Source organism: Oncorhynchus mykiss, chromosome 28 (genome assembly GCF_057628025.1).
Source record: "Oncorhynchus mykiss isolate SJ-2025 chromosome 28, ASM5762802v1, whole genome shotgun sequence".
Classification (NCBI taxonomy): domain Eukaryota; kingdom Metazoa; phylum Chordata; class Actinopteri; order Salmoniformes; family Salmonidae; genus Oncorhynchus; species Oncorhynchus mykiss.
The window spans coordinates 16,487,348-16,590,404 of record NC_143049.1 but is presented as its reverse complement, the minus strand read 5'-3'; the positions used below and the strand labels follow the sequence as shown (position 1 = coordinate 16,590,404).

Below are 103,057 nucleotides of genomic sequence, written 5' to 3'. Positions count from 1 at the left end.
AGAGTAGGAGTGCTGATCTAGCATCAGTTCTTCCCTGTCCAAATAGGCACGCCTACACTAGAAATCTGATCTAGCATCAGTTCTTCCCTGTCCAAATATGCACGCCTACACTAAAAAGCTTTATGAATATTGGCCCAGGAGTAGTAGTCCCACTGCCAGCTGTAATACCCATAAAGGGACTTACAATACAGGGAGTCCATACATTTTTAGTAAGTGTGCCAGCTTGTTTATTTATTTGATCTATTAATTTATTTAGGTTACCATGAAGGAAATCAGTGTGTAAACAGTGAGTGAGTCACTAAAGAGCTTAGGGGTGCATTCACTCTGACTATGGACTATAATTTCAGAGCACCCGCAACACCCGTTGAATATGACCGATGTCAGGAAACGTCAGGGAAAAAACGTAATTCAATTGTTGCCAGCAGCACAGCTACAGTCACCAGCTCACTAGATAACATGAAAACAGTCTAACCAGCTCTGCTAGGGCGAGTAAAATGATCAGAGTGAGGTTTTCGCTCATGTGTCTGGAAGTAGCTATTATGCTAGCCAACTTTACTGGTTAGCTTGACTGCTGTTTTGAGGTCAGAACGCTCAGATCAACCCTACTCCTTGGCCAAGGCTCGGCATTTACGAACGCCCAAAGCGCACTCTGGCACTCCAGAGTGGCACTCTGGCACTCCACCTTCTTGCCCTTTGTGCTGTTGTCTGTGGCCAATAATGTTTGTACATTGTTTTGTGCTGCTACCATGTTTTTGTTATATTGCTACCATGCTGTGTTTTAGGTCTCATTTTAAGTAGTGTTGTGTTGTCTCTCTTGTCGTGATGCTTGTTGTGTCCTATATTTATATTTTTAATCCCAGCCCTGCAGGAGGCCTTTTGGTAGGCTGTCATTGTAAATAAGAATTTGTTCTTAACTGACTTGCCTAGTTAAATAAAGGTTACATTTAAAAATTAAAAATAAATCATTTGTATTCGGCGCAAGTGACAACATTTTTTATTTGTAAACTTTTCAAGCGCAATGAAGTGCTAATGATCAAAACCCATTAGACTGAAAAGGCTCCAAGACACACATTTCTGTGTGTGGTTGTGTGTACTCTAGTTTAGGTTGGATCAATAGCCAGGAGCCCTATTCCCACTGTGGAATCCTCTTAATTCTGCTGATACGGCAAGTCATCTGGGAGAGGCCAGCCACCGTGTGTGTGTGCCCATGTGCCCTGTCTCTTCCCTCCAGGGCTTTTCTCCAGAGACTCAAGTGCCCTGTGCTGAATTACAATACAGAGTGCAGGGCTGGGGCTTACCCTTAACATGGGAGGCCACACACCCATGCACACACAAGCAAACAGACACACACACGGAGAGAGACACAGAAACAGGAAGAGCGAGAGAAACAGAGGGAGAGGACAAAATGAAGAGGGAAAAACTATAAATTGGTATCTGACGTCAAAAGAGAGGTAACACCTATGAGTCAGATAGGATTTATTTATATAGATATATATTGGGGACCTTGACGAGTGAAGATTGTGCAGGAAGTTATGAGATGAACAAGTGGTTGTGGGTCAACACTCAAAGAGGAGCTGTCAGAGTTAGGTATACACATAGGAAGTCCAGAAGAACAAAAACAAGAACACAGATTGTGGAAAATAAGAAGTTAAATGTATTAACATGCTATTTCTTGCACTCAATAAAACCTGGTAGCACTGAATACATTCCCGAATATAATTCCGATGTACAGAATAGAATATAATAGAGCCTGTTCAAGTCCAATACAATCCATTTATTATATCAATAAATATACAATGGTTCCTTTCACGTGTGTGTCCTGTGCTCTGATCTTATTCTGTGAGTGTTCAGACCCTGCTCTGAGGCAGGCCAGGGCCTGTGGCAATGATCAATAATCAGGTGACAGTGGCCACCTGCCTTGATCCTAATTAGCCTAGCTTTAGATGAGATTAGCCTGCACCTGAACCCTATTCTCAGCCTTAAAAACAACTGCCTCCCAGCCTCACTACCCAGAACCCCTAGCATCAGCCCTATACAGGGAAAAACATCTGGGCCGGCAGGGACAAAACACCTCACTTTATGCACCAGATCTCTCTTCACAGTAACATTGAAAAACAGTCATAGCTTGTCTTGTAGGTGATTCAAATCATTTCTATTTTTACTAAGCTACTATGTTCTTTGAATAGGTCATAATCACGGGATATTTATGCTGATGTGGATAGCTCTGACAGTCCTGTCAGTCTGCATAAAGAGAAACATGAATGTTCCCCCCTCCTTACCAATCCCTGGCAAAGACATACACTCACACACAACTGACCCCAAATGCCACCTTCAACCATTTCAAAACTCAAACACTCCAAATAGATGTCATCAAGTCACTTCACCAGATTCAACATGCTCAGTTTCTCACCTTTTATTTTCGATCTCTCTCTCACACACACACACTCACTCACTCTTCAGCCGGTGTCCTAGTCAATCTACTTTATCATTCAAAGAGACACAGGGATATTTGCAGAAGTGATACCAATGATGGTGGCTCTATTAACCTGCAGGGTCAGGCAGGGACCTTTACACATCTACCATCTCATCCCTCGCTTATCACTGCAGTCACTGCCAATATCACCACTCACACTCCAGCAGGCCTTCTCAATTGAGGCTTCAATCGACTATATCATCCTATCAATGCAAGAAGAATCTTATCCTTATGTCCATTTCATTAGTTAATTTTATGATGTGAAAAACAGATTTCACCTCACTCCTGACATTAGAAACAGTGTTAGAAGGTAGAAGATAAGAAGAAAAAGGTAAGAAGAGTAGGAGAAAGGTTATGATGAAAATCATCAATGATAATGAACATTTACAGTAGGGGATTGTGGGTAAAGAAATTAAGCAGAGAGAAGCAATGAAGAAGAGGGAATTATTCCTTAATTAATGGGAAATGGGATGGGGTATTTTTGGACCATATGATTCTAAACAGGGTTCTGATGTATGTGTTTATTGTGTGTTTGGTTCCCTCGGTTTTATGTGTGTGTGTGCCAGACACTAATTTGATGAGAGCGCTGGGTGCATGGTGGGCATGATATGAGCTGGCCCTGCATGACTCCTCGCTCACTCGCACGCACACACACACAGGTCTGTTCGAGGTTACAGCCTGCCTGTTCAGATTAACATGTAGGGACCACGGACCAGTAGGCCTACAGCTGCATTATGATTGATTATGTTAATTTCACAGGGGTAATGCTAAATAATCAAAATTTCTGTAAATCTGACAGATTTAGCCATTTCCAAATCTCACAAATTAACTAGACATGCCATACGCAGACACAGTAATAACCTCCCAATCCTCACTGACATCCTAATACACACCGTATGGAAGTGTGTTTTAGAATAATTTGCATGGAACTTCAGCTTACAGTGACTCATAATAACCGCTCCTCTCGCTCTCTCTCGTTAACACTGGAGGACCCTGAACATGAGACTCATGTCATTAAGTCTGGACATTCACACTGGGGAACATAGACAAACACTGGGACACACAAACTGGAACACACAGGTGCAACCATGCACACACAGTGCTTAGGTAACCTCCCTGTCAGTCTCTCCTTCCCCCTCGATTTCTCGTCAACCAGGCCTATAAGAACAGATTCAGACCTTTAAACAGATGGTGACTCAGCTGGATGGGAACTTCTCCCACACAATTTGCACTAACCTCAGCCATCAACAACCAAATCAACAGTAAGGAGCCAGGCAGACCCACCTCTGAGTAAACTTGCCTGTATTGTTTTGGGATGTTAACCGTGGTCCCATCTTTGTGGATGTTTTCTATAAGAAATTCTAAGTGAGGTCCTTCCCTTTGTATGACCTTTCACCTTTGACCTTGTGCGTTGTAAGAGAGGTCTGTCCTGCTTGGACCTTAGCAGGCAAATCCTCTCCCATAGCCATGCCGCCACCTCACGCTCTCTCTGGTTTCTCACTCATTCAATAGATCAATACAAATGGAGACTCATTTCAGAATACATAGAGGACCAGATAAATAACTCAAATACGCTTGGAGATGGTCATTCAAGGACCAGGATTATGCGGTCAAAATGGCGAGTAGTTCACACGTACATTAGCTTTTTATTTTTACAACATCACGATGGTCCAAATGAGCTCTCTGGTTTTGCCATCTACCGAAATAATGGTAGCGTTCACTTCACCTTGAGCAGAGCAAAACATTGTCCCAGAAGAATACAAATCTATATTTCCTCTTACCCATGCATTCTAATTGAGAGATAGCCAGGAAGGAGAGTCTGCAGTCAGTCAGGCTACTCTGTCTGTTCAGAGGGTTTTTTATTGAATCTACAGTCTACATACTGGCATCTACTGTTAGCTTTGGGAATGCAAACTCCCCCAATCACATATAAGCCTATTTTGAAGACTGCCTGTAATGACACCATTGTGTGAGAGAAAAAAGGACAAAAGTAATGCAAATGAATTCATGGTGTTGACAGTAGTATATTTTGAAGCGTTGCATGAGATCTCATTACGTTGCATAAAAGCAAAAACACCTAAAGTGGCTAGCAGTAGTTGTAAAAAAAAAAGTACAAACACAGTCATGATATCGAAGTACACACTTGGTTCGGGTATAGAACATTTCCAAAAACAGAGTTGTTGTGCGTGATTAGGCAAAACAATACATTTCAATGAGTAATACAAATGATAAAAGGGACACTTCGGGATTTTGGTAATGATCAACTTCCCCGGAGTCAGATGAACTCGCGGATGAAAATGTCATGTCTCTGCAATACAGTCTGAAGGAAATTACCAACTAGTGTTAGCGCAATTGCTAACTAGCGTTAGCACAAGGCTTGGAAGTCTATGGTATCTACTAGCATGCTAGCAGTTACCATAGATTTCCAGTCATGGTGCTAGCGCAAGTTAGCAATTGCGCTAACAGTAGTTAGTAACTTCCTTCAGACTGTATTGCAGAGACATGACATTTTCATCCGCGAGTTCATCTGACTCCGGGGAAGTAGATAAAGGGCTTCAATCCTGAAATATCCCTTGAACACATTCTCATGCCATGTAACCACAGTATGACTATTGATAGATATTGATATGGTAAATACTGTACAGGGACGGGAATACAATAGTCCAGGTTCAGCAATAGCCAGTTCAATGAACTGACTCTCTCTCTGTGACGTTGCTATGTACTTGAGGTTCAAAGCATGTATTTGGTCATGGTTGTGTGTATTTGGCCAAGGTTGTGGAAACAGTTGGCCAGGCACATGGATTAGGTATTGTACTGGGTTGGAGTTAATACAGTATATCCTCCATAGAGTGAGAAAAAGGTTCAGCTATATGATTATATTACTATACGCTATAAAGAATAATATCATCTGATCTCACAAGCTACACCAGCATGTTATATAATGTGTGTGTGTCATGTACAGCATGTGCACTGACCTCAATAATGTCACAAAAACAGAGCAACCAGCAAAGCCTGTACATCCGAAATATACTGAATTAGCAGTGAGAGAGAGAAATGTTTGCTCACATGACTAAGTCGCTTTGGATAAAAGCATCTGCTAAATGGCATGTGTTATTATTATTATTATACTGTATATGAAGAAATGACACGCTCAAAACTCCGGAGTAGAAAACATTTGCCCGTCCTATATCAAGAAATACTTCTCCTTATTTCAGCTGAATATATACTTTTCTGCCTTTCAAGAAGAGACAACACCACATAACATCTCAGTTCCAGTTTAGTTAACCGAATAAGTATCAAGTATCCAGTAAGACTATTCAGTCCTCTGCTGCAGACAGCAGCGCTCCCTCCACCAAGAATTCCTGTTTCAAAGTGTCTTAAGGCACGTTTTTTGGATAAGGGAATAATCACCATGGAATCAAACGGCCGTGGAGTGGATATGGGAGGAGCCCCAGAGGTTCGGACACCATCAGACCCCACCCCTTGACCCCTCAGACGACTTCAGACTCGTGACGCGCCAACGCCAGGGGTAGCGTGGCCCCACACGGGCCCTGGAAATGGTACCTGTACAGCAGAAGCACGGCACACCACACACACACACACCCACCCGACAAAGCAAGGATAAAAGGAGAAATCTGAGAAATGCTCACCAGTGTCCCTAAGGAAGTGTTTGGTTCTTAATTTCCCTGACACACATCTGATCAATCAGATCTAAGACCAAAGAGCTGATAACGCTGACTGATTTCAAACCTGACAAACTGTGTGATGCAGTAGAATAATGAATAAAACACACTTTATCAGGCTTCGTTTTGACGAAGAATCCCTATTTGATTAAATATATCCCGTTTTACTTTAAAGAAAATGATATATACACTATTTGACTTCACAAAACGTATTTGTATTTTGCACATCAAGAAAAGAAATTGAAAATCCCCAAAGAAACTTGTATTACGACAAAAACATCATTTTCTAATAGCGGTGGGCTGTGGCTTACGTGAAGCGCGTGGTCTCAGAGGTGGTCTCAATGTTGAACTCTGCTACTGGCACGCCCCTGGACGCCACCTGGGGAGCAAACATGGCTGCCGGGTACACTATGGAGGAGGTGCCAACCTGCGGGCAGATAGAGAGCATAGGCACCAGCAAAGCCATTTCGGAGAAATGTGTGTATATTATACATTGGTCTGAACATCAGTTTCAGGTGTGTGGTGCTTTACATCAGGCTCTGTCTCTACAGCGTATGACAAAATCTTACTACATACTAAAGTGTGTATATAAAGACTGAGATACATAGCAACTACAAGATTCTCCAGCGACTACGAGGCCAACTCACCACCAGACACAGATCACAGGTGTCCAGCACCGTCTCCACCTTGGTCAAGACGTGCGAGTCCAGAGTTTCCCCGAACCAGGTCACATTGGGCCTGAGCAGACCATGGCAGTCACTCTTCTCACACCTGCACATAAAACCACCAAGTGATGACATCACACACAAGGGATGACATCACACATAACAGGTGTATGGTTACTTAGGATTGAGAAGAGGTCAAGTTAAAAGCAAATAACACTACCGCCACCATGTGGAAAATATTTTATCACTGTGGCTTGGATTTTCTATGGTAGACTTGTGTAAAAATAATTATTTATACACACACACACACACACACACACACACACACACACACACACACACACACACACACACACACACACACACACACACACACACACACACACACACACACACACACACACACACACACACACACACACACACACACACCAACAAATAGACAGAACCATACTAATCATCCCCTACCTTGGCAGCTCCTCTGGGGGAATCTTGGCATCACTGGTATCTGGGTCAGGAGAACTGTGGAACAATCGAATACAACCATTTTTCTAAAAGTCAAGTCACACATCCAATGTAGAAGATTCGCCTGAGCAGGTGGTTGTATTGTACTGAGGAGCTGTAGTGCTGCTTACCCTTTCCCCTCTAGGGCAGCGCATATTGGGCTGCCTTGGTTCACAGCCACATGTCCACAGCTCACACAGCGCGTCTCAAACAGACTTCCTGATGATTCACCGGGGAGAAAAACAGAACTGAGCACCGTCCAGACACTTTGGAGAAGTCTCTCAAAAACATGCTGATAATGACAACATTTGTCCAAGTAGGATTTACCTTCAGGGATACTAAAGTCAATCTTATCCTTATCTTACGTTCAACTTTTGACAACAAGCTTTGGAAACCACCACTAGAGCAAGGGCTAATTATTTGAGTACATCTTCTGAGCTTACTTATTAACAATGGAGCCTCTCTTGAAACAGTGCCTTCTTTCTAAAAACATATTTGCCTGCCTTGTCTGAACCAATCCCTGCTGCCCAGCCCATTCCAGCCCTCTAAAAGACCCGCTTAGCCCTGTCCCAGCCCAGCCCTCTCACCGTGGATCTTGAGGACATGTCTGGATCCGGCCTGGCGGTGCAGATCATCTATGACCTGGGTGATGACTACCACAGAGCGGCCCTGCTTCCTCAGCCGGGCCTCACACTCTGCAATGGCCAGGTGGGCCGTATTGGGCCCCTTACTCAGCATCACTTCTCGTCGGTAGTGGTAGAACTCCCACACCAGGGAAGGGTTCCGAAAGAAGGCCTCAGGGGTGGCTATGTCCTGTGGACAGAGATGGACAGGGACATGGGTGGGGAGGGTTAGGGAACAGCGTTCACAGGATGCGGAGGTAGAGTCGAAGGGTGTCAGGGTGGAGATGGATGGGATAGTCTACATTGTTAAGGGCAGACTGGATGAGAGTAAATGACTAGGCAAATAGCAGGTGGGATGACTGGGTCATAGTTAGAGCAGAGAACGGCAAGGCACGCTGAGTTGTAGATATAGAGATCCCAGGTAAAAACTAAATAAACATGACATTTTCACATATTGAAGAGTGTGAACAAGCTCCCATAAATAAACACTTGGGGGCACAGGATGGAACAAACACAAGTTAAAGGTTTGTTTTGATTCTCTCTCTCAAAGTGAATCTCTGATGAGACTGTCCTACTTAGATTAACTGATACTGGCTCCAGCTCCTCAGCTCTCCCTGGGAACCGCACACAGTAACCGTGGTTACGCCTACCCCCCCTCATTGTTGTTGTCAAGACAAATCCATTGATACGGGAGTACACTCCCCTCCGTATGTATTAGGACAGTGAAGCTAACATTTTAAACGTGGCTCTACACTCCAGCATTTTGGATTTGAGATCAAACGTTTCATATGAGGCGACAGTGCAGAATGTCACAATGACTACATAAAGCTTGTGACTACAAACTTGTTGGATGCATTTACAGCTTTGGTTCTGTTTCGGATAATGTTTTGCCCAATAGAATTGAATGTGAATAATGTATCGTGTCCATCTTATAGTCCATCTTGCCCATGATATACTGGACATTATACAACAGGTGGGTCTAATCCTGGATGCTGATTGGTTAAAGCCACATTCCAGACGCTGTCTTTTCCACAAGTTACCACTGGCTAAAGAAATGACGTTGAAATGCCTATTTACTCTGTTCCATCTGACTGCGCAATCCACAGTCTCACCAGCCCAGCCAGGCAATTATAAACTTGATCTCCACTATAAAAAGCATCTAGACATTATCTCCCATTTCTTTTAGACTAACATTTAGTTTTCAACAGCGGAGATTCGTAGAAACCTTGCAGTCTTTCTCTTTGACATTTGCAACATTGAATTTCAATATTGAAACAAATCTCCAGCTGTCCCATAGTAATGAAAGTGTCGGGAGTCAGGACGAGACAGACAGGCAGCTTTTCTCAGCCACTCGAAATCATGAATCAGCTGGCATCATTTTTATGGATATATACAAAGAAATGTCAATAGAAAACAGGTCAAATTAAATGCAGCTTTTTTTTTGCCAAAGCAACCTACAAAGTTCTGGAACTATCAACCAACACTTGGGTAGTTTTGCTTTACATGGCAGTCAATACGAATTGAACTAATGACCAGGGTACGCCTAAAATTGCAATTGACAACCAGTGTTAGTGAATGTAGCACCACGTTTTGCTGACAAATGTATGGTTTGGGAAATAATCTTGCTTTTTAATGCTGGTAACCCATTGCATAAAAGCAATAATACACTTGAACCCATGTGACATGGTAACATTTTTAAATGCATGTATGAATTGGAAATGTGTTTTTAGCATATACCAACTCACCAAGACACTCTAGGAGAGTGGGGTCACTGCCACAATCATGAATTGTGAATGATGATGAGTGAGACGGACAAAGATCATACCTCCCCCAAAAAAGCGAACTTCCCCTGCTATTGGTCATCGTGAGAGGTAAGCATGTTTTGTTGTAGCCTTTGTAACTTTCTCACTCATCACTATTAATTCATGATTTTTCTAAAATGGTCAGAAACATCTTATTTACTCACTTGGAAAGAATTACTCTAGTCATCATTCCCCATTCAGTTCCTATTGGGCAAAACATAACCCAAAACACAACCAAACAAACTGCAAATGCATCCAATGTATTTGTAGAGAAACAAGCTTGATGTAGTCATTGGTCCCATATTCCTAGCACGCAAACACTAAATGTTTGACTACTTTAATACCCTATAAGTGAATTTGTCTAAATACTTATGACTTTTTCAAATGGGGGGGGGATTAGATACATAAAGTGCTTTCATTTCTGAAGGGTAAAACTGATATGAAAATACCCTCGAACAAAAGGTAACATTCTGTACTGACGGCTCATATGAAACATCTCAAATCCAAATTGCTGGAGTATAGAGCCAAATGTAAAATTCATGATGGCATGATGTCAACGTCTGCGTGTACATGATTATGTTACAGATTGTGAAGTGAATTCCTGTAGGTCTATGCATGTCTGTTTTACATTACCTGAGATTGCCATTTCCTCCAGTAGCCCGCAGCACCCCTAAAGGTAGGCACTCCACTCTCTGCACTCACACCCGCCCCAGTAATGATGGCTATGTGCCTGGCTTTAGAGAAGACCTTCCGGAATTCAGACATATCTACAGAAGATAAACAAGAGCCATTAGAGCAGGGATGGGAAACATTGATGGGGGGGCACAAAAACCTGAACTCATCATGAGGGGCCGCAGTGGCTCGGGGGTCTGCGTACCCACACATGTAGTCAGAGCCAGACCTATAGACTTTTGGGGGCCCCAAGTAAAATTTTGTTGGGAGGCCCGCCCAACTTGCGAACAAAACATTTTCTCAGCCCCCCTCTTGACAGCGGTGAGACATGTTTGGGGTTTTAGAGTTCATTTCATGCAATTCTACTCATTTTCCCATGGGGCGGAGAGAAAAGTTTACAGTTCTGAATATGATAGCCGAGTGAGAGTGACTAACAAAATAAATTGGGGCCCCCTGGTCGGTAATTCGACCACGATTACAAGTTTACATAGCTGGCTAGAATAATTTAGCAATCTAAAGATGTTTAGCTGACATGGGGTAATGGAGTAACTGACATAACAATAGAAAAACTGCTGATGCCCATCCCAATTTATTAGACTGTTCACTCAGCAGTAGCCTAGGCCTATTACAATGTACACTAGAATGTAAAGCCAATGTATGGAGACTTATGAATTCAGCTCATGCATGTGGTAGGACTTTACCTGAACTGGCAGACCTGGTCATCTCTACCAAAGGCCGACGTGTCACTGGAGAAGACACGCGAGGACCAAGTCCAATTGAAACTAGATTTCGAAGAATCATTGTCACTACAGCTCTGTAAGATAAGACAGAAAGTTAGGATAATTATTTTCTGACTGCATCGGAATAGTTTGTCCTAGTTAAATATAGGTGACACAGATGGACAAACTATATCATTACACATTTGCATTCATACACTTTTAAGGCCACGGTCATTTATACATGTTATCATCGTGTCATTTACTTGTTTGAATGTGGGAATGAGAATTGTCACCAGCGCCTGATCAATGTCAACTGGCTGCGATATACATATTTACTTGTTACATTTTACATCGCGTTGTGCATGACAGCCTTAAATTTTAACACGTTTTGCGTGGGCATAAGATTACGCATTCTAAAGGGTATTTAGGCGAAAACGTGTCCAAACCAGCAGTCTACACAATAAGTGTTAAAAGTTTTGATTGTCAGTGAGCAAACTCAAATCTGCTGTGGCTCGTAAATCAAATCGTGTTTTATAAAAACTAACAGAATATTAAAGAAATAAATATCATTTCCTCAACGATACTATAGCCTACATTTCTAAAACATTGAAAACAGGGGTATAAAGAAGAGCCATCTTGAATAGTAAAAGTAGCTAAATACCAAAAGTAAAAATGTTACATGCAGGCAAATAAGGTGTACAACGATCACTACATGGAATTGCCTTTTTCAGAATAACTCGAGTTCATGCATAACACGTCCATACATACCCAGCAGAGTTACCAGATGGCGAGGCAGAGTTTGTTTACTTTTCTTAATGTAATTTATTTGAAAAACCGTAAAGACTACCTTGCTGTCGCAAAGCATTGAAGATTCCGCTCCAAAATCCACTATTGAGGGGAAAGTTGTAGGCTAGTTAAGTTAATAGTGCCCTCTGGTGGTGTACGTTTAAAAAAATATCCCCTGACCTCATACAAGATTTCCACTTGCTAATCAACATCCATACAGGAGCTTATATTGATAATTTAACTCCATAAATCAGCATTGGATAGGCTATTTTGAAAATGTAGGCCATTTACTTGATTATTCATAATTGTTTCCCTTTATTCCATTCCCCTCTGTCTGCTGTTGGGTTAAGGAGCTTTGTAGTGGCGGCTCCACCTCGCTTCAAAAGTCACATCTCCCTCTCCGGTCTCTACCCGTTCAGTTTTTTTCCTCCCCATCAGTACCTCCTCTTGAGCGGTGGTGGCTCTCTGTCTGTCCCAACCCCCCAGTGTTCACTGCTCAAATTGATGGCGGCTTCTCCAGAGGACCATATAGACCGCCGGCCGATCAGGAGAGTCCGGTCCAAGAGCGATACCCCGTACCTCGCCGAAGCCAGAGTTTCCTTCAACCTGCGCACAGGTAGGTTGCTTCTCACGTTTGGCCATTGATTTTCAGTGTTCGATGCATTGTAGCGTATAAAGCACTGCACCTAACCTTACTAGCCTATTGTAAACTAACGGTTTAGTAACACATAAATTATATTTTATCGTATTTGTTTTACTGAGACTGTGCTTGATCTGCGCTATTGCCTGTGGGCTCTAGTGCATGTAGCCTATGATATGGAAGTTTGGTTTTGCCTCATTTGCAATTTTGGTAGGATTTTGGACAAGTTTGTCATATCAATCGAATTGTCTGATTGCTAAATTGATCATTTGCGATTAGGCTTTGTAAGAATAAGAACAATACTCATGATCATTATTCAACGTGTGAGATTTGATTTCGTAAGAGAACGGAATTAGGCATTAATTAAATTCAGTTACATAATAGAGAAGCATTCGAATGGCAATCTGAGCCCCAACGTGATCGTAGTCAACAGCAAGGTGTCCAGGATTAGGCTACACCGGACAGATCCCTGACAGCGAACAGATTGGTGTTGACTGTTAAAGCACCCGTGTACAGTGCATTGGGAAAGTATTCAGACCCCTTCCCTTTTTCCACATTTTGTTACGTTACAGCCTTATTCTAAAACGGATTACATGTGTTTTTTCCCCCTCATCCATCTACAAACAATACCCCATAATAACAAAGCGAACACAGGTTTTTTAAAAATATTTTCTAATTTATTACAAATAAATCAACAGAAATTGTTGATTTACATAAGTATTCAGACCCTTTGATAAGAGACTCCAAATTGAGCTCAGGTACATCCTTTTTCCATTGAGCATCCTTGCGATGTTTCTACAACTTGATTGGAGTACAGCTGTGGTAAATTCAATTGATTGGACATTATTTGGAAAGGCACACACCTGTCTATATAAGGTCCCACAGTTGACAGTGAATGTCAAAGCAAAAACCAAGCCATGAGGTCAAAGGACTTGTTCGTAGAGTGCCGAGATAGGATTGTGTCGAGGCACAGATTTGGGGAAGGGTACCAAAACATTTCTGCAGCATTGAACTTCCCCAAGAACACAGTGGCCACCATCATTCTTAAATGGAAGAAGTTTTGAACCACCAAGACTCTTCCTAGAGCTGGCCACCCGGCCAAACTGAGCAATCAGGGGAGAAGGGCCTTGGTCAGTGACACTCTCCATCCAACATGACAGAGCTTGAGAGGATCTGCAGAGAAGAATGGGAGAAACTCCCCAAATACAGGTGTGCCAAGCCTGTAGCGTCATATCCAAGAAGACTCAAGGCTGTAATCGCTGCCAAAGGTGGTTCAACAAAGTACTGAGTAAAGGGTCTGAATACTTTGTCATTGTGGGGTATGTAGATTGATAAGAGAAAAAATAATTGAATCCATTTTAGAATAAGGCTGTAACATAACAAAATGTAGAAAAAGTCAAGGGGTCTGAATACTTTCCGAATGCACTGTATGTTAGATACATCCAAGTTATTACGTACAGTGTAAGAATATATTAGTGAATTGGATGTTGATTCGATTTTGGTTATGGCTTGTGGGAAACGTGCACAAATTGCTCCCCTCGAGCACCTAGGTGTATTGCATTCCTTGTTACCATGGTGACTTGGCATATTTCGGGCTGAGTCAGTTGTTAGACCATGAGGTATTCATATGTTTTGCAATGTAATAGCATGCAGTCTGAACCAAATGCAGCCAAATGTAGCCTTTCAATCAAATATCGTAGTTATTCGTATTTCGATATCATGCAAAATATGGTCTGTGTGATTGCCATTTAAAAAATATATGTTTACCTTTTATTCAACTAGGCAAGTCAGTTAAGAACAAGTTCTTATTTACAATGACGGCCTAGGAACGGTGGGTCAACTGCCTTGTTCAGGGGCGGAACGACAGTTTATTAGTTGACAAATAGTCAATGCATCAGTTCAATAGTCTTGCAGTGCTTCTGTCACACAGCTGGCTGGCTGTGGTGCTGAAACTGCTAGCTAGCCAAGTATGCCCGCCAGTTGCGTACTTACAAAGACTTCAAATAACTTAAGGTAAAGTCTTTGAATCTTTTATTTTAGGGGCTTGTTTTGTCTTTAACCTGCTATATTTTGTTAAACCAAACTGTATTGCTACATTTCTGTTTTGATCATCATCACCCAGTCCTCCGTCAAGTTGTTTTTCCAGTCACACCCACACTGTGAATTCTGCAGCATCAGTCCCGATGGTGTTAAGATGGGCTTTACTTGTGTTGTTGATTTAACACACAATATTGCACACCAGCTTGTAGTCCTTTGCATAGTTTCGGGAATAAATACTTTGCAGGCTATTGATGTATTTTGGAAATGTCTATTCATTCTTGTGTTTTGATTTGCCCCAAAACATGTTTTACTATAATCTGCAAGAGAGAGAGAGAGAGAGAGACTAAAGTCACCAAGCCATTTGGCCCAGATGAGCCCTGAGGTAACCAGAACCTGTTTCACACTGTCTGTTCTAATGAGCCTGTCAGACTGTGGAGGGGAGCAGGCTGAGAGGGTTATGACTTTGCATGTCTCAGTCCTCCTTTTGCCACTATTGGGAGGTGGCCTTAGTGGAAAGGGGGCAGGAGAATGGGGACCACCAATACTAACAGCTGAACTATACCCCACCAGCACCTACAGGATTCTTGGAATAGGCCTGAAGCAAGCTGCTAATGTATATTCTACTGTATATGACCACAAATCTGTCTTTGCCAGACACCACAGATCACAATATGGTGTCAGATATCCCACTCACTCATAGACACACACACACACAAACTCGAACAGACACAACATTCTGAGAGGACAACAGTGCAAATGTCTGAGGATACCGTTCCAAAGGCACTCGATTGTCTGACTGGCCAATGAACGTGTTGATCAACATAATAAAGATTTTTCATGCATGGCTTGAAGAAATCAGTATGCAGTTCTATTCTGTCCTCTGAACTGAAACTGCTGAAACATTTGGAACCCTGTCCTCCCAGGGTCACATACAGTAGGCTCATATAGTCTCTGCAGTGAGGCTAGCTCAGCCCTGCAATGTTAAAGCACCATGGTGTCCATTTACTTTATGACAGGAATTACCCCATCATTGAATCAGGGGTGAGTACAGTAAGGGTTGAGTATGACAAGACGTAGGTATATTGAATTGGTCTGTTTAGCATCGTGTGGCTAATTTGATTGGTCTCTTTGATTAGATTAACCGGAGCTGAGTCATGCTGCTGGCTGCCATGTGAGTTCATCCTTAACATAGTGGAGGTTTCTGTTGTTGGAAACCACAGCTAGGCTAAGCCTTGTTCTCTCTCACTGTTATGAAGCACCCAGTGATGTGATGCTATACAGGTGAGTCCTAAATGGCACCCTATTCCCTATGTAGTGCACCACATGTGACCAGAGCCCTATGGGACGCAGTCGAAAATCAGAGCAGCAGGTGACCATTCCAAAGGTGTGTGTGTGTGTGTGTGTGTGTGTGTGTGTGTGTGTGTGTGTGTGTGTGTATGTGTGTATCTGCAAGCTATACATGGCTCTGCTTTGAGCGATTGGAACTACATCTGTCAGATGACTTAACAAGGTGAAGCCAGGATTCCAATCAATCATCCCAACAGGAAATTACTGCTAACCAGAGAAGCTGGTTGACACTTCCATTTCACACTGTGCACACAAACGCAGAATGAATAGAATCCAGTCCCATCTGTACAGGCAAATGAAGGATTAGAATGGCAGGCTGCGGAGTGAATGTTTGGGTGAGAGCTGTGTGTGTGTTTGTGTGTGTGTGTGCATGCTTGTATGCATGTTTGCGTGCATGTTTGTGTGCGTGGGTGCATGCGTGTGCTTGCAACGTTGTGTGTGTGTGTGTGTGTTGCCTGCCTAACGGTCAGTCCAGCAGCTCTCTCATTAGATTAGTCTGTTTTGTTTGCTCATCACTTAGGCATAGCTTAACAACAGTCACATCTGTTATCTCCCTCTCCCAAACAGACACACGGACACACACACACACACACATTTCTCCCTTCCCTATACAGACTCTCCTTTCATTTCTCCTCATTCATTCTCTTTCACACTCTAGCATACTGTCATCTGGTCTCACCCAGTTTCACTTACTGAAGCCCACCTTTGCCTCTCTGTCTCACACACGCAGTCACACAGTGTGTTTTAAGTTCAGATGTACTGGTTGTCAGTGGTCCCTTCAGTTAGCTGTTACAGTGTTTTGTGGAAGGCATGAACCTTAACTTTGTGAATGGTGCTCTTTGGCTCTAACATGAGGTCAGATGGAAAGAGATGTATACTTTCTCTGTGTGTGTATGTGTGTGTGTGTGTGCGCGCGCGCGTGCCCGTGCATTTGTGTGACAGACATCAGAAAGATTTGTGATACTGTAGTTTTGACGGTTGACCCCTCAACCCCTACAGCAGTGGTATTCAAACTTTTTCAGCAGGGATCCCATTTTTTTTCTTTTTTTTTTTCTCAAATTTCTTGCGACCCCACCCCAAATCTAACGAAACAACTTTAAAATCTGTACATTTTAGATTTTTCCATCAACAAATAACCTTCAATTTGTTGCATTTTACTTTCTTATCAAAATGAAGAGAAAACAATAAGCACATTTACTCAATAAAATTGTATCTTTCAAATTGTCTTTCTTAAAAACGTTTGTATATTGTCCCATACGATAATCTGTACTCTTTAAAGATGCACTATGCAGAAGTTGCTGTACCATTTCCTGGTTGCAAACATGTATAATAGTTCACCTAATTTCAGTTTGTGACAAAACAAGCAAGTATATTGTAGAAAGTCATCATACCATCTGAACAGCTGTGAAATATAATTTTAAAAAATATTGTATTTTTAGCTGTTTTTACCAAAAGTAAAAGACGCAAAAACAAAACTTTAAAAAAAATGTGAAGTATAGAACTAGTGCATATAGAACAGATCTTCTGCTTCTTAGACTTTTAGACTCACATTTCTGTGACTTGTGAGGTTTCCCAAAAATAAACATATTGCGGCTGTACGTTTTGGCGACCCCACTGCAGTTCCCTTTGAAAACCGCTCTGCTAAAGTGAAATAAAATCCAATCAGACAGGAGCCTTTCATCTGTGTGTGATTGAACTAAACCAAAAACAGATCCAATTTACAATCACATGTTTTGTGCACTCCATATAGGATCGCTACACTCATTGTTGATCTGTCTTACACGGTATTTGGTTTATCTTGTAATGTCATGGATGTGATACACTGTGCACTTCACAGGGGTGGGCTACTGTGCAGTAGTTAGATGTCCTGGGCAGCTGAATGCCCTGTGTGCAGACTAAGGCGTGGGGGCGTGCGACAGGGGACACTGATGGCTAGATCTCCATTGCAGCACGTGGGCTGAATGTAAATAGCCTGTATGGGCTGGAGACTGGACTGGACTAGGCTGAGCTGCATTGCAGGGGACATGAATTTGAAGCTATTTTCATACACATGGATGCACACATACACACACTCCATTTAACACATGACTCCCTTCCTCAGCACCAAACATACTGACAACCTCTTCACAATGTACTGGGAACATTATTTTCCATTCCCAGATGCCTAGTATCAGTGTATAAGCATTACCTGTCACACCCTGATCTGCTTCACCTGTCCTTGTGCTTGTCTCCACACCCCTCCAGGTGTAGCCCATCTTCCCTATTATCCCCTGTGTATTTATACCTGTGTTCTGTCTGTTCGTTGCCAGTTTGTCTTGTTCATTCAAGCTAACCAGCGGTATCCTGTCAGCGCCTCTTTTCTCGTCCTCCTGGTTTTTGACCTTTGCCTGTCCTGAACCTGTACCCGCCCACCTGACCTCTCTGCCTGAGCCTGCCTGCCGCCCTGTACCTTTGCCTTACCCTGGATTTTCGACCCCTGCCTCCCTTGACCTGTCTTTGTCTGCCCCTGTTGCCACAATCAACATTGTTACTTCGACAGTCTGCATCTGGGTCTTACCTTGATTCCTGATAGTACGAACTGGCCATGACTGACCCAGCAGACTTGGACCAGCTCCGCTACGCCATCTCCTCCCAAGGAGCCACCACTGGTAGGCACGAGGAGTTGCTTCCCGGCATAATGGAGGGGTTCCAGGCCACGGCCGATCGTCATGACCAAGCATTGGACATGTTGCGGGAGCATGTCCATGGGTTGCCTTTAGGCAGCCGACCACGAAGGGTAACCTCCTAGCCCCTCTGTAACCCGCCTGGTAGCAGTGCCGTCACCGCGGTTTCCCGGGCACCCCGTTTACCTCCCCCGGAGTGCTATGATGGAGATTCCAGATTCTCTCCCAATGCTCCCTCGTTTTCGAGCTGCAGCCTTCTTCTTTCCCCTTGGACCACTCAACGATTGTGTATATTATTACGCTGATGTCCGGGAGGGAACTCGCCTGGGCCACGGTGGTGTGGGAGCAACAGTCTGCCTCCGAGGTTTTCGTGGCGGAGGTGAGGAAAGTATTCCTGGCGGAGGTGAGAAAAGTGTTCGAGGCTCCGGTGTCCGTGAGAGAGGCTGCCCGGAAGTTACTCCAGCTCCGGCAGCACACCCTCAGTGTGATAGACTATGCGGTGGAGTTCTGCACGCTAGCAGCGGAGGGTACCTGGAACCCGGAAGTGCGGTTCGACAAGTTCCTGCATGGATTATCAGAGGCGGTAAAGGATGAGCCGGCAGTCTGATAACTACCAATGGGTCTCGATTCACTCATCGCTTTAACCATCCGGATCGATGGTCGGCTACGGGAACGTAGGAGGGAGAAGAGGTTCGATTGCGATCCCAATCCCTCACTCAGGGATCCCACCGTGAGCTGATAAACTCCGGACGCCCCTGAAAGGATCCGTGCTTACCCGTGTCCCTCCAAGAGCCTCCCGGAGACTGCCAATTCACCTCTTCCCGAGCCGATGCAGCTCGGCAGGGCTAGGCAGGGCTAGGCTATCTCCAGCCGAATGCATACGCAGACTTGAGACCTATAGTTGTCTGTATTGCGATACTGATGGTCATTTTGTGTCTTGTCCCTTCAAGAGAGCTAGCTCATTCGTTGGAGTGTGTACACTGGAGGGTCGGAAAGATAATTGTTCTTCTCCCCTTACTCTCCCCCCTCTCTATGCCATCCTGCTGTGGGGCGACCAGTCCAAGTCTCTCCAGGTACTCATCGACTCGGGGGCCGATGTGAGTCTCATGGATGTTACCCCACCGTCCGAGCTGGGCATCCCCACTCAACAGCTCTCCATTCCCATGGGTGTTAGAGTGCTGGACGGGCGCTCTATAGGCCGGGTCACCCACAAGATCACCCCTGTCAGCCTATGAGTGTCGGGGAACCACAGCGAGGCTATCCAATTCCTGCTAGTTGAGTCCCCGCAGGTTCCCGTGGTATTGGGATTCTCTTGGCTCCAGCGACACAATCCCTCCATTGACTGGGCTTGGAAATTCCCCCGGACCTCTCCTATGTCTGACTGCCCCTTGTCTTCTGTTTCTAGGCCCATGCCCCCCCCCCCCCCCCCCCCCCCCCCCCCCCCCTCCGTGGCACGGCCTGCCTTGACCTGTCTTCGCCTGCCCCTGTTGCCACAATAAACATTGTTACTTCGACAGTCTGGGTCTTACCTTGATTCCTGATATTACCAGTCCGTTGCAGTACAGTAATGTTGAGTTCTCAGCCTCACTGCTTCTCTCTCCCTCCTTCCCTCCTGGTCTCTGTAATCACTCCTGTTCCAGAGAGTACAATCAATATGGCCAGACGGAGGGTGGCAGGACAGAGCCCATCTAACGCCACCCTCTATCTTCCTGTCTCACCTGGGCCTTTCTGGGGGAAACGATAATGTGTCAGAGGGAAGCACATCACACAACCACCGGCCAGACAAGATCCACTCCCAGTTTTAAGGCTGCCTGTATTTGATCTGTATTCGAGCCCGTCTCTGTTCTACCCTGAGTGGATCTATCGCCTCTACTTCATACACTTTGCTTGTGCCTGGTTACTCTAACTGCCTCACTGCAGGGTAGGGTTTCATATACGGTGCATTTGAAAAAGTATTCAGACCCTTTGACTTATTCCACATTTGGTTACGTTATGGCCTCATTCTAAAATGGCTGAAATAGTTTCCTCCCCTCATTAATCTACACACAATACCCCATAATAACAAAGCCAAAAACAGTTTAGACATTTTTGCTAATTTAGAAAACATTTTACTGAAATATCACATTTAACTAAGTCCCTTTACTCAGTACTTTGTGGAAGCACCTTTTGGCAGCAATTATTTTTTTTTTAACTAGGCAAGTCAGTTAAGAACAAATTCTTATTTTCAATGACGGCCTAGGAACAGGAACAGCTGCCTGTTCAGGGGCAGAATGACAGATTTGTACCTTGTCAGCTCGGGGGTTTGAACTTGCAACCTTCCAGTTACTAGTCCAATGCTCTAACCACTAGGCTACCCTGCCGCCCCCCATTACAGCCTTGAGTTTTCTTGGGTATGACGCTACAAGCTTGGCACACCTGTATTCGGGGAGTTTTTCCCATTCTTCTCTGCAGATCCTATCAAGCTCTATCAGGTTGGATGGGGAGCGTTGCTGCACAGCTATTTTCAGGTTTCTCCAGGGATGTTCGATCGGGTTCAAGTCCGGGCTCTGGCTGTGCCACTCAAGGACATTCAGAGACTTGTCCCGAAGCCACTCCTGTGTTATCTTGGCTGTGTGCTTAGGGTTGTTGTCCTGTTGGAAGGCCCTTCTCCCCCGATTGGTCAGTTTGGCCGGGTGGCCAGCTCTAGGAAGAGTCTTGGTGGTTCCAAACTTCTTCCATTTAAGAAGGATGGATGCCACTGTGTTCTTGGGGACCTTGAATGCTGCAGAATGTTTTTGGTACCCATGCCCAGATCTGTGCCTCGACACAATCCTGTCTCGGAGCTACGGACAATTCCTTTGACCTCATAGCTTGGTTTTTGCTCTGACATGCACTGTCAACTGTGGGACCTTTATATAGACCGGTGTGTGCCTTTCCAAATAATGTCCAATCAGCTGAATTTACCACAGGTGGACTCCAATCAAGTTGTCGAAACATCTCAAGGATGATCAATTAAAACAGGATGCTCCTGAGCTCCATTTTAATTCACATAGCAAAGGGTCTGAATACTTCTTTAAATACAGTCGGAAGTTTACATACACTTAGGTTGGAGCCATTAATACTCGTTTTTCAACCACTCCAAAAATGTCTTGTTAAACTATAGTTTTGGCAAGTTGGTTACGACACCTACTTTGTTCATGACACAAGTCATTTTTCCAACAATTGTTTACAAACAGAATTCCAGTGGGTCAGAAGTTTTCATACACTAAGTTGACTGTGCCTTTAAACAGCTTGGAAAATTCCAGAAAATGATGTCATGGCTTTAGAGGCTTCTGATAGACTAATTGACATCATTTGAGTCAATTGGAGGTGTACCTGTGGCTGTATTTCAAGGCCTACCTTCGACCTCAGTGCCTCTTTGCTTGACATCATGGGAAAATCTAAATAAATCAGCCAAGACCTCAGAATAAAAATTGTAGATCTCCACAAGTCTGGTTCGTCCTTGGGAGCAATTTCCAAATGCCTGAAGGTACCACGTTCATCTGTACAAACAATAGTATGCAAGTATAAACACCATGGGACCTCGCAGCCATCATACCGCTCAGGAAGGAGACGTGCTCTGTCTCCTAGAGATGAACGTACTTTGGTGCGAAAAGCGCAAATCAATCCCAGAACAACAGCAAAGGAACTTGTGAAGATGCTGGAGGAAACAGGTACAAAAGTATCTATATTCACAGTTAAACGAGTCCTATATTGACTATAGTCACTGCTCCAAAACCGCCATATAAAAGCTAGACTACCGTTTGCAACTGCACATGGGGACAAAGATCGTACTTTTTGGAGAAATGTCCTCTGGTCTGATGAAACACAAAATATAACTATTTGGCCATAATGATCATTGTTATGTTTGGATGAAAAATGGGGACTCTTGCAAGCCGAAGAACACCATCCTAACTGTGAAGCACAGGGGTGGCAGCATCATGTTGTGGGGGTGGCAGCATCATGTTGTGGGGGTGCTTTGTTGCAGGAGGGACTGGTGCACTTCACAAAATAGATGGCAACATGAGGAAGTAAAATTATGTGAGTACATTGAAGCAACATCTCAAGACATCAGTTAAAGCTTGGTTGCAAATGGGTCCTCCAAATGGACAATGACCCCAAGCATACTTTCAAAGTTGTGGCAAAATGGCTTAAGGACAACAAAGTCAAGGTATTGGAGTGGCCATCACAAAGCCCTGACCTCAATCCTATACAAAATGTGTGGGTGGAACTGAAAAAGCGTGTGCAAGCAAGGAGGCCTACAAACCTGACTCGATTACTCCAGCTTTGTCAGGAGGAATGGGCCAAGATTCACCCAACCTATTGTGGGAAGCTTGCGGAAGGCTACCCGAAATGTTTGACCCAATTTTAAACAATTTTAAGGCAATGCTACCAAATACTAATTGAATGTATGTAAACTTCTGACACACTGGGAATGTGATGAAAGAAATTAAAGCTGATTGTTCTACTGTTATTCTGACATTTCACATTCTTAAAATAAAGTGGTGATCCTAACTGACCTAAGACAGGGAATTTTTACTAGGATTAAATGTCAGGAATTGTGAAAAACTGAGTTGAATTGGTATTTGGCTAAGGTGTAAACTTCTGACTTCAACTGTAAGTTATTGTTATATATATACACATTTGTCATTATTTTGTGTAGCTTGATAAGCAAAAATGTTTTATTTAATCAATTTTAGAATAAGGCTGGAGCGTAACAATTTTTTGGGGTCTGAATACTGTCTGAATACACTGTTGTAGGCTGGTTCTTGAATTGAGACATCATTTGGGCATTGCATTTTGGAAAAACTTGTATTTATTTAAATGTATTTGGGTGCAACTTCACATTCTTAATCAACTAGTATGGCATATTAATTACGTTAAATATGTTTTACCATTTTGATAACTTTGCGTCACCAGTAGGAGTGGTAACACCAATGACGGTAACACCAATGACGGTAACACCAATGACGGTAACACCAATGACGGTAACACCAATGACGGTAACACCTGTAAGAAATGTGTGGTTTTGGGGGATTTTCGTAAAAGGAGGCCATAGATGCTCAAATCTAAAGTCCTTCCCGTTAAAAATAATTTACTAAAGTTAGATGATTCATAATTTTGCTAACAATGTTATTTCCTTTGAGTAATTGAATAACACAAAGTGACACTTTGGATTTAGACACACCAAGTTGTAAATGGAATCCTGAATGTTTTTTTATATACTAAAAGGGTGTAATTAGCAAATCATTTAGTTTAATATAGACTCCTCCCCTGAAAACAGTTTGCCACGGGAGGGAATGCTCAAGATCCTTGTACAGTATATCTTTGTACTTTATTTATTTTTATTTTACCTTTATTTAACCAGGTAGGCAAGTTGAGAACAAGTTCTCATTTACAATTGCGACCTGGCCAAGATAAAGCAAAGCAGTTCGACAGATACAACGACACAGAGTTACACATGGAGTAAAACAAACATACAATCAATAATACAGTATAAACAAGTCTATATACAATGTGAGCAAATGAGGTGAGAAGGGAGGTAAAGGCAAAAAAGGCCATGGTGGCAAGGTAAATACAATATAGCAAGTAAAACACTGGAATGGTAGTTTTGCAATGGAAGAATGTGCAAAGTAGAAATAAAAATAATGGGGTGCAAAGGAGCAAAATAAATAAATAAATTAAATACAGTTGGGAAAGAGGTAGTTGTTTGGGCTAAATTATAGGTGGGCTATGTATAGGTGCAGTAATCTGTGAGCTGCTCTGACAGTTGGTGCTTAAAGCTAGTGAGGGAGATAAGTGTTTCCAGTTTCAGAGATTTTTGTAGTTCGTTCCAGTCATTGGCAGCAGAGAACTGGAAAGAGAGGCGGCCAAAGAAAGAATTGGTTTTGGGGGTGACTAGAGAGATATACCTGCTGGAGCGTGTGCTACAGGTGGGAGATGCTATGGTGACCAGCGAGCTGAGATAAGGGGGGACTTTACCTAGCAGGGTCTTGTAGATGACATGGAGCCAGTGGGTTTGGCGACGAGTATGAAGCGAGGGCCAGCCAACGAGAGCGTACAGGTCGCAATGGTGGGTAGTATATGGGGCTTTGGTGACAAAACGGATTGCACTGTGATAGACTGCATCCAATTTGTTGAGTAGGGTATTGGAGGCTATTTTGTAAATTACATCGCCAAAGTCGAGGATTGGTAGGATGGTCAGTTTTACAAGGGTATGTTTGGCAGCATGAGTGAAGGATGCTTTGTTGCGAAATAGGAAGCCAATTCTAGATTTAACTTTGGATTGGAGATGTTTGATATGGGTCTGGAAGGAGAGTTTACAGTCTAACCAGACACCTAAGTATTTGTAGTTGTCCACGTATTCTAAGTCAGAGCTGTCCAGAGTAGTGATGTTGTACAGGCGGGTAGGTGCAGGTAGCGATCGGTTGAAGAGCATGCATTTAGTTTTACTTGTATTTAAGAGCAATTGGAGGCCACGGAAGGAGAGTTGTATGGCATTGAAGCTTGCCTGGAGGGTTGTTAACACAGTGTCCAAAGAAGGGCCGGAAGTATACAGAATGGTGTCGTCTGCGTAGAGGTGGATCAGAGACTCACCAGCAGCAAGAGCGACCTCATTGATGTATACAGAGAAGAGAGTCGGTCCAAGAATTGAACCCTGTGGCACCCCCATAGAGACTGCCAGAGGTCCGGACAACAGACCCTCCGATTTGACACACTGAACTCTATCAGAGAAGTAGTTGGTGAACCAGGCGAGGCAATCATTTGAGAAACCAAGGCTGTTGAGTCTGCCGATGAGGATGTGGTGATTGACAGAGTCGAAAGCCTTGGCCAGATCAATGAATACGGCTGCACAGTAATGTTTCTTATCGATGGCGGTTAAGATATCGTTTAGGACCTTGAGCGTGGCTGAGGTGCACCCATGACCAGCTCTGAAACCAGATTGCATAGCAGAGAAGGTATGGTGAGATTCGAAATGGTCGGTAATCTGTTTGTTGACTTGGCTTTCGAAGACTTTAGAAAGGCATGGTAGGATAGATATAGGTCTGTAGCAGTTTGGGTCAAGAGTGTCCCCCCCTTTGAAGAGGGGGATAACCGCAGCTGCTTTCCAATCTTTGGGAATCTCAGACGACACGAAAGAGAGGTTGAACAGGCTAGTAATAGGGGTGGCAACAATTTCGGCAGATAATTTTAGAAAGAAAGGGTCCAGATTGTCTAGCCCGGCTGATTTGTAGGGGTCCAGATTTTGCAGCTCTTTCAGAACATCAGCTGAATGGATTTGGGAGAAGGAGAAATGGGGAAGGCTTGGGCGAGTTGCTGTTGGGGGTGCAGTGCTGTTGACAGGGGTAGGAGTAGCCAGGTGGAAAGCATGGCCAGCAGTAGAAAAATGCTTATTGAAATTTTCAATTATGGTGGATTTATCAGTGCTGACAGTGTTTCCTATCTTCAGTGCAGTGGGCAGCTGGGAGGAGGTGTTCTTATTCTCCATGGACTTTACAGTGTCCCAGAACTTTTTTGAGTTAGTGTTGCAAGAAGCAAATTTCTGCTTGAAAAAGCTAGCCTTGGCTTTTCTAACTGCCTGTGTATAATGGTTTCTAGCTTCCCTGAACAGCTGCATATCACGGGGGCTGTTCGATGCTAATGCAGAACGCCATAGGATGTTTTTGTGCTGGTTAAGGGCAGTCAGGTCTGGGGAGAACCAAGGGCTATATCTGTTCCTGGTTCTAAATTTCTTGAATGGGTCATGTTTATTTAAGATGGTTAGGAAGGCATTTAAAAAAAATATCCAGGCATCCTCTACTGACGGGATGAGGTCAATATCCTTCCAGGATACCCCGGCCAGATCGATTAGAAAGGCCTGCTCGCTGAAGTGTTTCAGGGAGCGTTTTACAGTGATGAGAGGAGGTCGTTTGACCGCTGATCCATTACGGATGCAGGCAATGAGGCAGTGATCGCTGAGATCTTGGTTGAAGACAGCAGAGGTGTATTTAGAGGGGAAGTTGGTTAGGATGATATCTATGAGGGTGCCCGTGTTTAAGGCTTTGGGGAGGTACCTGGTAGGTTCATTGATAATTTGTGTGAGATTGAGGGCATCAAGTTTAGATTGTAGGATGGCTGGGGTGTTAAGCATGTTCCAGTTTAGGTCGCCTAGCAGCACGAGCTCTGAAGATAGATGGGGGGCAATCAGTTCACATATGGTGTCCAGAGCACAGCTGGGGGCAGAGGGTGGTCTATAGCAGGCGGCAACGGTGAGAGACTTGTTTTTAGAGAGGTGGATTTTTAAAAGTAGAAGTTCAAATTGTTTGGGTACAGACCTGGATAGTAGGACAGAACTCTGCAGGCTATCTTTGCAGTAGATTGCAACACTTTGGCAGTTCTATCTTGTCTGAATATGTTGTAGTTTGGAATTAAAATGTCTGAATTTTTGGTGGTCTTCCTAAGCCAGGATTCAGAGACAGCTAGAACATCCGGGTTGGCAGAGTGTGCTAAAGCAGTGAATAGAACAAACTTAGGGAGGAGGCTTCTAATGTTAACATGCATGAAACCAAGGCTATTACGGTTACAGAAGTCGTCAAAAGAGAACGCCTGAGGAATAGGAGTGGAGCTAGGCACTGCAGGGCCTGGATTCACCTCTACATCGCCAGAGGAACATAGGAGGAGTAGAATAAGGGTGCGGCTAAAAGCAATAAGAATTGGTCGTCTAGAATGTCTGGAACATAGAGTAAAAGGAGGTTTCTGGGGGCGATACAATAGCATCAAGGTATAATGTACAGACAAAGGTAAGGTAGGATGTGAATACAGTGGAGGTAAACCTAGGTATTGAGTGATGAAGAGAGATATATTGTCTCTAGAAACATCATTGAAACCAGGAGATGTCATTGCATGTGTGGGTGGTGGAACTAATAGGTTGGATAAGGTATAGTGAGCAGGACTAGAGGCTCTACAGTGAAATAAGCCAATAAACACTAACCAGAACAGCAATGGACAAGACATATTGACATTAAGGAGAGGCATGCTTAGTCGAGTGATCAAAAGGGTCCAGTGAGTGGAGAGGTTGGTTGAGGGTCACGGCGATTTAGACAGCTAGCCAGGCCATCGGTAGCAAGCTAGCATAGGATGGAGGTATGTTGTTAGCCACCTCTTGCGTTCGGTCAGTAGATTTGTGATTAGATTAGTACTGAGGAATTTTCAAGGAGGTAACACCACTGACTTAAAGCTGAGGGTCAAACATTATACTAGCAACAAAAAATATATATTTTAATAGCCTTATTTGTTTTTATTGATCTCTATACAATATATTCAATACTTTTGTTCACCTTTAGTATTAATAATAATAGATAATATCTCTAAATCCCCAAAACATATTGCTACAACTCTACACATCACTACTGGGACAAGTCAAATTGCTTACCCTAACTACTTTAAACCATGCATTAACATAAAGTGTTGCAGAATAAACGACTTGCATTATGTTTTATCGTTGATAAACAGTTCAATATTAACAAACATGATATTTAACTATTTGTAATTTTTAGAGTGCTTTTCAAGGTTGCAAAGTCAAGGGATGCAAATGCCACCTCAATTCAAGAACGACCCCAGTAGTCATTGCATCCTGGACATGGGCGGCTACGTAACTATGGCTTTAACAGAGACGACAGTTTGAGTTTACCACCAGTTTAAGGATTAACAAGTTTAATCACTCTTTAAATTTCGACTCCTACCACAACCGGATTAGATTATCCTCCTTCTTTTTTAGCCCCAGTACAAATTAAATCACATATTCTGGAGGTGTTTGCACGATCAAGATTGTCTGGGAACGTCTGCTGTCAGTCGTCAGTCTTAACGTGCCGATTTCTTTTTTTTTCTTCTTCGTCTTCTTCCTGTTAAGGTGCAGTGCGTCTGAGATTGATTGCTTTTGGGGGTGGTGCCAGCATGGACTCTGCTGAACCTGCAGTATGTTAGCTGTTTGGTAACAATACACAGGACTATTATTAAGCATGTTCAACAAAGTGGCAAGAGGTTACACCCTACACACGCGCACACTCACATTTTAGTCATGCAACGCATGTGTTCTTAGAGCAGTCCATGTGGATCAGCACAGGTTGTACCCTACTGTACCATCGATCTCTGACTAAAACATGTCATGTTGAAAATAGCTGTATAGCCGTGCTGCACCGAGGCAACTAATCGTGCTACGAATCCTTTCAAACATCAGAACCAACCACCTGACTAGGAGATCGCCCATCATCCTCCACTTCAGATGAAAGGAGGAGACCGGCAGATGTCGACCATGAAAGGCCTGAAGAGATTGCACTTTATTTTCTCTCTCTGTCTCTCTCTTTCTCTCAGTCCCTCTATCGCCCTCCCCATTTCTCTCCTGGAGTGTGGGAATGACTGGCTGTAATATGCTTTCCACGTGCCCCCCCCCTCCCATCCCCCATGTGAAATAATGCGTTCTGCAAAAGCTCTCCAAGCTGGGGAAAGCTGCGTGACAATGAGGTTATTAATCATATTTATAGTCAACGTGGAAGAACGTTGGGTAAGGGGGTAGGAGTAGGACGGTGTGGGGGGGGGTAGGAGGTGTTGAGGCACTGAATCCCAATGACAGCTCCACCACTGCCAAAAGCCAATATGCTGCCTGGAGGAGGTGGGGTGTGCAGTGTCTCTTTCTCTACACAGCCTGGAGGTGGGGGAGTGCAGTGTCTCTTTCTCTACACAGCCTGGAGGTGGGGGAGTGCAGTGTCTCTTTCTCTACACAGCCTGGAGGTGGGGGAGTGCAGTGTCTCTTTCTCTACACAGCCTGGAGGTGGGGGAGTGCAGTGTCTCTTTCTCTACACAGCTTGTTTTTCTTTAATTCAATCTGCAGAAAACCTGGTGGAGCGATGTGAATTTACCTCTGTTGGAGTTTGTGCAGGCAGTCAGCATTGTTGTGAAGCAATATGGAGGGAAAGGCATAACTGCTTGTTGGTAGTATCGTAGTACAGTTCCCGCTGCACACTACCAGCTCTTTATGATGTTTCTGCTGACAGACAGAGGAGAGCTCTCAGAAAGAACTCCTGTGCGGACTCGGCTGTCCGCATAGGAGAACCCTTTGAAGAACCCTTTTTGGTTCCAAGTAGAATCACTTTGGTTTCAGATATAACTATTTTCGGTTCCACTTAGAACCCTTTCCACATAGGGTTCTACATGCAGCCAAAAAGGGTATTACCTGGAACCCAAAAGGGTTCTCCTAAGGGGACAGCCGATGAACCCTTTTTATCTAAGAGTGTAGTGTACAGCAGTAACCTTGGCGTCCATTCAGTCAAAGTTACACTGCAGTAACTTTGTAATAATCTGTGCAGTATCTCAAATAGAATTGATCACTTGCACTATGTACTTTTAATGTAGTCTCTACTGCAATCCAGGTCATTTGGTTCTGCTATTAGATGAAGCACAGTGATAAGACAATCTGTTGTATAAATAAACAAAATATCTGACATTGTATTCCTTTTTGAACTTTGCTCAGCTTTTAAACGGTTGAAACTTTTTTTTTCATTGTAATTTGGTTGTGCTATTAGGTGGTTCCTTGGAAAATCAACTAACTTTTTGAGTGGGTGAAGATAGGATGTAATGTACTATATATTATCCACTTTGAAATGACATGGTGTGCACAGTGGGCAGATGTGTTTTCATTGGGCAGAACTAGATCAGCCAATGAGAATGGGCCATATTTGACGTTGTGGTTTGTGTGGCTCACCCATTAAGACAGCTCATTACGGGAAATGATGTACCCACCATTCAGATAGTTACGTGAGTCCACATTAAGCCTGACCAGTAGGCTATATGAAGATGAAATGGGTACAGTAGGTGTAGTAAAAGGCAAGAGAGGTTGTATTAGGTGTTTAATGATATATTCATTTTTGCATATGACGCTCTTACCTGGAGCAATGCATGAATCAGGGGAGGCAGTATACTGATTTGGAATTCCGCACACACTACTACTTCACTCCCACCATGCAAGATTGAAATTGCTCGATACTTTACATTGTGTTGTAGAGCTGCGTCAGCATTAAACTGGGAGCGGTTACAGCTGTCTTCCCCCCCCCCCCCCTCTCTCTATCCCCCACCCCCTCTGCCTTATTCCCCCTGGGACCCTTGGGGACAAGTCCTGTGCAATTAGCATAATTGTGTTGGGACTTAGCGGTGTGCTCTGTCGCCAGTGAAAACTACTGGGCGTAAGCAGTTACATAAAGCAATGCCACCCACCCATGAGATCCAGAGCAGAGCTGCATGTATAGCGTTTGAACTTCGACTGAGTCATCACAGGCTGGGAACGACTGAGCTCTGAGAGCCAGCAATCCATTCACAAAAGAGGAGGGGGAGATAGAGAGTAGACAACGAGGAGCGCAGCAGTAGCTAGAGAGTTACAAATTAGAGATGTATAGATAAACCGGAGGGATAGCTATAGAAAGGAGATATGGAGAGAGAGAGAGAGAGAGAGAGAGAGAGAGAGTCGACAATAGGGAGTAGTAGGGAGTTACAAATTACAGATGTATAGATACACAGAGCAAGTGTGTGTGTGGGAGAGCGAGGCCTAGCTACCTATTATGCACTTCCCAGAGGGCCACCATGTGCCAAGCTGCTGCCAAGCCGTCAGCCTACCTGTGAGTGTGGTTGCTGTGCTCAACTCAGTGGTGGTGTGTTTGCTCTCTCTCGTCTCAGTGCCCACATAGCAACAGTACACTGAGTACACACAGATGCAGGAAGGAAGCACAGTCTATCAAACTCACAAGTGTAGGTTTGACATGCTGTTTATTTGGATATCGAACTCAGACCTCATTCTAGATGAATATCAAACTCGCAGAGCGAACGTTTGGATTCTACCTATCGGAGTATATTGTATGATCCGCTAACAAAGCTTGTATTGGAATGAGGAAAAAAATACATCTTTGTTACTTCTAAGAGCTGCATATGTCCTGCAATTCCTCACGGAGGCCCTGACTGTAGGGTTTATACTTCACTCTAACTGAATTAGGATTGGAACCATTCCTTCTCCCCTGTAAGACCTTGCTTCATTACTCTAGCTATGTGCTCACACACACACTCCTCTCACTAACCTTGTGGGGACACACAATTCAGTCCCATTCCAAATCCTATTTTCCCTAACCCCAAAACCTAACCATAACCCTAGCTCCTAAACCTAAAACGAACCCTAAACCTAATTCTAACACTAATTCTAACCTTAACCATAAACCCCTGTAGAAATAGCATTTGACCTTGCGGGGACTAAACCCCCCCCCCCTCCCACACACACACACACACACACACACACACACACACACACACACACACACACACACACACGCACGCACCCCCTTCCTCCTCAGTTATTAAAGCAATATTAGTTTTCCCCAACAGTTGCCGTGTGCCATCCTCGGTCACCCTGCTTGCAGCTCTGTTTCATCTTTAGCACACTAATGTAAACGTCTCGAGCAGCGGCAGCCTACTCCATAAGCAGGCACAGCGAAGGACAGTTGGGGGATAGGCTGAATATACTACACTACATATGCCTATTATCTCCAGTTGTGTAGTTTTGTTATTCTACAGGTATCTAATTAATAACAGTTAATAAGGTGGTTTGCTGTTGTAGTATTTGATGTATTGACTGGTGCATCTCTCCTCGTCTCTATCTTTAATAATGTTTTACACATTTTATATGTGTATATACTGTATTCTAGTCAAGGCCAGCCTATTCAACTATTGCTGTACACACTATTCTATCCATGTATTCTTCAGATATACTATATTTTCTATCCGCATACTGTCCATAATGTCCATAAATCTATCAAATACATTCGGAAAGTATTCAGACCCCTTTACTTTTTCCACATTTTGTTACATTACAGCCTTATTCTAAAATTGACTAAATCATTTCCCCCCCTCATCAATGCTGTGGGGATGTTTTTCATCAGCAGGGACTGGGATATTAGTCATGATCAAGGATAAAAATGAATGGAGGAAAGTACAGAGTGATCCTTGATGAAAACATGCTCCGGAGCACTAATGACCTTACTGTGGTGAAGGTTCACCTTCCAACAGGACAACGACCCTAAGCACACAACACAGCACAAAGCACACACAAGACAATGCAGAAGTGGCTTCAGGACAAGTCTCTGTATGTCCTTGAGTGTTCCAGCCAGAGCCTGGACTTGAACCCGATCGAACATCTCTCGTGAGACCTGAAAATAGCTGTGCAGCGACGCTCCCCATCCAACCTGACAGAGCTTGAGAGGATCTGCAGAGAAGAATGGGAGAAACTCCCCAAATACAGGTGTGCCAAGCTTGTAGTGTCAAACCCAAGAAGACTCAAGGCTGTAATCACTGCCAAAGGTGCTTCAACAAAGCACTGAGTAAAAGGTTTGAATACTTATGTAAATGTGATATTACAGTATTCCATTTTTTATACATTTGCAAAAATGTCAAATCTGTTTTTGCTTTTTCATTATGGAGTATTGTGTGCATATTGATGAGGGAAACTATTTAATCAATTTTAGAATAAGGCTATAACGTAACAAAATGTTGAGAAAGTCCACGGGTCTGAATACTTTCCGAATGCACTGTACACTCATTCAGATGCACATACACCTGCTTGTCAAACATGTCATTCCAAAATCATGGGCATTAATATGGAGTTGGTCCTCCCCTTTTCTGCTATAACAGCCTCCAGTCTTCTCGGATGGCTTTCCACTAGATGTTGGAATATTGCGGCGGGAACTTGCTTCCATCCAGCCACAGGAGCATTAGTGAGGTCAGGCACTGATGTTGGGTGATTAGGCCTGGCTCGCAGTCATTGTTCCAATTCATCCCAAAGGTGTTTATGGGGTTGAGGCCAGGGCTCTGTGCAGGCCAGACCTTGCTTTTGCACAGGGGCATTGTCATGCTGAAATATGAAAGGGCCTTCCCCAAACTGTTGCCACAAAGTTGGAAGCACAGAATGGTCTGGAATGTTATTGTATGCTGTAGCGTTAAGATTTCCCTTCAGTGGAACTAAGGGGCCTAGCCCAAACCATGAAAACAGCCCCTGACTATTATTCCTCCTCCACCAAACTTTACAGTTGGCACTATGCATTGGGGTAGGTAGCGTTCTCCTGGCATCTGCCAAACCCAGATTCTTCCTGCAGATTGCCAGATGGTTGAGTGTGATTTATCACTCCAGAGATCGCATTTTCCACTGCTTCAGAGTCCAATGGCGGCACGCTTTACAGCACTCCAGCCAATACTTGGCATTGCGCAAGGGGACCTTAGGCTTGTGTGTGGCTGCTCGGTCATGAAAATCAATTTCATGAAGCTCCTAACTAACAGTTCTTGTGCTGACATTGCTTCCAGAGGCAGTTTGGAACTCGGTAGTGACTGTTGTAACCGAGGACAGATGATTTTTTCTCGCTACACGCCTCAGCACACTGCGGGCCCGTTCTTGGGCCTACTACTTTGCGGCTGAGCCGTTGTTGTTCCTAGACGTTTCCACTTCACAATAACAGCACTTCCAGTTGACCGGAACAGCTCTAGCAGGGCAGAATTTTTACGAACTGACTTGTTGGAAAGGTGGCATCCTATAACAGTGCCACGTTGAAAGTCACTGAGCGCTTCAGTAAGGCCATTCTACTGCCATGTTTGTCTATGGAGATTGCATGGCTGTGTGCTCGATTTGTTTGCGGCAACGGGTGTGGTTGAAATCCACTAATTTGAAGGGGTGTCCACATACTTTTGTGTATATAATGTGTATAATTATACAGTTGAAGTCGGAAGTTTACATACACCTTAGCCAAATACATTTAACTTAGTTTTTCACAATTCCTGACATTTAATCCTAGTAAATATTATTTATTTCATCACATTCCCAGTGGGTCAGAAGTTTACATACACTCAATTAGTATTCGGTAGCATTGCCTTAAACAATTTAAACTTGGGTCAAACGTTTCGGGTAGCTTCCCACAATAAGTTGGGTGAATTTTTGCCCATTCTTCCTGACAGAGCTGGTGTAACTGAGTCAGGTTTGTAGGCCTCCTTGCTCGAACATGCTTTTTCAGTTCCGCCCACACATTTTCTATAGGATTGAGGTCAGGGCTTGGTGATGGCCACTCCAATACCTTGACTTTGTTGTCCTTAAGCCATTTTGCCACAACTTTGGAAGTATGCTTGGGGTCATTGCCCATTTGGAAGACTAATTTGTGACCACGCTTTAACTTCCTGACTGGTGTCTTGAGATGTTGCTTCAATATATCCACATAATTTTACTTCCTCATGATGCCATCTATTTTGTGAAGTGCACCAGTCCCTCCTGCAGCAAAGCACCCCCACAACATGATGCTGCCACCCCCGTGCTTCACGGTTGGGATGGTGTTCTTCGGCTTGCAAGACTACCCCTTTTTCCTCCAAACATAGTGATGGTCATTATGGCCAAATAGTTATATTTTTGTTTCATCAGACCAGAGGACATTTCTCCAAAATGTATCATCTTTGTCCCCATGTGCCGTTGCAAACCGTAGTCTGGCTTTTTTATGGCGGTTTTGGAGCAGTGGCTTCTGCACCTCAATCCATCCCCAATGGACCATTCAGTAGAGGAAGCAGGTACATCAGCAGACTACGGCTCAGGCACTGTTCAGGAGTTGAGGCAGATATGGTGGACTGATTTCTGTGCTCTTTACTTGGTAGAGAAACCCATATTCTGGGAGATGTACAGATGTCGCCTAGCCAGCTGCACAGAGCATCAAGAGCATGCATACTACTGTTCAGCTGTCTGCAGTACTGAGAGCCACTGTCTTTGCACGGAGGGCCGAGTGTCTGCGGGTTTTTCGCTTCCCCCTTGTACTTGATTTAATTAAGGTCGCTGATTAGTAAGGAACTCCGTCACATGGTTGTCTAGGTCTTAATTGAAAGGAAAAAACTAAAACCATGGAATGAGTTGGACAACCCTGCGATACACCATCTCCTGCTACTCAGCCTGGCTTGCAGTCCAGACTAATCAGGGAATATAAAACCTGTCGTCGACACCTTGTAATTTTCACTATAGTTGGAGGATGTACAGGCAGTGTGCCTGTTCTGTGTTTATTGAAGTCACTTTCACTAGCCAGCCAGTCTCTGTCACGAGAAGCCTGGCATTGGGAGCTATGTACTACAATGTTAAATAGAGGCTGTGTCTGCAGCTGGTGATGGAAGTAGGTACATCCACTGTGGGGATTGAACCCGGGTCCCCAAGGCAAGTATGCTAACCGTAACACCAAAATAGTTAAATGCCTTTGCTTTGGGAAGGTAGTATCGCATTTACAGAGACTGGAGTCATTTCGATAGGCTTTTTTTCCCCCAGCACGAAAGACCAATGTGAACTATATTGTTAATGGCTGGGTAAACCATGCAGTTGACTTTGACTAATGTCTCCACTGGGGAATGCTGTGCTGTCTTCTCATAGTACTGAGGGGCGTTGGTTTAACAGCTTGATAATACATATTTAAAGGGGAGGGCAATGTGTTATATTTCCAGGCAGTTTAGAGTAGCTCTCAGTGGCAGGCTTTGGTTTTTAAAGACACGAGCCTTGGCTCTTTTTTTTGCACCATCATTCTCATTTGCATATCAGTGTGTTCAACACTTTCACTTGGTCATACCGAGGACAAGAGGGGAAAGTCTGTGTCCAAGTGATCAGTTAGAGATCAGTGTGTTTCAAATGACCTTGGTGTTGGGGGGGGGGTAAAAATAGTATGAGCTCTGTTCATTTCCAAAAGCAAAATGTAATCTCATCATTATGGTAAATGTATGTATGATTATGGTCACAACTTTTGACTTGAGCATATTTGAATGTCAATTTCCTTGGGCTGTGAACACCATTAAGAAAAACCATTGGACTATGGCATTTTAGATTGAGTAATTCATTCTGTCCACTAATCCTGTTTGATTTCCCCCTTCAATAGCTCTAGATAGAAATACAGTGCCTTCAGAAAGTATTACCACACCTGGGCTTCTTTAACATTTTGTTGTCGTACAGCTTGAATTTAAAATGGATTCAATTTAGATTTTTGTTGTAACTGTAACTACACACAATACCCCCCCCCCCCCCCCCCCATAATGTCAAATTGGAATTATGTTTTTCAAAATTGTTGTAAATTAATACAAAATTAGTATTCAATAGGTATTCAACCCCTTGATTATGACAAGCCTAAATAAGTTAATGAGTAAAAATGTTCTTAATTAACAGGTCACCTAATAGGTTTCTTGGACTCACCCTGTGTGCAAAAATAGTGTTTAACATGATTTTTTTGAATGACTATGCCATCTCTGTACCCTACACATATTATCTGTAAGGTCCCTTGCTTGATCAGTGAATTTCCAACACAGATTCAACCACAAAGACCAGGGAGGTGTTGCAATGCCTCACAAAGAAGGGCACCTATTGGTAGATGGGTAAAAAAAAAACAACATCTACGTTAAAATCGATGGAACAACCTTAAAATGGTTGTCTAGCGGTGATCAACAACCAATTTGACAGCGCTAGAAGAATTTTGAAAATAATAAATGGGCAAATGTTGCACAATCCAGGTGTGGACATTTTTTAGAGACTTACCCAGAAAGACTCACAGCTAAAATCGCTGCCAAAGATGCTTCTACAAAGTATTGACTCAGTGGTGTGAATACTTATGGAATTGAGAGATTTTTGTATTTAATTTTCAATACATTTGCAAGAATTTCTAAAAACGTGTTTTCACTTATGTGGGATATTGTGTGTAGATGGGTGAGAGAAATATACATGTAATCCATTTTGAATTCAAGCTGTAACACAACAAAATGTGGAATAAGTCAAGAGGTTTGAGTACTTTCTGAAGGACCTGTATCACCATGTCAGTGTAGCTTTTTAGTGCTTGAGTGCCTGTCTTTATGAAATATTAATATTTTCTGCATTCCACATCTCCTGAGAGGCCTTAGAGACAGGGAGTCACGTGCGCCGATTCATGCCAGAGGCTGGATTGGTGTAAAAACCATCGGAAACAGGTTATAAGAGGTTTCACTAACTGGGAGGAGAAGAACCACACCTGCAGCCTCTGCAGCCTCTGCCACCTAGCCTGGTCCCAGATATGTCTGTGCTCTCTTGCCAACTCTCTTGGTCGCAACAACCATAGGAGTTATAGCCTGGTCCTGGATGTGTTTGAACTGCTCTGCTATCTGCCACACAGCAGATCCTGAGATTCTGGGAGCTGTTCACTCCGATCATAGAAGAAAGAGTATCCTCTAGCTAATTTGATCAAAGGGGGCTGGTCTTGTTGTAGCACGTGATGTAACAATGCTGCTCTCTCGTGGAGAACATAAGGCTACTGCAACAGTAGTGCAGAGATGAAAATGCATATGCCTCTGGGTTAATACATGCAGTTACTGGACCGTTACGAGACTAAACCCCCAGGAAAAGGGTCACAGTGGCAATTAATATTTAAAGTTCACAGAGGAGGAAAGATTTGATGGCGCATTCTAATAAGGGGAAAAGTCATCATAGACTGTTTTTAATGGGTATATACCATTATTTTCTGACAGCTACAGTAAATGGTTACCATGTTTAGCAAGGCCAGAAAGCATATCAGAATGCATGTTGCAGAGATGAAGATTTTCTTACATATTTTATTTTCTATATGAGAAAATATATTTTATATGCAATATGTATTTAATATAATTATATTACAAATCAAATATTATGTTACGAATTAACAATGCGTATGATATGTAACGAATTCCAATTTGTTGAGTCTAATGTTAGATATGTGGCTAATGCTAACTATAGCCCTGCACAGGCATGAACGTTAAGTCCGAGTCCTAACCATGCCCACGACATTCAGGCCCTACCCTACCCAGGCCCAATTGCTTCTGCCAAATTTAAGGCCCTGCCCAAAATCTTAGTAAGCTGCTGTCACTCACTCCTTGCTCACAGCTCGCTCTGCATGCGCTCTGTTCATGGCGCTCTGAGTCTGTGAGTATTCATAGCAACGGCTCTGCATCAGCTGTTCAATGAAGAGACATAAGAGAGCAGATGGCTCAGCAAATGGCTCAGATTCAAAATGTTAGTGATCAATTTCGTGATACTGGAGCCCTGCCCTTACCCCAGTAATTGATGAAAAACAGCGCCTACCTGGCCCTAACCAGATGTATAGTGTCGGGGCCCATCAGGCTTGGGTTAAGAAGCAGAGCTTGGTGGCTAATGTTAGCTAGGCTAGGGGTTAGGGATCAAGGTTAGGGTTAAGGATATGGTTAGGAGTTAGGTTAAAGGGTTTAAGGTTAGGGGAAGGGTTAGCTAATATGCTAAATAGCTGCAAAGTAGGTAAAAAAGTAGGAAGTAGTTGAACAGTTGCTAATTAGCTAACATTCTAAAGTTGTCCGTGATGATATTCAAACACGCAACCTACTGTATGGGTATCTAGACATTCACTTTAAACAAGGTTAAGGTTAGGAGTTAGGTTAAAGGGTTGAGAGCAATGGAGGGTGCATGGCCTCTAATAGTGCGTCCGATAGCGAAAGCGATGTGGATGCTCATGGTTATGTCTATCCGGGCTTGAGGAAGATGAATGAAGACGTCGAGTTTGAATCCGATGACTCCAGCAACAATGGGAAAGAAGTTATTGAGAATATTGGTTGGACTACCGTTGCTAAAGATCAGATCAAGAAAGCTAAAGTTACAGTTAGGATGCCGTTAAGTAAACCTACTGCTCATTCTACTACTTCAGTTTATAGTAGGGTTTGGGGTTAAGGCTTGATCTGTGTCCGGGAAAGTGTCCCTTAATGAGCAAGTACCCCAGACACCAGTCTTGGGGTGAATACCAAGTTCCTTTGACTGCTTGGCATATTGTTACCTGAGTAAGTTATGTGAACTGGTGTAGATGTAGTGTAATCCTTTTCTGTACAGTGAGTGTTTTTGTCCTTCATGTGATTTGAATCAATTCTACTCTTTACATGCTTACTGACAAAAGCAACAAAGGTTGAGAATAAAATAAATATGCTGCAGGCCGTAGTGATGCGGACATGCAATCTACAGCCGGCTACTTACGCTTTACCACTCAAATGCCCAATGACACACTCCTCGACCACTAATTGGTTTCCGGGTCACGGAGGAGAGAGGACAGAGGACAAACTTTTGCCCAAACGAGACATGCCATATGAAACCAGCCTGTGCACATTTATGTATATCTTTTTTCTATTTCCAGTAGGCCATTACACCTGCATGATGTATAGCTGCTACCGAGGGGTTCAGTATATCACTACTCAGCACAACCCATTTCTGACACTGAAGGTACAGAGCACAGGTGGCAGGTGGCACCTCGATTTGGGAGGATGGGCTCTTAGTAATGACTGGAATGGAGTTAACAGAATGGTATCAAATACACCACACACACAGTGATGTAAAGTACTAAAGTGAAAAATCCTCAAGTAGTTCTTTGGGGTATCTGTACTATATACAGTGCATTCGGGAAAATATTCAGGCCCCTCACTTTTACCCACAGTTGTTACGTTACAGCCTTATTCTAAAATGGATTCAATTGTCAATCTACACACAATACACCATGATGACAATGCAAAAACAGGTTGTTAGACTGTTTTGAAAATGTATTAAAATTAAAAAACTGAAGTAAAACATTTACATAAGTATTCAGACCCTTTACTCAGTACTTTGATGAAGCACCTTTGGCAGTGATTACAGCATTGAGTCATCTTGGGTATGACACTACAAGCTTGGCACACCTGTATTTGTATCTCCCATTCTTCTCTGCAGATCCTCACAAGCTCTGTCATGTTTGATGGGAAGCGTCGCTGCACAGCTATTTTCAGGTCTCTCCAGAGATGTTTGATCGGGTTCAAGTCCAGGCTCTTGTTGGGCTACTCAAGGACATTCAGAGACTTGTCCTTAAGCCACTCATGTGTTGTCTTTGTTGGATGCTTAGGGTCGTTGTCCTGTTGGAAGGGTAACCTTCACCACAGTCTGAGGTCCTGAGTGCTCTGGCGCAGGTTTTCATCAAGGATCTCTCTGTACTTTGCTCCTTTCATCTTTCCCTTGATCTTGACTAGTCTCCCAGTCACTGCCGCAGAAAAACATCCCCACATCGTGATGCTGCCACCACCTTGCTTCACTATAGGGAATGGTATTGACCAGGTGATGAGCGGTGCCTGGTTTCCTCCAGATGTGACGCTTAGCATTCAGGCGAAAGAGTTCAACCTTGGTTTCATCAGACCGGAGAATCTTGTTTCTCATGTTCTGAGAGTCTTTATGTGCCTTTTGGCAAGCTCCAAGCGGGCTATCATGTGCCTTTTACTGAGGAGTGGCTTCCGTCTGGCCACTCTACCGTGAAGGCCTGATTGGTGCAGTGCTACAGAGATGGTTGTCCTTCTGGAAGTTTCTCCCATCTCCACAGAGGAACTCTGGAGCCCTGTCAGAGTGACCATCAGGTTATTGTTCACCTCCCTGACCAAGACCCTTCTCCCCCGTTTGGCCAGGCGGCCAGCTCTAGGAAGAGTCTTGGTAGTTCCAAACTTCTTCCATTTAGGAATTATGGAGGCCACTGTGTTCTTGGGGACCTTCAATCCTGCGGAATGTTTTGGTATCCTTCCCCAGATCGATGCCTCGACACAGTCCTGTCTCATAGCTCTACGGACAATACCTTCGAACCAATGGCTTAGCTTTTTCTCTGAAATGCACTGTGTGCAGTGGGAGCTTATATAGACAGGTGTGTGCCTTTTCAAATCATGTCCAATCAATATAATTTACCACAGGTGGACTCCAATCTTGTTAGAAACATCTCAAGGATGATCAATGGTAACAGGATCCACCTGAGCTCAATTTTGAGTCTCGTAGCGAAGGGTTGAAATACTTATGTAAATGAGGTATTTCAGTTTTGAATTTTTTATAAATGTGCACAAATATATAAAAAAATGTTTTCACTTTGTCATAATGGGGTATTGTGCGTAGGTTGATGAGGGAAAAGTACTTTAGAATAAGGCTGTAACGTAACAACATATGGAAAATGTCAAGGGGTCTGAATACAGAATATGCTGTATATTTTTGACAACATTTACATCACTACATTCCTAAATAAAATAATATACATTTTACTCCAAACATTTTCCCTGATACCCAAAAGTACTTATCTTTTTATTGCTTAGCCAGACTGAAAAATTGTCAAATTCACACACTTATCAAGAGAACATCCCTGGTCATTCCTACTGCTTTGATCTGGGAGACTCACTAAACACATGTTTTGATTGTAAATTATGATGGAGTGTGTAATATAATATAAAAAATAATGTCATATAATGAATTTGAAATGATTTATACTTGTCTTTTACTTTTGATACTTATGTATATTTAAAACCAAATACTTTTAGACTTTTATTCAAGTAGTATTTTACTGGGTGACATTCACTTTTACTTGAGTCATTTTCTATTTAAGGTATCTTTACTTTTACTCAAGTATGACAATTGGGTACTTTTTCCGCCATTGCACACACATGGTTACCATGTGTTTATTACCATTCCAGTTATTCCATTCCAGAAGTTTTTATGAACCGTCCTCCCTTCACCAGCCTTCTTTGGTACATTGTATTTTTCTTTCTTTTAAACAATAATACTAATATGATGTCCTGGGACAACAAATGGGTATGGTGTCCCTGGGATGCATATATGGTGTACTAGACACAATGTAAAGGTATGAAATATATATTATGACACTCCTAAAACTGAATGAGTTGTGTGACGTGAGTTATGTGAATTGACTGACCACTAGATGGTAGCAGGAAGCCACACATGGAAAGCCATCTTTACCACCTTTCCACTGTAGCACTTTCATATAATAGACACAAGGTGGAACACTTTCCAAATCACATCAAATCCCATTTTATTGGTCACATACACATATCTAGCAGATGTTATTGTAGGGAAATGCTTGTGTTCCTAGCTTCAACAGTGCAGTAATTTCTAACACTACACAGAAATCTAAAAGTAAAATAATGGAATTAAGAAATATATAGAAATGTTAGAATGAGCCATGTCGGAGTCCCGAGTATAAATATACAGTTCATTTGGAAAGTATTCAGACCACTTGACTTTTTCCACATTTTGTTACGTTACAGCCTTATTCTAAAGTTCATTAAATATATTTTTTCCCCCTTATCAATCTACACACAATACTCCATAATGACAAAGCAAAAACAGGTTTTTAGAAATGTTTGAAAATGTATTCAAAACGAAAGTATTACATTTACATAAGTATTCAGACCATTTACTCAGTACTTTGTTGACGCACCTTTGGCAGTGATTACAGCCTTGAGTCTTTTTGGGTATGACGCTACAAGCTTGGCACACCTGTATTTGGGGAGTTTCTCTTATTCCTCCCTGCAGATCCCCTCAAGCTCTGTCAGGTTGGATGGGGAGTGTTGCTATACAGCTATTTTCAGGTCTCTCCGGAAATGTTCAATCAGATGCAAGTCTGGGCTCTGGCTGGAACACTCAAGGACATTGTGACTTGTCCTGAAGCCACTCCTGCATTATCTTGGCTGTGTGCTTAGGGTCAATGTCCTATTGGAAGGTGAACTGTCGCCCCCAGTCTGAGTTCCTGACCGCTCTGGAGCTGCCCCCACCATGCTTCACCGTAAGGATGGTGCAAGGATTCCTCTGTCAGAGTGACCATCGGGTTCTTGGTCACCTGACCAAGGCCCTTCTCCCCCAATTCTTAGTTTGGCTGGGTGGCCACCTCCAGGAAGAGTCTTGGTGGTTCCAAACTTCTTCCACTGTATTCTTGGGGATCTTCAATGCTGCAGACATTTTTTGGTACACTTCCCCAGATCTGTGCCTCGACTCAACCCTGTCTCAGAGCTCTGCAGACAATGCCTTCGACCTCATGGCTTGGTTTTTGCTCTGACATGCACTGTCAACTGTAGAACCTTAAACACAGGTGTGTGCCTTTCCAAATCTTATCCAATCAATTGAATTTACCACAAGACTCCAATCAAGTTGTGGAAATATCTCAGGGATGATCAATGGAAACAGGATGCACCTGAGCTAAATGTCTTGTCACTCAGCAAAGAGTCTTAATACTTACGTAAATGAAGTATTTCTGTTTTATTTTCAATACCTTTGCATACATTTCTAAAAGCCTGGTTTTGCTTTGTCATTATAGGGTATTGTGTGTAGATTGCTGAGTATTTTTTTGTTATTTAATTCATTTTAGAATAAGGCTGTAACGTAACAAAATGTGTAAAAGGTCAAAGGGCCTGAATTCTTTCCGAACGCACTGTACAGTATACACAGCACCAGTCCAAAGGTTGGACAAACCTACTTATTCCAGTGTTTTTCTTTATTTTTACTGTTTATACATTGTAGAATAATTGTGAAGACATCAGAACTATGAAATAAGACAGGGGATTGGTAGTAACCAAAAAAGTTATATATTTTTTTATTAAATTATATATTTTATATAAAGAAGCCACCCTTTGCCTTGATGACATCTTTGCACAGTGTTGGCATTCTCTCAACCAACTTCACCTGGAATTATTTTCCAACAGTCTTGAAGGAGTTCCCACATATGCTGAGCACTTGTTGGCTGCTTTTCCTTCACTCTGCAGTCCAACTCATCCCAAACCATCTCAGTTGGGTTGAGATCAGGTGATTGTAGAGGCAGGTCATCTGATGCAGCACTCCATCACTCTCCTTCTTGGTCAAATAGCCCTTAAACAGCCTCAAGATGTGTTGGGTCGTTGTCCTGTTGAAAAAATGAATGATTGTGGGACTAAGAGCAAACCAGATGGGATGGCGTATTGCTGCAGAATGCTGTTGTAGCCGTGCTGATTAAGTGTGCCTTGAATTCTAAATAAATCCCTGATGGTGTCACCGTGAATATAAAATATATATTTTGATTTGTTTAACACTTTTTTGTTATTAGATGATCCCATATGTGTTATTTCATAGTTTTGATGTCTTCACTATTATTGTACAATGTAGAAAATAGTGAAAATAAAGAAAAACCCTTGAATGAGTAGGTGTGTCCAAACTTTTGGTTTGGGTTGAGTTGGACGGCAGAGTGAAGGATAAGCGTGTATGTGTGTGTGCGTGTGTGTGTGTGTGTGTGTGATGGGATTGGATGTACATACATTATGGACAGTATACGGATAGAATATGTAGTGTATCTGTAGAATATATAATGATAGAATAGTATATGTACAGCAATAGTTGAAAGGGGGGAAGTGGGATACCTAGTCAGTTGTACAACTGAAATGTGTTTTCCGCATTTAACCCAACCCCTCTGAATCAGAGAGGTGCGGGAGGCTGCCTTAATCGACATCCACGTATTTGGTGCTTGGGGTACAGTGGGTTAAATTAGACAGATTATTACCTTGTCAGCTCGGGGATTTGATCCAGCAACCTTTCGGTTACTGGCCCAACTCTCTGACCACCTGCCGCCAAAAAAAAAAGGGAAGGGGTTGAATAGGATAGGCCTCGACTAGAATACAGTAGTATACATATGAAATGTGTAAAACAGTACATAAACATTTATTAAAGTGGCCAGTATTCCATTATTAAAGTGGCCAGTGTTCCATGTCGATGTACATAGGGCAACAGCCTATGTAAGGTGCAGGGTTGAGTAACCGGGTGGTAGCCAGCTAGTGACAGTGACTAAGTTCAGGGCAGGGTACTGGGTGGAGGCTGGCTAGCTATGGCTTTTTAACCGTCTGATGGGCTTGAGATAGAAGCTGTTTTTCAGTCTCTCGGTCCCAGCTTTGATGCACCTGTACTAGAGGTCAACCGAATATGATTTTTCAAGCAGATACCTATTCCGATTATTGGAGGACCTAAAAAACCGGTACCGATTAATCGGACGATTTATATATATATATTTGTAATAATGACAATTACAGCAATACTGAATGAACAATGAACACTTTTTTTATTAACTTAATATAATACATAAAATATATTTAGTCTCAAATAAATAATGAAACATGTTCAATTTGGTTTAAACAATGTAAAAACAGTGTTGGAGAAGAAAGTAAAAGTGTAATATGTGCCATGTAAAAAAAGCTAATGTTTAAGTTTCTTGCTCAGAACATGAGAACATATGAAAGCTGGTGGTTCAACATTCCCAGTTCTTCAATATTCCCAGTTTAAGAAGTTTTAGGTTGTAGTTCTTATAGGAATTATGACGCGTTGACTATTTTTCTTATACTATTTGTATTTCATATACCTTTGACTATTGGATGTTCTTATAGGCACTTTAGTATTGCCAGCCTAATCTCGGGAGTTGATAGGCTTGAAGACATAAACAGCGCTGTGCTTCAAGCACTGCTAACAGCTGCTGGCATACGCAGTAAAGTGCTGTTTGACCAAATGCTTACGAGCCTGCTGCTGCCGACCACCGCTCAGTTAGACTGCTCTATCAAATATCGAATCATAGACATAATTATAATATAAAAACACAGAAATACGAGCCTTTCGTCATTCGTATGGTTAAATACGGAAACTATCATTTTAAAAACAAAACGTTTATTCTTTCAGTGAAATACAGAACCGTTCCGTATTTTATCGAGCGGGTGGCAACCCTAAGTCTAAATATTGCTGTTACATTGCACAACCTTCAATGTTATGTCATAATTCTGTAAAATTCTGGCATATTAGTTCACAGTTCGCAACGAGCCAGGCGGCCCAAACTGCTTGCACTGAACGCAAGAGAAGTGACACAATTTCCCTTGTTAATATTTCCTGCTAACATGAATTTATTTTAACTGAATAGGCATGTTTAAAAATATATACTTCTGTGTATTGATTTTAAGAAAGGCATTGATGTTTGTGGTTAGGTACATTTGTGCAAAGATTGCGCTTTTTGTTAAATGAAGTAAGCTGTGATTAAATTATATATTAACAGGCACCACATTGATTATATGCAACGCAGGACAATCTCCCCATCCCGGATCCGGGATCGTGAATACAGACTCAAGCTCATTACCATAACACCATAACACATAACACCAAAACACATGGTTGATGATATTACTAGGTTAACTAGTGATTATGTGAAGATTGATTGTTTTTATAAGATAAGTTTAATGCTAGCCAGCAACTTACCTTGGCTCCTTGCAGCCTCAAGGTCCTTTGGACACTGCACTCGCGTAACAGGTGCTCAGCCTGCCACACAGTTTCCTCATGGATTGTCCAAAAAAGCTGATTACCGATTGTTATGAAAACTTGAAATTGGCCCTAATTAATCGGCCATGCCGGTCGACCTCTAACCTGTACTGCCCTCGCCTTCTGGATGATAGCGGGGTGAACAGACCATGGCTCGGGTGGCTGAGGCCCTTGATGATCTTCTTGGCCTTTCTGTAGGTGTCCTAGAGGGCAGGCAGTGTGCCCCAGGTGATGCATTGGGCTGACCGCACCACCCTCTGGAGAGCCCTGCAGTTGCGGACGGTGCAGTTGCTGTACCAGGCGGTGATACAGCCAGACAGGATGCTCTCAATGGTGCATCTGTAAAACTTTGTGAGGGTCACAGTGGCCAACCCAAATGTCTTCAGGCTTCCGAGGTTGAAGAGGCGCTGTTGCGCCTTGTTCAACACACTGTCTGTGTATGTGGACCATTTCAGATTGTCAGTGATGTGTATGCCGAGGAACTTTAAGCTTTTCAGCTTCTCCACTTCCCTGTTGATGTGGATGGGAGTGTGCTGCTTCTGCTGTCTCAATGTTCATACTGTATAATTTAAATGAAAGTTTACACCAGATAGATTAAATTATAAAATGTATTTCAGACATAGTAGTTAACTGTATGTGGGCAGTGTACTCTCCTGGAATATGGAATTGTGTCTCCGTTGGCTATCAATTATTCAATTATTTAATGTTTCTCTCTTGGGATGGGATTTATAGCTGCGATGTAGCCAAGGTGCTCCCCTACAGCACCAAACGTGTAGTTTGTTTCCATAGCTAGTGATGCAGTCTAATAGTTCTCTCCTGGAATGTGGCAGGTTACCTCTGTTGTGATGCTCTTTCAGTTCTCCCCTGTACTCCGACTCTGTGCTAATTGAATAACCACCTCACGCTGGCTCCTTACTCTTCACACCCTGATTCCAATCCATAACACTGTGCAGGTACTATAGCTATAATTAGGTCTATTCTGAGACACTTTGCTGTCCATGAAAATTTGGTGTGTGTGTGTGTGCCTTAAATGGCCTCATTTACTGTTTTCTTTCATATTTTTCAGACTTTACATAAGCGATTACATTACGTTCTGTGTCTTGTCAAGTGGAAGATTGAGTTTAGTTTCAGGGTGGAGCCAATAACTGTGTAACTAAATGGAGGAAGATTAGGTTCCTCCCAGATTAGAATTACATAACGATTCAACACTGCCATTGGGAAACTGAAAGGAGAGACAAAAAAAGCAACCCTGCTTTTATCATGTACTTTTAATTCCCTTTCAAGTTTATGGGGAGGGAATATAGGAGATGTGCGTGACCTTTGAGAGAGAGAGAGAGAGGGAGAGCTCCAACGTGGTGGTTGTGTGTGTCAGTGCCAGACTCATGCCCTAACTCACAACACAGCAGCAGGACCCTAGAGAGCGCGCCCAGTGGACTGTCTCAGCCTAGGCACTAACAGCAAGAAGTTGAGGACCTCCTCCTCCTCTTTAGCGGTTCATGTGCTTCTCTGTCTGGATGAGTGACTTTCCAATCCACTGGGACAAACTGACTGTACAGAACAGTAGGTTTTCTAATACCGTTTTTTTTGGGGGGGGGGGGGTGGTAACGTAATCGGTTTAGGGAAACTAAGGTGGCTGGCTAGACACTGCAGGGAGTGAATAAGCTTTGAAATTAAATTTAAAAAATAATACAAATGATGTGAGGCATGTATGAAACAGGAACAATATGTGTAATACTCTACCATGCTGTACATGTTCAAATCTAGATAAATAATCAAACAGACAAACATGATGAATACTGTTATTTTGTGAACATAGGTTTAAATGCTGGTGGCTTACTGCTACCTGAATGTGATCGAAGCCTGGAGCCGAGGCTATAGAGGGAATGGGATTTATAGCTTCCCCTGTAGAGGGAATGAGTGACCAAATACATTTCCACTCTGGTGAAAGAAAGGTATGGCCCGTGTCTACAGCCTTTTACATCTAAAGTATAAAGTTAACTCATTTTTAAAAAATCACTTAAAACATTTCCACCTAAAATATTTTTTTTCCCTTCAAGAAATGCTACTGTAGCTAAAAACAACTAACCTTGCTCGGAGCCTAAAATAAATAAAACATACTTGGCTTGTTTCCCCATGAATGAGCCCAAGTAATGTGCTTGGGCCCTATCCACAGCCTGTAGTTACATAAGAACGCTGCCACACATCACGTGAGCCAACAGCTAACACTGGAGCGGCACACACTGATAGGGTCTGGCATGCAGCTTTGAACATGTGCTGCTTAGAGGAGTCATCGAAGGGAGATGCCAGCCGTCGCATAGAGAGCTGAAGTACGCAAACACACAGGCCTACATACAATACATACAGTAGAAGGTAGTGAATCTGCGGTTTAAGATTGATCCCTTGTGAGCTAAATTAGCCCTGTCAGTTTATGGATGTCTTATGGACAATACCTTATCCTTACACACACATACACAGCTGGAACTCCATCAATATGACCTGACAAGAATTGTTTAAGTCTTCATTTATTACTGGTCAAGTGTGAGAGTGTAGATAACCTTACTGTCCATCTTCCGGGAAGTTGGTGTGAATAGCACATGGTCATATTCTGTAATCAAAAAAGTGGCCAAGGGCACCGACTCCACCGCATCGCACCGTGGCGGCAGTTGGAAAATCAGGCGCTTCTGTCCCTCATTTCGGATAGGGGCTTTGATGTCACTGGAATAAGCCGCAGCTCATTGAAAGGAACATCAAAGGCACCACACATATACACGCACACACGCACAAACCAAAAATATATTATGTCTGAAACATGATTGAAAATACCATGGGGACCTTTTAGATTTCTTCCCTATGTTCCCGCAGCCTTATTACTGCCTCATTTAACTTCTGGAGTTGAACTTTGTGAGGATCGAGAGTCGGAGTGCAAGGGGACTGCATGGCTATGGGGTGGCGTGCCGCTGGGTTAGTGGTTGGCCATTATGCACGATAGGCTGTACCCAACCTGCGTGTTGCCAGTCTAGATAGATCTGCTCCTTTGATTTATCAGTCTTATCCTTCAATTAGGATTTGAAGCCCTGGTCGGTAGTTGGGCTGAAGACGCAGTAACTCAATCTGCCAGGCTCCAGCCATGTAATTCTCCAAGTCCAAATGATAAAGATGCTACGGCCGCCGTCAGCATAAAACGGCATGACGCACTGATATAGAGCAGTTGTTATGATTGTTAACATGACTGCGCAACCTCCCCATTTCCTTCCCTACCGTGACTATGCATCATGATTTCCATCCACATATTCACATATTTCTTTGGACAGCGAAGCAGAAACTTTAAATTTGTCTCTATACTCCAGCATTTTGGATTTGAGATCAAATGTTTCATGAGGCGACAGTGCAGAATGTCACCTTTTATTTGAGGGTATTTTTTTTAATACATCTCTGTTTTACCGTTTAGGAATGAAAGCACTTTATGTATCTAGTCCCCACATTTTAAGTTTTTTTCAGTATTTGGCCAAATTCACTTTTAGTATATTAAAGAAGTCAAAAGTTTAGTATTTGGTTTCATATTTCTAGCATCCAACACGTTAGTAGAGTCACAATCTTGTAGTCATTGCATGCCAGGAATATGAGACCAAATACTGAATTTATTAGTACTTTAATACATATATTACTGAATTTGTCCAAATACTTATGACACCTTCAAATGACATTCTGTACCGTCCCCTCATATGAAATATTTTATATCAAATCCAAAATGCTGGAATATAGAGCCAAATTAAAAGTTAGCTTCACTGTCCAAAAAAATACATAGCGAAGTATACTTATTTCACTTGGTCCTTTTGGACCCATTGCGGGCATAGAGCGTCCACCATTACTGTACACCTCACTTTCCTCTGAGGGCTTTTGCCTCTTGCCAGGAGCCTCATGATTGCATCCTGTACTTTACTAGAAAAGTACAAGAACAAGTACAAGAACATGTGTGATGTAGCCAAAATCCAGGAAAAGCAGTAGCTAGTGACTAGTTTATTGATAAAGAGGATTATCTATAGGCTTGTTGGATATTCTGTTAGGCACAGTAGGGTTAATGACTCCCTTTATACAAATTTGAAGGATAGTTGGTACAATGGCAGATACATTAATTAAAGTTAGCAGGCTAATGATTGATTTTCCTCTAAAATGACAAGATAATTTTGCTTCATGCACAAAAATGGTGTGTGTGTATGTTTAGCAATAAAGGCAAGTTTTATTTTACCATCCCTTGGGATTAATATTTCACACGATCATAACAAGAGAAGAAGTTAATTGCATTCAAAGTGTAATTCTTCAATTTTTTTCAGTGAATTGGGTTCAATTGGTGTATAATTGCCTTTCTAATCAAGTAGGAACAAGCTCTCTATCCAAACTACACTATATATACAGAAGTGTATATACCCCTTCAAATTAGAGGATTCAGCTATTTCAGCCACACCCGTTGCTGACAGGTCTATGCAATCTCCATAGACAAACATTAGCAGTAGAATGGCCTTACTGAAGAGCTCAGTGACTTTCAACGTGGCACCATCATAGGAACCAACAAGTCAGTGAAAACGTCTAGGAGCAACAACGGCTCTGCCGTGAAGTGGTAGGCCAACAGTGGTGGAAAAAGTATCCAATTGTGATACTTGAGCAAAAGTATCGTTAACTTAATAGAAAGTTTCTCAAGTAAAAGTTAGTCACCCAGTGAAATTCTTATTGAGTAAAAGTCTAAAAGTATTTGGTTCTAAATATACTTAAGTATCAAAAAGAAAAATGTAATTGCTAAAATATACTTAAGTATCCTTATATTAAGCAAAGCAGACGTCAACATTTTCTTGTTTTTATGTACGGATAGCCAGGGGCACACTCAGACATCATTTACAAATTATACATTTGTGTTTTTTGAGTCCACAAAATCCGAGGCAGTAAGGATGACAATGTGTTGTCTTGATAAGTGCATGAATTGGAACATTTACCTGTCCTGCTAAGCATTGAAAATGTAACAAGTACTTTTGGGTGTCAGGGAAAATGTATGTAATAAAGTTGTCAAAAAATGTATAGTAATGTACAGATACGCCCCAAAAAAGTACTTTAAAGTATTTCTACATACTTTACACCACTGTAGGCCACACAAGTTCACAGAATGGGACAGCCGAGTGCTTTAGTGCGTAGCACATATATATCGCCTGTCCTCGGTTGCAACACTCACTACCGAGTTCCAAACTGCCTCTAGAAACAACGTCAGCACAAGAACTGTTCGTCAGGTGCTTCATGAAAATGGGTTTCCATGGCCGAGCAGCTGCACACAAGCCTAAGATCATTATGCGCAATGCCAAGCGTTGGCTGGAGTGGTGTAAAGCTCGCCACCATTGGACTCTGGAGCAGTGGACATGCGTTCTCTGGAGTGATGAATCACACTTCACCATCTGGCAGTCCGACCGAAGAATCTGGGTTTGGCGGATGCCAGGAGAACGCTACCTGCCCCAATGCATAGTGCCAACTGTAAAGTTTGGTGGATGAGGAATAATGGTCTGGGGCTGTTTTTCCATGGTTTCGGGCTAGGCCCCTTAGTTCCAGTTAAGGGACATCTTAACGCTACAGCATACAATGATATTCTAGATGATTCTGTGCAACCAACTTTGTGGCAACAGTTTGGGGAAGGAATGAATTGGAACTCCGACTGTGAGCCAGGTCTAACATTAGTGCCCGATCTCACTAATGTGCTTGTGGCTGAATGGAAGCAAGTCCCTGCAGATGTTCTATCATTTAGTGGAAAGCCTTCCCAGAAGAGTGGATGGAGGCTGTTATATCAGCAAAGGAGGTACCAACTCCATATTCATTTCCATGATTTTGGAATGAGATGTTCCGAGCAGGTGTCCACATACTTTCGGTCATATAGTGTATCATGTAGCTGGAGCCTATAATCATTCTTGTCATTATCAAGTCTTGGGATTTGATGTTAAACCTTTACTTTCTGTCTGTAGACTAATATAACTACAGGAGTGAACACTGGGTAGCCAATTATGCTTGCCGTGAGCGGATTATTTTTGCAGACGAGGATGGGGACCGAGGGAGAGGCAGAGGCACTGCAATTCACACACTCGATATGTCTTCTAGCGGCACTGGTCCATCATCATAGTATAGTAGCATCCGTGGTTTTGACTTCTGCCCTTGGCATTGCGGAGGCAGGCGGGTGTGAGTGCACTAGATCGGAACCTCAGGTGCAGGTGTGGAAATTACAATATTCTATCTGACGTCGTTGATAGAAGAGAAAGGGGTTCTGCAAACGCGCGGAGCGAAACCCTCGTGATTGGTTGAAGGGGTGAGGTCAGGTAGGAGTCGAGGCGCCGTTTGTTTAAAAACCCCTCCCCGTATGCAGTGCATTTAGACGCGAATCAATTTTCGTGTCTTTATGTTCAAGACTGCCAACTATCCGATGGCTGCGGATCCCGGGCCCACAATCATGCATGGGAGTTGGTTCAACAACACGGGCTTCAGGGAAAACAATACGCCTGTGGCGGTTGAGAAACCGAAGAAGGCATTTTACCTGGTCAGAATGATGTCTCTCAACAACAATAAGAAAGAGCAACAAACCAACCATCAGCATCACCAGAATAACAATATGCCCTTCATGATCCACTGTCACATCGGGAAAGAGATCAAGCACATTTGCAGCAACTGCAGCCGCGCGAACGATACCCAGGACGGTGAGTAGCCTAGCCTATAGCGGCATATGGATGCGTTGTGGTATGGTCTTTCTTCAGCTCTGCTGGCTATCAAACACAGTGGTTTCATGCTCATGGAACACGCTCAATAGGGGAGGGAGGGGGGGGGGTAACATGCGCAGTTCTTGTTTGCCCATTCCGCGATTATATATGTCCTAGAGTTATGAGATTAAAATTGCTTGATGTATCTAATTCTGGTAATCCTGGTAACCTTCATCATAGACACAATGTACTTTTCCAGGGGAGCCTTGACTCCATTGCTATGTGTAATCCTGTACTTGCTTTATGGTCATACTATTCTTTACACTGCCATTCTGTTGCATTCTGGGATAAATGTAACATCACTTAGTTTGACACAATGCGTAGTGGGCCACACATGTATCAAGACAAATTGGCAGCTATAATGTATTATTTCTAGGAAAGAGTGGTATGCAACAGCAGCTACAGTGTAGCTAAATGGCATTACCCATTTTAGACTTGGAGAAATGATATTATGAGTTGTTGAACTGATATTTTTCTTTTGTAGCAGGTTACTGGTGTGGGTGTAAAATTGGCCTTATTTTAACACCACAAAGAGCCTGCTCCACAATATGCATTGTGGTTTACTACTCATAGACCTAATACTCTGACGAATCCTCTTGATGACCCCCTCCATCCCAGGCTCCACTACCCCCCCCCCCCCCCTCCTCCTGATTAGCACCTAAAGTGGTCATTCTCAGTCCCCTACTGATTCTACTCCACCCCACCCAAACATGAAGGAGAATGTCACTCACTCAGCCAAGATGATTGAGGACCAAGATACATTTTGGTTCCTGGACTAGGCATAATCTTGTTCTGGGAAACTGGCCAGAGGAGTATAGATGTGTGTATCAGAGAATACATGCTTGTAAAGAAACACTAGGGCTGTGGTAGCCTACAGTCTAAAGCCTCTTTTAGTCTTTGTAGCATTCTCTTGAGTTTTTGTTATGTTGCAAGAAGTGTGTAACTTTTGACTGCAAAGTACTTTTTATTTGTTGGCTGCTGCTCATATAACATGGTGGATGTCTCGAGGATGTTTGGTGTGTTAATGGGCTACTATGGGAGTTTTTTTTTTTTTTTTTTTTCACCAAACGCAGCCGGGAAAATAAACCATGTCGCTTTCAATATGCATCCCTGTCAACAAATCTAGGAAGTGTGTGGCTGGCTGTCTTTGTTGTTGTCTGAAATGCATAGGTGGCAAATGAACAATGTTTTTATGAATATTTCTGAGCTCAGGTCTAACCCCCCCCCCCCCCCCCCCGATCTCTCTCTTTCTTTTTGGACTCCATTTGAAGTCATTTGAAGCACCACTGGATTCAATTAGCATCGAGTCTGAATCTATTTATAGACATATGTGGCAGGATTCCTAAGATGGTTGGCTGTGAGGCTGAGGCCGTGAGCGGCATCAGGCACTGCATTTAGGTAATAGTCTGTTTCACTGCATTCATGTCCACCTTGGTTCACATGATTTATCATGCTATACCCCCGGTGGAGCGGCTGCCTTCCGTACCTGTGAAGTGACACTCCCATGTTGTCGCTTGTCAACCATCATGGTGATTTAATTATGCACGCTGTGGTCAGTGGCGGTGTCTGTCTGCACATGGCAGGGGTGGTGTGACACTGACACTGTCGCCCTGTCCCTGAGCTAGTGATGACTGAGGTGGCAGATTGCATGGCTGTCATCAGGGCAGACCTTGCCTATATTATTACTCAAGTATATAACTCTATTGACTGTTATATGGCGACAACTTTCTGTGTGTGTGTGTGTCTAATACATCAAACTGTGAAAGAGGTTTTCTTACACGCCAGAATGTTAAATAAGTTCCATTTGAACTTACTCTACTGGTTGTCTATGCAGTTGGACCTAATGTCCAAATAATATCCACAGGAAACTATTACTAAATAGACTTTGCAAAACCCTGGCACATGCACAATACCATATAAAATGGGTATTATCAATGAGATTCAGCCACGGACATATTTTTATTTAAATATTCTCTTGAGTGGAAGGTCAGGGAACATAATCACAAATAATTTGTAGACTTAAAATGGACCACAAGAAGCCCAAAACGATATATTTGACAAAAACAATTTCAAACCTTGGTTACATTTGTATACGATCACATATCTCTATTATGCGTGGGACTACTTTGGGTCATATTTCCAAAATCACTTGTAAAGACTTTTGCTCAACTGTGGGAGGGGCAAATAAAATCACCCGCGGGTCAATTTTGGGCAGTTGGGGAACTCTGCTGTAAACACTTCCAAGACTTTGGTTAGTATACATGCGTCGTGTGCATGTATTTACGCCTTGTGCACATGCCTCAGGTGATGAACAAACCAATCTTGAGAGCCACACACAGACCCTTGTTTTGATCGATACTACGTTCCTGTGGATATTGTCAAGTAAGTACGAAATCAGCGAACGGGTAGAGTAGGTTTAAATTAAGTTTATTCAACTTTCTGACTACTTATTCTGATGTATTTTGTTTTACTGGGGCTGGGAATTGCCAAGGACCTCACAATACGAAACGTAGGTGCCAATATGTTTTGCTATTTTGATATTCCAAATCCAGAAAGCGCACGTGTTTGGACAATGTATCAAATTGCGTGAGGATTATTTAGTTTGGAGAGTGTTGGTACACTGGGAAGATATCGGCGAGACCTCGGACCGACATGAACGATGTAGAATCTAAATACATTTGAAAGACGTCTTGCCGATGCGTAAACGCTATCTACACTGCATCTTCCCGCTGTATTGTGTATTGGGGATGGGCCTTTGGCAATTTTTGCCTGTTCTAGTACTCGTACATTTTTTTTATTTATAAAAAAATACATGAAAAAATTAGCACTTGAATGAAGAAAACAACATTTTTATAACACAAGGCTCGCACTGGAAAAATTGGTGCATAACCATTACAGATAACAAATCCTAATTGCTAAATTGGCGCATACACACTATATTCAGTCAATTATTAAAAGAAAGTGTCATTTTTAAGATTAGTATATTGAAACTGTAATATCAACTGGTTATATTTTGAAACACTGTCTTCAAAAAGACAGTTACTTCAGCAGGGGCGTTTGCTTGTAGAAGCACAGCCAGGTTTAGTAAAAAAAATGTTTTTTTTCCTGAGTCCTTATCACTGTCAAGACACCTATTTTATATGAAATAAAAACATGATGTAATATAACAGAATAAAATATAAAATAATATTTTTCAAAATGGGAAAAGTTGCCATCGTGAAGTCATTCATGTGCATGGAACGGTTATTCTCATATTTATTTTCAAACGGGGCTCAATTTGGAGACTGAAAAGATTTGGCATGGGTCCTCAGATCTTCAAAAGGTTTTACAGCTGCACCATCGAGAGCATCCTAACTGGTTGCTTCACTGCCTGGTATGGCGACTGCTCGGCCTCTGACCTCAAGGCACTACAGAGGGTAGTGCGTATGGCCCAATACATCAATGGGGCCAAGCTGCCTGCCATCCAGGACCTCTATAAGAGGTGGTGTCAGAGGAAGGCCCTAAAAATGATCAAAGACTCCAGACACCCAAGTCATAGACTGTTCTCTCTGCTACCGCACGGCAAGCAGTACCGGAGCACCAGATCTAGGTCCAAGAGGCTTCTAAACAGTTTCTAACCCCAAGCCATGAGACTCCTGACCATCTAATCAAAGTGCTACCCAGACTATTTGCATTGCCCCCCCCCCCCCCTCTTTTATGCTGCTGTTACTCTGTTTATTATCTATGCGTAGTCATAGAATAACTCTACCTGCATGTACATATTTCTTCAACTAACCGCTGCACATTGACTCTGTACAGGTACCCCCTGTATATAGCCTCACTGTTATTTTACTGCTGCTCTTTAATTGTTACTTTTATTTATTTTCTTTATTTTTCTTAACTGTATTGTTGGCTAAGGGCTTGTAAGTAAGCATTTCACTGTACCTGTTGTATTCGCTGCATGTGACAAATACAAAAATGTTTTCAAATCAAAATTGTAAGTTAAAAAAAAAAAAAAAAAAAATCCTTGTTCCAATTTCTATTTCATGCTGTTGCTTGTAGGTGCACTTGATTTAGCAGCCCTAGTGCCGGGAAGGTTTTTAATAATTTCATGTGTCTGAAGGTAGAACTCCGACCAACTCGGCAGGCCCAGAAAGCAAATCAAGTGCACCTAATAGGCCTACCGCTGGCCAATCATATGGCTCAGATCACTGCATCTGCACAGTTGCCTTGTGCCATAGACTGTAAAAAAGAAGCCTCGAACGCACAGCAAAGTTGATCATGTGAGATTTCCAAACATTTAAAACCATGACTAGAGACTCAACGATACAGCAGAGATTTTGTTCTGATTCAGCATCAGCACTGCAGCTGCAATGAATGAGTACAGAAAAGTGTTTCAATAAGCTAACTTTCATATTTGCGACTGGTCTTTAAAAATAAAAATGTTTTTTTTTAGGAATATTTCCCTTTCTTTGGTCATCGGAGTAACAATATGAATTGGTGCATGAGGCAGAAATAATGCAGTCCCACTTAAGTTTCGCCATCGTGCTGGAAGACTGTTCCCTTTTCTCAGCAAAGGGAGGGATGAGGGACAGTGAGTCGGGTGAGGGGCAGCCAGTAAAAAAAAAAAAGTAATATTGCTCACTGAGCTTTGCCTCACAAGTAATGCAACAAATGATCTATTAACAGTGTGATCATATACCTACATGGTCTGAGGAGAAGATTGGCAGGGCAATTCAAGCAATAGGGCAATAGGCTTCTACAAGCAAGCGCCCCTGCTGAGATTACTGCCTTCTTGATAACATATTTGGGATATAGCTTACTGCACAAACCTCATTGCTACAGTTCTGTTTTTAATTGGCTAATGTTGCTTAGGCTTATGTTTTTTAAGTTGTTTAAAAAATGTATAATAATAATCTGAGCGTTAGTTCTCAGCTTGCATTTTCACGCTGTGATCTTAACTCCGAAAAGGTTTCTGACCGCTGGCTTACCAATTCTATATGGCACTAGCAGTTCGCTAAGTAGCATAAGCGAAAAATCGATGGGACGTAATAATTACAAAACTGCAGCTCGTTGTTGGAACACACATATTTTCCTACTTTAATCAACCATCCGATTTTGAATTTGTGATAACTGTCATTTGGCAAGGAATGTAGCTCGTGTATCCCATCAGTTAGATATGTTTTTATAGGCATTTATTTTTTCAGGCCTAACTGGAGCGCGTGTGTGTGTGTGTGTGTGTGTGTCGGAAAGCATTTGAGTGAATGAGACTCGGAGGGGAAAGGGAATTTAGGGAGAAGGAACTGTGTGATGCTTAGTTTCTTTTTGGTTGTGCCATGCAAATACACATGTACAAATGGAACACGAGAGTCCAAGCAAATGTAACATTCGGGCAGCCACATAGCACATTCCACCAAATAGTTTTACAGTATATTAAAATAAATGGTACACTTAACATAGCACACTTGGTCTGTAACAAGTTATCTCATGAGAAGCTAACAAATTGCAAGTTTTAAGCACAAGTTTTGTAAGTATAGACCGCCAGAGACTAGTCCTGTTCAGTGTAGAGGTGATGCGTCTGTGGATTACGACTGTAGCATAGGCCAACGCTCTGCTTTTATCAGGACAAGTCTGGGAGAGTCTGTCGTTTCAATATGGATGCCTTATCACTTATTCTGTTGCTATTAGCTTCAGCACGTTTTCTCTTCAATTACTCCTCTTGATATCAAAAACTACATCAAAGGAGGACAAACGCTCTAGTGACTATAAGGAGCTAGTAGGCTAAACACGATTATTTCTCCCTGGTCTGTTTTTTTGGCAAGCTAGTGCGGACTAATCCGCAGCATGCAGCTTCCTGCTGTTCAGATTCTGAATATATCCTGCATTATGCTGTCTGATAATACACAGGTCTGTTTACTCTCGCCAGGTTCACTTATTATTCTCAGATCAAGCAGTAGACTACTGAAACACTGTTATCACCTGCCATAGCCCCTCACATTAGTACCACAAACTGCCATGAACAAATGTGCAATTTGGAGTGCACAAGCATTATTTAATCTGCAATTATTTATTCTTTCATTTATCCTGTAATGTGTATATTTTGTAGCTAAATGCAAAGTATTATCATTCAAACTTTATGTAGGTACATAACCTGTCCTGGTGGTGTGGCTTGTCCTGCACTCTGTATTCAATCATCAAGTTTGAAGACGACACAACAGTATTAGGCCTGATTACCAACAATGACGGGGACAGCCTACAGGGAGGAGGTGAGGGACCTGGCGGCGTGATGCCAGGAAAATAACTTCTCCCTCAACGTCAACAAAACGAAGGAGCTGATCGTGGACTTCAGGAAACAGCAGAGGGAGCACGACCCTATCCACATCAACGGGACCGCAGCTGAGAAGGTGGAAAGCTTCAAGTTCTTTGGTGTACACATCACGGACAATCTGAAATGGTCCACCCACACAGATAGTGTGGCGAAGGTGCAACAGCTTTTGAGAGCATCCTATTGGGCTGTATCACCACCTGGTACGGTAAATGCAACACTCGCAGCCACAGGGCTCTCCAGTGGGTGGTGCAGTCTGCCCAACAGTTCACGTGGTGCACACCGCCTGCCCTCCAGGACACCTACAGCACCTGATGTCACAGGAAGGCCAAAAAGATCATCAAGGACATAAACTACCCGAGCCACTGCCTGTTCATCCTGCTATCATCCAGAAGGCAAGGTCCATACATGTTCATCAAAGCTGAGACCGAGAGATTGAAAAACTGCTTCTATCTCAAGGCCATCCCTGTTAAATAACCATCACTAGCCAGCCTCCACCCAGTACCCTGCCCTGAACCTTAGTCATTGTCACTACCCGGCTACCACCCAGTTATTCAACTGTGCACCTTAGAGGCTGCTGCCCTATTGTACATAGACATGGAACACTGGCCACTTTAATAATGGAACACTAGTCACTGCACCTGCAACTAGTCACTTTTATAGTGTTTACATACTGCTTTACTTATCTTATATGTATTTAACTCTATTTTAGTCAATGCCATTCTGACATTTCCATCCTAATATGTATATATTTCTTAATTCTATTCTTTTACTTTTAGGTTTGTGTATTGTTGTGAATTGTTAGATACTACTGCAATGTTGGCGCTAGGAACACAAGCATTTCACTACAGCCACAATAACATCTGCTAAATATGTGTATGTGACCAATACAATTTTGATTTACCAAGAGTGCACTGAGTGAATGTTTAAAAAAGATCTTGGTTCCTTTCTAAACATAGCAAGTGATTGCAAAGAGGACTGACCACAAAAATCTTGAAGTGAACTGGCAAGAGAGCCAAGTCCTCGTTTTAAAGCCAAGGGTAGTGTGAATCCAGAGAGAATGCAGTTCTTTGGATTTTTTTGCTTCACCCCAGAGTTCACTGAAATCGGTTCTTTTAAAGAGGACTATAATGTGAAAACACCCTAACCCTTTTCTCCTGTGTCCCTACAGCGGAGGAGGTCGAGAGGCTGGCCGCAATGCGCTCTGAGTCCCTGGTCCCTGGCACGCACACCCCGCCCATCCGCCGCCGCAGCAAGTTTGCCACTCTGGGCCGTCTCCTCAAGCCCTGGAAGTGGAGGAAGAAGAAGAGTGAGAAGTTCAGGCAGACCTCTGCAGGTAAGGGCCCAAGATGTGAGCGCTTCTTAGATATTCTGCACACGGCCCTGGTTTGCCGCTGGCCTTGGTGTGAACTCCCCTGACAATCTGACCTCTTCCCCTGTCAATTTTACTGCCCTCGCCTGACTATCCACTGGACATGAAAAGATTGCAAGATGTCTTGGTGTTCTGAATCAGCTCCCTCACTCAGACTTTCCATTAGGTCAGTGAGGTGGAGAGCTCAACTCCTCTCTATATTTGGGTTCTTGCTCCTCCAGGCGCTACTGAAGGTTTTGATGTTACCCCGCTTCTCTTTTCCCAAGAGTTTTCTTCCCTGAAGCTGTGCTGGGTAGAACTGGATTTAATGGTGCTTTCTTTAGTGTTCACATTTCCTATTCATGCAGTTGATCATTCATCAGTCAGTGATTTTAGAGATTGGCAATGATGTGATATGCACTTCTTTTTTTTTTTTTCTTTGTTCACTTAAGGTGTTGAGGGCTTCTCTACTGTGACTGTCGCCTTCTTGCTCTTAGCTTTGAGTCTGGTTCGTATTGCTGACCCAACACTTTACTCTAGCCTCGGGAACTCTGACAGTCCAATGGCTCTGAGTGAAAGCTGACACCTTGACTTCACGACTCGTCGCTCTCTTTCCGCTTTGTATGCATGGTGTCGACTGAATGTTTAAGCCCAGATTTTTTCTTTTCTTTCTCCCTCTCCTGAGTGAAATGGAGCAGCAAACTTTAACACAATTTGTTGTTGTGTTAAATCAACGATAAAGCCCAATGAACAAGACTTCTCTCTCTATGTAGTATCTTTTTTTTTGTTTAGTCTGTATAATCTAGTCGCCTTTATTTTTCCTACTGGTTACACTAACGGCATATTGAGACCTACTAGCTATTTCCATTGGACTGGCTTCTGTAAGAGCTTTTCACTTCAGGCCCTTTCTACACTGTGCGGATGTTTGTTTTCAAACACTGGAGAGGACATTGTAGGTGGCTGTTTTTGGATGCATTTGCAACAAACAATATTTATTTTATGCTAGGATGGAGCTCTGTTTGACAAATTAGAACCAGGGTAGGCTATATGGAGACTGCTGAACTCATGTTTTACAGCAGTGGTCTCTGTTGTCCACTGACATTGACCACGTTTACATGCGCACCAACATCCTGTTTATTATTTGGGATACTCAAGTATTGTGTTTTTGCGTTGACTCTTATAAACCATCATATCCCGTTTTTACAATAACCCAACTCGGCTCCTATCCCGGTTATGAGTAACCTGAATAAGATACCTGGGATATGCTGATCTTAGACTGGATACTGTGGCATGTCTTATCTTATACCATTTATTTTTGTTTTTCCATGTCTGTGCAGACTCAGTTTTGCATAGTATCACTGTATAAAGTTCAGATGGGACCATAATTGTTGGAAACATTTCATTTACAGTTTCAAGGAAACGTATGTAAACCCTTTTGGATTGACCTGGATTTCTGCATAAATTGGTCAAAAAATGGTGTTCTGATCTTCCTCCCAAATCACAACAATATACAGTGTGCTTAAACTAATAACGTACACATTATAGTATTTTTCTTGTCTCTATTGAATACATAATTTAAACATTCGCAGTGTAGGTTGGAAAAAGTATGTGAACCCCTAGGCTAATGACTTCTCCAAAAGCTAATTGTCGTCAGGACTCCGCTAACCTGGAGTCCAATCAATGAGATGAGATTGGAGATGTTGGTTAGAGCTGCCCTGCAATATCAAAAAACACTCACAAAATGTGAGTTTGCTATTCACACGAAGCATTGCCTGAAGTGGACCATGCCTCGAACAAAAGATCTCAGAATACCTAAGATTTGCATAAAGCTGGAAAGGGTTACAAATAATCTCTAAAAGCCTTGATGTTCATCATTCCACGGTAAGACAAATTGTCTATAAATGGAGGAAGTTCAGCACTGTTACTACTCTCCCTAGGAGTGGCCGTCCTGCAAAGATTACTGCAAGAGCACAGCGCAGAATGCTCAATGAGGTTAAGAAGAATCGTAGAGTGTCAGCTAAAGACTAACAGAAATCTCTGGAACATGCTAACATCTGAGTCTACGATACGTAAAACACGAAAAAAGAATGATGTTCTTGGGAGGACACCACGGAAGAAGCCACTGTCCAAAAAAAACATTGCTGCACGTCTGAAGTTCGCACGAGCACCTGGATATTCCACAGCGCTACTGGCAAAATATTCTGTGGACAAATTAAACAAAAGTTGTTTGGAAGGAACACCACACTGTGTGAAGAGAAAAAGGCACTGCGCGCCAACATCAACCTCATCCCAACTGTAAAGTATGGTGGAGGGAGCGTCATGGTTTTGGACTGCTTTGCTGCCTCAGGGCCTGGACAGCTTGCTATCATCAACAGAAAAAGGAATTCCCAAGCTTTATCAAGACATTTTGCAGGAGAATGTAAGGCTATGTGTCCGCCAATTGAAGCTCAACAGAAGTTTGGTGCAACAGGACAACGACCCAAAGTAAGGTCAACCAGTTAAATTAAATCCAAGGGTTCACATACTTTTTCCAACATACACGGTGTGTTCAATAAAGACATGAAAAGGTATAATTATTTATTAGATTAAGCAGATTGTTAGATTAAGCAGACTGTAGCCTATTATAATATAAACTCCTGCAGTATGAAGTGTTTCATGCAGTAAACTTAAATTTTTACTTTTCAACCACATTAAATATGCATCAAGACTAACTGAAATACTTTAAGTAACATGCTGGATAATTTTCACAGCTTTTACATTTCCTTAACTGGCCTACAAACTGCATTTGGAAAGTTTGTGTGGTAAATCTCCCCGGTCCCTAAACCTCCTCACTCTGGCAGAAATGAAAGGACTTTTCTGATGTCAACTAGATTGTTGATGATGCCTTCATTCTATTGATTTATGATTTTCTGGTGAGCACGGCTTTGAGTATTCTAGAGCATTAAAGTGGCAATATGTAACTTTTTGTGTGATCTGACCAAATTCACATGAAATGTGAGTTTGAGCTCGATCATTCTACTTGGAAGCAAGTCTAAGAAGTGGTAGAACTTTCTATGTATGCTATTTCTATGCTTCCTGTTAAGTTAAAAAAAATTAAAAAAAAAAAAATCATTTCGGTTTTGTATACCAGTTGTAACAATATTTTGGTTATGGGAAATATTTCAGAGGTTTAGATGGTATAATGATTCTCTACACTATACTAGCTTATTCTTTTCACAAACTGAAATTAGGCAAACTATTCAAGTTTTTCAGCAACCAGGAAATGGCAGCGCGATTACTGCATAGTGCAACTATAAGGAATGAAAAAAGAGAAGTCACGTGTATCAACAGTAATTATAGCTTGCCAAATGTTGGACATTATAAGCAATGTTTTTGTTATTTAATCGCACCTCATTTAAAAAAAAAAAAAATGTTTGTTCATGGTTACAGAGATACTCGTGAGCAGGATATCAAAGGTATATGTAAAGGATGTTCCTGAATTAGACCTTAATAACCGGGATTTTAGCGATTTTTATCTGGAATACTATGTGCATGTAAATGTAGTCGTTGATTGTGCGGAAGTTTTAAACTGAAATATTGAGCTAAGCTTAGGTTTGCTCATTGGTCAAGGGTTATTCTTGCTGAACATGACTCCTTGTTTGGCTTGGCTTTTTTTTTTCTTCTGGTGATTTTGTTTCATGATGTTTATCATTGGGACTCTGACTACAGGCAGGAAGCAGACCAGCTGCTGGGCGTGCAGATGTTCCAGCCAGGTAATTGGATAATGTGAATGTGCACAAGAGGATTATGTATTCTAGTTAGGCAGGAGGGGGCTTTACTCATAACTCCAGGAGTGTGCTAGCAACAGTACTCTGAATACTGAGAGAACTGACAGCTGTGCCTCCTGCCCTATTCCCTGTCTGTCAGGTAGTCAAGTGATCTTATGGAACGGAACTAGAGGTTAATGGATCAGGCTTCATTCCCTGGGTGGGCGGGGCACTAATCTGACCACTCCTAGGTTTGTATTTAATGTAGCCCATTCAATATATATATATATATATATATATGATTCCTTTTATTTTGAATGCCATTGTAAATGCAGATTATTTTGGATTCCTTTTGTTTTTCATGTTATGTAGCTAGACCTGCTGTATGCTCCATGATTGTTGGGTTTAGGCTCAGGATGGGCAGCGGTCCTCAAGCTGCATTTGAATAAATCATTAGAATAATTCATAGCTGCCTGTTCTAAAAAGAAAAAAAAAAGAAAAGGGAAACGAAAGGTAATGCCACCAGATGCCATAACAGCCACACACTGCTTTGTCACTTGTGTACAAAAACCCTCTCTAGCTTTCCCTAAACAGATGCTTGACTCCAGATGTAAGCACCACAACATCTCTGTGACGTGGCATGGAAGTTTTTCAGTGGTTTTGTGAGGCTAACTGGTGAGTGAATTGTCTCGCTAAAAGCCTCCCATTGCATATCCCATGCCTGGGGCTTGATGCTGTAGAGAATGTTCTGCCTCTCCTCTATCTGGGTCAATTCACAGCAGAATAGATTTCTCTCTAAAACTAAGTGTAGCATTTGCAAGTCGATGCCAGTTTCATTTAATATGCTCCGAGACGAGTCCCTCCAATGACTTCGTAATCTGCTCATCTCGGTGCAAATCATGGGTAGTTTAGCCATGATCGCCAAGGTTTACTGTGAACGGACTGTGGAAAGAATAACTCTTGACTTCACATTGTCACTTTTTCAAGCTCTGGGTCTGAGCCAACTCGCACACTATTACTGTGGAATATAAGTTTTTAATACGATTTCTGGAACCGAGCGACAAGTAGTGGTTTTCTGTGAACACTGAATAGTTTATTTCTAAGTGTACAGTAATATTCTTTCCGTTCCCATTTTCTAGAACCACATGTTTTGTGACAAACCTGAAGACATAGCTGGCCGAGGTTTGTTCCGAATCAGTGGAATTATTGCATAACTGCGCATATCCCATCATCGCTACGCAAGCCGTTATGTCATAAACCTTTTGGTAATTACTCCCCCCCCCCCTTGGATCACATTTTAAATGTAATCTCAGAATGCGTTTTAACATTCTCACACACAACCCGATTTACCTTCAATATTCAGCAGCTTGGAATCATGGGAAATATTTTGTGAAGCCTGTTTGCTCCTTGTCTGTTCTGATTTTATAAACTCAAATCATGCTAATCAGAGTAGCAATGTATCTGTTGTTAAATGTAGCGGTTTGATAGAATTTAGATGAGGCTTAATGTGAATTTTCTGTGACAAACTAAGATATATATTTAGGTTTGAAACCTATCTAAAAAGAGAATATCATGGTGACCACCAGTCTCTACCAATAATCTTGGTTGTAACACTCCCCCCTAGCCTCACAGCAGTGCGGCAATACCTCTGTGATTTTCATTCCTGGCTGTTACAAATGTGATCTCGTGATTTGCCACAGCTGCCATTACAGAATCATTATCATTTGATTGGCCAGCTTGTGACTGACGTTGTGAATTAGACAGAGGGACGTGATTGGTGCTTTATTGAATGAGGCCATTTAGACCCAAACGGCCTGCTCCTCCCTCAGCCATATCCTTCACACACCAGGAGAGTGGAGGTATTGATCTACTCCACACACTCCCATCATTGAAACTGGCTGACTTCCTCTTGGTATAGGGTGGGAGGAAGTTTTTATTTATTTTTTCTAACAGTGCTTTCCTACTCCTCTGCCTGACTGCTTGTACTAGTATGTAGGTGGAGATCCTTCTCATGGCATTTTTATTTTTGTACAGCAGTCCATTTCTGCAAAATGGCATATTTTTGCACACTACCCAAATTCCATTTCTCCTGAGGCTCCCGTAGAGGTGACTCTTTCTGGACGGTGTAGGGATGTTTTGATCCTGTCTACTTGCCAAACCATCTCTGCGGCAGCCTACCCGTGGCTTCCAGACCATCCCCAACGAGTTTCGCTGGGTAGCCTTTGAAGTTTGGATGGTGTATTAAATATCTGGGTGTCCTGGAGGAGCTCATAATGAAACATAAGGTTACGATAACGTTATTCAATGGGACATTTTAGAACACCTGGGTTCACTCCGACTGGCTGCACTAGAGGCTCACAACAGTTTTGTGTGCCTTCCCTTTTGAGTTTAAGCCATTAGTTATAGTCCACACAGTGTATTGACTGAGCGGGGGGGTTGGAGGGGGGGGGGGGGGGGATTGAGGGACCAAGATGTTTTGGGTTCTAATAATTTTGGTGAACGTCCATTAGCATTGGTCCTGGCCCCTACCGTCAAGTGTTGCAGGCGGCTCCTTAGTCCACTCACATGTGCACACCACATTTGCATGCACACGTACTATATGTTTGACACACACACACACACACACACACACACACACACAGAGTAATCTCACTTGAACAAGAGCCGGTGGTCTGCAGGGAGAATGTTGCGCAGTGTGCTGCTCAAGTATTCTTGCTGATCCTCATTTCACATTCTTAATTGGTTCCTTTGCAGGGGTAGATTTTTAAGTGACAACCGTGATGCTGAACTGCCTGGGTTCAGCCCAGCGCTAGATAATGTCCCTCAACTACCGAGATCTAAATATAGAAGGGTTAGCTTTGGGATATGTCTGCTTGACATGCTCATACATAATGCATTACTTTGGGAGGTGTTGCATTGCTCTTATATTATTCTCTTTCATTATTACAAATGAGGTTAAGATCTTCATGCCTTTTGAAGAAATACCTTGAGTTGATACATTGCTTTCCAACTGAATTATGTTAGACATGAGTATTTCAACAGGCTTAACTTTTTTTTTTTAAATGAAATTCTTCTGCTTGATTTTGATGGGCAGTTTGGCATTGATTCATAATATTTTAGACTACGTAAAGGCTATGTGAAACTGAGTGTGTTCACATTTTTGCACCCATCCCTCGTCACCCGTGTCCCTATGGTGAATGCATGACCTCTTGGGAACATAGTGTGATGCACTGTACCCGTGATGACCAGAGTGCCAGTGACGTGTGGGTGCTCAGTCCCAAGTGTGCAGATCAGTGTTGGTAGCCAAGTGAACACATTATGGAAATGACCAGGGGAAAATTGCCAATATTAACTAATTGATGATGTGGGTGATCCAACATAATCTTCATGCTTGTTTCTCTAATCGTATGATTAGCTCTACAACAGGGATCACTAACTAGATTTAGCCACAGGACCATTTTTATTTAACTAAAATAAAATGCATTTAAAAAGTGGATGGTCAGGAGGCCGGAACATAATTACAAATCATTTTGTAGACTGCAAATTGAGTTCAAGAAGGCCAAACAGATATTTTTGACTAAAACATAATCATTTCAAACCTTGCTTAATATGTGTATATGATCATAAACAGTGTCTTCAGAAAGCAGTCATACCACTTGACTTACTCCACATTTTGTTACAGCCTGGATTCAAAATGGATTCAAGTGATTTTTTTCTTTCTTCTCTCACCCTATCCCATAATGACAGTGAAAACATGTTTTTAGACATTTTTGCAAATGTATTTTAAATGACATAGAGATCTAATTTACATAATTATTCACACCCCTGAATCACCTTTGGTAGCCACTACAGCTGTCTTTCTTGGTAAGTTTCTAAGTGCTTTGCACACCTGGACTGTACAATATTTGCCCTTTTTTTTTTAAATTTATTTTTTAAATCTTTAATTCTTCAAGCTCTGTCATGGGTTATTGACCATTGCTAGACAGCCATTTACAAGTCTTAGCATAGATTTTCAAGCAGATTTAAGTCAAAACTGTAACTCCGGAACATTCACTGTCTTCTTGGTACACCTCCAATTTAGGTTTGGCCTTGTTTTAGGTTATTGTCCTGCTGAAAAGTGAATTCATCTCCCAGTGTCTGGTGGAAGGCAGACTGAACCAGGTTTTCCTCTAAGATTTTTTTCCTGTGCTTAGTTTCATTCCGTTAAAAAAAATGTCCATGTAAAAAAACCCGATTACAAGCATACCCATAACATGATGCAGCCACAACTAGGCTTGTAAATATTGAGTGATTTACCCCAAACAGAACACTTTGTATTCATTTTTTTCCAGTATTACTTTAGTGCCTTGTTGCAAACAGGATGCATGTTTTGGAATATTTGTATTCTGTACAAGTATGTGGAGTAACTACAAAGTTGAGCCATCACCTTTAAACTCTAGCTGTTTTTAAAGTCACCATTGGCCTCATGGTGAAATCCCTGAGTGGTTTCCTTCCCCTCCAGCAACTGAGTTAGGAAGGACGCCTGTATATTTGTAGTGACTGGGTGTACACCATCCAAAGTGTAATTAATAACTTCATCATGTTCAAAGGGATATTCAATGTCTGCTTTTTAAAATTTTTACCCATCCACCAATGGGTGGCCTTTGTAAGGCATTGGACTGTTCTGTTTTCAGCAACTGAGTTAGGAAGGACGCCTGTATATTTGTAGTGACTGGGTGTACACCATCCAAAGTGTAATTAATAACTTCATCATGTTCAAAGGGATATTCAATGTCTGCTTTTTTAAATTTTTACCCATCCACCAATGGGTGGCCTTTGTAAGGCATTGGACTGTTTTGAAATTCACTTCTCAACTGAGGGACCTTACAGTGTCGGATACAGAGGTCAAGTAGTCATTAAAAAATAGTGTTAAACACTATTCCACCCGGTGAGTCCATGCAACTTGTGAGTTGTTAAGAAATCTTTTACTCCAGAACTTATTTAGGCTTGCCATAACAAAGGGGTTAAATCAGTATTGACTCAAGACATTTTCATCTTTTCATTTATGAATTTCGTAAACATTTTGAAAAACATAATTCCACTTTGACATTATGGGGTATTGTGTGTAGGCCAGTGATGACAAATGTAATCAATTATTACGTTCAGGCTGGAACACAACAAAATGTAGAAGTCATCGAGGGGTGTGAATACTTTCTGAAGGCACTGTACCTCTATGCGTGGGAATATTTTGGAACAGATTTCCTAAATAAAAATCACTTGGTGCTGATTTGCATTTATTTTAATAAATGTTTTAATTTTTTTTAAATAAAACACTTGTAAAAAAAAAAAAAAAAAAATTGCTCAGAACTTGGAGGCAAATAGTTGGAACACCGCTCTACAACAACCATAATCAAGGGTTACCATGTAGGTTTGAGTGATGTTTTTCCATATACGAATGCTCCTGCACACACAACTGCATCTGCACCATTGATATAATTTATGTTTACATGATTTAACAATCCTCATGCTTTCTCCCATGTTTTTCCTTCAGTGTTGGAGAGGAAGATGTCGGTAAGGCAAAGCAGAGAGGAGCTGATTAAGAGAGGCGTGCTGAAGGAGATCTTTGAGAAAGGTGAGATGCTTTCCTCCCTATCAATCATTTAAAGGATCAAATGAATTTAATCCTGTGCCCCTAAAATGTTTTGCTTATCAATGTTTCGTCATCCTACAGTGAATTAGTGTGTGTGTGTGTGATTTTATTGCATGTTCTGCTCAGCTAAATGCCAAATGGCATTACTTTCAGAAAGTCATTCAGCCACTTTCTAGTTTAAGGCTTTTTTTCTTGACTCCTAAAGTGCATTGAAATCATTTAGTGATTTGTGTGTGTGTGGTCACCAGTTAGACCTCTCCCTCTCACTCACTCTTTGTAATTGTTTTTTATTTTCTTATGTTGCACCTACCCCAACATTTTTTATGATTCTTCTTACTATGTTTGAATCCTTAAGGGTGCATCAATCTAAGTAACATTATAAAAATACATTAAAAAAAATGGTCCCAGAAATTGGTCTTCTCAAAAACATCTGTAGCTTCCGAATGGTTTGGCCTACAAACTAATATAGCCACTCTATGGAAAGATGCTACCCTGATTATGGATAGTCCTGAATGAATCGTGAATGAGTAAGAAAGACGCGTACACATCATACACCCCCCCCCCCCAATAAAAATGCTAACCTCGCCTGTTTTTGTAATGGCCCGCAGGTCATTTTATTTGGCCCACCATGTTCTGAGCAATTAAAAAATATATATATATATATATATATGTTTTACATAAGACCAAACACCAGCGAATCAGCTCCAAGGATGTTAATTTTGGAAATCCTTTCACACATAATAGAGAGAGACAGTGCCTTCAAAGTATTCACACCCCTTTGCTTTTTCCACATTTTGTTGTTACAGTGTGAATTTAAAGGAATTACGATAACTGGAGGTAGCATTTTTTGGGAGGGTATGAAATTTGTGCGTAGGGCTGTTTTGGTGACCATATTATGCCACGCCACCAGTCTCAATGTCAACAGTGAAGAGGTGACTCCGGGATGCTGACCTTCTAGGCAGAGTTCCTCTGTCCAGTGTCTGTTCTTTTGCCCAGCTTAATTTTTTATTTTCATTGGCCAGTCTGAGATATGGCTTTTCTTTACAACTCTGCCGCTAGAAGGCCAGCATCGCAGAGTTGCCTCTTCACTGTTGACATTGAGACTGGTGTTTTGCAGGTACTATTTAATGAAGCTTCCAATTGAGGACTTGTGAGGCGTCTGTTTCTCAAACTAGACACATGTACTTGTCCTTTTTGCTCAGTTGTGCATCGGGGCCTCCCACTCCTCTTTCTATTCTGGTTAGGGCCAGTTTGTGCTGTTCTGTGAAGGGAGTAGTACACAGTTGTATGAGATCTTCAGTGTCTTGGCAATTTCTCACATGGAATAGCCTTCATTTCTCAGAACAAGAACAGACTGACAAGTTTCAGAAGAAAGGTCTTTGTTTCTGGCCATTTTGAGCCTGTAATCAAACCCACAAATGCTGATGCTCCAGATACTCAACTAGTCTTAAGAAGGCCAGTTTTATTGCTTCTTTAATCAGAACAACCGTTTTCAGCTGAAATAGTCATTAACAATGAATACACTGTATTTCTGATCAATTTGATGTTATTTTAATAGATATAAAATTTGCTTTCTTTCAAAAACAAGGAAATTTCAAAGTGTCCTTAACTTTTGAACGGTAGTGTACATAAAGGTCATTTCTTCAAACTTGAGGCGCTCCAGTCTCCATGCTCATTAGTTATTTTCTGCTACTTCCCTCAGTTGTATTTTTTTTAAATGTCTCCCAACTTAAAACAGTTATGTTCCCTGAGACCAACCAGAAATGTTTCCTTGGCCACATATTCCCTGATTTTCATAAAACCGCCACACTTGTGGTCTCCTTTTGCATCAAATGTTGTGATCGGAAAAATAATAGGCTAGGTGCAGCTGGTGCACGTCAATCAACTCATTCAGTGCAGGGGTGTAGTGCTGCCAGAGCGCACCGGAGACACTCTGCCACTTCTCACACGGTGGTGCACATTATCCTCTTAAGGTTCATACCCTTTAAAAAAAAAAAAAATTGCCTAAAATTACATACCCAAATCTAACTGCCTGTAGCTCAGGACCTGAAGCAAGGATATGCATATTTTTGATACCATTTGAAAGGAAACACTTTTGAACTTTGTGGAAATGTGAAATTAATGCAGGAGAATATAACGCACTAGATCTGGTAAAAGGTGATAGAAAAAAAAAGAGTTTTCGATTTTCTTTTTGTTCCATCCTTTTTGAAATGCAAGAGAAAGGCCATAATCTAGTATTGCAGTTTAGGCGCAATTTAGATTTTGCAATGTGTGTCCAAAGTTTCAGATTGATCCAGTGAAGTATTGCAATACTGCACAATATGTTGGATCAAGTGTTCCCAAATGTGCCAAATTGGTCAATTGATACGTTTTCAGGTACATAACTATAGAGAACATACATGTTGTATTACCATATAATTTCTGTAAGTTTACGCACTCCCAGGAATGTCCTACACAATGGATCATCAGCTTATACACTAACACATCTAGATGACGGGGTGGGTGTGGAGCCAGAGACAGCAGGGGTTCAAACTGTAGAGCCCAGTTCCTACATTTGAATATAAAAATAGATTTTTATCAAACCAACTATGCTACATTTTATCTCTGGGACCCTCAGGATGACAAATCAGAGCAAGATTACTGAATAAGTACATTATTTACCTTCAGAGGTGAACGTATCAAGCCAGCCCATATAATACATGTCTATGTCCTGAAAAGATGGCTGCTAATCACATTGGTGCACGTTAGCTCTACCGTCCCGGTATAAGGACACCAATCGCGTAGAGGTTTTTAACTACAGCTGCTCTAATTTTCTCACTAAAACAGTTATTCAATTGCAAGAAGATTGAAATGCATATTCCAAGGTGTCCCGCAAAATCATCCTCTTGTCCTGTATTTGGGTATTTTAAAATGTGGTCACCCTACCAGCATGAGTGAGGGGATAAGAAATAACCTGCGGGAAAGTGGCCTGCATCAGCTATTCCAGTGTATATGCTGACATGTATTTTTGCCCCTGTTCCTGCCGATTTTGATAATGGGCCATTCTAAATCCAAACTAATTTGACATAAAGGCAATATTAAATTAAGAATAGTCTGATGGGTGAAAATACGATTACTTGATGAGAGAACAGAGTGTGCAGCTTGAGGCAAGGAATGGAGCGCAAGCTTTTCTTTGCGACTTTATCAAAGTCCTATAGTCTCATCATGCAGACCATAAGCTATATGTTTTGATTTCTAAGGTTTGCATCATTCATAACTAAAGTTGCCAAATAACTCTAAATCTAGTGTATAGGACCAGTTTCAACTGATCACTTTTGCTCAACATAGCCACTTCAAATGCGTTCGCATTTGCTCTGGAATGGGGAAAAATAATATTTATATTTTATTCGGCTAGGTTCAATTATATATTTTTTTTGCTATAAAATAATGGCACAGGACTTTTACACATCTTGTCTGCAAAACGAACGGGATGGGATGGCGCGTAGCCAGATAGCATACAGTAGGCCAACTCATATTCTCCCTATCATAATGTTTCATTAGACCTGCCTAAAATAAATCATGGCTTTATTGTGATGGTGTATATTTAAATAGACATTTAAAAAAAAAAAACATTTTCATGTAGATGTTCCAAAGGCTTGCATCAGTGCCTTGTATGTGTGGAGGACTGAAGATCCTAAAAGGTGTTTATGTTAAAGGTCAATTACCATGAGACCGCTAGTCTTTTGCATCACAATAACCGACTAACACATTTTCATTACCACCACAGCCCTATTTGTGCGTCTTAACTTTCCCACTCATCATGATTCATTCAGGGCGATCCATAATCATGGTAACATCTTTCCATAGAGGGGTCATATTAGTTTGTAGTCTAAACCTTTCGGACGCCACAGACGTTTTCAATAAAATAAATAAGTTAGTTGGCACAGGGATGGATGGGGAACTCAGTCCTTGGAAGCCAGAGTGGTGTCACACCTTTTCCCCCATCCCTAGCAAACACAGCTGCTTAAACGAATTGCATTCTAAACTGAAAATCATGATTTTAGTTGATCATTGGAGTCCGGTGTGTTAGCTAGGGCAGAAGTGTGACACCAATGAGGCTCCCTGGGACTGGCGTTGCCCATCTCTGGGTTGGCATGTCTTGGGGGTATGCTATTTGTGCATCTAACTTTCTCACTCGTCATTATTCAGGACTGTCCATAATCATGGTAGAATCCACATTAATGTAGAAGGGTTTAGATGCATTCTCATTTAAAGTAAACTTGACTCAAATGACACAAAATTAATTACAATTTCTATTGGGCACGAAATAATCCGAAACATAACAAATATATGAATGATAAAAAAAAAAAAAAAATGTATAGCCTACTGTTTTCAAACTCCCCCTTCCTTTGTGTTGATGGCATTTGGGAAATGGAATAAGCGAAACGGATAGCCTGATCCCTCTCAAACCCTGTCCTTTTTATTGGAGCGATGGTTCCTCAAGTCTGATTTTGCTCACGTGCTGTAGTAGGCTGACTCATTTGCATTCAAGCTTTTGTGCTCCTCTTAGGAACAACTCTCTTACCTGACAATGTGCATGAAGAAAAGTATTCTGAAATGGTCAACCAAGGAAAGTTTTTACTACTGCTATCAAGTTATGGTTTCAAAGGGGTATTTTCTCATCTGAGGGCCCAGATGAGGCCCCATGTGTCAGACGTCAGTCTCTCTCGCTCTACGGCATTTCCCAGCTACACGTCCATGGACCTCATGCTGCCAGCCTGCCACAACCGTCATTATGCAACCGTTAAATCACTTCTTTTTTTGTTGACATGGTGAGGAATTGGTCCTTGGGAAGCTGTCAGACTCCACTGTTTGAACATCTCTCAGAGTATCTTCACTTAACAATGAGTCATTCTTTCCTCGCCGTCGTTGCTAGCGGGAGGCGACCTCTTGATGCGAAAGGAACAAGGAGCTGTGGTGCATTTTGAGTTTCACAGCAGGATCTGATGGGCGCAAAACACGCCTGTATAGGAGGATTGATTTGTGTGTGTATATACACGGTGCATTTGGAAAGTATTCAGACCCCTTAACTTTTTCCACATTTTGTTATGTTACAGCCTTATTCTAAAATGGATTAAACAGTTTTTTAAATCTACACACAATACCCCCATAATGACAATGCAAAAACGGGGTTTTAGAAAATTTTGCACATTTTATAAAATAAAAAAAAACTGATCACATTACATAAGGATTGACCATTTAATCAGTACATTGTTGACACACCTTTGGCAGAGATTACAGCCTTGTCTTCTTGGGTATGACGCTACAAGCTTGGCAGATCCTTCTCTGCACATCCTCTCAAGATCTCAGGTTGGATGGGGAGCGTTGCTGCATAGCTATTTTCAGGTCTCTCATAGATGTTCGATCGGGTTTAGGTCCGGCTCTGGCTGGGCACTCGGACATTCAGAGACTTGTCCCGAAGCCACTCCGGCATTGACTTGGCTGTGTGCTTAGGGTCGTTGACCTGTTGGAAGGTGAACCTTCGCCCCTGTCTGAGGTCCTGAGTGCTCTGGAGCAGGTTTTCATCAAGGTTCTCTCTGTACTTTCCCCCGTTCATCTTTGCTTCGATCCTGACTAGTCTCCCAGTCCCTGCCGCTGAAAAAGCTCCACACAACATGATGCTGCCACCACCATGCTTTACCGTGGGATGGTGCCAGGTTTCCTCCAGATGTGACGCTTGGCATTCAGACCTAAGAGTTCAATCTTCAAACTCCAAGCAGGCTGTTGTGCCTTTTACTGAGGAGTGTCTTCCATCTGGCCATTCTACCGTAAAGGCCTGATTTGGTGGAGTGCTGCAGAGATGGTTGTCCTTCCGGAAGGTTCTCCCATCTCCAGAGGAACTCTGTCAGAGTTACCATCGGGTTCTTGGTCACCTCCCTGATCAAATCCATTATTCCCTGATTGCTTGTCTGGGTGGGTCCAAACTTCTTCCATTTTAAGAATGATTGAGTCCACCGTGTCCTTGGGGACCTTCGATGCTGCAGAAATGTTTTTGTACCTTTCACCAGATCTGTGCCTCGACACAATCCTGTCTCGGAGCTCTACGGACAATTCCTTCGACCTCGTGGCTTGGTTTTTGCTCTGACATGCACTGTCAACTGTGGGACCTTATATAGACAGGTGTGTGCCTTTTTCCAAATCATGTCCAATCAATTGAATTTACCACAGGTGAACTCAAGTTGTAGAAACATCTCAAGGATGCTCATGGAAACAGGATGCACCTGAGCTCAATGTCGAGTCTCATAGCAAAAGGTCTGAATATTTATTATGTAAATGTATTTGTTTAAAAAAATTTTTTTTAAATATTTGCAAACATTTTAAAAGTTTGCTTGGTCATTATGGTGTATTATGTGTAGATTGAGGAAAAAAAGATTTGATCCATTTTAGATTTAGGCTGTAACATTACAAAATGTGGAAAAAGTGAAGGGGTCTGAGTACTTTCTGTCTGCACTGTGTGTGTGTGTGTGTGTGTGTGTTTGTATTGCGCAACCATATCCTTCTCTTGAATGATGCAGCACCTGATTTCTCTTGTAGACCTTCATTTCCATTTCATCTGTACATTATGTTCATGATTTGTGTTTGTTTCTCCAGCAACCGTGGAGTTCCGATCCTCGATGGAGGGCGGAGTCTGTACTCAGGAGCCCTCTAGTATGAAGTCGTCTATGGTCCTTCCTTCAAAGAAATCTGTTGGTTTCCTCTGCAACGTTCAGGACAACGCCGCCAAGCCCCCCATGTACCACAAACAGCCCCCTGCGCTCCCCCCCAGACCTTTCAACAGGATTCCCAACTACAGCACAGGTAATCGTACAGACACCAGCGGCCCTGCCACTGATGCCCCTTGTTTCAGACTTATACAAACGCACTTAATGTGCCAAAAACGTAGAGCTGGGCGACATGGACAAAAATCCATATGGCGATTTAAAGTATTTGATGCGAGAACAATACCTTAATGAAAGTGTACTAGTTCTTTTTATACATTTTTTTTATTGCCCTTTAAACTACTACTAGTCTGATTTATTGTAGCCATCAATTCTCCGATTAGCAATCACCCATATAGCAAACGTATTTCATTTCAAACGTCACATTTCTGTCGTACAGGCTGCTTATTGCAATGAACGGTATTAGCAAAATGCCTACGATAATTGGTCGGTGTAGATTTTATTTTCAAAGACGACCCCACAAAAATATTTGCTTATCCTCAACAAAGAGAAAGTGGACTGGACCGATTTCACACGCGCTTCTTGTAATGGTCTCTCCCCTGAGGGTGTTAAAGGACGACCACATGTCTCCATCTAAGGCCCAGACCTGTCAGCAACGGGGACATTGGGACAAGTGTTTTTATATACAGTATAATCATGTTTGGCACTCCGCACATTGAATACCAAGATTAAAGATTGACTGAACTGGCAAAGGGTTTATGGTATAGAGCTCCGAGACGGAGACTTGAACGTTTTGTTTGGGCAGTTACGTAGTTGAATAATCCTAAACATATTGCCGGTGTGCACGCGCACGGTGTCTCTGTGCAGATGGCGGATGGAGAGATTAGTGTCATTAAGTCCCAGTGTAGCCAGGTCAGCTGTACTCAGGCCCTGACAGACAATCTGCCAGTCAGCTAGAAGTGGCAATAGCCTAATCTAATTCTCCCTGCTCAAGTCCGGGCCTTCTACTGTACATTGTCACGTCTGTCCACTGTATCGGACTGCTGCCTGAGTCTTACAATATGGCCAAGCGCAGGTCACGTGTCCAGGAAACTCATGCAATTATACTCAACAATTAGCGGCTTTGAAGAAGTAACATGTCAAAGTCCCTGCACTAATTCAGAAAAAAGTGACCTTGACGTTTACCTGTTTCAGTCTTTTCTTTCTCTACCCATCTCTCTCTTTCCAGACTCTTGCCAGCAGATGAAGCTGTCCTGTATGCCAGGCCAGGGAGGGAAGCTCTCTCCTCCGCTACCTCCCAAGAAGGTTATGATCTGTGTGCCTCAAGGGGGAATGGACAGCTCCTCCCCCTCCCCCCTCAGCACTTTCTCCCAGCAGAAGTGCCCCCCTCCACAGGGCCATCCCCCCCACCATGGCCCTCTGCTGCCCTCGCAGCTCACAGCCCTGGCCAACCTCCACCAGGGCCTCCTGGGGGGTGGCAACCACCATAACCACGGGCACACCCACAACCATGGCCACAGCCACCCGCTCCAGCTGCAGTACGGCTCCATGCAAGGCCACACCCCCAGCCGCATCATCGAGGAGCTCAACAAGACGCTGGCCTTCAACCTGCAGAGGCTGGAGAAGTGAGTTGTATACACCATATTAAATAAAACTGTAATTTGTGTCTCTATGGTTGTATAGCAGGTAGAAATTCATCGTTTTGAGATGACACAACTTTATATAATGGGAGTTGAGTGTCAAAAATGTCAAAATGAAATATGAATACTTTTTTTCCCAATGCATGTTCAGTGTAGCAGGTCCAGCTGGTTTGTAGATCAGGTCACCCCTGCCTTGTGATATTGGGGTCAGGCTGCCACCATGTGGCTCTGCTGTAGATGTCTGACCCAGCTCGCCCTGTCCTACTGCTACAGCGTGGCCCACTTTGACAGCAGTCTGTGTGTGCACCATGGCACCCGGATCTCTTCCAAAGGCCAACCTGGCACAGCATGTCCTGTTCTCTACCCTACCAAACATTGGAAAAAGGAATACAGAGAAATGTATTGGTAACTTGAGCATGTCATTTCTCTATAGCTTATGTAACATTTGGTTGCCGAAATCTAAAAATGGGACAAAAAAAAAAAGAAAACTCGACAAGAATCAATCTGTCAGCCATTCTTCATCGCCCCGATCTTTCAATTGAGATGAATTGAAACGGGACGGGGACAGAGCCAGTATTATCATATCGCATGTGTAGAGGGGTAGAATAGAAGCGCTAGGTACCCTTAATTATTCAGGTAGACATGAGTACAATACAGCCTCACAACAGGGGGTCCATCTATCGTATGTATGAATGTATGTATGTATGTGTGTGTGTGTGTGTGTGTGTGTGTGTGTGTGTGCGCACACACACGTTTGTTTTACTATCCTTGTGGGGACCAAACAATTGATTCCCATTCAAAATCCTCTTTTCCCTAAACTTAAATGTAAACCTAACCTCTGAGCCTAAAATAGCCCTTTTCCTTGTGGGGGCTGGCGAAATGTCCCCACTTGTCCTAATTAACCTTGTTTTACTATCCTGTGAGGACTTCTGGTCCCTACAAGGATAGTAAAAAACCCAAAACATACACACCCTTCCTCCCTGGTCCTCTGATTACTTGCTTTGCGTGTCTCATGGTGAGCTGAACGGCCCTCAGTGGGCGCTCACAGCAGGGGCTTGTGGGTAGTCTGTGTGATATCCGTGTATGATATGATGATTAAAACCCCACTCTGCAGTATGAAGCCAGTCCCTCGCACCGACCAGTTAATTGACCACTTTGTTTAATTCGACCTGAATGGTCTGTGACATGAAGGATGTGGTAAATTATCTCATGGTATGTAGACTGTGTGGCTGTCAAACAGACTGAACTCCCATCTAGGAACCTGTGGCTCAGATAACCAGAAATGTGTGACTGTCTTACTAGCTCAATGGTTGCAAGTCAAGATGGACAATTTTGTGCTAATGACCATGATCCAGAAATGGCTAGCTCATAGCCTCCGTCTCACACTGAGGTGCGTCAAGGTAATTCCAGCAAGACTTCAATTTCTCAGATGACTTCCACAGGAGATGGGAATGAGTCAACCACTTGTAGAGTCATGGTCATAATGACTCTATAGCGCATTGCATTTCTATAGCAACCATTAGATTCCCATGGGAACGTGGGATAGTGGTAGATGGGCGAGATTACTATGAAGAAGATTATATCCATTATGACTCTCTTGTCCCTGCAGCAATGCAATGCATTCTGGTCAGTGTAGTCTGCTGGACAGAAGCCAGGTGCCCTCTGTGGTCATCGACGAGGACAACAAGGAGAACATGCCCAACGAGTCCGACTACGAGGACCTACCCAGCATGTACAAAGATGAGGATGAATATGATGACGAGGATGATGATTCGCTCTTTACAAGTAAGGGTTTCATACACACACACACACACACACACACACACACAGATAAGTGTCCCCTAAGCCACAGATGTTTTGTATTTTCTTTTAACTAGCGGCGTCTCTGCACTATAGGTACCCTGCTCTGGTCATTTCTTTGTTTAACTCCTGTTGTCTTTGTGTAGGTACCCTGGCTCTGAAGGTGTTGAGGAAGGACTCTCTGGCCGTCAAGCTGAGTAATCGTCCATCTAAGAGTGAGCTGGAGGAGAAGAACATCCTGCCAATGCAGACTGACGAGGAGAGGCTGGAGTCCAGGCAGCAGATAGGCACCAAGCTCACACGGTGAGAGAGCGAGGGCACACAGACTGCCCAGGCAGAACTCTCATAACGAGATGGACCAGAGTCTTTTCAGTAGTGCAATTATCAGCCACAGACGGTTAGTGACTAAAACCGACTCGATTGTGTTTCTGTAAATAGAGAGCCTTGCCCGCTTTTATATGTTAAATATCTTCATCACCCTTAATGTAGCGCTAGACTAAGTATGCCTCTTGTCTGCTGCAGTGAAGACTGGCAGCTCTGTGTTTTGAAAGGCGTGTCCATTTCTACTCTAAGAGCTGTCAGGAAACTGTTTAACAATAAATATGGCACTTTGGCCCACTGGGAAAATGGTCTGACATCCCTTCTAACATAACTTGCTATGACTCATGTCAAACATATTTTTTTTTTATTCTTCTTCCGTCTTTTTTTTTTTTTTAAAGATAAAAACCCGCCGTCTCATTTAGAGGGGCGCTGAGAAATGAGCTGACGTCATTTCAGCAATGCATAATCTCGGTCTCTCTGTTCGCTCTCCCTCTTTTCTTCCCACGGCCTGCCATCCTCCCTCGCTCACTGAATCACCACTGTGATATGTGTCAAGCCATTACCACCCCACTCCTCCACACTCTCTCTGTGCCGAGACGGAACACGGTGGTTACACACACACACACACACACACAACGCAGCAGTAACACCCTCCCTCGCTTCATCTTTCATTTGAAACATGGCAATAATACAGATGGGTTCTTTTTAATCCAAGGAGAAAATAACATGGCTGTGCCGGCAGACAGAGGCTGTCTTAAGGCCCACTGTTATCATTAGGGCTTCCCTAATGATTGTATGATTTTATGATTTTGAATCTACCATCACTGAACAGGATGCTGGACCGAACTGTTCGGTTTGGACCGAACCTGCGAGTGGGGAGACAATGAGATGGTAGTGAATAAAAGGCTGGATGGAATGGAAAGGGGGGTGGAGGGGGGGGTAGAAGAAGAGAGGGAACATTATGGTTTGATGTGAAAGAGAAGAGGCCGTACTCTGCTACTAATCCCTGCTGTGATTGGCTCACGGTGTGGTGTTCGCAGAAGGCCTTGTTGTTATGTGGCAAGCAGCCGCAAGCGGAGAAGGCAAACGGAGTAAACTATAAAAATGGACGTTACACAGAGTGGAATGGATCTCTTGTGATATGGATATTGCACATGTCATTACATAACGACGTGAATTCCATTGAATTGTGCAGCTCTAGTGCTACCTTTGAGCAGGGGTCTTCCCCCACCCCCCCCCCTTTTATTTAACCAAGTAGGACAGTTGAGAACAAGTTCTCATTTACAACTGCGACCTGGTCAAGATAAAGCAAAGCAGTGCGTCAACCACACAGAGTTGCACATAAACAAACCTACAGTCAATAACACAATAGAAAAACTATGTACAGTGTGTGCAAATGTAGAAGAGTAGGGAGGTGAACGGGCCATAGAGGCAAAATAATACAAATCTAGCATTAACACTGGAGTGATAGATGTGCAGATGATGATGTGCAAGTAGAGATACTGGGGTGCAAAATAGCAAGAGGATAAATGACAATATGGGGATGAGGTAGTCGGGTGCGCTATTTACAGATTGGCTGTGTACTGTACATATGGGTACAGTGATCGGTAAGCTGCTCTTAATCATGGCTCTGGTCAAAAGTAGTGCACTATATAAGGAATAGGGTGCCATTTGGGATGCACACAGAATCAACTCCCAATTTCATGCTATTTTCCACATGCATTGTGCTCCTCTGTAGCAGGTCTCTTTGTGGCAGGCCAGTATAAATGGATGGTTCTAATCCCGGAGGAGGTCTTTATGACCTTAACCATCTCTTCTCTCATCTTTTCTCCTTATTCTGACGGAGATGAGGGAAGATGTGGTAGACGGCATAATATAGGGTTGTTGATATTTTTTATTTCATAAATACTGAAATATCCTACTCCAGTAGATGTACTGCTAGTTTAATGATATTTTATACAAGTATAAGTAAAACGACTGGTGTGTAAAATGATTTGAGTAATAATTAGTCAGTTAAAGTAATTTAGTTAATAAAAATGTAAGAATGTACCTTATAGCTAATTTCGCTACGACACATGATCTTTTCCATGCAATACATTGAAAAAGGAAGCAGAAATGAATGTACAGTATGAATTAAGTAAATGTATTGTTTGAGTTGCAGCAAGGCACATCTGTATAAAAAAAAAAAAAGAAAAAAAAATATTTGTCCATACTAATTGAAAATAAATTAAACATCGCAAAGCAATTACAATGTGTTGATGAATTTAAGAAATACATTATTTTGTATTTAAAATAAATCACCCATTCACTCTATTTTCCTTCCCTCACTCTCAAATTCACAACAGTCCAAATGGAGTAGTGCCAGGGCACACTGGACATACCTAAAGAATTATGTCAAATTAGCTCTGAATGCAACAATGGAACATCATGGAAATACTCAATTGTGAGCCAACCTCCCTGAAATACAGAAGGGGCTATAGATGTTGCATTAGATCGATCAATTATATACAGGCTACATGTAGAGACGAGAGTTCTTCTCGGCTCCAAATAATTTGACCCCGGACCTGACTTCATATTTAAAGAGGGGGATCCGGACCCAAGAATAATAAGACCTGAACTCTACCGGACCCAATGACACTCAGACCTGACCCCTATTCTAACAAGTCCCTGTCTAGACTAGACCCCAAATTGATTATCAGCTCTTCTGAGTAACAAACAGGTATTTTTATATGTTAGCTAGGCTTTCATTAAACTTAAAATAAATATGCTATAGACTATGCAGAGCCGTGGTTAGGTCCACTCTATCAGCTGTAGTTACATAGACCCGATGACAATCAAATATGACCAGACTCGAACCAAAGGAAAAGTTATTTTTATCTTGGACCTGGTTGGGTCTCGGGGGTTCGGGTGGACACATGAAGAGCACTAGGTACAGAGTACATTAGGTTATGTCGTGTTCCTTGAGCAACAACAAGGCGTTACAGTATGTCCTAAGGCCTTCATTTCTCTCTGAACTTGCTATTCAGTTTCAGCAGGAGCTGATTGTCAAACTGAATCGAGTCTATCCTGGTTCGCTTTGCAGTGAAGACCAGTTCAACATAGCTAAAAAGACACTCACAGATGGTAGAGGCAGGCAGAGCTGTGTTCAGTTTGAGGGACAACTTCTTTTATATATGGAAAGGAATGCAGCAAGTCCATCCTGTCTGAAACACAGGCAAAGTACCCATCCAGCTCCCCTGTGCTTTGTGACCTTTTTGGCATTGATGATGAGAAATCCTCTTCATCAGATGAATGCGGCATCTCTTGCTCTTTCGTCTACTGTTATTGTGTCAAGATTATGCTTCAGGTAGACCACGAGATCTTCAGTTCCTTGGCGATTTCTCGCATGGAATAGCTTTCATTTCTCAGAACAAGAGTAGACTGGCGTGTTTCAGAAGAAAGGTCTTTATTTCTGGACATTTTGAGCCTGTAATCGAACCCACAAATGCTCCAGATACTCAACTAGTCTAAAGAAAGCCAGTTTTATTGCTTCTTTAATTAGCACAACCATTTTCAGCTGTGCTAACATAATTGCAAAGGGGTTTTCTAATGATCAATTAGCCTTTTTAAAATTATAAACTTGGATTAGCTAACACAACGTGCCATTGGAACACAGGAGTGATAGTTGCTGATAATGGGCCTCTGTACGTCTATGTAGATATTCCATTAAAAAAAATCAGCCGTTTCCAGCTACAATAGTCATTTACAACATTAACAATGTCTACACTGTATTTCTGATCAATTTGATGTTATTTTAATGGACAAGAATTTAGCTTTTCTTTTAAAAATAAGGACATTTCAAAGGTCCCTCAGTTAGGCAGTGAATTTCAAAAACAACTGTCTTGTTAAAGAAGTGCAACTATAGGTAAATGGGGGGAAAAAAATAAAGCAGATATTAAATATCCTTTTGAGCATGGTGAAGTTATTAATTACACTTTGGATGGTGTATCAATACACCCAGTCCCTACACAGATGAAGGTGCCCTTCCTCACTCAGGTTCTGGAAGAGGAAGGTAACCGCTCGGGGATTTCACCATGAGGCCAAGTGTAACTTTTTAAAACCATTTCATAAATGAATGGCTGTGATTGGAGGAAACTGAGGATGGTTCAACAACATTGTAGTTACTCCACAATCTGACATAATTGACAGAGTGAAGACACTGCAAAAAATGTTTTGTCCTGAATACAAAGTGTTATGTTTCAGGCAAATGCATTAAATTACTGAGCACCACTCTCCATATTTTCAAGCATAGTGGTGGCTGCGTCATGGTATAGGTGTGCTTGTAGTCGTAAAGGACTGGGGAGATTTTCAGGATAAAATAGAAACTGAATGGAGCTACTGTAAGCACAACCAAAATTCTCGCAGAAAACGTGGTTGTCTGCTTTCCACCAGACACTGGCAGATGAATTCACCTTTCAGCCGGACAATAACCTAAAATAAAAAGCCAAATCTACACAAGTGTCTTACCAAGAAGACTGTGAATGTTCCTGAGTGGCGAGTTAGTTTAGACTTAAATCTACTTAACTCTTATTGCAAGACCTGAAAAAGGTTGTCTAGCAATGATCAACAACCAATTAGACAGAGCTTGAAGAATTTTGAAAAGAGTAATGGGCAAACGTTACACAATCCAGGTGTGGAAAGCGCTTAGAGACTTACCCAGAAACACTTATAGCTGTAATCGGTGCAAAATGTGCTTCTACAAAGTATTGACTTGGGTGTGAATACTTCCATTATGTAAATGGGGTACATTTGCAAAAACATGTTTTCACTGTCATTAGGAGATAGTGTTTGGCTCAATTTAATCCATTTTCAGTTCCGGCTGTAAAACAACAAAATGTGGAATAAGTCAAGGGTTATGAATACTTTCTGAAGGCTCTATCTTGCCTCTACAATGTTTCCTCAGGTTTGAAGCAGAGTTTAAATATATATATATATATATATATATATTGTGTGTGAAGCTGCCACGTTTCATCATCCTGAGTTGCATTTCATCACCTCTCCTGTGCTTGAAGGAGAACTGGTCAGGATCCATTGTTTCCACACACACCACTTTGATAAAAACTGTTCCTTTCTTTCACTATACGTCTTGAAATAAACCAAGTTATTTATCCAAATCTTCTATCATCGCTCAGTTTGTATATACAGCTCGATTTGATTGGCCTGTATTGGCATGATGCGTGAAATTTGACATTTATTTTTTGGGTGGGGGGGGGGGAGCTCCGAGGGGCTCAAACTTTCCATGCCCTCATGATCTACTTTAATGGATGGCCTACAAAATTCTACATATATTACATGACAAACTATGTGGACATCTGCTCGTCTAACAACTCATTCCAAAATCCCCCCCCCCCCCCCCCGTTGCTGCTTTAACTGCCTCCACTCTTTTAGGATTAACTGCCTCCACTCTTTTATGAAGGCCTTCCACTCGATGTTGGAACATTGCTGCTTGCTTCTTGCTTCTATTCAGCCGCAAGAGCATTAGTGAGGTCGGGCACTGATGTTGATGATTAGGCATGGCTCGCAGTTGGTGTTCCAATTCATCCCAAAGGTGTTCGATAAAGTTGAGGTCACGGTTCTGTGCAAGCCAGTCAAGTTCTTCCACACCAATCTTGATACATATTTCTGTATGGACCTTGCATTGTGCATGGGGGCATTGTCATACTGAAACATGTAAGGGCCTTCTCCAAATTGTTGCCACAAAGTGGAAGCACAGAATCATCTAGAATGTCATTGTATGCTGTAGCATTAAGATTTCCCTTCCCTGGAACTAAGGGGCCTAGCCCGAACTATGAAAAAACAGCCCCAGACATTAATTGTCCTCCACCAAACATCACAGTTGGCACTATGCATTTGGGTAAGTGGCATTCTCCTGGCATCCGCCAAACCCAGATTTGTCCGTCAGACTGCTAGATGGTGAAGATAACAACTTGTTTCTACTGCTTCAGAGTCCAATTTTAGTGAGATTTACACCACTCCATCTGATGCTTGGCATTGCACATGGTGATCTTAGGCTTGTGTGCGGCTTCTCAGCCATGGGAACCCATTTCATGAAGCTCCCAACAAAGTTATTGTGCTGACATTGCTCCTAGGGGCAGTTTGGAACTCTGTAGTGAGTTCTGCAACCGAGGACAGACTATTTTTTTCTGCGCTTCAGCACTCGGCAGTCCTGTTCTGTGAGCTTGTGTGGCCTACCACTTTACGACTGAGCCGTTGTTGTTCCTAGATGTTTCCACTTAAGTGATGATGCCAGAGCAGCAGAGGTTTTGGAGGATATATTAGCACGGTTTGCCGACCCTTGACTTAATCTCGGGCCTAACACCAGTGCCAATATATCCTCCAAACCCTGGCTTTGAGGGCATTACCAACATATTCAGATAATGGTTTACATTCATTAACGTTGTTTTAATAAATGTATTCATATTATTTCATCCTTCCACACGATATAGTCCCGACACAAATCTAGGGTTGCTACCTAAGCCGGCTGGTTGTTCGGTTGCCAGAGACGTGACCCAGTCTTTTTTGTTCTGTATCTATGGACGCGTTCGTTCAAAAATGTGCCAGCCAATATGGCAATAAATGTTCCTTTCCCTTGTTTGCTAGCTAGCCAACTACGGCTAACTTAGTCACGTCACACAGTGCAGCCAGAATAACAACAAAGGAGCTACATTTGCATTTGTTTAAGCAGTTTTCAAGTTAAATTTATTTGGATACATCCAAAACAATGAGCTAATGATGTGCGTTTTCAACTGGCATAGAAAATGGGCTCTCTTGTCAGGACACTAGTGTTCAGAGGAGCTAGCTAACACAATCACTACAAACTGAAACTGGAAAGACTGCAAACTAGCTGCACTTAGTTTAATTTGACCTGTTTTTCTATATAGTTATTTAGTATACAGTGCATTCGGAAAGTATTCAGACCCCTTGACTTTTCCCACATTTTGTTACAGCCTTATTCTAAAATAGGTTAAGTTGTTTTTTCCCCCTCATCAATCTACACACAATACCCCAGAATAACAAAGCAGAAATAGCTTTTTAGAATTTGACATTTTGTATAATTGATCTAAATAAGGTATTTCTGTTTTTTTATTTTGACATTATTGGGTATTTGTAGATTGAGGGGGAATAAAAAAAAAAGCATTTTAGAACAAGGCTGTAAAGTAGCAATGTGGAAAAAGGGAAGGAGTCTGAATACTTTACGAATGCACTGTGTGGGTGTGTGTAAGTAAAATTGACTTTGAAAAATAATACTGAAGGTACAAGTGCTCGGAATACCTTCTCAATAACATGAACTATTGTATTTGTAATTCGTTACTTCCTCCCCTGCCTATAGTTATTCCTTATGTAATATCATTGATTATGGCTATGCACAGGGCACTGCATTGTATAACAATGAGGATGATGACGAAGATGAATATTGATGTTTTGGGACAAGCGCAGAGGTCAGACTGTCTGAGGTTGGGTTGAGGTCAGCGCATGTGTGGATCAGCAGAATGCTGACGCTGGGAGCAGAATGCTAAGAAGCGGAGACGTCCGGCAGTCGCTAGCGTACGTACATTCTGAAATAGTTGGCAATTTGGCTATGCGAAAATGGTTATGTGAAGATAAAAAAATTCCAGGATGTTATACTATACTGAACAGAAATATAAACACAACATGTGAAGTGTCAGTTTCATGAGCTGAAATAAAATATCCCAGAAATGTTCCATATGCACAAAAATAATATTTCTCTCAAATGTTGTGCACCAATTTGTTTACATCCATGTTAGTTAGCCATTCTCCTTTGCCAAGATAATCCATCCACCTGACAGGTGTGGTATATCATGAAGCTGATTAAACAGCATGATCATTACACAGGTGCACCTTGTCCTGGGGACAATAAAAGGCCACTTTAAAATGTGCAGTTTTGTCACACAACACAATGCTACAGATTGGGCAAATTCTCACCTTCGATTGCCACTGGCACTCTGGAGAAGTGTGCTCTTGACTGATGACAACCGGTTTCAACTGTACCGGGCAGACTGCGTGTAGGGCGTCGTGTGGGTGAGCACTTTGCTGTGAACAGAGTGGCTCATTGTGGCGGTGGGGTTATGGTATGGGTAGGCATAAGCTACGTACAATGAACGCAATTGCAATGTATCGATTTACAATTTGAATGCACAGAGATACCGTGACGAGATCCCGAGGGCCATTGTCGAGCCATTCATCTGCCGCCATCACCTAATGTTATAACATGATAATGCGTGGCCCCATGTCAGGAGACTCTATACACAGTTCCTGGAAGATGAACATGTCCAAGTTCTTCAATGGCCTGCATACTCACCAGACATGTCACCCATTGAGCATGTTTGGAATGCTGTGGATCGACATGTCCAACAGTGTGTTCCAGTTCCCGCCAATGTCCAGCAACTTCGGCCAGCCATTGAAGAGGGGTGAAACAACATTCTACAGGCCACAATCAACTCCATGCAAAGGAGATGTGTTGCGCTGCATGAGGCAAATGGTCACACCAAATACTGACTGTTTTTCTGATCCAAGCCCCTACCCTTTTATTTATTTATATATATATTTTTTTAAATATATACTGTATATATTTTTTTTATATGCATCTGTTGGTCACAGATACCTATCATGTGAAATCCATAGATTAGGGGATAATTAATTAATTTACTACTGACTTCCTTATGAACTGTAACTCATTAAAATCTTTGAAATTTGTTGCATGTTGCGCTTTTATTTTTTGTTCAGTGTAATTGCGACATTTGATCTGGTAGAATTCGCTGCACACTAGAGGAATGGAATTGTCTTTTCAGACCTTTCAGTGCATTTGACAATGGCTGATAATCAGATAAATTGAGGCACTGTACCAAAATAAACAAATGGCGAGCGTCACATTCTGAGTCATTCATACACATAGAGTGTGGATGAACCTAGTGTGTTGGTAGTTGCTTACTGCATTTTTACTAAACCGTACATTCACAATAGTATGTAGTACGATTAGTACACAGTAAGTAGTAGGCAAGCCAGATTTTGGGCACGGGCACTGTCTTGTTTCTCCAGGACGTGTGTGGCCGAGTGAAATGAGACAAACCAATCCGTCTCGCTGTATCTCGGGGTCCTCGACATTGTAGCAGCAGTTGCCCGTCTACCTCTTAGCTATTTCCTGCAATCAAATGGCCTTATGGGTGGAATGTTATTATAAAAAGAAAAACGCCAAAAATCCAGTGTTTCTATGTCAAAACAGTTTTGGTATTTCGTGTGTGAAGGGTAATATTGAGATTCGAATACATTTCAACTCTATCTGACATAGTACAGGTGTGTTCTTTAAAAAAAAAAAATAATAATACAGCCCATAACCATGTATGAGGTGTGTACTTTTTGTTTCAAAGTAGATTTAAGACTACCTTGAAACACTATGTAACCTTGATTCAGCCCACTGCAGTAAAAGGAGCTCTAGCTAGCCATCATCGATTCAGTCCGAATAACTACTTCTGCTGTGTTCAGAACTTATTCAAAGTGTGTTCCAAAAAACCCAAATTTAAAAGGGTCGCCGGTATCAATTCCATTGCTTACCGTTGTACTCTTGAGCAAGGCACTTAACCCCTCATTGCAGTGCCCAGTGTGGCATCCCCTCGCACCTCAAACCTGTATGCGTGGCTTTCGGAAGGGTTGGGTTAAAAGCGGAAATCAAATTTTGGTTGGACCTTGTGCAATTGACCAATCAAGTGATCTCTATCTAAAAGCATTTTCAACCACCTTGTTATTTACTGTATGTATTTTTTTTAATCCCATGTGGAACTCTGTTTTTGTCACACTGCTTTGCTTTATGTTGGACAGGTCGCAGTTGTAAATGAGAACTTGTTCTCAACTGGCCTACCTGGTTAAATAAAGGTGAAATAATACATTTAAAAAAATGTCATACTGTATTCAGCCAGTCATGTCAAGCACTTGATGCTAAAGATCAAATCAAATTTTATTTGTCACATACACCGGGTTAGCAGATGTTAATGCGCGTGTAGCGAAATGCTAGTGCTTCTAGTTCCTACAATGCAGTATAACCAACAAGTAATCTAACAATTTCACAACTACCTTATACACACACAAGTGTAAAGGGATGAAGAATATGTACATACACATTAATGAATGAGTGATGGTACAGAACGGCATAGGCAAGATGCAGTAGATGGTATAGAGTACAGTATATACATATGAGATGAGTAATGGAAACATATTAAGTGGCATTGTTTAAAGTGGCTAGTGATACATTTTTACATCAATTTCTCCATTATTAAAGTGGCTGGAGTTGAGTCCGTATGTTTGCAGCAGCCACTCGATGTTAGTGGTGGCTGTTTAACAGTCTGGTGGCTTTGAGATAGAAGCTGTTTTTCAGTCTCTCGGTCCCTACTTTGATGCACCTGTACTGACCTCCGCCTTCTGGATGATAGCGGGGTGAACAGGCAGTGTCTCGGGTGGTTGTTGTCCTTGATGATCTTTATGGCCGTCCTGTGACATCGTGTGGTGTAGGTGTCCTGGAGGGCAGGTAGTTTGCCCCCGGTGATGCGTTGTGCAGACCTCACTACCCTCTGGAGAGCCTTACGGTTGTGGGAGGAGCAGTTGCCCTACCAGTCGGTGATACAGCCCGACAGGATGCTCTCGATTGTGCATCTGTAGAAATTTGTGAGTGCTTTTGGTGACAAGCCAAATTTCTTCAGCCTCCTGAGGTTGAAGAGGCGCTGCTGCGCCTTCTTCACCACGCTGTCTGTGTTGGTGAACCAATTTAGTTTGTCCGTGATGTGTACGCTGAGGAACTTAAGTTACTACCCTCTCCACTACTGTCCTGTCGATGAGGATAGGGTGGTGCTCCCTCTGCTGTTTCCTGAAGTCCACGATCATCTCCTTTTTGTTTTGTTGACGTTGAGTGTGAGGTTATTTTCCTGACACCACACTCCGAGGGCCCTCACCTCCTCCCTGTAGGCCGTCTCGTCGTTGTTGGTAATCAAGCCTACCACTGTGGTGTCGTCTGCAAACTTGATGATTGAGTTGGAGGCCTGCGTGGCCACGCAGTCGTGGGTGAACAGGGAGTACAGGAGAGGGCTCAGAACGCACCCTTGTGGGGCCCCAGTGTTGAGGATCAGCGGGGTGGAGATGTTGTTACCTACCCTCACCACCTGGGGGCGGCCCGTCAGGAAGTCCAGTACACATTTGCACAGGGCGGGTTCGAGACCCAGGGTCGCACAGCTTGATGAGTTTGGAGGGTACTATGGTGTTAAATGCTGAGCTGTAGTCGATTAAACAGCATTCTCACATAGGTATTCCTCTTGTCCAGATGGATTAGGGCAGTGTGGTTGCGATTGCGTTGTCTGTGGACCTATTGGAGTGGGTCTAGGGTGTCAGGTAGGGTGGAGGTGATATGGTCCTTGAGTAGTCTCTCAAAGCACTTCATGATGACGGAAGTGAGTGCTACGGGGCGGTAGTTGTTTAGCTCAGTTACCTTAGCTTTCTTGGGAACAGGAACAATGGTGGCCCTCTTGAAGCATGTGGGAACAGCAGACTGGGATAAGGATTGATTGAATATGTCCGTAAACACACCAGCCAGCTGGTCTGTGCATGCTCTGAGGACACGGCTGGGGATGCCGTCTGGGCCTGCAGCCTTGCAAGGGTTAACACATTTTAAATGTTTTACTCAAGTAGGCTGCAGTGAAGGAGAGTCCACAGGTTTTGGTAGCGGACTGTCAGTAGCACTGTATTGTCCTCAAAGCGGGCAAAGACGTTGTTTAGTCTGTCTGGGAGCAAGACATCCTGGTCTGCGACGGGGCTGTTTTTCTTTTTGTAATCCATGATTGACTGTAGACCCTGCCACATACCTCTTGTGTCTGAGCCATTGAATTGCGACTCTACTTTGTCACTATACTGACGCTTAGCTAGTTTGATTGCCTTGCGGAGGGAATAGCTACACTGTTTGTATTCGGTCATGTTTCTGGTCACCTTGCCCTGGTTAAAAGTGGTGGTTCGCGCTTTCAGTTTCGCGCGAATGCTGCCATCAATCCACGGTTTCTGGTTTGGGAATGTTTTAATAGTTGCTGTGTGTACGATATCGCTGATGCACTTGCTAATGCACTTGCTAATGAACTCGCTCACCAAATCAGCGTATTCGTCAATGTTGTTTGACACAGTGTGGAACATATCCCAATCCACGTGATCGACGCAATCTTGAAGCGAGGAATCAGATTGGTCGGACCAGCGTTGAACAGACCTGAGCGCGGGAGCGTCCTGTTTTAGTCTCTGTCTATAGGCTGGGAGCAACAAAATAGTCGTGGTCAGCTTTTCCAAAAAGAGGGCGGGGGAGGTTCTTATATGCGTCGCGGAAGTTAGAATAACAATGATCTAGGGTTTTACCAGCCCTGGTAGCACAATCAATATGCTGATAGAATTTAGGGAGTCTTGTTTTCAGATTAGCCTTGTTAAAATCCCCAGCTACAATGAATGCAGCCTCAGGATATGTGGTTTACAGAGTCAAATAAAGTTTGTTCAGGGCCGTCTGTCTGCTTGGGGGGGAATATATGCAGCTGTGATTATAATCAAAGTGAGTTCTCTTGGTAGATATTGCGGTCGACATTTTGATTGTGAGGAATTCTAAATCAGGTGAACAGAAGGACTTGAGTTCCTGTATGTTATGATCACACCACGTCTCGTTAATCATAAGGCATAAGGCATCTTCTTACCAGAAAGATGCTTGTTTCTGTCGGCGCGATGCGTGAAGAAACCAGCTGGCTGTACCGACTCCGATAGCGTGTCTCGAGTGAGCCATGTTTCCGTGAAGCAAAGAATGTTAGTCTCTGTCTCTCTGGGATGCTACCTTTGCTCGGATTTCATCAACCTTGTTGTCAAGAGACTGGACATGTGGTATGCTAGGGAGCGGTGCGCGATGTGCCCGTCTCCGGAGCCTGACCAGAAGACCGTTTTGTCTGCCCCTTTTACGGTGATGTTGTTTTGGTTCGCCGGCTGGGATCAGATCCATTGTCCTGGGTGGTGGGCAAATCACAGGATCCGCTTCGGGAAAGTCATATTCCTGGTCGTAATGATGGTAAGTTGACGTTGCTCTTATACCCAGTAGTTCCTTCCGACTGTATGTAATAACACCTAAGATTACCTGGGGTACCAATGTAAGAAATAACACGTAAAAAAACAAAATACTGCATAGTTTCCTAGGAACGAAAAGCTGCCATCTCTGTCGGCGCCGGAAGTAGTCGTTGTTTTGGTTCGTTGTGGAGATTTGATACGAGAGATCTCTCTCGTAGACCTTGCAGGCATAATAAAAGACGAGGGTAAATTCAAATTAGGAATGGCATCGTTTCAATGCATTTACTGTCTTTTCTTAACTCTTGCATTCTCCCTACTTTTTTTTCTCTTTCTGCCGAGATCCTTCTTTCCTTCTCTCCTGTGCTCTCGCTCACTCTCCCTCAATGTGACTTCCCTAGATAAAGTAACTAGGAGGGAGAATAGAGGTCGTGTGTGTGTACCAGATGTTGTAAAGAGGGTAATCCATCTGGAAGTACATTAGGATCTCAATGAAGCAAAGGAGTCTTATATGCACATGATGATCTTGAGAATACTGCTGCTGGTCTATAACAAATACACAGAGATGAAGGAAAGAGACCTGCTCACTGCCTTGAATTCAGTCAGTTTCTATTCATGTCTGGCAGATAATGGGTGTAGATTTCTGTACTGACTGAGATGCCACCAGTCCTGGCGTGCCAACTCGGCCATAGTTGACACCGGTGCTGCCTGGCACTCAAGCTGTCACTCAAACGGTCACTTAGATTACACTGGCAGGATGGAGTCCGTTAAAGGAGAAGTGACAGCAGGGGAGTGACTAACTGGCTAGACGTGTAGGAAGAGAAACTGACAATTTCCCTCGTGATTTGGCTCGTGGTCTTAGGACTTGTCCTGAAACGACACGCACCGAAGTAGTGAGCTGCTAAATTGAGGGGGAATTTATTCATGTTTGCATGTGTTTCTTTAGAATGGTAATTTGACTTGATTCTTACGGTTGTCTGTGGAGATTGGGCTAGTTGCCAAAGTTAGCGTTTGTTACTCAGGGGTTTATCATGTTGGTTGGAGGTTGCCTTGGACCGTGTTTGCTGTGCGGTTGATTTTGACCGCGCGTGTTTTTGGTTGTGTTTTCGTGCAGGCGGTTGAGTCAGAGGCCCAGTGCTGAGGATCTGGAACAGCGGAATATCCTGAAACGTGAGTATTGTATGTACCTCTACTCCTTATCATTATAACACACCATCATTATATATAAACAGGACAGCAGCCATTTCCTGATAATCATCACCGTTCTATTAAAGCCACACTAATGTCCCCCCGTTTACTGCTATTCCCAGTGACAACTTGACTAACCCGATTTGTACCATATTATTTGTAGAGAAGAGGGAGACACGGGTTGCAACTGTAAGACTCCAGGAATGAAAGTCTCCCCCACAACACTGCCTAGGTTAGAGAAATGGGGCACGTCTTTGAACGTTCTGTTGGGACTGGCACTCCAAATCAAGAGAGCAGTGGCATCGTTACGTATTTAACACGGAACTCTGTGCTTTTAGATTAGCTAGTCTAGTATGTGTTTGGTCCTCTGCCTCCTTTTGCTTTCTACCTCCTTCTCTCTAAGGCTGGGGAGTGCTTGTCTGGTAGTTTGGAGAGCATCCGTGGAACAGGCGAAGGGGAATCTCTAGTGGGAGTATTTCTTTCTTCTGAGCAAAACTGGATGTGACTTTTGGTCTGAATTAGTCCCGGCGTTCCCTAGAAGCGAGCGATTTGTTATTTTAATGTAACTTTAAACGAGCCAACCAACTCCATGTTAATGAACGTGGAAGAACTAGCCATGTGGGAATGCTGGATAGGGAGACGGCTTTTCCCTTCCCCCATTTCTGCCATCCAAATAGTCCGACATTAAACTGTTTATCGCTGCCTCTTTTTAAGGCTTTGAGAAATTCAGCGACGTTGAATATTAAGAAGTGCGCTTGTGCTGCTGCTGCTGCATTTTTAATCAGCTACATTATGCAAATGAGGTGTTTATTCTCCTTCCAGCAGTGTTGAAATGTTGTCCAAGCACCTCAGCCCACTCGCCACCATTTTGTGCCCTGAGACAGTCTAACCTCTGCTCCCTTGTGTTTCCCACAGCGCGCAACGAGCAGGAGGAGTTGGAGGAGAAGCGGGAGATAAAACGGCGACTAACGCGAAAGGTAAGGCAGGAAAGACGTGTCCAAAAACCGGTTCAACTGCCAATTCTATCTAAATAGCTTTAGAAAAATGCTGCATAACCCCCGTGCGCAAACGGCGTGCCAACTGCCAAACGCTCCCTGTTGTTCTCTAAGGTGTTGGATGTGACAGAACATTCACACAGCAAAGCAAAAAGCACAAAAATGACTCGCTCAGGGTGAGAGGACAGAAAGGTGTCACAGCACTATAATACCCAAGGTCACCCCAGGAGACGATCGCCTCTTCAGTGCCCTTGGCCTATCAGTGACCCAAGCCAGATTATCTCTGCCCCACAGTGAGGTGTTGGGCATGTTCCTATCACCTTGAATTGCATAGCAGCACTGTCTCCTGCACCTGCTGTCTCTGCAAACACCTTGCCGTCGTCCCAGGGATTCGCTGGAGCAGCTGTACAGTTCTGTACTTGCTGTCGCTTCGTGAGCATACCGCAATGATCAGGAGCTCATGCATCATTGTTCATTCTCGTAGTAAAAAAATAAGCCCTTTATCACACTACCAGATGTAGTAATTTAGCCCCAGGGGCTAGTATTTAGTCAAATTCACTAGTCTGATTAGTCGGTATAACTTGGTGGTTTTGGAAACCAAGCTCTATTGATGTTTAGGTTACCTTTAGTTCAGTAGCGTTCAGACCTGATTTGCCGCCTCCTGGTCAAAGGTTGACGTAGTGTTCTTTGCTCTGTACAGGCTATACTCCCAACGCACTACTCCATCATTTGGAGTACAGTATAACGAGGTCGTTTCAGAAACAAAGCTGTATCGAAGCTGGAAAGACACTAAACCTAGTAGCATTTAGAGTCCTGACCAAGGATCAGTTTATATAGTAAAGGAACAGGTGGGACCTGATCCTAGATCAGGGTTCCTACTCTGAAATGTCTGTTGCATACAGTCCTAGATAGTTACTGATCCTCTGTTTTGTTCCAGCTGAGTCAGAGGCCCACGGTGGAGGAGCTGAGACAAGCGAAGATCCTGATCCGCTTCAGTGACTACGTAGAGGTGTCTGACGCCCCGGAACACGACCGGCGGGCAGACAAACCCTGGACACGCCTCACAGCAGCCGACAAGGCAAGTAGTGGTGGGGATGGATGGATGGATGGATGGGTGGGTTAAGAGATATTTACTCAGCGCTTTGTTAGGCATTGTCATTTAGCATCAAATGGCCTTTTGAGGCTGTGTGTGTATATATAGCTTATTTAAAGTCGGGAGATGCTGCAGAGAAAACCATGTATGCCTACTGTACACATGCACAGCCCTCGGGAGCATATTAACATTTTCAGCCTCACAATGTGGATCTTCCCATCTCTTCCTCTATATCTATTATTTAGGTCCAAACAAAGGTTCAAAGCCTGTTGTTGTACTTCCCCTCTGCTGTTATAGCCTCTCTCAGCAGACTGCCCTGGATCAATCCCTCTCTGTTCTTCAGTTCAGAGCTCAAAGCATAATGCAGAAGTTCAATACTAGGAGATCTGTGCTCGTCTCCTCACAGCACTTCCAGTGCTGCTGTTTATTCGTTCAGATGTCTTCGTTGTTGTCCCCCCACCACTCCGAGTCAACACCCCCGAGCAATCCGCCGTACGCCAGCTGTCAGAACATGGTTCTGACTTTTTAATGAGCTCTGTCGTTCTGAGAAGAGTGAGCCGTTCTCTCCCTCTGTAATCCCTGTGACGTGAGCAGCAGCGCTGGGATCCGAGCATACGGGGTCAACACCTGAGGACCATTTTGGGCAAAAAAGGCGAAGTTCGCTAATTTTGCCTTCCGTTACACAATGTTCTCCGCCGTTACGTAAGACGGTAACGAGGGGAAGGACAGACACTGCCGCAGGACCTCTCGCCCTTAACTGCACACGCTCCGTTGACATTAGATCGCTTTCCTGCCGTCTTAAGTTACCAGAGGTCAGGGCTTCTATGTCTTCCTGTTTTCAGTTCATTAGCATCCTACACTGCTCAGGGGATGAGATGACGAGATGTTCCCCTGTGTCATCCTGTTAATTAGACTTGTCCGTGACATCGCCGGCCTGTGTCGGAACATGCCAGGGGGATTATCCAAAAGTCCCGACTGAGTCACCTATGTCGTTCCTGGAAGATTGAGTCATCCTTTTGGGACAAGATCATTTTAGGGATTTATAGCATCTAATCAGAGACAAAGTGCTGGTTGCACAATGCAAAACTTAAAGGAGGTGCCTCCGGTGTTATCTCAATAGATTAAAAGCAAGGGGAAGATGACGAGAATGATTTGAGTCATTTTGTAAGATGTCATTTTTCACCCTTGTAAATGTTGAAATCTCATCCGCTTGATGCAGCAACTTGCGCTAACCAGCCACAGAGTAGGAGGGGTAATGATGCTGCGACACAGCTGGAAATCGCAGGATGGGGAGGGGTGGAAGACGGGTCACGATGCGAGCACACCGGTTGCAGACTTCAGGATGACAAGCTAATGCAGACAGTTTGCTTAACAAGTTCTCCCACGATGTGAAGATTCACCGTCTAAAATATGCCTATCTTGCACTTTCCTGTTGCTCCATTTCTCAATCCAGTGGAAGGGGTGGAGAAATGAGAGAGAAGAGTGTTTAGCGGAGAGAATTAAGTTTATTCACTCTTGACCTTAAGAAGCGAGTAAATTATGTATAAAGTGTCTCTAAAAGGACACGGAGCAAGACTGCGTGACTTTCTTTTCGTCTTGGCACTAACCCTTTGTTTCCCCCTCTGTTTGTCCCTTACAGGCAGCCATACGGAAGGAACTCAACGATTTCAAGAGCAACGAGATGGAAGTGCATGAGTCAAGTCGCCATTTAACCAGGTAAAGAGCGTTGGCGTGTTTTAATGCTATGCATTTGTAAGCATGAACACCCCTGAATGTCATGGTGGAAAGCAATGGCTGTACAAACCTGTGAATACTTGATATATGTTTATAGCATACCTATAATAATGAAGTTGCAATATTTGACCTTTGGAATCTGTACAAATGGCAGTATTTTCTGCTCCTTTCTCCCTCAGGTTTCACAGACCATAGCCCATCACTGTCTGATTGGAACGCTGGACAGACTGGCTGTTTTCCACTGAGAACCATAAGTGCTGGACAGGAAATGGTGCCCATTTCTACAATAAGGCCATGTCTTCTGATCTGAAATGCCTTTCAATACCCTGCAACTGAGTTGGTCGGTAGCTTTCCCTCCAGAGACAAACAGTAGATGGACACCTGATTTAGTAGCACATAATCTACCCCCCCCCCCCAATTCCCACCCATCTTAACATCTTTTCTTTCTGTGTAACTGACTAGCTGGTCCCACAGCCTAGTGCTGAACGCTCAGGAAAGCACCTCCGTGCTTTGGGGATGATGGTAGTGGGATAGGCTGGTTGGGTTTGGACACCTGCCATCTCCATCATTGACTGGCTGTGATGACACCTGTGCCCCTCCCTCACGGTGTCATTCTTGGCTGTGATTGATCTGTTGCTCTTGGTGAGAGGAGCCTCCACTTCCTCACTCTCTCTTCATCAAAAAGGACAGTTTTAACCCGTCTACCCATGGACCTTGGGAGAGATGGACTTCAACCACTTGGAGAACATTATCCTGGCTTGGTTAAGATTAACCTTGTGTTTGTAGAGTCACCTGTAGTGTTTGAATGGTGAAAGAGAAAAAGAAGTGGGGGATCCATATGACACTCCAGAATTGTGTGCAATATTTTTCCTCTGCTCTTCTTGGGTTATAGCGCCCTCTGGGGCTCACCCGGTGTCATTATGTAATCTCACCTCTACTTCTCCCCGACATGGGCAGTTCAATTCCCACTGTTACTGACAATGTTGTCTATTGCTAACTGTGAATTTGAGAGTGCAGACAATTTTTTTTTGTTTTGTTTACACTCTCCAAATATACATTGTGTTTATACAGACATGAAAGTAACAAGAGAATCACACTTCAATATTGTCCATTTCATGTTGGGATCTTAAAAGGGTAAATTCAATGAACAATGCAGCTGGCAGATAATGCACTAACTGTATATATGTGTTAAGGTTGAACAGCTTTTTAAATAATTTTAGTTTAGTTTTTAAAAGTGGTGCTTTGATTTTAAACTGAGTTGTGGCTTCAGGGGATGTCACAGGCCTCCGACGTTTGAATATAGACTTCCTCCGGGAAGAGAGAATCTGCTTCCCAAATGGCACCCTATTTCCTATAAAGTGCACTACCTTTGTCCAGAGCCATATGGGCCCTGGTCAAAAGTAGTGCACCAAATGGGGAATAGGGTGCCATTTAGAACGGAACCCTTGGTTTGCCATCCAGGAATACTTTATGGTTTTTATTATTTATTGTTGAGGATCAAGCTTTTCTCTCGTTTTTGCATTCTTATGTTTAATGAACTCTGCTCATGTGAGTGCCCTGCACTTGGTTCTGTTTTTGGGGGGATTTGTCTTTTTTTCCTTCTTCCTGCGTCTATTTAAGAACAAGCAATATTCTTTCTGCCTCTTGGCAAACTGTATGAAAACCCTGTTTTTTTGTTTGTTCTCGTTTTCTTACTGTGGATATTTAAATCACAGAGTATTCTTTTTTTTTTTTTTTACTCTTCTTGTAAATGGTCCTCTCTTTCATTTCAGTTTTTTTGTTGTGATTTTACAAAAGGCCCCGATGGTCATATCGGGATTGGATTCTTATTGGCCACTGTTTGAGTTGTTTTTAAATGGTACCCAATATGCTTTACTCTTAAAATTGCTATATGAAAACGTTTGCTTGTCATAAGACATAGATTAGTTATGGTGAAGGGCCAGACAGGTCCATGGACCTGCATAGGAAAATGTATGAACGAAAAGACATGCTCTGTCATTTTGAACATCATTGTAGTTCTGTGAGAAGATGCCCCAATGAAATTTACAAAAACATTCTGGAACATAGAAGGTATTGCACATTTGGTTATCAGCGACTGGGTCATTCATTATATGTTATATTAGTTTGAAGCATTTATGTTCAACATATTGCTTAATTTATTACACGGGTTATTCTCATTTACAATATTATCCTGACGTGTTTATCTAATTTTCTTTGGGGTACCTTTAAGGAAGTAAAACCTTACGTTTTCTGCTCAAACCAGCTACCTTTTTGATTCCAGCATCATGCCACCCACATGTTTTCCCCCAACACGTTTTGGGCATTTTTGTAGAACCTTAAAGATTTTGATCAATACCTTGAGGAGGCCCTTCTCCATTTGTCTATTGACAAATCGCCGCATAGCATGAGGATGGTGTCATGTTGGAATTGAGGAATATAAATTCCACAATAAACTGTTTTTCCTGTTAGGTGTACGCGGAGAGAATTAAGTCATTTGAAAATGAGCATTATTCTTCTCCTCTTTGGAAATATAGATTCCTTTCCATTTGCCATGTGAATGACCACCATGTCTCTATTAAACATCATTATGTATGTTGCAGTCTTTGTACGATCATTTGTTTGATGTATATTTTCTCAAAGCATGGCAATATTACCATCAGAGGCTATTGGGTCTATGGCTGCCCAGGAATTGTAGCTAATGCGATTTGAGTAAAATACTCACGTAGCCTTACTACTTTGGCTCTCATTCCATCCCCTTTAATCTCAAAGCATATTTTGTGTCGGTATCTCATTTATGCTATTGGATCTTTACATTGATTACAACCTCTTCAGTCTCTCATTTGAAGAGGTTATCCAACACAGAGATCGTATAAATCACTATGTAATTCCATGGGTTATCCTCTCGTTTTATGGGTTATCCTCTCGTTTTGTGGGTTATCCTTTCGTTTTACGGGTTAGTGAAGGTCCTGATCCCGAATAGTCTGGATGTGCCACTTGTTGTTTTTGGGTTTCATATTCGATTTGAATATCTCATTTCAAAGCATTCAAACTGTTTTCGTCAAACTGAAAAGTCCATTTTGACATGGTATAACAATCACATGGTTATAATGGCCCTGGCCACCCCGTTGACAATTGTCTTTAATACTTCCATGACATGCAAGTGTTCACACTGACTTGTTTAAACATCTCAGAAATACGTTTTGAGTATACTTAAAGGTCCCTTGTTACACCAGTAGAGTAATGTATAACTAATCCTATGTACAGAACTACAGGAGTCTCCCATAGCCTACCCTGTCATGCTTTACTTTGCACAGGTGGACAATGCATGTAACAGGTAGACCTGATTTGTGTCTGTCCAATAAATATTTTACTGAAAGGATTTTCCCAGCAATCACCTTTTTGACTGGTGTCAATTTATTTCAGCGTTTCAGTCGTACTCCAGGACTCAAAACAGTTGGCGAGCCGTTCAGGCATAGATCATCGAGAGCAGCACTGGTGTGACCTGGGAAAAACATGACCCGATCAGAGTGATGGAAGACAATATTCCACGGCCTCTGCGCCTTATAGGAGCCAAGAGTTTAAATCAAGTAAGTCAAACTGTTGTACTACTCAGCCTAGTTGTTACACTGTAACCTACTAACACTGTGGGTATAGGTTAAAAAAAAGCTCAAACATCAGCATATAAGTGTTTTGTTCTGGATGTGTCAGTGTAGTTCATACATGCATAACATGTGAGCAGAATTACTGTTTTACTTCAATTTGCCATGAAATCCCTAGTTTCAAAGCAACTGTTTTTCTGGAAGCTGTGCTGTGCCATATTCCCTACATTTTCCCCAATGTAGGCCAGCCCCCTAGCAATTCGA

The 103,057-nt window shown here is 42.6% G+C and overlaps 2 protein-coding genes across 10 annotated transcripts; one reads left to right on the top strand and one right to left on the bottom strand.

The window, feature by feature from the left end:
- Positions 1-4,477: 4,477 nt before the first annotated feature.
- LOC110508628 (NAD-dependent protein deacylase sirtuin-5, mitochondrial) lies at positions 4,478-12,523 on the bottom strand. 2 transcript variants are annotated; one of them, XM_021589284.3, is made up of 9 exons: positions 11,910-12,523; positions 11,124-11,236; positions 10,384-10,517; positions 7,913-8,138; positions 7,457-7,544; positions 7,290-7,343; positions 6,804-6,927; positions 6,468-6,583; positions 4,478-6,037 (listed from the first exon to the last, which is right to left on the bottom strand). In XM_021589284.3, the coding sequence occupies exons 2-9, from the start codon at positions 11,221-11,223 to the stop codon at positions 5,965-5,967; spliced, it is 915 nt and encodes a 304-aa protein (XP_021444959.1). In that variant the 5' UTR covers positions 11,224-11,236; positions 11,910-12,523; the 3' UTR covers positions 4,478-5,964. The 2 variants fall into 2 exon arrangements, with proteins under 2 accessions (XP_021444959.1, XP_090081636.1); XM_090225510.1 differs by having other exon boundaries at positions 11,989-12,048.
- On the top strand, positions 12,342-102,570 carry LOC110508627 (phosphatase and actin regulator 1). Of its 8 annotated transcripts, none has more exons than XM_090225505.1 (12): positions 12,342-12,543; positions 61,058-61,222; positions 70,514-70,594; positions 77,243-77,449; positions 78,539-78,935; positions 80,560-80,735; positions 80,897-81,053; positions 95,299-95,363; positions 96,288-96,349; positions 97,305-97,449; positions 99,104-99,176; positions 99,374-102,570. In XM_090225505.1, the coding sequence occupies exons 1-12, from the start codon at positions 12,432-12,434 to the stop codon at positions 99,387-99,389; spliced, it is 1,656 nt and encodes a 551-aa protein (XP_090081631.1). In that variant the 5' UTR covers positions 12,342-12,431; the 3' UTR covers positions 99,390-102,570. The 8 variants fall into 8 exon arrangements, with proteins under 8 accessions (XP_090081631.1, XP_090081632.1, XP_090081634.1 ...); XM_090225506.1 differs by having other exon boundaries at positions 12,370-12,543; positions 95,299-95,354; XM_090225508.1 differs by lacking the exon at positions 12,342-12,543 and adding an exon at positions 48,017-48,366 and having other exon boundaries at positions 95,299-95,354.
- Positions 102,571-103,057: the final 487 nt, after the last annotated feature.

Bases quoted from the DNA above. Each gene is read 5' to 3' on its own strand.
- LOC110508627 (XM_090225502.1), top strand. From the start codon at position 53,228: ATGTTCAAGACTGCCAACTATCCGATGGCTGCGGATCCCGGGCCCACA. The intron at 78,936-80,559 runs GTGAGTTGTATA...TTGTCCCTGCAG, and splicing joins AACCTGCAGAGGCTGGAGAA to CAATGCAATGCATTCTGGTC. The intron at 80,736-80,896 runs GTAAGGGTTTCA...GTCTTTGTGTAG, and splicing joins TGATGATTCGCTCTTTACAA to GTACCCTGGCTCTGAAGGTG.
- LOC110508628 (XM_021589284.3), bottom strand. From the start codon at position 11,223: ATGATTCTTCGAAATCTAGTTTCAATTGGACTTGGTCCTCGCGTGTCT. The intron at 8,139-10,383 runs GTAATGTAAAAC...CTCTGTCCACAG, and splicing joins GGAGGAAATGGCAATCTCAG to GACATAGCCACCCCTGAGGC. The intron at 6,928-7,289 runs GTAGGGGATGAT...TTTTATGTGCAG, and splicing joins CCCCCAGAGGAGCTGCCAAG to GTGTGAGAAGAGTGACTGCC.